Source organism: Ochotona curzoniae, unplaced genomic scaffold, assembly GCF_017591425.1.
Source record: "Ochotona curzoniae isolate NIBS_2020 unplaced genomic scaffold, NIBS_Ocur_1.0 patch437, whole genome shotgun sequence".
NCBI lineage: Eukaryota > Metazoa > Chordata > Mammalia > Lagomorpha > Ochotonidae > Ochotona > Ochotona curzoniae.
In genome coordinates, this window is record NW_024467014.1 from 231,513 (window position 1) to 349,927 (window position 118,415).

At 56.4% G+C, this 118,415-nt stretch overlaps 4 protein-coding genes across 8 annotated transcripts; 2 read left to right on the forward strand and 2 right to left on the reverse strand.

Annotated features, from left to right (window-relative positions):
- Window positions 1-23,667: 23,667 nt before the first annotated feature.
- Window positions 23,668-32,656, reverse strand: LOC121168003 (malate dehydrogenase, mitochondrial). Of its 2 annotated transcripts, XM_040997758.1 has the most exons (9): window positions 32,495-32,653; window positions 29,141-29,309; window positions 28,223-28,306; window positions 27,761-27,870; window positions 25,847-25,972; window positions 25,548-25,625; window positions 24,821-24,920; window positions 24,442-24,593; window positions 23,668-23,961 (listed from the first exon to the last, which is right to left on the reverse strand). In XM_040997758.1, the coding sequence occupies exons 1-9, from the start codon at window positions 32,558-32,560 to the stop codon at window positions 23,830-23,832; spliced, it is 1,017 nt and encodes a 338-aa protein (XP_040853692.1). In that variant the 5' UTR covers window positions 32,561-32,653; the 3' UTR covers window positions 23,668-23,829. The 2 variants fall into 2 exon arrangements, with proteins under 2 accessions (XP_040853692.1, XP_040853693.1); XM_040997759.1 differs by lacking the exon at window positions 25,847-25,972 and having other exon boundaries at window positions 32,495-32,656.
- Window positions 32,657-32,755: 99 nt separating this feature from the next.
- LOC121167988 (serine/threonine/tyrosine-interacting-like protein 1) lies at window positions 32,756-60,805 on the forward strand. Its single transcript, XM_040997728.1, has 9 exons — window positions 32,756-32,909; window positions 39,258-39,515; window positions 41,573-41,634; window positions 44,610-44,787; window positions 48,359-48,504; window positions 52,081-52,226; window positions 53,298-53,395; window positions 54,422-54,534; window positions 60,511-60,805. Exons 2-9 carry the CDS (start codon window positions 39,413-39,415, stop codon window positions 60,640-60,642), a joined length of 978 nt encoding a protein of 325 aa, XP_040853662.1. The 5' UTR covers window positions 32,756-32,909; window positions 39,258-39,412; the 3' UTR covers window positions 60,643-60,805.
- An 851-nt stretch (window positions 60,806-61,656) lies between these two features.
- LOC121167980 (ion channel TACAN) lies at window positions 61,657-65,536 on the forward strand. Its single transcript, XM_040997713.1, has 12 exons — window positions 61,657-61,808; window positions 62,907-63,025; window positions 63,136-63,252; window positions 64,011-64,070; window positions 64,187-64,282; window positions 64,366-64,455; window positions 64,539-64,604; window positions 64,699-64,760; window positions 64,851-64,943; window positions 65,024-65,088; window positions 65,179-65,247; window positions 65,328-65,536. Exons 1-12 carry the CDS (start codon window positions 61,728-61,730, stop codon window positions 65,439-65,441), a joined length of 1,032 nt encoding a protein of 343 aa, XP_040853647.1. The 5' UTR covers window positions 61,657-61,727; the 3' UTR covers window positions 65,442-65,536.
- Window positions 65,537-65,545: 9 nt separating this feature from the next.
- On the reverse strand, window positions 65,546-100,275 carry LOC121167979 (NADPH--cytochrome P450 reductase). 4 transcript variants are annotated; one of them, XM_040997711.1, is made up of 17 exons: window positions 100,224-100,275; window positions 77,504-77,689; window positions 73,063-73,068; window positions 70,847-70,895; window positions 69,652-69,780; window positions 69,407-69,556; window positions 69,118-69,242; window positions 68,778-68,867; window positions 68,545-68,643; window positions 67,829-67,945; window positions 67,627-67,745; window positions 67,031-67,212; window positions 66,799-66,948; window positions 66,434-66,704; window positions 66,209-66,354; window positions 66,041-66,126; window positions 65,546-65,953 (listed from the first exon to the last, which is right to left on the reverse strand). In XM_040997711.1, exons 2-17 carry the CDS (start codon window positions 77,674-77,676, stop codon window positions 65,809-65,811), a joined length of 2,037 nt encoding a protein of 678 aa, XP_040853645.1. In that variant the 5' UTR covers window positions 77,677-77,689; window positions 100,224-100,275; the 3' UTR covers window positions 65,546-65,808. The 4 variants fall into 4 exon arrangements, with proteins under 4 accessions (XP_040853645.1, XP_040853644.1, XP_040853643.1 ...); XM_040997710.1 differs by lacking the exon at window positions 100,224-100,275 and having other exon boundaries at window positions 77,504-77,864; XM_040997709.1 differs by lacking the exons at window positions 73,063-73,068; window positions 100,224-100,275 and having other exon boundaries at window positions 77,498-77,864.
- Window positions 100,276-118,415: the final 18,140 nt, after the last annotated feature.

Here is a 118,415-nt window from a genome sequence, read left to right on the forward strand (position 1 = left end):
GGGCTGCAACGGACTCTAGAATGCAAATCTGATCATGTTATCACAGCTTAATATTTTGCATATTTTATCAGCCCTAAACTGCTTCTCTCTCTCTCTCCTGGACGTATGCACTCCGGCTCAGCAGTTGTTATGATGTGACCTACTTACAGCTGTAAGGTGTCTCTCCCCTCTGAGGTCTGCTAGGCCCTTGGGAACATGGGAAGTTTCTTCTCACTTCTCCCCCTGGTCCCTGTTAAACATTTTTCTTTTTTTCTTTTTTAATGCAGTTGGGAAGACATGAAGCACCTGCCCAGGTGTGAAAGGTCCGTGCTGACCGCTGGGAGGTGTGTGTGTGGGTCCCTGGGCACCAGTCCTGCCTTGGGTACCACTTGCTTAGCGTGATGTTCCACAGCCCAGAGGGGGGACAGCTCCTCTGTGACTCCTCTGTCCAGCGCCAACACACACACAACTCTGAGAGCCACAGCTTCGCAGGGTCCTTGACAAATGGTTCCCAATTAATGTCAATTAATCGGATTCACCTCAATAGTTAATTAAGCAGTTAATGAAGAACATCATTGACGGTAACCCAGCTCTCTTGGACTGTGGGTGAGGAGCAGATGTGACAGGGTATGGTGTATGCTGGGGGGAGGCTCCTGGTTCTAGGAAGGGGTGAATCTCCTGCGAGCAGCTCTAGGTCTCCATCCTGCTCACCCTTGAGCCCTAGAATCTCCATCAGGATGTCTGATTCCTCCACTCCAGCTCCCAGCCCTGACTGGAGCCCTGGGTGGTGGGGAGTAGCCCAGGCTTGGCATGGTAGAGGAGGGGAGAGACCTGACATGAAGCACCCCCTCAGCTGTCACAGTCATGGGCACCCCTGGGAGAGACCTGTCACCCTTTAATCCACCCTACACGTGGGAGAACCAGCACCCTTTCCACACCAGGGACTCACAGCCATGACCACACAGGGTCCCTGCCTGCCACAAGCAGCCAGTCTGGGGGTATCACAGAGCAGGGCGGTCTTCCCACATGGCTCTATCCCTTCTGAGCTGGGTGACAGGTGTGCCAGGGTTGGCCTCCCTATGCAGCTGGCATGCCCGGCCCATGGAAATGCCAAGTGAGTTGGCAGGTAAGCAACTAGGTGGGGTGCAGTATAGGTAGGGCCAAGGGAAAAGTGGCTCCAGGTATCTGGGGAGAAGGCAGAAGGAGAGACATGGCTGGGAGGACAGTGTCCAAGAAGAGCCCCGTGGAGTTGAAGGAGCCTAAAGCAGAGGGAGCAAGTGCATTCCAGGCAAGGGACACCTCAGGGCCAAAGGACTGCCAGGGTGTGGGGGGGGGGAAGGGGAGCAAGGGAGGCCAGCACCCCCTGAGGACTCCCCACCAATCCCCTCTCCCAGCTCCTGGCAATCTGCTTATCACAGACTGTTCTAGAACTGTGGAGGCAGGCTTTCTCTGCCCCTGGGGTTCTGGGTTGTCCCGGGTTGGACCAAATTAAGCTGCAGGTGGGCAGGCTCAGGCCATGTGACCATGGTGAGTCCCCCTGTCCTCTCCCATCTGTCCACACCCGCCCTTGGATGTGACCTTGCTAAGCCAGCACTGGTCTTCATGGGAGAAAGGTCAGATTGCCTCATCTAGACTCACCAAGACTGGGGCACCCCTTCTCCCCCAACTGACACCATGAGGCAACCCTGTCCAGACAAGCCCTCCAACGCTCCCATCCAGCCCCTACCCTCCAGCCACATCCTTCCTCAAAGTCTGCCCTCTTTCCTGCTCCATCTCATCTCTGCTGCCCTCCCAGCGTGTCCAGCAGGCCAGCAGCCCTGCCCTCTTCCCCAGGGTCCCGCAGCTCTTGGCTTCTCCCATTTCATCCATCAACTATCTAGAAACATGCCCCTGCCCCCATCTTGTTCCTCTCCTTTCTCCAGTGCCCTTTCTCCGGGGGCTTTCGGACTGACCCTGAACACGGATGGTACTGAGCAAATGTTGGGGAGAGCGGTGAATGAATGAGTGAGTGAATGAATGAAGGACCACCTCCTTTTCTGACGTAAAAGGAGCCGGGGACTGAGAAAGAATTTTAGAGGCAAAAAAAAGAGAGAAATGTTTCAGGGAAGATAAAAGCCTGGGTCACAGGACTAAGTAACACAGGGCATCCAGCAGCACAGGGGACAAGGCGCAGGCCCTGCTAGGTGTGCCAGCTCCAAAGGTCCCCTGAGTGGCTCAGCTGCTCTGCCAATTTGAACGAAGCCTACTCCTCCAAACTGGCAGCTTGCTCTCTGCCTAGTTGTAAGGGCTGTGCTGCCTGTGGGGCAAGGGTATGAAGGGGAAGGCTGCCCACCTCTCATTCTGCCCACAGGCTTGCTCCCTGAAGCCCGCACACTCTCCCAGACCCCATTGGCTAGAGCCGCTCCCCACCCCCGTCACTCTGCAACTTGCAGTGGGCACGGGTTTCCCCTGTGGGCACACCTGGCCGTTTCATGACACCCATCCTGGGACACCCATCACTTCCCAAAGAAACTCCTGGCTCTTCATGATGCTTGGCAAGTTTCTTCCATGGCCCAGCCCAGCTTACCACAGCCCCTAAGGAATCCACACAGGACACCCCACCCCCTTCTTGTCCCTGCCCACTCCGCTCTCAGGCATCTCTCTGAAGCCGCCTCTGGCAGTCCCCATCACTGATGCCAGGCCTCAGGGTCACTGCCATCAGTCCCCCATGGCTTGCCTTCCACGCAAAGTCAGGGTCAGTATCAGATTCACCCCCTGTGGTGTCCAGGGCTCAGCCTGTATCCAGAAGGTCAAAGGCTTTCGCAAATTATGATGGCAAGAGTGTCGCCTCCTCACACAGGGACTGCTGTCTCTCGGGAGCGCAGGACTGGACTTTATCCTCCGAGGTTCGTTTCTTTCTCTTTCTTTCTTTCTTTCTCTTTCTTTCTTCCTTCCTTCCTTCCTTTTTTTTTTTTTAAAGATTTATTTTATTTTTATTGGAAAGGCAGATATACAGAGAGAAGAGACAGAGAGGAAGATCTTCCGTCCAATGATTCACTCCCCAAGCGGCCGCAACAGCTGGAGCTGAGCCAATCCGAAGCCAGGAGCCTCCTCCGGGTCTCCCACACCGGTGCAGGGTCCCAAAGCTTTGGGCCACAGGCAGGGAGCTGGAAGGGAAGCGGGGCTGCCGGGATTAGAACCGGCGCCCATATGGGATCCCGGGCGTGCAAGGCGAGGACCTTAACCACTACGCCATCACGCCGGGCTCTCTTCCTTTCTTTCTTTCAAAAAAATATTTATTTGGGTCCAGCACAATAGCGTAGCGGTTGAAGTCCTCGCCTTCAATGTGAGGGATCCCATATGGGCGCCGGTTCTAATCCTGGCAGCTCCACTTCCCATCCAGCTCCCTGCTTGTGGCCTGGGAAAGCAGTCCAGGATGGCCCAAAGCCTTGGGACCCTGCACCCACGTGGGAGACCTGGAGGAGGTTCCTGGCTCCTGGCTTCGGATCAGCACAGCACCAGCCGTTGCGCTCACTTGGGGAGTGAATCATCAGACGGAAGATCTTCCTCTCTGTATATCTTCATTTCCAATAAAAATAAATAATTCTTTAAAAGATTTATTTATTTGAAAGGCAGAGCAACAGAGGCAGAAGGGAGAGAGAGGTCTTCCATCTGCTGATTCACCCCCCAGACACACACACCAATGTCTACAATAGCCAAGTCTGGGCCAGACCAAAGCCAGGAGCCAGGAGCTCCATCCTGGTCTCCCACATGGGAAGCAGGGGCCCAAGGCTTTGGGCCATCTTCTGCTGTTTTCCCAGGCATATTACTAGGAAGCTGGATTGAAAATGGATCAGCTGGGACTTGAACCAGCACTTTGATATGGGATGTTGGTGTTGCAAGTGGCAGCTTAACTTAGTGTGCCATGGCATTGGCCCTCCTGAGTGCTTTTAAAACTCAAGTCATGACTGGTGCAGTGGCTCAACTGGCTAATTCTCCATCTTGCAGCCCCTGTATCCCATATGGGCACACTGGGTTGTATCTAGGCTGTTCCATGTCTGATTCAGCTCCGTGCTAATGTGCTTAGGAAAGCTTAAGGATGGCCCAAAGCCTTGGGACCCTGCACCCACGTGGGAGACCCAGAAGAAACTCCTGGCTCCTGGCTTCGGATCAGCTCAGCTCTGGCTGTTGTGGCCACTTAAGGGAGTGAACCAATGGATGGAAGATCTTTCTCTCTCCCTCTCTCTCAAAACCTGCCTTTCCAAAATAAATAAATGAATCTTAAACAACACCTGAAATCTGGCTTCTCACTTTCCAGAAAGGTAAGACCCTCTGCCCCTCCTCTCCCTGCTCACTGTCGTCCCTAGCAAAGGTTACACTGGGCAAGACAGCCATGTGCCCCAGGGGAAGCCCATAGCCAGCAGCACTCAATGAGACATCCAGAAGAGGGGTTCCAGGGCAGGTGCCTGCTGCAGCTCTTGCCATTTCCCTGCGAGGCATGTCCCACCATACCCAACCTTTCCGTGCTCATCAAAAAAACATGCTGCCTGGGGCTGGCACTGTGCCACAGTGGGTTGTGCCACTTGGCACTCTCTTATTCTCCCAAGTAATTGCCTTTTTTAAGTGTATTTTTTTTCCAGGGCTGATATTGTGGTAGAGTAGGTGAAGTCACCATTTACAAAGCTACCATCCTATACGGGAATGCCAGTGGGAGCCCTGGCTGCTCCACTTCCCCATCCAGCTCCCTGCTAATGCACCTGAGAAAGTAGCAGGTAATGACCCATCCATGTGGGAGACCCAGACGGAGTCCCTGTTTCCTGGTTTCAGCCTGGCGCAGTCCTGACTGTGTGACCCTGTGGGTCAGGTGGACTGGGGTGTGTGAAAGGGAGAGTGAATTCTCAGAAGATCCCTCTTGGACTTTTGACCTTTCAAATCAATCACTCTTTCTAAACAAAGTTTATTTTGGTGCAAGAAAATTTTGGAGTCTAGGTACATTTTTCCCCCCTTAATACATACTTTCCTGGAACTTTCTGAAGACTTTGCTCCCACAGTGAATCTCTAAAAATGTCCCCAAACGCACTTCATTTTACTCCTATTTTGCATGAACTTTCAGAAGCACCCCTCCCAACCCCACCCTATTCTGCCTAAACTGCCACCCAGCCTTTCTCTTTGCCCCTGGGCGTCTGCATGTCTTAAGGAAGACAGCTGTTCTTCAAAATCAAAGGAATTCATTGTCAGACTTGGCTTTTACCCGTCAGCACCCTGGGGGAGTTTAGGGGAGTGGAGGTGGAAGAGATGGAGGGGGCCCCAAGACCACAGCCCTCCACCTGAGGAAGCTGCCTTGCTCCCAACCCAACCCTGCTGCTGAGTCTGGGGAACTGGGCCTGCCCCCCCCGCCCCGATTCCACCCGCCCTGGAGCCCCAAGAGGCCCTGGCAGGATGCTGAGGGAACTGTCTGGCAGCTTCAGCTGGCACAGCAGCCCTCTGCAGTAGGCAGGAGGCCAGGGCGGGGGCGGCAGGAGGTTGAGGCCAGGCTGGCCGCCCAGGGAAGCAGCCCCGCAGCAGACAGGGCGGCTGCTGGCTAAAAGGGGGCTGCCTCTTGGGAGCAGATGAGGGTGGGGGTTGCTCTGGGGGTCACGGCACACGTGGCCAGGGAGGCGTCTTTCCTATCTCCAGAAGTCAGTCTGTGCAGCTCACAGCAGGGGGTGGGATGGGGAGCAGGCAAGAACCACTTCCTGGATGCTATGGGAGCAATGGGGCTAGAGTCTCAGCAAGTGCACAGTCCCATGGGGTCTGAGGCTGGGTGCACAGGCCCCTGTCTGTTCTCCCCTCTCTGAACTCACTTCACTTGCCAATCCCCCCCCAACCTCCTCCAACTCCTCCCTCCATGGGGCCCCCTGTCCCCCAGACTACCCCTGAGCTCTTATGGTCCTCAGCCCTTCCCTCCCATTGAGCTAAGATGTTGGGATGGAGATTTCCCTTCTCCGTTTCTCTCTGCACCCACCCCTGCCTGGACCGCTGGCCACTTTGCTCCAAGCCTCCAGGGACCTGGCCTTCTCTCCTCATAGCACAGCCACATCATACCTTCCCCTCTCCCACCCAGACTCCCAGATATAGAGCTGTCCATCCACACCCCTGCAGCTCCCCTGTGTCTGTGCAGGGGTGGGATGTCCTGGTGGCCTCCTGGACCCCGATATCTCTCTAGTCACAGGGAGTTTGAGGCCTCTTCAGTCAGGTGGTGAACGACTGGGCTTTTAGAAGCCTGTAGATAGGCTCTTGAGTCTGGAGAGGGAGGGACAGGTGGACTTGGCTCTAATCAATAAATCAAACCCAGAGATACAGGAGGCAACTGGGGTGACACCCTGTGTTGATCTGTAGAGCAGACAGGTCTGAACACTGCCAGGGAACTCAAGGTCACCTAATGAAGCCTGAGACCCAGACCCAGACAGAGGCAGGGACATGTTCAAGGTCACCTAAGAGGAGATAAGAGCAAAGCTGGGGCCAGAAGGAAGGGTGCTGGACTATTGTCCTAGAGGCCCCACCACCCAGCTGCCTAGACCCTTCTGCTCCTCTCCTGGCTTGGGAGAGCTGCAGAACTGGGGACAAAACTGGGGAGCCCCGCAGAGCCCCAAGACCAGGGGCTTGGGCTGCTCTGTGAACTGAACTTTGGTGGCACTTTGGTGGGAGGGAGACAGCGGCAACCTTCAGCTCCAGACTGAAGTTGGAGTGAGGTTACTTATGGGAAGAGGGCAGGCCTGTGTGCAGGGATGCTGAGGGTGTGGCTGGGAATTGGGGAGATAGCCAGTGGCGATGTGGGGGACTTTTCCAACTTCCTTTCCAGTGTTCCGTGCTGGCTGTAGAGTGAGACAAACTGTGACCACATCCCCAGGGTGGTGCAGGAGCAGAGTCAGCAGAGGTGGCTGACCCTGGTTGTGCTAGCAGCTGCCAGTGACCACTGGGCACCTCAGCAAGTGAGGGCCTCTGCACATGGAAGGAGACAGGCAGGCCCAGCTGGTAGTTAGCAGGGGGTGCGGCGGCCAGCAGATGGGCCTGCCAGACCCAGGCTCTAACCTCCCCCGCTGTTCCAGGCCTTTGGCAGTCAGGACATTGATGGCGGGGAATGGGGGTAGGAATGATGGTGGTGAGGGTGCCCGGCTGGCTAGGTTAAAGCACATTCCATTCTCATATCTGCCAATGACCTCACCTGGACAGCCCGGGGTGCTCCCACCTGTGAAGCTGGCATCATGGAATCAAGACACGGGTGCCTCACCGCACCCTGCCAGGAGAAGGTGAGCCAAGTGACTTCATGACCTTGGCAAAGTCACTTAAGCCTCGTCTCCCAGCTGGGAAATGGGGACAGAGATGGCCTTGCCAGGGTAGCTACTGAGGGAGACACTATAGCAAATCAGACAGGAGCCCTGGGCCCAGCATGGAAGCCTGGCGCACACTGTTCTCACACCAGCAACTCTCTCTTCTCTGCAGAGAGAAGCAAGCTTCCAACCCTACTCGCTGGTTCTGCCTGAAGCCACTCTCACAAATCCCTATTTACTAACACTCAACCAGCGTCTTACCGCTCACACGTAGGTGCCCATTCGCTAATTACCCGGATGGCTTCTTGCAACAGCGTGGTGCTTGTGGCTAGCTGTGTTACCGGCTGGAGGGTACAGCACTCTAAGAGGTTGAGCAGCTCCCCAAAATACCGGTCAACCTGTATTTGACCCCACTTCTCTCTGACGCCCAACCCACCCACCTCCACTTCTCTCCCAGTCGCTGCTTGAGTCATCCCTCCAGGATTCCCCCTCCTCCAGCCTGCACCAAGAGAGTGGGATGGGGCATCAAGTCAAGCAAGAGAAAGCTGCTGCCATGTGGGAACCATGGGCTCCATCCTATTCCTGGCTGAGGCTGTGACCTTAATATGCCCCCACCCCATGAGACCTGGACGCTGTCCAGCTGCTGTATGCTCCCATCAGGGCACCCACCTTTCTCCTTGATGTAGGACAAAAGGCCAGCCCAGGCCCCCCTCATTCCAGCAATGGGCCAGTGAACGAGCCAGCAGGGACATCTCTGGGGAGCGGGAAGTTACAGCTGGATTGGATGGGGGTGAGGGCTTTTCCTGTCTACCCCCCTCCCATCCATCCTCACTGTGGATCTGCTGCCAACTGAAGGGATTGCAGGAGGCACTGCACAGTCCAGGCAGAGCCCTGGCAGGGAGGGGGAGGACCATGCCAGCTGCAGGCTGTTTCTGTCCTCACCTTTTCTCTTTGCCCAGAATTTGCCCACCCCCCATCTCTGGGGATGGAGGGCCCGCAGGCCTGCTCTGAGGTCTAGAAACTCCAGGGGGTCCAGAGAGCCCCTCCCTCAAACTACGGATGGCGCTCTACCCATCTGTGGCCCTCATCCTCTGCCATCCTGTGTGAGACCCAGTTTTCCTTGTCAGCTCCTGCCTCCTCATCCTCCTCCCACCCCCAGCCAGGGGGCATCAGGGCATCCAAGAAAGGGGTTAGACTATGTCCTCTAGGCAGACACCCCCTGCTGGACACAGGCTCAGCGCCGAGAGACCAGCATTTCCACAGGGGTCCGTGGTCCCTGCACGCTCTCTCTTCTCCCTGGGGAGTGGGTCCTTCCTTCTCATTAGCCAGGAGGACACCTGGCCTGGGCCTGGGAGGTCTCCCAGCTCCCCTTCTGGAGCAGGCCGTGGTCGCTTTATGCCCAGGGGATTCCTGCCTATGATCTCGCATGAATCTCACTATATCCCATCCCTCCCCATGAAACCAACAACGACCCTTTATCCCTATTTCCCAGCGTTTACCGCACCGGGGACAGACAATCCAAGCAGCCCCCCACCCCACTGCACCCAGCACCCAGTCTCTGCTCCAGGGTCTGCAGGGCCCCCGGGCAGCCCAGCCCCAGCCCTTCAAGGGTTCTCACCTCCTCGCCGATCGCCGCGCTCTGCCGACCGCTGGAGCCGGGTCCTCCGGCCCCTGTCTGGTTCCTCAGCTCGGCTCGGCTGGGCTCGGTGGGACAGCTCGGGGGGGCCCGGTGGCCCGCGCCCTCCGTCTCCCCGCAGGTGCCGCCGCCGCCTGCTGAAATGCTGGACAGCGCACCACCATGGAGGAGGCCGCCCGCCGGCCAGAGCGGCTCGAGGTTCGGCCTGTGCACGCAGCGCCCTCTGCAGGCGTGGAGGGCCGCCCGCCCCGAAGGCCAAGGACGCAGCTGTACCGGGAAAGGACTCTGTCCACGTCCTTGTGGGCGGGGCCAGGCCAATTCTGGGAGGCGCCTGGGGGCAGGGCAGGGGGTCATTGATTTGGCTTTAGGAGCGGCCCTCGGTATGCAGAGTCCTCGCCAGGACACTATCCGCGCAAGCAGGTGCCGAAGGGGGCGCTGGGGCCCACATAGGGGAAGTTCCTAGGATGCCCTTGTCATCATAGGCCAGGCCGAGGGGGGCAGGAGGCTGACTCCCATTGGGGAGTGAGTCAGGCGGCAGGATTTGGACCTTCCCTGTTTGCTGGGTTAGGAATCCGAGGTCTAGAATTCCCATCTCCTCCCCGGGTTTATTCTCTTCCTGAACTTGACAGCTGGTCTCACTTTAGTGAGCAAGCCAAGTGAGTGGGGGAATAGGGGACCTGGAGGCCTTTCTCTAGCGGATGTTAAGGAGGAGTAGGGAGGGGGCCTTGCTTCAAACCCACTAGCAGTGTCCCTGTAGTGGCCTCCATAGAGAGGGGTCAGGGCACTGTTAGAAAATGTCCAAGCAGGGCCTGGCATGGTGGCCTAGCGGCTTCATCTGAAAGGTGAATACACACACACACACACATACACACACACAATCTTCTACCCACCAGTTCCTGTAACAGCCAGGATTGGGCCAGCAGTTGAGGACAGCTGAGGCTGAAGCCAGGAGCCAGGGGAGCTTCTTCCAGGGTCCCCCCACATGGGTACTGGGGCCCAAGCACTTAGGCCATCCTCCGCTGCTTTCTCAGGCACATTAGCAGGGAGCTGGATCAGAAGTGAAGCAGCCAGGACTCCAACTGGTGCCCATAGGAGATGGGTAGATACTCCTAGAAGTAGGGATGCGGGGCAGCTCCTTTCAGGCCTTTGTGTTGAATGACAGGGGCTCAAGCACTTGGACCACTTTCTGATGTTCTTCCCAGGTCAGCAGCAGGAAGTTGAATGGGAAGTGGGGCAGCCAGGATATGAACCAGCAGCCACATGAGATGCCAGCTCCACAGGGTAGAGGATTAGCTTGCTGTGCCACTGCAGTGGTCCCATCCTTTAATTAAAAAAAAAAAAAAAAAGGTTATTAATTTGAAAGGCAGAGACAGGAGACAGGCAGAGAGATCTTCCTTCTGGTGGTTCACTTTCTCCACTAAGAGCTGGGGCTGGGCAATGCCAAAGTCAGGAACCTAGAACTCCATGCATAGGGTGACTGAGAGATGGCCCCTTGAGCCATCACCTGCTGCCTCCTAGGCTGTGCCAGAAGCAGAGGGTCCCAAATGGGGTCCTCACTGCTGAGCCAAGCACCTGCTCTGCTCTTATCACTGGATGCAGCAGTGGCTGAGTTCACTGTATTTACAACAGAGTTTCCCCACGCCTCGTCAAAGGTACCAAGCTATACCCTACCTCTTGAGGGGAGCTGATCAAGCAATTGGTGGCTGCTGTGGCTTGAGCGTGTTTCCCCTCCGCCAGTGGCACACCCACACTGCCCTCTGCCCTGCGTGCCTCCTGGTCCTGTCACCTTGGGCTCACCTGCCACCTGCCAGCCCACCCCTGCCTTCTGCTGCCTCCTCACAGCTGCACACTATGCCTTGGGTGGAGACACATGGGCATGTCATGGGAGGCTGCCTCAGCAGAAGGCATCGCGGTGAGACAGGAGGGAGGTGGGTCAAGGTGTCTAAAGTGTCCTCTGGAGCATTCTGGGAGGGAGGTTCTCCTGGTAGGGCGTGTCTCGATGTGGCCCCAAAGAGTGGGAAAGAGGAGTGGGATAGGGAGCTGAGATCTGCTGCTTGCCAGGAGCACGGGCTAATGCGTCCCTGGGCTTCAGTTTTCTTGGCTATAAAATGGGACTAATGATACCTGCCTCTTTGGTGCCATTATAAAAAAAGAAGGAAAAAAAAAAGATAGCCAGAGGGAGAGAGCAAGGAGACCCCAACAACCAGAACTCCCACCTAATGGTTCACCCCCCAGATGTAGGAAGCTGGAGTCCAGGACTGAACCCAAATTCTCCGTTGCTGGACGCTGGTGTGCAGGCCACCCCTCCGACGCCATTAACCTAATGAAAGAACCAGCTCCGCCCCCAGGTCCCGCCCCTTAACTCTGGGCCCCACCCACACCCACCAGGGCTTTGTCTACCACCTGCCTCCTTCCGCCCTCCTCTCTGTCTCCCAAGTTCCCCATCAGAGACCAGTCTCCTGCTGGGTACAGAGCACTAGAGGTGGTGAGGGCAATGGGAACCAGCTGCTCCTCTCTCTCTCTCTCTGTCTTTTCTGCACCTCTTCCCCTAGCCTTTGCCTGGGCGTCTTCTCCCTTGCTGGTACCCAGTTCTCTCTCTGCCTGCAGAGCCTGGGAAATTGAGGAGTCCCTTGTGGCAGACAAGCAGGGCTGACCTTGAAGCAGATCATTAATAAAAAATGAGCAGAAGTGACAGCCTCCCCGCCCCCTGCTCCCCTCCCCTGTCCTACCCAACCTCTCTCTTTCTCTCTTCCCCCCTCCTTCCCTTGGAAGCTGAGCTGGAAGAAGCCAGGGCTTTGAGACAGGCCAGCCCTCTGCCCTCCACCCTCTGCCCTCCTCTGGGGTCTTCTGAAGTGTACAGGGCAAGGGTTTGGAAGATGCAGAAATTACGACTGTATCAGGTGCTGGAGGCTGTGAATGGAACGACTCCCCCTCTCTGATCTTCCACTATCCTAGGGGCTCAGCCCCCCTCCCCCCCCGACTCAAGGACTCAAACCCACCACAGCCCCAGGTCCATTTTCAGTGTTGGCCCTGGAGTGACAGTGGCAGGCATCTTTGAGAACGGTCGTGTCCCATCCTACAGACAAGAACACTGAGGGAGTGTGTTGAGGCGTAGCAGCAGGCAGTCACCGCCTCCAATCCCGACATTCCGTAATACAGCGCTGATTGGAGTCCCGATTGCTCTGCTTCTCATCTAGCTCCTTGCCAACACACCCAGGAAGGCAGCAGAAGATGGCCCCGAGTACTTAGGGTCCTGACACAGGGGAGACCCAGATGGAGCTGGGTTCCTGGCTGTTGCAGCCCTTGGCCAGTGAACCAGGAAATGATATGGGTCACTGTCTCTCTGTTGTTCTGCCTTTCAAATGAATCAGTCTTAAACAAGCACTGAGGACTGGAATAGCTCAGGACTTGCACACAGTTATCTGGGCAATGACTTGAGCCAGGATCTATAGGATCAAAAGCCAGCTTGTCCCCGAGCCGCAGGCTTCAGTTTTGTGTGCCATCTTCCCTCCCTCTCTTCCCTGGAGTGGGCGACCCGGGCCCCTCCCTTCACCTCACTAAGCTGGGAGCCCCCTGGCCCAGCAGCAGGACACGTATAGACATAGAACCATACGGTGCATTCTCATCAATGCAAGGCAAAGATCACCAGGGGACTACATCTCCCAGCATCCCCTGTACACACAGAGCTGAAGCACGTGACCCCTTCTCACCAATGCCTTGTGAACAGAGGCACCCGCCTCCCGGAAATGGTGTCCACGTCCCCATCCCCGCAGTGTTTTCCCCAAGGATTCTGAAGATTTCAGGGCCCGAGATGGAAGGCGGCCAAGTCCTTGAAGTACATGTGGAGGGAGCTGCGCGCCGTCAGGAGCTTAAGGCTGTGGTAAATAGTGCGGAGCGAGGAGCCCCCGCGGCGTGGCGGGTTATGGCGGCTGGTGGCTCGCACAGTCCCCACGTACACGCTCACCCAGACTTATTGTTGGACCGGAGACACGTCCAGGCCGACGTCCTCTCCCGGCTCGGGGCTGCAGCTGGGGAACACAGGCCGGAGGACAGGTGGCCCCCCGTCCCAGCTTCCTTCCCAACCCCCCGTGGCTCAGGCGGGTGTCCTGGGAGAGGGGTGACCGCGCGGCAGGGGCACTTGACCAAGCAGTTATGACACCCCCACTTCCCGCGTCGAGGGATCCTTGGGTTCCAACTCCCTGTTATCATGAGTCCATGGAGACCACAGGTGATGGTGCCCAGCGCGTGGGGCCTTGTCACCCATGTGGGAGGCCCGAGCTACAAGCCTGGCCCAGCCCTGGCTGTTGTGGCCATTTGGGGAGTGAATCAGCAGAGGGAAGATCTTCAAATAAAGAATTCAGTAAATAAAGAGGAAGAGCAGAGAAAGGCACATGAGCTAACAGGGGAGATGTGAGGGAGTGGACAGCCCCGCTCCCTGGTCCCGTAGCTGTGGTCTGGGATGTACCTGCTAACTTTCCTGGGCAGCTCCGACCCACCCACGTTCCCTGTGCCACCCACCATGGGCCCTGACTGTGTGCAGGGTCCCTGAGCAGGTGCAGAGGGACAGGGGACCCTCTTCCCCTTGAGGTCTGGAACCCGCACAGGAGTCCGTGTCCCTGCCGGGGGCAGGGCAGGCAGGGGTGGCTGTAAAGGATGTGACCCGGTCAGTGTCCTCTCCAGCGTCCGGCATGCAGCAGGACAGAGGCAGTGTGTGTCCACACAGGACACTCATACCGTCTGAGGTGTGTTGTACCTGCATGCCTACCCACAGTCACACGTGTGCCCCTTTCCGCACCCTCCACACCCCTTGAAGTGCTGTGTCCACACACCTCAGCATTTGTACACAAACACACACACATATATATCTCCCCTGTATCGGCACACCCTTTGACCTCTGGAGACCCCATTCACTGTAGCCACACTGTTCTACAAAACGCACATTCACACTTCTGCACAAACATGAGCGTCCACATGTCCCCATGTATACCGTCACCCTTGAGGAGTTGGGTTGGGGGGGGGGTGTCCTGCCAGGATTCCATGCTGGATCCAGAGCTGCGGTAGCCCAAGTTGGGAGTGGGTCACTGGAGGGTCGCTTATTCCACCTCCTCCAAGAGGACTTCCCTGGTTGTCCAGAGGTTTTAAGAAGCTCTCCTCCCTCTACTGTAGCATCCCCTGCCCTCTGCCTTAAACCAAGGAGGAACTTGTCCCTGTGGGGCCCTGGCTAGAAAAGCCTTGAGCCCTGATGGCAGGCAGTGCAGTGAGCTGGGGCAGCAGGACCAGCTGCAGAAGGGAGCCCCAGGGCCCAGGACAGCTTCCTGCCCACTCAGGCTGCCCCATGCTGGGGAGAGCGTGGACAGCTCAGGACTGGCCAGTGGAGGGCTGGGGCACCCACATCAGGCCCGAGTGTGTATGTGAAAGTGCTGTAGATTCAGCGCACTGACAAGCCTCCTGGCTGCTTGTGCTGTCTGAGTTAGAGGCCGGTGGAGACGAGGCCCCTGCCTGCCCAGGCCCACAGGGGGGTAACGTGGCATGGTCCTGATAGATTTGCCAACCACCCATGAAATGATAATATCAGCCAGTTGTAACAAAGATGTGCAGAGACTTTTTAAAAAATTTTATGGGAAAGGCAAATTTTTTTAAAGATTTATTTTTATTGGAAAGTAAGATATACAGAGAAGAGGAGAGACAGAGAGGAAGATCTTCCGTCCGATGATTCACTCCCCAAGTGAGCGCAACGGCTGGTGCTGCACCGATCTGAAGCCAGGAGCCAGGAGCTTCCTCCAGGTCTCCCACATGGGTGCAGAGTCCCAAAGCTTTGAGCCGTCCTTGACTGCTTTCCCAGGCCACAAGCAGGGAGCTGAATGGGAAGCAGGGCTGCCAGGATTAGAACCAGCGCCCGTATGGGATCCTGGTACATTCAAGGTCAGGACTTTAGCCACTAGGCTACCATACCGGGCCCCAAAGAGGTACAGAGACTTTAATGAGATTCGCTCTCGGGGGCCCCCTCTCTGCACCCAAGGAAGGAGAGCGAGGTGTGCAGAGAAGGCAGGCAGAATGGTGTGGTGAGGGTTTTATATCTCTTTTGATGTGGGTGCTGTCACAGACTTTGCATGAACCCTAATAAGGTAAATGTTGGCTTAGGCTCATCATTGGCTGACTGGAACCCTGGTAGTCCAATGACGATGACGTATCTGGCTCCCGTGGCCTTTTCCGGTTCCGGGCTGAGGCTGGAGGGACGTGTTGGGTCTGAAATAAGCCCTGACCCTCTGCTGCACCTGCGGCAGCCATCCGGTCCCTGCTGGCCTCGCCCGCTCTGCTCCCTGGAGCCCCAGTGTGTGTTTGTCTCCAACAAGGGACCACATGAGGACAGTCACCACTTACTGAGCACTGGCCATGTGCCATGTGCTTTTTGCGAGGCTGATGACTGGCGCCAGGGCTCCAAGAGAGAGTAGGGGATCGATGGACCCCACAGAAGGAGAGGAATGAGGCGACCTCATGTTCCAGGGCCATTTCCTTCTGGCAGGTTCTGCTGCACTGGTGTGTGAGTGGGGGATGGTTTATAGTTACATGCACAGTGTAGCCAAGGGTCCTTCATAATGGAACTTGGGGAATTCTCCTTCTCGCTGCACGATACCACTCCATGAGTGCCCCCTGTGTGCTGACTTAACTAGAACTCTCTTTGAATCTGCTCCCCTTTGGGGGGGGCACCTGTTAAGGGTGAAGAAGCCATTTGGGACATCCCGGATCATGGGACCTGGATTAGTGTCCTAGCTGTGCATCCCCGAGAGGCAGCAGGTGACAGCTGCGGTCCTTGGGTCCCTAAGTGCCCCGCCCCTCTATGGGAGACCTGGGTGGAGGTCCTGACTCGGGGCATTTGGAGAGTGAACCAGATGTGGCAGGCCTCTGGATCTCGATTTTCCAAATACCATGAAAGTAAATTACAAATAAATCTATTCTGTCTATGGCCATACCACCCTGAACGTGCCTGATCTTGTCTGATCTTGGAAGCTAAGCAGGGTGGGCCTGGTTAGTATATGGATGGGAGACAGATAAATCTGTTCTGATCAGGACTGAGCCCGACTCTGAACAGAGCTGCCTAGAGCGTGGAAGGCAGAGAGAGAGAGAGGAGACAGAGACAGACATTGCACCTGCTGTTTCGCTTCCCAGAGGGCTGCAGCAGACAGGCTGGAACCCCATCCGCATCTCATCTCCTGTGTGGGTGGCGAGGACCCAAACACTTGGGCTGTCTACTGCTGCTTTGCCAGGTGCAGTAGCAGGGAGCTGAGACAGCAATGGCGTAGGGAATGCCAGCATCTTGGGTGACAGCTTAACTTGCTGTCGCACAATGGTGGCCCCAGATGCTGGTCTGTCAAGGGATGTGCCCTTGTGGAGGCTTGCACCAGACCTGGCCTCTGCCTCCTGGCTAAGACTCTCCAGCCCCATGGACAAGTGTCCCCTCTCCCAGCCTCACCTCCTTGCCCCGCAGGGTAGCCCATTTCACCAGGAGCTGCTATGGCTGCCCTGGCCTGGCTCTGAGACCCAGGGCTGGCAGCAGCAGCCCTGCCACTTTCCCACCTGAATGCCCCTCCTGGGAGGCCTCCTGTGAGATGCAGGATGGAAGGTTCTGGAAAAGGACTGGTGCTAGGATTTCTTCCAAATGGAAAGCAATAGATGCTTGGAAGGTCAACTCTGTCCCCCTTCCCCCCCACCCCCACCCCATGCCGTGGTATCTATCCCGAGTTAGAGCCTTTTCCCAGCCCAGCCCAGTCCAGCTCAGCCTGGACATGGATTACAGCCACCAAAGCTTACAGGATCTGCCCCTCTCCCCATGCATAACCCACACTGCATCCACGCGTACAACATACGCAAACACATCTCTCTCTCTCTCTCTCTCTCTCTCTCTCTCTCTCTCTCTCGCGCCCGCGCTCTCTCACACACACACACACACACATAGAGTCGCCACCCTGCCCCTGAAAGGGAGCTCTTCAAAGCCCCCTGCCTGCCTCCACCCGACCCCAGCGGCCTGGGCTCCTGGCCAGCAGAGTTAAAGTGATTACTGGCCTGGATCCACAGGCAGCAGCCACCTCACCCACCAGGAGTTGCTGGGAGGGACTAGGGCACAGGAGTTATTTTTAGAAGTGAGGTAGAACGGGAGGCTCTGGGAGGAGGGGCTTCACAAACTGGGCAGGGGACTCAGGTGGTGGGGTGGTCAACTAGGACTGCCTGGGGCGGGAATGTCTCCTGTGAGGGCCTGGGGACATCCTGGGGCTCCCAGGAGGGAAGGAGGGAGCTGAACTCCCTCCATCATGACCATCCCTGCTGGGCCTGAGGCCGGCAGGCCACACACCCCAAGCCTGGTCCCTGAGCAGCTGCAGGGGAGAACAGGAAATGGCTCTAACAGGGGCAGAAGGCTTGGTTCTCGCTGATAGCCCTCCCCCACACACATACAGATACACACACGTAAACTATACCTACAGGCACACACACACACACATCCAGGGTGGTTCTGTGGTCAGCCCCTGAGGACCACCAGGCAGAGACACCAGCCAGACTCACCAGCTGCCCCTGGCCCGGGGTCAGCTCCTCCCCCCCCCCCACTTTCTTTTAGCGTGGGATCAGAAAAATCCGAGGATTCTGTTTGCTGGAGACAGAAGCCAGGGGTGGTTGGAGGCAGGGCGTCTCAGAGGGTCTGTCCAGTGGTGGCTGCCCAAGAGCAGCCCTGAGCCCCCTGGGCTGCCAACCATATGGCACCTTGTTGAAAGTGGAAATGACTTTCCTGGCAAACTGCCCCTTGTTCAAATCCGAGCCCCACCCCCACTGTGTGGCCTCTGACTGACAGGTCCCTTACTCTGGGCAGCAGCTACCTGGATGGGAGAGTGGGGGTGCTCCTTGGATTTCCCCTCCCCGCCCCCGTGGGTGTGGGTTGTGATGTGGATGAGGGGGTCACCTGCTGGGCTGTTGTGGTTCCCTGTGGCTGCTGTCCAAGCCAGTAACCTTGAGCTTAGTAGCTCCTGCCACCGTGAGGTGACAGTGTGGGCCGCCTGGGGGCCCCTGGGCGCGTTCAGAAGCCGGAGTGTCGCAGCGCTGGCCGCTCACGAGGGCTGTCCCGGAGCATTCTCAAGGGTGCTTCAGAAAGCTGGTGGAAACATGGCGTGAAAAGGCAACGTTCCTTTCTATTGAAAAAATAAAGATTCGTGATCCACCTTTTTTTTTTTTGTAACACAGATTTTCCATGAACTTTCTGAAGACCCCTCCTATACATGGATTTTAATTGTTTTGTGCCAAAATAAATTTGTTCCTTTTTTTTTTTTTAAAAAAAGATACTTGAAGTGCAAAGCATCAGAGAGAGAGAGAAGAGTGTGGGGAGAGAAAGAACAAACTTCTATCTGCTGGTTTTCCCCCCAAATGGCTGCAACAGCCAGGGTTGGGCCAAGCTGAAGCCAGGAGCCAGAAACTCCATCAGGATCTCCCACATGGGTGCAGGTGCCCAAGTACCTGGGTCACCATCCAGTGTCTTCCCAGGCACATTAATAGGGAGGGGGATCAGCAGTGGAGCAGCCAGGGCTAGAACTGGTGTCCCTATGGAATGCCAGCATTGCAGGCAGTGGTTTTCCCTGCTGTGTCACAGCACCAGCCTCTCTGTGAACATTCTGCTGTCCTCTTGTCTCCTTCCTTGTGTGTTCAGCTTCTAGAAACTGCCTGTTCTACTCCCCCCCCCACCCTCTCAGCTCTGACACCACCCTCTGTCTTTGGTCTGTTTCACTTTTCATCTGAATATCTCGCCCCCGGCCCCCACCCAGCCCGCCCTAGTGATGACATTGGGCCCACTTGTGTAATCTAGGATAATCTCCCCATCTTGAGATCTCTAACCAAGTCTCTGTCATAAAATCCCGGTGACCAGAGAACATCACGCATCCCCTGGCTCCAGGGATTAGCCTGTGGACATTGTGTGGGTGTGTGTGTGTGTGTGTGTGTGTGTGTGTGTGTGTGTGTCCCAGCCATCACTCCATTCCACCTCCTGCAAGAGGGTCCAGGGAGGTCACAAGTAGTCAGTGAACGTGAGAGGATAGAAAGCACCCAGTACCTGGTCCCAGAGGGGAGACACAGCTCCCACATGGACAGGGGCCCTGGCGGCTGTTGGGGAAGTTGACCCTCTGCTCAGCGTAAAGCATCGCCAGCAAGAAGAGGGTCTTGAGCTGTGACAGCTGCTCTCTGGGGCACAGCCCTGGACAGCTTGCGAAAGGCTGGCCGTGGGCTTGGAGTAGGAGCAGAGACAGGCTCGTAAGTGGGGAGGGCTGGTCTCAGCTCTTACAGGTGCATCTAAGTGCATTCAGGCCCCGGGGGGGGGGTCTTCCCATCACACCCATCCCAACTGACCAGTACATGACAGGTTGAAGCTGGGAATCCCCCTGTACCCCCAAGAAGAGTGAGGAACCCCCCCATTGGACAGCCAGGGCCCTAGTCCTGTGCTGTTCCTGTGAGCTAACCCCCTCTTCCTCCCACTGTTATAAATATCTGCCACATATGTGATTCAGCCTAAGCCCAAACATGGAGTGTATGCTGAACTGCAAGGCAAGCTTTTACAGGTACACATTGAACTTGAAAAAACTGCTTTATTTTTATTCCCTTGAGAAGCAAAGCAACAGAGAGCTTCCATCCACTGGTTCTCTGCCCAGGTGCCTAGTAGTGGCGAGGGTCCAAGAGTTGGGGTCTGGTCTCTCATGTGGGGGACAGAGACCCATCCTGGTACTTGGGACTGTCACCTGTGGCTTCCCAGGTATCGGCAGGCAGTTGGTGGGACTGGGATGGGACATGTGCATCTCACGTGGTGCCTTCACTGATGGAACGGATGCCTGCCCCTACAACGTTCGCTTCACAAGCAGTGCTCATTCTGACCCCTGTGTCAGGAAGGATCGATTGTAGAATATCTAATCACACAATGTGCATTGCTCCTCGGGGTGGTTGTGGCAGAGAACCGTGCACGGAGGGCCTTGAAAAGCAGAAAGGTGTGTCCTGCAAGTGTGAAGCCACCATCCTAGCATGGCTGGTCCCTCCCGCATCCCCTACTGGGGAGCCTGCCCTGTGTCACTCTCTCTGGCTTCTGCGGGTCTACAGCCATCTTGGCCATTGCTAGGCTGGTGCAGCCAGTACCCCACCTATGCCTCATCCTGCTGCACACACCCAATTTTTTTAAAAAATTATTTTTATCAGAAAGTCAGATTTACAGAGAGGAGGAGAGACAAAGAGGAAGATCTGTCTGTTGATTCTATCCACTTGTTCATTCCCCAGGTAGCCACTGCTGCCAGAGCCGAACTGATCCAAAGCCTGGAGCCAGGAGTTTCCTCTGGGTCTCCTGTCGGGGGTGCAGGGGCTCAAGGCTTTAGGCTATCCTCTACTGCTTTCTCAGGCCACAAGCAGGGAGCTGGATGGAAAGTGGAGCAGCTGGGATATTAACTGTGTCTGTGTGGGATCTTGGAACCTGCAAGGCAAGGGCTTTAGCCACGGGGCTACTGCGTTTGACCTGCACCCTGTTTCTTTTTTTACGATACTGTCACTGTGTTAAGGCCTTCCCCACTCCAGTCTTTTCTAATTGGGGAGGCAGATAGAGAACAGTCATAGTGCCACCTGCTGGCTCACTCCCCACACACCCATAACAGCCGTGGACCAGGTTCAAGCTGGGGACCAGGACTGCTTGGGCCAGCCCTGGCTTCGGCGGAAGTTAGCAAGAAGCTGGTGTCAGGAGCTCTTCTGTAGAAGGGGTACTGGCCCATTGGGGGGCATTAGTGAACCCCAGACATGCTTGGGCATTGGCCACCTGGTTGGGAAACCCCAAGCTGCCAGGGATTACTCCTTTGGCATGGGCAGTAGTGGGTGGTGTACTTGGGGTCCATAGAGAGGGGCCAGAAACTGGGATCCAGCAGCTGTTGAATTTTTGGTTCTCCCTCACCAGATCAGCGTCCTAGTGATGTGGTTAGCCAGCCAAGCACCAACCTGCTTCAGGTTGCGCCTGCACAGGGTGACCTTAGGCCTTGTGAGGAACTCCTGCAACCCGGAGAGGAGGAGGATGGCTGTTTGGCCTTGGTGGCTCTGGCTGCTGTCGGGTGCACCCCAAGCAGCGAGCCCAGGAGCAGGCAAATGTGAGGGTGTGGGTTGGGCAGTAGGGGTCCCAGGTCCCCTGGCTGGAGGGAGCTGTCATTCTGCTGTCTTCCCCATCCTGGGGTCACCCCCTTCTTGAGACCACCTTGGCTAGCAATGACCCATCTTTGCTGTACTTCAGAGAGCCCCAGAGCCAGGAGCACCCCATGGTTCACGGTTACCCCACCTCTTGGGCACTGCCAGTAGGGGGTTTTCCTAGACCTATTCCCTCAAGCCCACCCTAGCCCCGTACACCAAGGCAAATCTGGCAGCCAGTTTTTACAGCCCTCCCTGGATTCACACCCACCCTTGTTTTCCCCCTTCTACGGGGGTAGCTGTCGCCTGCCCCGCCTGGCATGAGCAGAACAGGCGGAGTGGGAGCCGGATTTGGCTCTGGAAAGCTAATCCGCACTGCATGCCCTTGAACTAGCCAGGGCTGGGAGCCAACCATGTTGCTGCAGCCTCTAGCTCCCCCTCCAGGCCACATAGGGAACTGAAGTGTGAACCGCAGTGGCCAAGTCCCTCCTATTGGAGGTCAGTCATTCTAGCTTAAGCTGGTTCACTTCATCTGCCCTGGCAGAGGATCCCCATGAGCAGGCAGCACGGCTTACACGCGGAATGGCTCCTTTGACCTCAACTGTGTCCCCATGGACACCCCTGCCTCCACTCCAGCTGCCTCTTCTGCTCTCAGGAACAAAGGGCTCAGGGGCCTTGTGTAGGTCACTGACATCACCTGGGCAGGCTAGGGTGTATTAGCTCACGTGGAGGGGATGGGAGCCATGCCAGAAGCCTGCAGGCAGGACCACAGTCCATTGTGTGGCCTGGCAAGGTAGACGACGGGCGCTTGGAAGCCAGACCCCGATGAGCTCCACTGTAGTGGCAACTGGCCATGTAGCTTCTGGGCAAAGGCCCTGGGCCCTTTCCCTCCTGCTCACTGCCACCCATCAGCCTCTCTGCCCTTGCTGCCTGCCACGGGCTCCTCTGCCTGCCCCAGGCTGTAAGGTTTACCTGGCCAGCTGTAATAGCTTCTCCTCTTCCCCCTCCCCCAGTAAGCCACAAATCCATCTTCTCTGTACACCCTGTGAGGGAAGCTCTGGTGGCTCTCAAATAGCTGGGTCCCTGAAAAGTATTTTTGAAATAATACTAACAAAAAAATGGGTGGGCCTGGCATGGTAGCCTATTAGCTAAAGTCCTCGCCTTGCATGCGCTGGGATCCTATATGGGCACTGGTTTGTATCCCAGCTGCTCCACTTTCCATGCAGCTCCCTGCTTGTGACCTGGGAAAAAAGAGGACAACCCAAAGCCATGGACCCTGCACCCATGTGGGAAGTCAGCTCAGCTCTGGCTGTTGCAGCCACTTGGGAAGTGAACCAATGGGTGGAAAGTCTGTCTTTCCTTCTCTGCAAATCTTGACTTTCAAAGCTCTCCTGGTCAGCCACTGCTGACAGTACTCCCCACTTTCCCACTTGACTTGCTTCCAGGCCATTTTCTTCTCCGGGTTTGTGCAGACAGCCAGGGCTGGGCTGGGCAAGTCCCTCTGGCCGCCCTAGCTCAGCTGGAAAACCTGGGCCTCACTGTGTGGGCTGTACAGAAAGGGGGACAGATTCCGTGATGGTTTAGCCTTAAACTGGCACAGTATCCCCTGGGCCCTCGTTGTGTGAGCTAAAGTGAGTCATGAGGTAAAGTTCAGGTACATTGCGAGAAGGGACACAGTGGCTGTAGACCCTAAGCAGCCTTGTACATTTCCATCTTCAGAAGGCCGTGACAGGTGAGGCTGAGCTAGGAGTTGGGGGAGCACTCAGCATGGATCTCCCATGGGGGTGGCAGGCGCACCATCACCTGCACCCTCACCCTTACCAAGGCCTCTCCGGGGAAGCTGGAGCTGGACTTACACCTCCAGATACTGAGCTGCTAAGTGCAAGGCCTGCTCCTCCATGTCACTTTACTAGTGAGTGAGACAGAGGGAGACGCTGGGACCCAACTACTTGAGCTGAGCCATCACTGCCCTCCCCTGGAGTGGGCAGCCAGGAGCTGGACTCAGAAATGGGGTCATGTGACCTGGGGCCATGTGACCGGGGTGTGGCCATCCTCAATGGCCTCCCAGGCATCATGCTCAACACTCCACCCCAACCCGCTCCCATGGCCTCAGTGTCAGCTCCGTGTGTTTCCACTGGCACAGACTTTGGGGGTGCAGTAAGAAGAGGGGGCATAGGGCAGCGTGGGGGAGGGACGAAGCAGCTCAGAGTCCAAGTCGGTGATGTTTGCTGAGCCAGAAAATATGACCCAACTGGAGCCAGGAAATGGCTTAACTCCTGATTGATCGACCGGGGCAAGAGGACATTCTTAAGGGGACATGGTCCTGCCAGTCCCACAGCCGTGTGACACAGGGTGCAAAGAGCAGGGTGGGGAGGAGCAGGTGTTGATAAACTTCACCTGTTGACCCCATTGCAGGAACAAACTCTCAAGAGCCCAGGCTAGCCCCCTGCTTCTATCTAACCATGAAGGCGAGCTTAAAGCCCCTCGCTCCGTCTAGGATGGCACCTGGCCACAAAGGTGAGCTATGGGGAGAGGCAGTTGAGCGTCTGGGGAACAAAGGAAAGAAAGTAGGCTGCCTGAGGGGGTCCTGGAAAAGATGATCAGATTGCGTTTATTGATGCACCAGGAATCAGCCCACCACCCGGAAGGGGCGGCCCGGGCACGCCACGACCATCATTGAAGCAGGCGATGTGGGGGTGGGGGACATGATGCTATCATAAGTTAGGAGACGCAGAGGCAGCGGCGGTGCCCTGCTCACTTCATGTTCTTCACGAAGTCCTCGCCCTTCTTGATGGAGGCCTTCAGCTCGGGGATGGCCTCGGCGATCATCTTCTCCTCGAAGGCAGACACCTTGCCGATGCCCAGGTTTTTCTCCAGGCCCTTTTTCTGCAGGATAGGGCAGGGGGAAGAGGCAAGAAGTTAGGACGGGCGAGGCGTTCCCGAGCCCTTAGCCGAGGTGAGGATCCCGGCCTTGGTGCTCCCTATGCATGTGCCCTCGACCGTCACGTCACGTCACGTCACGTCACGTCACGTCACGTCACGTCACGCTCCGTCCTTCCTGCCCGCCCGCCCATGGAGCTGGGCCAGTACCCAGGGAGGGTGACCAGGCTTGGGAAGCCTGCTCAGTCGGTCAGCCATGGGCATCACTCGACCTGACAGCACACACCTCAGGGTTCTAGTCTGTTCCCCAAGGTGCTAAAGCACCAAAGAGGCACTTTAAAAAAATTGTACCCGAATCCAGTGCAATTCAGTGAGTCGCTGTATGAAGCCAGAAACAAACAGCAGGTATCTGGGGGTCCCATTCTCACCTCCCTAAACTGGACCCTCTTGGGGCTGTGTGGTACCTCCCTGCCCCAGCACACTTACCCCCAGCAGGAGCGGCGTGGAGAAGTAGGAGCAGTCGGCTTCCTGTGACTGCACGAAGGAGCACTCCACAACGCCCTCCTTGCCATTCATGGCATCCACCAAGGAGAAGACGAAGCGGGCGCCAGCGTAGGCCATGGACAGGGTGGCAGAGCCTAGGGGTGGCCTGGGGGTGTTAGCTGGGCAGCTCAGTGCCAGGGGAGTCCAGTCTGCCCGCCAAGAATCCAGGGTGGGGTGCTCCTTAAGTCTGTTCACTCATGAATGGCATGCAGTTGCCAACCTCAAAAATCACCCCACCCCAGGAGGCATGCTTTTCACCAGGCAAATGCGCGTGCAGCCCTGGCCTGGCCCAGGGCCCTGCACACAGATGCTCCGACGTTACCTGCTCCGGCTTTGGCCTTGACCACCTCCGTGCCGGCCTCCTGGATCCGCCCCGTGAGCGCCGCCAGCTGGTCCTGGGGGAAGTCCACCTTGGGCGTGCACTGTGAGCCAAGGTTAAGGGCGTGTGAGGAGCTGGTGCCCCCGGGCAGTGTGCACAGCCCCCAGACCTGCCCCGACACTCCTTCATCAGCACCCCCCTCTGCCGTGTAAAGGGAGGTTTACACTGTGGACTCCCTTCAGTGGCATCCAAAGGAGGGAACAGTCCGCTGGCCCTGACCATGACCTTCACATTCCCCATGACCACCGAAAAGGCAATGAAGAGATGGGTCCTGGTGTGCCAGGAGCCCAACCGCGGATCCCGCTGCGGTTTCCCCCGCAGTGTCTGCACAGCACAGTTAGCCCACGCTCGGGGGGAGGGGAGAGTTCCCCAGCCCTCCCTGTGGGGAACGCCCACCCCATGTTCTGGCCAGAATGCACACCCAGAGTGTTCCTGTGGCTCAGGGACAGGACTCTCCTGCTGCCGGCCCTGTCGCCCTTCATTTTTACACTAAGCTCTACGTTCCTCAGGCTGCCCTGTGTGTCGCCCCATGCCCCCTCTGAGCCCTTTCCCCTTTTAGAATACAGCAGACAGCACCGGCACCAGCCTTTGCCACCTGTCGGGGGGCTCTAGGAAGGTACCTACTGGGTGCACCTGACCTTGGTGCTTCTCACACCGTTTCCTGACACACCTGTGAGATCAGGGGGATGATGGTCTTCCCAGCATGGCCACCGATGACAGGAACGTTGACTCGAGCCGGATCCAAGCCCTGGTCATCAGAGGAAGGCCTGATTAGCTCTCAGCAGGTCGGGGCCACCCACAGCATGTGGGGCCACACCCACACGATGCAGGGACTCTGAGGAGAAGGCCAGACACGCCAGCCTTCACGGCGCACATGGGCCCTTTTTTCCTGCCTGTAACTGGCAAGGGCTGGGAAGGGGTCAGGGGGCTTGGCTGGGTGCTCTGGGCAATGCCTGCTGCAGCCCTTACCTTCAGTTCTGCCACAAAAGTATTCGCTCTGACGATGTCCAGGGTGGTCACGCCAAAGATCTTGTTGGGGTTGTAGACTCCGTGTTTCTTGAAGACCTCCGCCGTGATGGGGATGGTGGAGTTAACCTGGGAAGGCCAGATGGGCGTGAGTGGGGTGCACAGCCCTGCAGGACACTGCGCTGTCAAGGACCAAGAGGACAGCATAGGAAGATACCTTGCCTCAGCTGCCCATTCATTCCAGGTAAACCTGGCACCTCCTTTCCTGCAGGGGGCGCTCACCCACTCCTTGGGCTGGTGCTGGGGCAGAGCAAGGAAGAGCCGAGACCTTGACCGTGGCCAGGTCACCTGCATTCCCTAAGACTTGGTTTCTTTATCTCTGCTGCCTTGTGAAATGGTTGTGATAATTAAAAAATGGTTTAGTATTGGGTAAGTGCTTAACGAGGTACTCGGTACATGGGAAAGGCATTTCATGAAAACAGCCACGGGTTTTAAAGTGTTTTGGCATCAGAACAGTTAAACTTTTCTTTTTCTTTTCTTTTTTTTTTTTTAAGATTTACTTATTTTTATTGGAAAGGCAGATATACAGAGAGGAGGAGAGACAGAGAGGAAGATCTTTTGTCCGATGATTCACTCCCCAGGCGGCCGCAACGGCCAGAGTTGAACCAGTCTGAAGCCAGGAGCTTTTTCCAGGTCTCCCACGTGGGTGCAGGATCCCAAAGCTTTGGACCGTCCTCGACTGCTTTCCCGGGCCACAGGCAGGGAGCTGGCTGAGAAGTGGATTAGAACCAGTGCCCATATGGGATCCTGGCACGTTCAAGGCGAGGACTCTAACCACTACGTTATCGTGCCAAGCCCAAACTTTTCATTCTATTTTCTCCTGAACTTCTTTTGAGATAGAAGCCGTTCATTTGATCATTCACTGTATGCCCTCATTAGTGGGAGCTGGGCCAGATCTGAAGAGTCAGAAGGCAGGAACTCAATCCAGGTCTCCGACATGGGTAGCAGGCACCAAGAACTTGAGCTGCTGCCTGCCGCCCCCACGAGACTAGTCAGTGAGAAGCTAATACCAGGAGGGGGAGCTGGGGAGTGAATCCAGGCACTCGGATCCTAGACACAGGCACCTTAACAGGTGTCTCATGCCACCCTCTGGGAACCTTCCAGCAAAAACAAAACTGTTAGGTGTACACTAAGCACTAGTTCTCTAGCAAAAGAAACAGCTCCTGACTGAGTGCCATCCCTGCTCAGGGTGGGCAGGTAGGGAAAGGCAGGTGCCCGGAGCAGCCACGACCCGCCACCTCCCAGACACCAGGACGTGGGTTCAGCTTGTTGTTGGGGGTCTGCTGCTGAGCCCTGGGGACCACAGCCGTCCCCAGGATGGGTCAGTTCCTGGAGGGTCGGAGTAGAATGAGCCTCCTGCACGTAGCAGCCCAGCAGGGCTGGGGGTGCTGAGATGAGCAGATGGGGTGGTGAGGGGTAGGAAGTGCCGACCCAAGCTGAATGCAAGGGAGAAGGCAGCCCCGCTGCCTCTAGATGGGCTTATTCGCTGGGCCGGTACAGGGCTGGGGAAGAGACATGGCTTGCTCACAGGCACCTAGCTAGCTGTGGGAAGAACTTCCTGAGGGGCAGGTGCCTGGGACAGTGGTCCAGGTGCTCTGTGTCACCCATACAGGATGTGTGGATGGAGTCTCACCCTTTGGCCTGGCCCAGCCCCAGCTGTCGCAGGCATTTGAGGAGCAACCCACTGGGTGAAAGACCTATGTTTCCGTGTCTGTCATCTTTCACACGGAATGAGGGAGATAAGACGCTAACATAATTGACCCCTCTGCTCCGGAAGGAATGTTCAGGGAGGAGGCATGGCACACACCAGCACACTGAGCTGTGGGCTCTCCTATCTGTAAGCACACCGTCACTCACCGGGTTGGCGATGATGCAGATCATGGCTTCCGGGCAGTGCTGGGCACAGGCGGCAGCCAGGGTGGCCACAATCGTGGCGTTGGTGTTGAACAGGTCATCTCGTGTCATGCCTGCAATGATCCAAGGCAGATGTTCACTGGAATGCCAGGCACTCCCGGCTAGGCTGTCAAGTGCCACGTGTTAGGCTGTGGCCAGATATCCGGCCTTGGGGCCTCACAGCTCCTGCTTTGGGTCCATCTACGTGGTGGGGAGAACAGTCCACAGTGACACAGGGGTGCTGCAAGAGTCTATGGGAGTGGAGCTGGGTCAGGGGAGGGACAGGGCTTTGCCATGTGGCTGAAAAAGGCAGGGGACCCCATGTCTCCTAGGCAATGGGAACCTCTGGGATTGGTCTGTCGTAGAGAGATGGTGGGACCCACCTTTGACAGACAGCCACCTTTCCAGCTGCCCCCACCCCCATACCTGGTTTCCTGGGGACCCCAGCAGGAATAACCACCACATCACAGCCCTTCAGGCAGTCGGGCAGCTGCTCGGGTCCGAGGTAGCCTGGAAAACACGGTTAAGAATCATCATCTTGCTCGTCCTAACCTTGAGGGTTGACACTTGTTGGGGACACAGCCTGGGGATTCCTGGGGCCAGCCAGAGGGCCCACTTGTGATGGGGTCTCCTCCCAATCGCTCCAGCCCCAGCCCGGGTCTGAGCAGTCAGCTCCGAGTGGGCCCAAAGGCTGCAGGGGAAAAGGCTGGACCCAGATGGCAGCACCCACATCCCCTCCTTGGCTTTCCAAGACCTCAGGAAACTGGCTTTGATCTTGAACAGCTCATGAGGGGGAGGCAGCTTGAGGGCTCAGAGCAACTAGGAGGGCACCACACATGTGCTCTGCCAGCCAACCTCCCGGATGGGTTTAACATCAAGTGTGTGCTCTCTCCCATGGTCGGTGGGGCAAGGCAGGGCCCAACATCTGGGCAGCAACTTGGTGCTGCACAGTGCAGGCGCTGAAGCAGGCCTGGCTCTTCATTTTGCTTTAGGAGACTGAGAAAGATGACGTATGGACAGTTACTTATCACAACCCGGTTTGTTTTTATGGAGAGCAAAGTTAAATGGGTAGCAGCCCAATAATGAACAGTGTGGGTGTAAACAATAATTGATAAAACTACAGGACAGTTCCTAAAATAGGTTCACTGGGAACCAGGAGATGTAGTGCGACGGCCAAATTAGCAGGATGGGCAATTACCAAGAGCTTCTCGGAGACAGCGCCCCCTGCTGCCTGTGACTCCCCGTAAGAGGCTCCCCCTTCGCTGCCTCCACCACCTTTTCAAATTGGGAAATGCCGCGGACTTTGGGAAAGCCAAACTGCCTTGTTCCATCGCCTCCCAGTACCTTTCACAGTCGCTCTGGTCTCGATGTGGCTCAGGTCAGCGGCCACGCCGGGGGTGTGTGCGATGTCGTAGAGGGTCAGGCGGCTGACAAGGGGGCTGTTCTTCAGGAGAAGCGAGAGGGGCTGGCCGATTCCCCCGGATGCCCCGAGCACGGCTACTTTAGCATTGTTCTGAGACAAAGCACAACATGGAAAGGACTCTTGGGGTGGAGTTGGTGTCAAATGCATGTACCCGGCACCTGCTGGACACTGTGCTGGACCTCTGACCTGCGTGGGACCAAGGTCAGATGCCCAGGTCTCTGCTACAGCCCGGGGCAGGACGAGGATCTGCTCGACTTGAGAGCTGCCGCCAAGAGGTAGTGGCAGCTGGTCTGGGGTGTTACGGCTTCCGGTAGTTTAAAGACACATACAGGCTTAGAGAAGTCCCTCGATGCTGAGGATAGACTGGCCTGCCTCACATGTAAAAGGCCGGGGCCGGGATGAGTCAGCTTCTCCTTATGAGTTTATTAGCATATGAGGTTGGGCCTGACTGTGCCTGGCTGTCCCGGAGCTCCACATATCTAACGGTCGTCACCACCTGGCCCTATCACACCTGTCCTGTTCCCGAGTGGGTCTAGGCATCGAAGAGATCACACGGGTCACCCACCACTCACGGAGGGACCCCTGGGTAGTTTCCACTGTTTGGCTGAAACACATAATACTGCTATGACGGTTATTTACATATAAACTGATACAGGGACGTGACTTTAGTTCTCCTGGACCTGCACCCAGCAGTGGAACTGACAAGTCACTACTCCCAAGTTCAAGCAAATACCAGACTGCTCCCCAAATTGGCTGTCTGCTCACTGGCCAGCCTGGTTGGCCAGTCCCAAGCAGTCCCCCGGCAGATGCGGAGACCTAAAGCACCGAGTAGCCTGGATCCCACGATGAGTCAGGTCAGCCAGCACCAAACCCAGACAAAGTGCCTGCAACATTTCTGCTTAGGAAATGGCTCTTTAAAGGGACCCGCTGCAGCCAGGCCTTGAACTCCCAACAGGCTGGGCTAGGCAGGAGCGAGACACCAGGAACCCCAGCACTGGCCGCCTAGCAGGAACCTAGATGGGACGGCCAGGGGGCGGAGGCTGGGGCGTGGGAAGTGGGCTTTGCCAGCAGCACCTTAGGGGTCCACAGCCAGCGGGGCTGCAAGAGGAGGTGATAGAAGTTTGCATTAGAAAAATTTTTAGGGCCTGGCGTGATAGCGTAGTGATGAACGTCTTTGCCTTGCACACACCAGGATCCCATATAAGCACCGGTTCTAATCCCGGCGCCCCTGCTTCCCATCCAGCTCCCTGGATGCTTGTGGCCTGGGAAAGCAGTCAAGGACAGCCCAAAGCTTTGGGACCCTGCACCCACATTTGGAGACCCAGAAGAATTTCCTGGCTCCTGGCTTCAGATTGGCTTAACTCCAGCTGTTGCGGCTGCTTGGGGGAGTGAACCATTGGACAGAAGATCTTCCTCTCTATCTGCCTTTCCAATAAAAATAAATCTTAAAATAATTTTTTTTTTAGCTAGCAAAACAAAAATTATATTTGACCAGGAAGTGGATGCCTCCAGCGGTGCCCTCACTGGGGTCCCAACGTGGATCAGCTCGCAGGCCACGTGGGGAGTGTCACATGGAGTCGGGGTCAGCCTCCATCCCTCCCCACTGGGGCAGGCTGTCCTGTACACACTGCAAAATGCTGTCACTTCCCTAGTATTTTCAAAATGAGAAGCAGTTACTACCAACAGGGTCTAACAGAGCCTGGATACACAGTAATTTTTCCTGCTTTAGCAGACATTGCAGACTCCATAAATCTAAAACCAGGGCCCTGATAACTTCTCCCCTACCCACGCCTCCTCCTCCTCCTCTAGTCTCTTGCAACATTTCTTGCCCCTAACCTCAGGATCACCCACAATCCTCTCCCCTTCTCATCCAACCCTGCTCCTGGGCAAATCCTGCCGCCTCTGCAGCAGTCACCTGACACAAGGGGGACCATTCTGTGAGTTCAGACCAAGGCCTTGCTGTGGCCCACAGGATCGCACAAATCCTACTGTTAACCCCCCACTGCCCCTGCTCTCCTAGCACCCACTCAAGGCACAGCCCCAACTCTTCGGAAGACACCCTTTTTGTATGGGAAGGCTAGTTGCGGAACTTAACCCAATACCACCTTTTGGGGGGGGGGGCGTCCTATGGAGAGGTGCCCTACCCCGACAGAATCTAAGATGGAAACTACTTTCCCTGCCAATCCTTACTGCTTTCTTCCTCTGTGCTTGTCCCCCAAGATCTACTTCACTGTAGGAGGCAAGATGGAAAGTTCCAGAAGAGCTGGGAGCTTTGTTAGGGTTCTGGTCACTGCACAGGCACCACCCAGGTTGCACCAGGCCCTCACCCCTTAACACCTCCCCTGGGACTGACTTCCACTCCTGGGCCCCTCAGCATCGCTCATCGCCTGCACCTGTCTAGGCCTTGCTGGCTGGTGTCAGGTGCCACTGCTCCCCCTGGTATCTCTCCTACTCAGTGCAGCTGCCGACGAGCAGATATTTGGCGTATCTGTATATTATTATTATTATTTTTTTTAATTTACTTTCAAATGAAGTGAGCACACGGGGTGTGGAAGGTCTCAAAGCTCCATGACCAGCAACTGAAGTCCCTTTAAGGAGAATCACTTCTTCCACACCACAGCTGTGATACTGAAAGGCAATGCCTCAAACTGCCATGCAATTTGACTCACTGGGGCAGAAAGCGTAGCACCTGTTCAAAACAGGGCCAACAGGGCCTGTTCTTCCTCCCTTAAATACTCTTCAGGTGATTCCCTGTTAGACATGGTTATAAATAGCGTGGCCTTCAGTGGTCCCGGGTTGGGCCAAGTCAGCACACCTGGGCGCTGGCCCAGGCTTCCCCCGTGGCAGGAAGGCGGCCTCTGGCCAGGTTCCTTAAAAAGGGGCCATCAGCAGGCCACTGGCCCGATGACCCTGCAACCTCGGGACCGGCTCTCTCTACCCTCGTGGGGAGTGAAGCTCCCCACCACGCATCCACGCACATCTCTCAAGGACGCTGCCAGAATCAAAGGAAAGTTGCACACAAAAAGAGTAAGTTCCAGAGTCGCAGTTTCTTAAGCCTCGGGAGAGCGTGGGGGTACTGGGGTTGTGTATCCATCCTTGGCTCTCTCCCACGCCTTCTCCCTTCGGCCCTCCCGGCCCAGCGCGCTGCAGCCTCCAGCCAGGCTGGCCCAGGGCGGTGTGGCGGCGGCCAGACCTGCCGGGGTGGGTGGTGGTTTGGGGGATTGCACGTGGGGCCAGCTCGTGGGGTCACGCAAGCCAGCGCGCGCAGGGCCTACCTGGGCCGAGGTACTGAAGCTGCGGCGGAGAGCGGTGCCGACGGGCCGGGCGAGCGCGGAGAGCATGGCTGCGGGCACGGGCAGGGGCCGCGGGGCCGACGGGCGCAGGAGCTGGCGGGCTGCAGCAAGTGACTCCAACGACCTCCACACGGCGGAGCAGCTCCCGGCGCCGCGGCCCTGGCCTCGCGAGACCGGACCCGCTTCCGTCCCTACCCACCCGCAACCGCCCTAGATCTCGCGATACCACGGCCACATCCGGGGGCAGAGTGGCGGTGGAGCCGTGAGAAAGAGGAGGAGGAGAAGGACAGGGAGAGGCGTTCTCCCGCGATCGCTTGGAGAGGAGCCATATTTCCAAGTGGGGCTCCACACGGAGACCCTGCTGTGGCTGGTGCGCCCCGCCGAGGTCGCGCCGCAGGTCAGGAGAAGTGAATTCTCCCCAAAACCTCGGCCCCGCCCCGCCCCTTGTGTCCCTGCAAATGGGGGAGTCGTAGGGTCTCTGCAAAGAGGAGTGAGATGGTGGTCCAGGCCCCGGGCCGGCTGGGAGGAACGTTCCCGAAGCCAAGGCTGCCGCCTCGGGTCGCACAGATCCGGCTAGGGGACCCCGTTGTCCCTAGCAGAGAGCCCTCGCTCCAGCTTGTTCTGGATTCAGGGGCCCGTGAGGCAGGGGGGAGGGGGGGAAGCATCCACACAGAACATACGTGTGGGCACTACCTCCTCCTTGCCTCTGTCCCTTTTCGTTCGTGCTAGCCCCCTGGGGTGTGACCAGCAGCCCCTTGGGGAGTTTGAGAGGTTAGTGGGAGGGAGAGGAGGGCACAACCCCGGGAACCTGTCGGCTTAGCAGGTGCTGTGGGAGTAAGGTGTCTAATAGCTTATTGGAAGATCTTTCTCTGTGCATCTTTGTACCCACTGGTTTACTCCCCCGGTGGCTGCAACGGCTGCAGCTGAGCCAATCCAGAGTCAGGAGCTTCTCCTGGGTCTCCCATGTGGGTGTAGTTTCCCAAGGGCTTGAGCCATCCGCCGCTGCTTTCCCAGGCTATAAGCAGGGTCTGGCACCCATACGGGATGCCATTGCCACAAGGTGGAGGATTACCTGCTGTACCATCACACTGGCCGTAATGAGAAGCATTTTTAGAGACTTTAGAGCAAAATTTTTAAGATTTATTTTTAGTGGAAAGTTGGATTTACAGAGTGAAAAAGAGACCAAGATCTTCTGTCTGATGGTTCACTTCCCAAGTAGCTACAATGGCTGGAGCTGAGCCTATCCGGAGCCAGGAGTTTCTTCCAGGTCTCCCACACGTGTGCAGGGTCCCAAGGCCTTGGGCCGTCTTCGACTGCTTTCTTAGGCCACAGGCAGGGAGCTGGAAAGGAAGGGAAGCGGCTGGGATATGAATCGGCACCCATATGGGATTCCAGGCATGTAAGCTGAGGACTAGAGCCACTAGGCTACTGTACCAGGCTCTAGAGAAAAACTTGAAGAGCACTTTGGGGGGCCAGCAGCATGGTTTAGTTGGCTCACCTGTAGACCTTGGTGTCTGATATGGGTGTCGGTTATAGTCCCCTCTACCCTGCACCTGTGTGGCTGATCAGTGGGAGCTCCTGGCTCTTGGCTTCCAATCAGCTAAGCTCGTGCTGTTACGGCTACTTGGAGTAAACCAGCAGGTGAAAGATCTTTGTCCTTCTCTGTAAATCTGCCTATCAAAATCTGTAAGAAACAGACCAGCTGCTACACCTTCCATCCGTGTTGTCCCGCTCACGGCTGGTCGGTGCCTCTGGGGAAAGAGGTGAATGCTTTGGAATAGGTTGGAAAGGGCTGGAGTGATGGTTGAACAGGTTAATCCTCCACATGCAGGCAATGACATGACGTGGGCATCAGTTCTAGTCCTGGTTGCTCCAGTTCCCATCCAGCTCCCTGCTTGTAGCCTGGAAAAGTGGCAGAGGATGGCCCAAGTCCTTGGACGGACCCCTGCACCCACATGGGAGACCTGGAAAAGGCTCCTGATTCCTGGCTTTGGATCAGCTCAGCTCTACCCATTGTGGCTTTTGGGGAGTGAATCAGCGGATAGAAAATGCTCCTGTCAGTCCTATCTGTAAATCCACCTTTCCAGTAAAAATAAATCGTTCAGAAATAGTTGGGGAAAAATACAAGCAAAACAGATCTTTGCATATGAGTATTGGCTGCAAAACACTTCTGATTTGGGGCAGCTGGTGTTTACCCTAAGTTTCCACGGCACTTGCTGGCCATGTGTTTGAGGGGTACACGAACCCTATGCGCGAAGGATTGAGGGGGAACACCTGGGAGGGATGAGGGAGGTAGGCCGGGAGGCCAAGGAATGGGGGGAATGAGATCTGGGATGTGATGGTGGGCGTGGGAGTGGAAAGGGTAAGACCAGTGCCTGTGGGTGGGGAGAGCTGGAGCCCTTCGGGGATGGAGGGATGAATGAAAGGGGTACAGAAAACACGGAGAGAGCGAGCTCACCAGGGGAGAAAGTGGTGTGGGAGTGATGGTGTGAATGGTGAGTGGGCAGGAGGGACGTGACTCCAAGAGGAAAGGGGTGCCAGAGCTGAAGTCATCCCTACAGAGGGACTAGAATGTAGAGCCCCATGCCCCCCTCACATCTAGGGCTCAGTTCTTTTGGTGTGTCGGCCTCTCAGAGGTACCATAGGTTTGGCACAATGGCTCAGCTGGCTAATACACCACCATCAAGGCTGTGATCCCATAAGGGAGCTGGTTTGTGTCCCAGCTACCCATCCAGCTCCCTGCTTATGGCCTGGGAAGTCGGCAGAGGATGGCCCAAAGCCTTGGGTCCCTGCATCCACATGGGAGGAGGGTCCTGGCTTCAGATTGGCTCAGCTCTGGCCATTTCAGCCGCTTGAGGAGTGAAGCAGCGGATGGAAGATCTGTCTCTGTGGATCTACCTTTCCAGTGAAAATAAAAAAAAAAAAAAAAGACTACCCCTCTAGTCCTCTCTGGGGACCATTCAAACAATCTGAGCAAATCCTCAGATTCAGGAGAGAGGAAGATCTTGCATCTGATTCACACCCCAAGCGGCCACAATGGCTGGAGCTGAGCTGATCCAAAGCCAGGAGCTTCTTCCAGGTCTCCCACACGGGTGCAGGGTCCCAAAGCTTTGGGCCATCCTCTACTGCTTTTCCAGGCTACAAGCAGGGAGCTGGATGGGAAGTAGAGTTGTTGGGATTAGAATCGGTGCCCATATGGGATCTTGGCACGTGCAAGGTGAGGTCTTTAGCCACTAGACTACTGTGCCAGACCCTACATTATTTTTTAAAAAGATTTGATAGGCAGTTTTTTTTGTGAAATACTTAATTTTACTGGAAAGGCAGATTCATAGAGAAGGGGAGACAGATCTTCCATCTGCGGATTTATTCCCCAAATGGCTACAATGGCCAGAGTTGAGCTGACACAAAGCCAGAAGCTTGTTTTAGGTGTAGGATCTCAAGGGCTTAAGCCATTCTGACGCGTTCTCAAGCCACAAGCAGAGAGCTGGAATGGAAGTGGAGCAGCTGAGATGTGAACCGGTGCCCATACGGGATGCTGGTGCTTGGAGGTGGAGGATTATCCTGTTAATGCAGCAGCCCCCCTAAGTCTTTTTAAGAATCTTTTGGGGGCCCGGCGCGGTGGCGCAAGTGGTTAAAGGTCCTCGCTTTGCACGCCTGGGATCCCATATGGGCGCCGGTTCTAATCCCGGCAGCCCCGCTTCCCTTCCAGCTCCCTGCCTGTGGCCTGGGAAAGCAGTCGAGGACGGCCCAAAGCTTTGGGAACCTGCACCCGCGTGGGAGACCCGGAAGAGGCTCCTGGCTTCGGATCGGCATAGTATCGGCCCGTTGCGCTCACTTGGGGAGTGAATCATCGGACGGAAGATCTTCCTCTCTGTCTCTCCTCTCTGTATATCCGCCTTTCCAATGAAAAAATAATAAAAAATCTTTAAAAAAAAAAAGAATCTTTTGGAACCACTTAATTTTACTAAGATTCACTTATTCTTTTAATTGGAAAGTTGGACTTACAGAGAGGAGAGACAAAGATCTTCCATTAGCTGGTTCACTCTACAAGTGACTGCAACAGCTGGAGCTGAGCTGAACAGAAGCCAGAAGCCAGGAGCCTGGAGCTTCTCCCGGGTCTCCCACACTGGTGCAGGGTCCCAAGGCTTTGGTCCATTCCTCTGCTGCTTTCCCAGGCCACAAGCAGGGAGCTGGATGGGAAGTGGGTAGCCAGGATATGAACCAGTGCCCATATGGGATCTTGGTGTGTGCAAGGCAAAGACTTTAGCCACTAGTCTACCATATCGGGCCCTCTAATAACAAGTCTTAACAGCTGCTGCTGTTGTGCACTGACCTGGTGGCAGCCACTATGCCAATCTAGTGGTGACATTGAACGAGCAGGGATACCCACAAGCAGCAGATGTGGTTACGAAGCAGACATCACAATTGCTTAAACATCCTCCTGTTAAAGTTGAGTTTGATTCAGGGGCCCATGTTGTGGCACAGTAGTTGAAATTCTTCCAACTCCAGCATCCCGTATTGGAGTCCCAGTTCAAGTCCCCACTGCTCTGCTTCCAACTCAGCTCCCTGATACAGGATCTTGTTACCCGTGGGAGAGGCCAGGGTGGAGTTCTGCTCTTGGCCCTGGGCTAACCCAGACCTGGCTATTGCAGCCATTTAAAGATTGAACCACTGGGTGGAAGGTCTTTTTCTCCCACTCTCGTCCATTGCTCTGCCTTCCAAATTTTGTGTATATGATCTGAGTTTGTTCAGAGGGGTTGCTACTGACTTCCCAAATTCACTCAAGAAAACCAAGGCCTGCGTCGATGTTGGAAATCCTAGAGAAAGATGCTGGCAGGGAGAAGCTTCGATGTGCTAGGCAAGGGGTAAGAACAGGATGAGGTCTGGGAGGAGACCTGGGAGGGCAGTTACCGCCCTGTGACCCCTGGGAGAAGTGCAGTGCACCTCCAGTGGGCAGCTGTTGGGTGGGTGGTCCACACCCAGAGGTTTCACTGGAAAGTGGGGGAGGGCCGAACAGGTCTGGGAAGAGCCGAGATGAGAAGAGGGTTGCCTGGCTCAAGGTCAGGGCCCACGGGAAGTCCTGCTATGGGGCAGAACATGGCACATTCATGTGGCTTCCTGTGGGCCAGGCCCTGTGCCGAGGTCATAGACAGACAGACAGACACACACACACACACCCTTTGGATTTACATCCTGAAGCAACATGGGTATATGTGGATTTGTGGAAGGGATTAATTTTTTAACCATTTATTTGAAAGGCAGAACTACAAAGAAGAGAAAGCTTCCATCTGCTGGTACACTCTCCAGATGGCCACCATGGCTGAGGTTGGGTCAGGTGGAAGCCAGGAGCTTTTTTCAGGTTCCCCATGCATGGGTGGCAGAGGCCCAAGGAGTTAGCCCATCCTCTGCTGCTTTTCCCAGGCTCGTTAGCAGGGAGCTGGGTTGGAAGTGAAGTACTCAAGACTCAAACCAGCACCCATATGGGATGCTGGTGCTGCAGGCCACAGCTTAACACCAGCCCTGTATTTGCTAATTTTTTTTTTTTCAGATATTTAGTTTACATGCAGTCAAGTGTAGAGGTCTTAACGGTTCTAATCGGTTTGGGCACTGTGTGTCCTTGGTACCACCACCTGAACGGTGAAATGTTATCTTCCTTCCCAAAGATTGCAGTATGTTGTCTTCACTGTCTCTTGGACTTCACATTTGTGCTGTCCAGCCTTCCTCATGTACAACCACGTGAGTCCAGCAAGCCTGCTCACACTAGCTCCACATGCTGATGTGTGCCAGTCACTTTGACACTCACACATCGTGGGCTCCCAAAATCGTCAGTGTAATGTTCAGATACTGTATGCCAACCCGCACTCAACCCTGAAACCATGCCTTAGGTGGGGACTCCTTAGCCGAAAGTGCTGGTTGCTCCATCTGACATGCAACTCCGTCTTTTGATGTGTAATTCCATTTTTTTTAAAAGGTTAGTCTATTTGAAAGCTGAGTTATTTATCCACTGGTTCACTCCCCAAGTGGCCACAATGGCCAGAGCTGAGCTGATCTGAAACCAGGAGCTAGGAGCATCTTCCAAGTCTCCCAGACAGATGCAGGGTCCCAAGACTTTGGGTCGTCCTCTATTGCTTTGCCAGACTCCTTAGCAGAGAGCTGGATTAGAAGTGGAGCATACAGGACTCAAGTGCCCTACGTGGGATGCCAGTACCACAGATGGCAGCTTTACCTACCACGCCAAGGCACCAGCCCCAGGAAGGCAAATTTTTTAAAGATTTATTTTTATTGCAAAGTCATATGTAGAGACAGAGAGGAAGATCTTTTGTCTTTGATTAACTCCCCAACTGACCACAATGCACCAATCCAAAGCCAGAAGCTCGGAGGCTCTTGCAGAGACTGACACAGATGCAGGGTCCCGAGGCTTTGGGCCATCCTCCAACTATTCTAGGCCACAGCAGGGAGCTGGATGGGAAGTGGAGCTGCTGGGATTAGAACCAGTTCTTTTTTTCTTCCCTGACATAGATTCCTTGATAGACTATAACCTCCCTGAGGGCAGGTCTTATTTCCAGTTACTTCAAACGTGTATAGATGTTCCAACATCTAGTACATGTTCATCATCCGCTAAATGTGCGAACAAATCGGACTCTTGTATACGCTACCTCTAAGCACAGTATCCACTGGCTCAGCATCTTGCGTCATTCTTTTCAACTCTAAATTTCACCACCTGTGTTTTTATCGTTATTTTTAGAGATTTAGTTTGCCTGGAAAGGCAGAGTTAGAAGAGGTGGAGAGAGCTTCTACCGCTGCTTCACTCCCCAGATGCGTGTGTGGGCTATTTAGGAAGAGTTGATTGAATTCAGCACAGGCAGGCTCGGCCTGTCCGGCGTGGATCCTCCATGCAGGATGGCTGATCTGGTTTTGTGTGAACCGACGGAGCTTTACAACATCTTGAATCAGGTCACGCAGTTCTCCAGGCTAACGGAGCCCAACTATCTCTGTCTGTTGGGTAAGTACTGCAAAACGCGGCTGTGCTGAGGGACAGCGCCCTGCAGCCGGGGTTAACACTGCATGGGAGGTGCAAGATACCATGAGGAGACTGGTAGGCTCCTCAGCATGAAGGGCCGCTGTAAAATGATGTAGGAATCGGGCCCAGCAGCTAAAGTCCTCGCCTTGAATACACCGGGATACCATATGGGCGTTGGTTCTAATCCTGGCAGCTCCGCTTCCCATCCAGCTCCCTGCCTGTAGTCTGAGAAGGCAGGGAGGATGGCAGTTGAGGATGGCCCAAAGCCTTGGGACCCTGCACTCACGTTGGAGACCTGGAAGAGGCTCCTGACAGATTGGCTCAGCTGTGGACATTGTGGCCATCAGTTTTTTTTTTAAAGATTTTTATTGGAAATCAGAAGAGACAGAGAGGAAGATCTTCCGTCTGATTCACTCCTCAAGTGGCTGCAACGGCTGGTGCTATGCCGATCCGAAGCCAGGAGCCAGGAACTTCTTCCAGGTGTTCAACTAGGGTGCAGGGTCACAAGGCTTTGGGCCATCCTCGACTGCTTTCCCACGCCACAGGCAGGGAGCTGGATGGGAAGTGGAGCTGCCGGGATTAGAACTGGCACCCATATGGGATCTCAGTGCGTTCAAGGCGAGGACTTTAACAGCTACGCTATTGCGCCAGGCCCTAAAAAAATCGGTTTAACACAAAATTTAAACTTGGGTCATGGCTTTTAGCTGGCCCAAGCCCCAGCTATGGAGAGCATGAGGGAAGTGAGTCAGCATGCTCTCTTAAATAAGAAAAAAAACCAACATGTTTTATTCATTTGAAAGATAGTGACAAAGACCTTCCATCTACTGGTTCACTCCCTAAATGGTTGCAACAGCCAGGTGTACGCAAGGCAAAAACCAGTAGTCAAGAGCTTCCTCAGGTCTCCCACGTGGGTATGGGGGCCCAAGCACTTGCTTCGGAAAGCAGCAGAGGGTGGTCCAACTGCATGGACCCCAGCTCCCACATGGGAGACCCAAAAGAAGCTCTTGGCTTCAGACCGGCCCAGCTGGGCAATGAACCAGGCAATGGAAGATTCTCTCTCTACAGCCCTTACAAATAAGTAAAGTCTTGAAAAATAAAAAGCAAGGGAGAGAACAAGCTGTTTGCAGGTAACAAAAACCAAGGGAGTTGATGAGGTATGTAGGAAGTGCCAGAGGGAGCCGTGGATGGGGTCTAAGGGGCCTCTCCCATTAGGGGCATCTCCGGGAAGTCCTCAAGATCGCAGTGAAGATGAGCACGAAGGCCCTTTACAAGCCAGTGTTTGGTTTTCTCCCTAAGGGATTAATGCATGTAACATTAAATAAAGAGGTCCTTTGTCCATTTGCTCCTCAAATGGCTGCAGTGGCCAGCGCGGGGCCAGGCAGCTGCCAGGAGTACAGGCATCTTGCAGGCCTCCCACGCAGGTACAGGGATCCAAGCACTTGCGCCCTCCTCTACTGCTTGTCTAGCCACATTAAATAAAGAGCTGGTTCACAAATGGAGCAACTTGAACTTGAACCAGCATCCATTATGGGGTGCTGGTACTGCAGGAAGTAGCATAACCTGCTTTGTCACAGCACTGGCCCCCTAAACTTACCATCCCATCTTTTTTTTTTTTTGATTTTTATTTTTATTGGAAAGTCAGATATACAGAAAGGAGAGACAGATCTTCCGTCCGATGACTCACTCTCCAAGTGAGCACAATGGCTAGTGCTATGCCAATCCGAAGCCAGGAGCCAGGAACTTCCTCCAGGTCTCCCACGGGGATGCAGGATCCAAAGCATTGGGCTGTCCTTGACTGCTTTCCCAGGCCACAAGCAGGGAGCTGGATGGGAAGTGGAGCTGCCGGGATTAGAACCGGCGCCCATATGGGATCCTGGCGCGTTCAAGGCGAGGACTTTAGCTGCTAGGCCACGCCGCCGGGCTCTTGTCATCCCATCTTCCACAGACTCTTGACACGCCCTTGGTGAGAGTGGGTGGGATTTAGGCTACCAGTTCCTCTGCAAGGCTGATTCTCGGTGAAACCACGTCTCCCTCCACAGATGTCCGCTCCAAACGGGAGTACGACGAGAGCCACGTGATCACAGCCGTCCGTGTGAAGAAGGTAGGTGGGGAGCAGGGGTAGCTGTGGCCCTCCATCCCAGGGGTCCCATGGGATTGCCTCTCCTGTCGAGTCCTCCAGCCTTCTTTCCTATAAGGGGCTGGACATCCCAGCCCCCCTCCTGCCACAAGGCCCATCTCCCCCGACCTCCACAGTGTCGGCTCTCTAGAACCATCGCCAGGCCTGGCCCACCTCCTTCCTGACCTCTGCAGTCACCACCTTGACTTTAAGGTGCTGCCTTAGCCCCCACCCCCGTCCCTGGTTCTTCTCTCTCCAGTCCCGCTTCACTGTCTCCTGTCAGCTGCAGGTGACCGCGGCGCTGCCCTCGTCTCCCCCACACCTGTTCCCATTACTGCTCCCTAGACTTCATCCAGGCTCACAGCTTGGTCCGTCCACAGGTGAGCCAGCAGTCCCGCCAAGCTCACCTCTGAGATTTTGCCTTGGCAAATCTTCCCAGCCCGGGCCCATCCCCCTCGGCCACTGGGCTGCCTGTCCTGCTTGTCCTCCCTGCCTTCCTCCCTTCCCTGTCCTTCCTGCTTCTCTTCCCCGTCCTCCCTATCTGCCTCTCTCTCTCCCCTCCCTCCTCCCTGCCTCTCCCACCTTCCCCGTCCTCCCTCCTCCCTGCCTCTCTCCCACCTTCCCCGTCCTCCCTCTGTGCCCTTTACCTGACTTAGGTCCTTGAGGGCAGCTCCCTGACTACATGTGTTTCCAGCGTAACTTGTTCCCTTCCATTCCCTGGGTTTTCAGTTCCCTAGCTGTGTCCTCTGGCTCCAAATCCTGGTTTTTGTACCCCACTGCAAGTCCCCCATCTCAGGCCTCGGCGCCCGCTGGACTCTGGCTCAGGTGTGATCTGTCCTCAGCACCTCCAGCCTCATGTTCAGGTCTCGGGGCTCTTGCTTCCCCTCCCTGTACCCGAGATAACAGGTGGAGGCCTTCAGGGACACCCCAGCTCAGAAGCATAGGAAATCTCCCAGCTTGGCCCACCCTGTCTTCCTGGATGTGGGCAACCCCCTGCCACCTCTCACCTGCATACTGTCACCTGCCATGCCAGTAACCTTGCTCCATCAGGTTCACTTGGGTTCCAAGACACAAACTTACCTCTCAAAACTGTAGGTCTGTTTCTCCCCCAGAAAACAGAAGTGGGAGACAATGGGTGTCACTCTTTCTCCACCATTTTAGGGGGGCTTCTCCTCTTCCCACTGCACCTGCTGGTACTGCCTAAGGAAGCATCCAGAGCGCGGGCCCCCAGGGAGAGGCAGGGAAGGAGGACAGCCGGGCTGGGGATGGGCCCTGGGGTGCTGGTTCGGGTTTTGCTGGAGGCCAGCTGCTGCCTTGCCCTGCCTGGGGTATTTGGGCCACAGGCCCTATGACTCCCTCCCTCCCTCCCTGTTGCTGCCTGCAAATGTGGGGCCCTCACAAGCCTGTGTGCTGAGAGCCAGGAGGCAGCCATGTCGCGGATGCTGTCACATCTGACATCACATGGGTGCTCGGTGACATGTTGACTCAAATTAGTGGCGAAAGCTGCTCCTTGGGGGCCTGGCGTGCTCCCCACTAACTTGCTTTGTGGTTCTCACAATCCCAGATGGGCCTTTGTGCATCTTCTAGACCAAGTTGAATGTCTTTCTCACTCTCTCGCTCACTCTAAATTTTGAGTTGTTGGGGGGGGTGGGCAGAGATCTTTGATCCACTGGTTCATTCTGCAGGTGGCCATGGCAGCCAGGCCTAAGCCAGGAGCTTCTTTGTCTGCCACAAGACTGACAGGGACTCCAGCACTGCTATCCCAGGCACGTTAACCAAAAGCTGGGTCAGAAACAGAGCGACTGGGACATGAGCAGGTTCCCAATTAGGGGATGCTTGCGTTCCAAGCAGCGGCTTCACCCACTGTGCCACCATGCTGCCTGCCTTAATCCTGCTCTGCCTCCAGGCTTTGTCTCACCAGGCATCTTGCTGCCTGCTTGCCTAGTTCCTTTTGGCAGATAGGATCTCTCCCCTGGGTCTGACCTCTGTCAAATCCTGCTGGTACAGGGACCAGCCAGAGCTGTGGTGTAGTGGTGTAGTGGGGAAAACCACTGCCTACCATCCATGTGGGTGCCAGTTCGAGTCCCGGATGCTCTACTTTCCATCCAGCTCCCTGCTAATGTGCCTGGAGAAGCAGCAGGGGATGGACCAAGTATTTGGTCCCTGCACGCACGTAGAAGACCTTGGTGAAGCACCTGGCTTTGGTCTGCCCCACCCCCAGCTGTTGTGGGCCATCCAGGGAGTTAAACCAGCAGATGGAAGGTCAGTCTGCCTGTCACTGACTTTCAAAATAATCGTTTAAAGCCCTTGTTAGGGCTCTCTCATCCATGAGGTGATGCAGCAGGAACATTGTGAGCAAGTGGAGCTGTGGTCGCAAGTTCTCCCCAAGCTCTGGCCACCCCTTTGGGTCCTGTGTGCTCTGCCCCTGGTACCACAGGCATCCTTCCTTGCCTGTTCCCACCCTGAGATCCACTTTGACGATGACTCGGCCCCTCCCCACCACTCAGTCATTCCCTCTCTACCCCACAGTGGCTGCTGCTTTGTCCATTTCATTCACTTAACCTGCCATATGGTGGATGCTATTCACATCTGTTTGTGGCTTCTGTTGACGCAAACCACCTGCTCACTGTCCCTTTCCAGGGAGTACAGGGGATCCTAGGGCCCTGCCCCTGTGCCAGCCTCTTTTCCCCAAAGGATTGTCGCTGCCAGAGCTGGCTATGGATACCCTAATGCCAGGACAGGTGGCTGGAGGCCAATTGGCTAGACCCGTGCCCTCATCCCTGGCCCAGTGGGCTGTGGTCCACTTTTCCTGGGAAGGGACGTGGGTATGGAAAATCCTTGGCATTTACCATACCTGCTGGCCCCTCTCCGGTGTGCCTGTGGTCAGAGGGCTTCAGGCTGTTCCCTGGAGGACGTGGGGCCCTCCTGCCCACCCACAGGCCTTTCTGTGCTTTCCACAGAAGGATGGCAAGTTTCTGGCACCGGAGTCGGTGGAGCTGGAGTGCGTGAGGTACTGCGTGGTGTATGACAGTAACACCAGCTCCCTGGAGAGTCCCTTAAAAGACGGTGACAACGAAGATGAAGATGAAGATGACGGGGAAGAAGATGCTGTCTCTGAGGATTTACTCCTAAAGCAGAGTAAGAGTCCTTCCATCCTTCAATGGCCACAGGGGCTGGGGCTGGGCCAGGCTGAAGCCAAGAGCCGGGAACTCCACCTGGGTCTCCCACCTGGGTGGCAGGGGCTCCAAGCACTTGAGCCATCCTAGGCTGCTTTCCCTGGGTACATTAACAAGGAGCTGCATCGGAAGTGGAGCAGCTAGGACTTGAACTGGTGCTCATGGGGGCTGCCAGATGGCAGGCAGTGGCTTAATCTGCTAAACTACCAGGTGGGTTTTGACCCAAGCTGCACCAAGAGAAATGGCTTCACAAGTTACTGCCTACTTCTACCTCAGTCTGGGGTGCCATGTGCCAGGGGCTCCCCCTATTTTGGCATGAGCAATCTGCAGGGCCGCCCTGGAGAGCTCTTGGGTCTGAGGCGTCACCCTCCTTACAAGGTGACAGCTTAGCCCTGCAATGGAGACTGACTTTCCAGTAAAAACTAATTTTTTAATTGGAAAGTCAGATATACACAGAGGAGGAGAGACAAAGATCTTCCATCTGTGGTTCACTCCCCAAGCGGCTACAATGGCCAGAGCTGAGCCGATTAGGAGCCAGGAGCTTCTTCTGGGTCTCTTACTCGGGTGCAGGGTCCCAAAGCCTTGGGCCATCCTCGACTGCTTTCTCAGGCCACAAGCAGGGAGCTGGATGGGAAATGCGGCTGCCAGGTTTAGAACCTGCACCCATATGCGATCCTGGGACGTGCAAGGCAAGGACGCTGGCCACTAGGCTATCACGTTGGGGCCACAATTTTTTTTATTGAACAGGCAGTTTTCCAGAGAGGAGAAACAGATCTTTCATTCACTGATTCACTTCCCAAGTGGCTGCAACAGCCAGAGCTGAGCCAATCTGATCCAGGAGCTTGGAGCTTCTTCTGGGTCTCCCCTGTGGTTGCAGGGTCCCAAGACTTTAGGCCATCCTCTACAGCTTTCCCAGGCCACAAGCAGCGAGCTGGAAGGGGAGTAAAGTAGTCAGGGTATGAACTGGTACCCATATGGTATCCTGGCAGATGCAAGGAGAGGATTTAGCCACTGAGCCATCATTCCTGGCTCAAGTCCGAGGCTCACACTGTGGAGACGGCCTGGATGGAAGATGGCCTGTGCCTTTGTCATGGGACACAGAAACGGGACGGACAGATGTTGAAGGATTGGCTCCCTAACATGTAACTACCCCACATTCCCTGCCTGGTGTTGCCCAAGCCCAGGAAAGTGACATAACTTACCCATAGTTCCACACCTAGCAACCTGGTACTGGTCTACCCCAAAACGCAACAAGTTAAGCTTCCCGTGGGCCAGGAAGTCAGGAGTTACTTGGCTAGGAGTTTTTGGTCCTCAGAATGTCAACTGGGGCCAGAACTGTCTGCAGAACTGGGCCGGGATGCCTGGCATCCAAGGTGGTTTAGCCAGGGGCCTTGGCTCCCTGCCACGGGCACCTCTCCCTGGGACAATGCAAATGGCCTCCCAGTGGACCAGCTGGCTTCCCCTAGAGCAAGGGATCTGGAAGGGAGAATATGGGCCTTGTCACTGGCCTTGTCCCTTCTGCCACCTCCTCACCAGGGCCAGCCCCCATGCCCCTTTGGTGGAACCCCTGCCTGACCTTCCAGCCAACTGGCTGTTGGGTTCTGCTCCAAGACAGGTAAGCTTGGGATTGCTAAACTCTAGAAATATGTGTGGGCTTGAGCTTAAAAGGCAGCATTTGTAAGGGGCGTTTTTAAACCGCCTCGCCCAGTGAGCAGGAATCAAGCAGAGGATGTTGGAGTCCATCCTGAGTCCCCAAGAGTTGAGTGATGCTCTAGGTCCGAGTAGTCGCCCCATCACCACAGCGCATGTTGGGCCCCTGTAAGGCGGAGGCTCCTCCGCCTGCTGTCCACATAGGTCCTAGCTTTGGGTGACTGCCGGTGACCACAAACAAATGTGACCATTTAGGGAGTGATCCAATGGATGGAAAATCTTTCCTTCTCTCCATTAATCTGATTTGCTGTAGCTGTGGAGTGTGGGTGCAATTCCAGAGGTCAGGCGCTCTCACTGCCTGCCACTGGGTGGCGCTAAGCCCCCGCCTGTGAATTGACCATTCTTGGCAAAACCAGTCCACTGGGCGCTTATGTAGGATTTCGGTCTGTATTCTGAAAACCTAGGCCACTAGTTAGCTGACTGACCTCCAGGTTACTGCGGGGCTCTCGGCTTCGCTTGGGAATTCACACTCACACGTGTGAGGGTCTTGCAGAAGAGTAGTGGGGAATGGAGTAGAAAGTGAAGTTTGTCTTGTATCAAAAAATTATTCCTGCATGTGGTAGCTTTTTAAAAAAATTACAAGTATGAGGTTTTACTTTTATTTTTAAGGATTTTTTTAAAGAATTATTTTTATTGCAAAATCAGATATACAGAGAGGAGGAGATATAGAGAAAGATCTTCCATTAATGATTCACTCCCCAAGTGAGCGCAATGGCCGATGCTATGCCAATCCGAAGCTAGGAACCTCCTCCAGGTCTTGCACACGGGTGCAGGGTCCCAAGGCTTTGGGCCGTCCTCCACTGCTTTCCCAGGCCACAAGCAGGGAGCTGGATGGGAAGTGGAGCTGCCGGGATTAGAACCAGAATCCATATGGGATCCCAGCACATTCAAGGTGAGGACTTCAGCTGCTAGGCCATGCCGCCAGGCCCTATTTTTAAAGATTTATTTTGATTGGGACTGCAAATCAGATTAATGGAGAGGAGAAAAAGCTCTTCGATCCATTGGATCACTCCCTAAATGGCCACAAAGGCTGGAACTGAGCTGATGCAAAGTCAGGAGCTTCTTCTGGGTCTCCCACGTGGGTGCAGGCTCCCAAGGCTTTGGGCCGTCCTCCACTGCCGCCTTAGGCCACAAGCAGGGAGCTGGATGGGAAGTGGGGCAGCCAGGGCGTGAACCAGTGCCTGTATGGGTACATGCAGGGTGAGGAATTTAGCCACGAGGATGCTGCAGCAGGCCCTTGGTGCGAAAAATTTAGTTTTGTTTTTTCCTCTATATTACATGGAAAATATGTACTCTGAAAAAAATCTGTGCATGGATTTCAACATGTTTTGGCACCCAAATTAGCTCACACTTTTAAGTGTTTGAGAGGCAGAGTTACAAAGATAAAGATCTGTTCACTCGGTAAGTGGCTAGAACAGCCATGTCTGAGCTAAGCTGAAGCCAGGAGTTTTATCCAGGTCTCCCACATGGAGGACCGGGCCCAAGCACTTGTGCTATCTTCGACTGCTTTCCCAGGCACATTAGCAGGAAACCAGATTACAAAGGGAATAGCTGGGACTCAAACCTGTGCCCATATGTGGGATGCTGTACCCTCCCATCCCTGACAGCAGCATAACCCACTCCGCTGTGTCACCAGCCCCCAACACGCAATTCAAGGCCCATTTTCCACCAGCCGCTGGACCCAGGATCCTCGGCCTGGTCTCAGCTCCTTAAGTTGTGGCTTTTTGGAAGGGAGTGACCACTCTCGAAGCACGGTGGGCTCACAGTAGGGCTGTTCACCCCACCCCTTTCCCCCCCCCCCGCCCCATGGTCTCTGTTCTCAGGGCTGTCAACAGGAGCTGCTGTGCTCTATGCCCAGACCCTGGCGCATCTCGCCCGCCACCCCATCCTCGTCCTGAACGGCGGGTACGAGCGCTTCTCCGCCTACTACCACTTCTTCCGGACACAAAAGATCATCTGGATGCCTCAGGTGACGTGGACGAGCTGGGGCGGGGACACTGGGCTGGGGAAACACAGTGGGGACAGCCAAGAAGCCCAGCGCTCTGTGCTGGATGCCTCACTGTCAGGTATGGCGAAGGGCAGACCCGTGGCCAGGGCAGGGGCAGGGCATAGGAAGTTCAAAGTCAGATGGGTGAGGGGCGACTCCAGGATGGAGCCCAGCAGGAGAGGTGGGGTGCACAGCTTGCTGGAGCCCAGGCTCAGGGCCAGGGGTTTGCAAGGAAGAAGCACGGCGAAGTGCATGGCAGCCGTGGGCCAGGGCTAGCCCCTGGAGGGTGACGCGGTGACGAACTTGCTTTATGATGATCCTGCACCCGAGGCGATGGGAGCGTGAAGGGCCAGTTTTCCTCCTGCAGCGGTGGCCTTGGCCGCCTCCCGAGGCCTGTTCTCATCCACGTTGGCAGTGGATCCCATCCTTTCTGAAGAATGTTCATGTTCTCGTGGAGGTGGTAACGGGGTGCCGGGGGCGTGAGGACTGGGTGGAGCTGTGCTTCTGTGGCGGTGTTAGGGTGTGACAACGGTTACTGTGTAAGACCCCGTGCCCCTGCTGGGCAGAAGCACTGAATCCAGTCCCCTGGGGGAAAAGGCACGACTTGAGCAAGCCCCTTCCCTGCAGCCGGGGCTGGGTCGAGGAGTCCGGTGGAGGTGAGGCTGTGAGTTGCTGATGGGACAAGCTGAGTGCTGGATGGAGAGTCTGTACCACAAGGCTTATGATCATTACGTATTTAGAAATAATTGTAAAGGGAAGAAAACAGTGGTACAAGCCAGGGCAGTTTACATTCTGAGCTCAAGCTGGAATTGGATTTGGTCTGTCTCAGTGCTGTCTCCTCCCCTGGGCCTCGTCCCTCTGCCTGGGCGGGCGTGGGCATGTGGGGGGCCTCCGCCTTGTATGCCTGTGGCTTGTGCGTGGAGGGGACGTGTCGTTCTCCCTGGGGCCCTGGTGACTTCTGGTGTAGCCGTAGGGTTCACTGCAGATTTCACCTAAGACTGCTGTGACTCCCCCCGCTGCTCCACTTCACCCCTTCCCCGGATAGCCCGGTACTCCCCCACACCCAGCCTGCCACGCTGCACCTCACCCATGGGATCAGGCAGGGTCATAGCCATCTCCCAAGCCAGGCCATGCTTTGTGGGGCTCTCTTGCCCTTGTCCCTGTTGATTCACGTCTCTGGAACTTGCTCTACCGATGACAACGATGCCAACGAGGGGATGAGTGACAGGCAAGGAGACCGTAGCAGTTGATTGAGTGAGGTGAGGAGACGGAATCCTAGCCCCCGACGGAGCAGGTGGGCGTCTCCGGAAGGTGCCGAGTGCAGTCTGCATCCAGAAGGGGTTTTAATGAACATAACTGTGGGTCTCCCCCCTTTTCCTTCCACACTCAGACTTTCCCAGAAGAGGGGAGTTTTGGATATAAAATTCCCCTCAATAAATCCCTCTGGACAATACTGGCCATCCAGGTTCTTTTTTTGTTGTTTTTATAAGATTTACTTATTTTTATTGGCAAGGCAGATATGCAGAGAGGAGGAGAGACAGAGAGGAAGATCTTTTGTCCGATGATTCACTCCCCAAGTGAGTGCAACGGCTTGAATGGAGGCAATCCGAAACCAGGAGCCTCTTCCGGGTCTCCCACGCGGGTGCAGGGTCCCAAGGCTTTGGGCTGTCCTCAACTGCTTCCCAGGCCACAGGCAAGGAGCTGGATGGGAAGCAGGGTTGCTAGGATTAGAACTGTTGCCTGTATGGGATCCTGGTGCGTTCAAAGCGAGGACTTTAACCACTACGCTATCGCACCAGGCCCCTATCCAGCTTCTTATCTGTGGGAGCAGCAAGTGGCTCCTTCAGCTCGGTGACCCTGGCCATGTGGGACCAGCTGGGTGGCTGTCAGTTCAGTGAATTCCTGGTGACGAGGGACGGACGCCAGGCTGGGAGCTGCCTCAGAATGGGTTTCCTTGCTCCATGACACAGACCCTTTAACACTTCTCGGTTTCTTTGGCCCCTCTTGCACATGTAGGTTAGTTGGCTGCCCGGCTACACTCTCCACAGGAACGTGGCCCAGCTCTGAGTCGGCCCGGCCCACCCTGGCTGTCTAGCATGTGGGCCACTCCTCTCCGATCTGCAAACATTTCCCTGCTGTTGATTACTGCCTGCCCTCTCACGTTTTAAAAATCACCTGAATGAAGGAGAGAAACCTCTCACGTATTGGCTTTCTGTCGCAAGTGCCCATAGTACCCAGGGCCTGGTCAGGCTGAACGCAGGAGCCAAGAACTCTGGGGGGTCTCCCCTGAGGGTGGCAGGGACCCAAGTACTTGGGTGGGCCATTAGCTGCCACCTCCCACGTAGGCTGTGGGTCACTCCCGGGGCGGGACCTGCCGTGAGCCTGGGTTCCCTCCCCGGAGTCGCCCGTCATTCATGACATTCACGTGCACTTGGTCCTTGAAGTCCCAGGCTTCCGTCTGTGTCACTCCCCCACCCCTTTCCCGGGCAGACCCACTCAAGCACAGACAGAACAGGAAGCGGGTTGGAAAGCAGCAGGAAGAGTTGTTTGATGAGTTGTGGTTTTTCAGAGGTTTGATACCTTTTTGAGCCGAGTCATGGGACGCTGACCCATCTTGGACAGGCTCTTCCTGCTCTGGGTTTGTGGGGAGTTGACCATGGGGGAGGGGAGATTAGGATTGAGTCCAGCCAGGGGGTCCAACGTGGACATGGGGAGCTGGAGGCTTGTGAAGACGCTCTTTCAGACCTGGCTCCGAGGGCCTTGGAACTGCTTTAGATGTCTCTGAGTTTTCCATTGGTTCCTCAGAAAGGCACAGATGCAGAGCTGTCTGTTGGCTCACCTGCCCACCACAGCTGGGGCTGGGAGCAGAACCAGGCACTCCACTACAGGCTGGGCCAGCGCATACTTTAAATGCTGGGTGGAATATCCATGCCTGATCTGGATGCGTTGGGGGGAGGGGGGGACACTGGGGGCACTGGCAGAAGGCAGGCTCATGGGTGTAGCATCAGGCTGGGCAGTGGAGTGCCCGTCTTTGTGGCCCAGCTTCCCAGAGCCTGTGGTCGTTCCAACTTTTCCCAGGGAGCACCGAGATGATGCAGTGCCAATGCCTGCTGTCCGGATGGCCTTGGTTCTGTGGGCCCTGCATCCACAGTGCGTGGCAGGGAGAGCAGTATTTCTTAGAGGCCACTTTGGGAAATGCAAACCCAACACAAACCCACCCCTCCTAACTGGACACAGTTCTGGTCCCCAGATCCAGGACTCCAACATCCATGCACATGTTTGGGGGCCAGCAGGTGCTGTGGAGGGATGATGCTGTTGTCACGGGCTCAACAGCGGCCTGGTACTTTGTGCCTTGATGCTGCCAGCCCAGAGCCCCTGGTCTGCACCTGGCTCCCTGCAAGTCTCATGGGGAGCCCGGACTACAATCTTGTGCCCTGACCTGGTAGGGGCCGTGTTAACACGGGGGGGTTTGCTGAGCCACGTTACCAGGGGCGGAGAAGCGCTGTTGCCTGGGCTGCGTGCTCACAGCAGCTTTCTCCCCTCCACCCCGACCCTCAGGAGCTGGCCGCCTTCCAGCCGTACCCCATTGAAATCCTGCCAGGTAGGATCTTCCTGGGCAGTTTCTCACAGGCCTGTGACCCCAAGATTCAGAAGGATCTGAAAATCAAGGCACACGTCAACGTCTGCATGGAGACGGGGCCCTTGTGAGTGGAGGAAGGGCCGCCGGGCTGGGTGGGCGGCACTAGCTGCTGCGGGCTCCCTGGGGGCCGCGGTCACCGGGGTGAGAGGGCATACCTGAGGCCGGCTGGCTCAGCGCTGGCTGCACTTGGCATCCTGTGGGTGTGGCTGGGAATCTCATGTTTCATGCCTGATACAGATCACCCAGCTTCCACGGCGTAGGTCAGTGCCAGATGCTTTCTTGCTTCTTGCAAAAGATTACTTGTTGGGGCCAGTGCCATGATGTAGCAGGCTAATCCTCTGCCTGCCAACGCCAGCCTCCCACGTGGGTGCTGACTGCTCCACTTGCAATCCAGCTCCCTGCTTATGGCCTGAGAAAGCAGTGGAGAATTGCCCGAGTCCTTGGGACCCTGCACCCACGGGTGTGGGAGACCTGGAAGCTCCTGGCTTTTGGCTTCAGATTGGCTCGGTTCTGGCTGCTGCAGCCATTTGGAAAGTGAACCAGCAGATGGAAGATCTCTCTTTCTCTCCTCCTCTGTAACTCTGCCTTTCACATAAAAATAAACTTGTCAACCTGCACCCGCGTGGGAGACCCAGAAGAGGCTCCTGGCTTTGGATCGGCATAGTATCGGCCCGTTGCGCTCACTTGGGGAGTGAATCATCGGACGGAAGATCTTTCTGTCTCTCCTCTCTGTATATCCGCCTTTCCAATGAAATAATAAAAATAAATCTTTAAAAAAAAAATAAACTTGTCTATTTGAAAGGAAGAATTAAAGGTCTTCTGCCTGCTGGTTCACCCTGAAGACAGGAGCCAGAAAGTCCATCCCACGTGGATGGCAGAAACCCAGATGACTTTCCCAGGCGTGTTAGCAGGCAACTGGATCAGAAGTGGAGCAGCTGGGACTGGAACTGCCACCCAGACGGGAAGCTGGCCTCGCAGGCGGCAGTTTTTACCCACTCCACCGCAGCGCCGGCCCACAGTGCTGGCTTTCTAAGATCCAAAGCTGGCTGATGGCACCAGCCCCTTGTGCAGGGAGGTGTCATGAGTGGGGGCCGTGACCGCGGCCCCCTGGCTACACTGTGCTTTTTCTCTTTAGTTTTAGAGATGACCCCGAGAGACTCCTGCACATCCCGATCGAGGATTCCCTGGAAGCCAAGATATTCCCCTCTTTCCGCCACCTCTGCCATTTCATCAGTAAGGGGCTCCCTTATTGGTGCCTGGTCAGGGCTGGGCAAGCCCTGGACAGTTTCGTATCGACCCTGGAGGGTGGTGGCACCATCTGCATCCAGACTCTGGCTTGACTGCTGTGTCCCTCCGGGCCCCTGGGAAGGCGTTGGCCAGCCGTGGTGCGCACATCCCTGGCACACTCAGCTCCTGGCAGGCTGCTGGGTGCTGGGAGGCAGAGCTGAGTCTTGCTGCTCCCCTGCCTTCAGCTTGGTCAGTGGGTGGGAGGGAAGGAAGAACCGCCCCTCCGCCCTCCCTGCCGTGACTGGCATGTGTTCCTCCGGCCCCCTATCTGCTGTACATGGAGGGAAGCAGCTGTGAGACAGCCTCGTGCAGGGAACTGCTGTGGCCACAGGTGTTGGAACTACTGCTGCTAGGTATACCTCACTGAGGGCCGAGTGTGTCACAGCAGCACAATGTCCCCAGAGAGCAGACAGAGCTGAGCCGGGCAGGAGGCTGGCCTGGTACCACAGGTCCAGAGCCCTGCCCAGGGGCTAGCAGGGCAGGCGTGACACCATCCTGGCAAGTGCCCCATATTCCAAGATGGCAGAGCCCTTGGATACAGAGGCCCCTCTCCAGCCCCACTTCCCTGGGTGCCCTGCGCTGTGCCTGTTGCCTTCTTCATATGATAAAATGACTGGCTCTGAGGGTCTGATCTTGCGGTTAGCGTATTCTTCCTCTGTTCTTGGGGTTCATGAGAGCAGCCCTGGAGTCCAGCGGCCAGCATGGTGTAACTTACAGCTTCCCAGGGCCATGGGGGTTGCAGTTGACACATCTGTGCCACAGGGCAAGGCAAAACCCCACGGGGCAGATGCTGGCCTGTTGCCCTGTGGTCCCCGTGTCTCAGATCCTGGTGGATAAACAGGCTGGAGTCAGGGTGTGAGCGCCCCCTGCAGACAGGACAAGAAAGCACAATTGTTTGCCCACTCCTTCATGTCTCCAGGACCAAGGACCCTGTGTAACCATCTCGCCCTCCCCTTGCCCACCCTTTTGCAGCCGTTCACCTCCAGATGGGTTCTGTCATTCTGGTCTTTTCCACCCAAGGGATCAGTCGCAGCTGCGCAGCCGTCATAGCCTTCCTCATGCACGAGAACCAGGAAACCTTGAAGGTACACCACGCGGTCCTGAGCCTGGCCACCCACAGGAGGCCTGGGGAGTGGGCAGGGTGGAGCTGGACCAGTGTTCCAGCATTGTCCTGGGGCCCTGACAAGGGGTTGGGGAAGGAGAAGAGGAAGAATTGGGGAGGTGAACATGTTGGCATGGCCGGTAGGTGGGACCTGAGGATGAGGTCCTGGGCTGTGTGACCTCACAGGCCCGAGGCTGGGCACACAGGGCCAGCATAGGGACTCAGCCGGGCAGCACCTGCTGGCAGTCTGTCGCCAGCACGCAGCTGGGGTCACCCTGCCAGTCCGCTGGACTCCCTGCACCAGCTCCTTCCCCACCGGCCCTCACCTGCTTGGAGAGGCAAGAGAAGCAAATGTCAGAACTGGGCGGGGTGGGGGACGGGAATGCTGATGCCCAGGCGGTTCCTGCTTGGGGACATGGGAGAGGGGTCACCGTCTTGCCGGTCACACCCCGTTCCTGGACTCGCAGTGCTGAGGTTCGGCCCTCCAGCTTCCCCCAGCGGTGTTTGTCGGGCCAGGGTTGGGCCAGTGGCCAGCTGTGGTCCTGGCTCGTGGCTCTGCACATCAGCTCAGCTCTCCCGGGGGATGAAGTCGCATGCTACACAGAGGCTGTTCGTGTTCCGGAGGCCCCACTTGTAGGTTTATGGGCTCACAGGTGTTCACACATCCAAGTTCATGGCTGCAGCATTCCCCACTGCCAGCAGGTTGGAAAGCCTAGTGGAAATCCTGCAGGTGGACATACAGATGTGATTGTGTATAATAGAATGTTTGAAAGAGGAAATATTTTTTTGAACATTTGTTTATTTGAATAGTAGAGGAGAGAGGTCTCCTATTCACTGATTCATTTTTCAAATGGCTGCAGCAGCTGGGGCTGAGCCAGGCTGAAGTCAGGGCCCCAGGGCTCCCTCATGTGAGTGGCAGGGGATCCAGCACTCGGGCTGCCACCTGCTGCCTTCCCAGGCGCATTAGTGGGGAACTGGCTCAGAAGCGGAGCAGCGGGGCCAGGGGCTTGAGTCAGCGCTCTGCTGTGGGATGCCAGGGTTTACCCACTGTGCCTCACTGGCCCTGAAGGAGGAGGTTCTGATGTTTGGGTTGAACCCTGCTGTTGCCATGTGAAGGCAACGAAGCCAGTCACATGCAGGACACCCTGTGGACCAGGGAGCCAGGCGGAGTGAAACGGCAGCCACAAAAAGTGAGCCGCAAATGGATCCTCGGTATGGGAAGATGAGAACGTTCTAGAAGTGGCGTCTGATGAATGTATGTGTTCATTTAGACGTGGTTACATTGGTAAACTTGGTGTAACCAGAGTTTTTAAAAATCAATTTAAAGAACAAAAAATCTGGACAGAGTCCCAGGTCCTGGGGCCAGGGCATGTGGGGGCCAAACTCCCTCCCCGTCTCCATGTCCAGCTGAGATTTCCGGGGGATCACTACCAGCTCGACGCCTTTGTTGTGGAGGGGAGTGGTGACATCATTGTGGCTGCTGAGGGTGGGGGAGCCTCTCGCCCCTCCCCAGGAATCTGTCCTGGACAGGGGTGTCCTCTGGCTGCCTCTGGTGCTGGGTGCTTCCCCAGCTGGTCGGAAGGCTCACCCACCCCCTGCCCACAGGGTCCTTGGAGCGTGCCCTGGAGCTGGCCAGGGGACATGACTGGATGACCTTCCCTCAGCCTCTGCCCTGCTGGGTCTCCATCTGCCTGTCAGCCCGCCCTCCAGCCCGTCCTCCAGCCCCTGGCAGGTCATGGTCACCTCCCTAGCCGTTCCCAAAGCCAGGGGTCACAGGGCAGGGAGCAAGAACAAAGTGAGGCTCCTTGCCATCCAGCTGCCCTGTGACCTCTGGCAGCCAGGCTTCCACTGTCCTCCGCAGGGTCCATCCTGTCGGCTTGGCGGCCCTGGCCAGTGGTCAGCGAGTGGACAGCCACCGGGGGGGTGCTAGGCCCCCTGAGATCCAGGTCCTGCTGCTCCCTGGAGGAACCCTGGCACTCCGTGCCTGCTGCCCAGAGAAGGGGGTGGGTGACCTTGGCCAGGGCAGCATGCAGGCTGCCTGTGGTCAGGGAGGGCTGCCCACTGCCCCTGCTCCCTGTGAGGTGGCTAGCTTTTCCTGCTGCCAGGTACCACCCTGGGCTCCACACTAGTGGGTACAGGAGTGAGTGATGGCAGTTCTGACCTAGGCTTTTTAAGTGTCCAGGCGAGGTCGCGTGGGAACCCAGAGCCACGAGCCCTTAAGAACCTGAGTCCCAGGGCTCTAAACCGCCTGGAGTAGCATGGTCCGTTCCAGGGATTGAGACGAACAAAACCTGGAACTCCTCTCACACTCAGAGCTGACGTTGGCCAGCGCGGCCACTGTGCCAGGTTGCTTTAGTGTGTTCTGTGTGGGAGGAACTTGCATGGTGACCCCACAGCAGCGGGACTGTCCTTGTGCTGGAGCCTAGTGGCCTGGCTGGGGGAGTCTGGGCTCTGGCCCTGTAGGCTGAGCTGGGCACTGCCCCTCACCCTGTGTGGCCTGGGCACCTCCCTTCTCTGCAGGAAGGACACTGGGGCCAACAGCTCCGTCCACCCTGCCTGCCTGCCGCCCCTGCTGTGTGACCTAGAAGGGGTGGCTGTCGGGGACATGATTTATAGTTCTTCCTCAGGGAGCCCAGTGGGTCTGCCCGGACTTGGCTAACCTTCCAGCAGCACAGCTCTGCCACAGCATTACTTTTTAACTGGAAAATGCTGACATGTTAAATGTATCATCTCCACATTTTTAGTGTATAGTTCAGTGGTATAAAGTGTATCCATGTGGTTGTGCAACCAGTCTCATCTTGCAAAACTAAAACTCTGCAGCAGTGCCACAAACCCCCACTCCTCCCCGAAGCCCGGGCCCTGACAGCCGGCCGCCTTCTGTCCTGAACGTGACCGCTCTAGGTACTGCCTATAATCTCTTGGCTGCTGCTTCCTCTTCCTCCTTCCCCTCCTCCTCCTCCACTTATTTTTATTGGAAAGGTAGATGTGCAGAGAGGAGGAGAGACAAAGATCTTCCATCCTCTGGTTCACTCCTCAAGTGTCCGCAATAGCTGGAGCTGAGCCGACCTAAAGCCGAAGCCAAGGAGCTTCCTCCTGACTTCCTATGAGTGCAGGGTCCCAAGGCTTTGGGCCGTCCCCCACTGCTTTCCCAGGCCACAAGCAGGGAGCTGGATGGGAAGTAGAACAGCTCAGGAAATGAACCAGTGCCCATGTGGAATCCTAGCATGTGCAAGGCAAGGATTATAGTCACTGAGCCATTGTGCCTGGGCCCTTCTCCCGGCTTCTTAAAGAATTTATTTGAAAGGCACAGTTAGAAGGAAAGACGGATCTTCCATCCACTAGTTCATTCCCCAAAAAGCCATAGCTGGGCTGAGCCTAAGCTAGGAGCCAGGAGCTTCTCCCACATGGGTACAGGGACCTAAACACTTGGGCCAGCCTCTGCTGCTTTTCCAGGTGTGTTAACAGGAAGCTGGATTGAAGTGGAGCAGCCAGGATTCAAACTGTCCACCCATACGGGATGCCAGTGCCACAGGTGAAAGCTTGGCCTGCTCCCTACTCCAGTCCATCCCGTCTCATGACGGCAAGCTGAACAGGATTCCATTGTGTGTAGGTTTTGCCCTTGAGACCATCCAGGCCAGAGGCTTTGTTTTGGAGGATTGTTAATTATAATTATACATTTGATTTCTCTAATAGATACAGGCTTATTCACATCGCCTGCTACTTATATTGTTTTTTTCTTCTGTTTCCTTTCAAGAAATTGGGCAGATCTCTGGGTGCAGAGTAGTTTGTGCTGTTTTCACGTCCATGGAGTCGATAGTGATGTTCTTCCTGTCTGATAGTAACTGTCTTTCCCCCACCTCCTTAGCCTGGCTGAAGGCATGCTGCTTTTATTGGTCTTTTCAAAGAAATTGCTTTTGGCACTATGGTTTTTTCCATCAATTTCCCAATTTTGTTTCACACTTGTGCACACGGACATCTAGTTTTTCTTCACCATCCTCTATTGAAAAGACGTTTTTCCTCCCAAAGGGGCTTGTCATCCTATGGAAAAGCATGGAGAATTTATCTGTGAGCTCTCTGTTCTCCTTGGTTTCATCTTTCTGCCAGTACCGTGGTTTTTGACTACTATAGCTTGGTTGTAAAGTTCAGAATTGGGAAATGCAAGGCCTTCAACTTGGCTTTTCTTACAAAAATCATTTTGGCTATTTGGAATCCTATAGATTTCACATGGATTTTTTTTTTGCTTTTTCTAGTTTTGTGAAAATGGCAGCGGGATTTCATTCAGATCACCTAGTGTTAAGTCTTCCAATCCATGATCCAACCCATGAATATGGGATATCTTTGTGTCTAGTGGTCTTTCATTTCTCGCAGCAATGTTGTCATTTTCCACATACAAATCTTTTTGCCTTCTTGGTTAAGTGTCATTAGTTTAATATTACAAATGGAATTGTTTTATTTTGGGTCATTCACTGAATACATAAAAGTGCAATTCTGTTTGTCTGAAAGGCAGAGAGGTAGGTCTCTCATCCCTGGTTCACTCCCACATGGCCACATGCCAGACTGGACTAGACTGGCACCAAGAGCCCACAGCTCCCACAGGCGTGGGGGAACCCCAGCACTTGGGCCATCCCCTGCTGCTTTCCCTGGGGGCACGTGAGCAGGAAGCTGGAATGGAGGGCCTAGGCACTCTGACCAGGGATGTGGGCCGTCCACGAGGCAGCTTAGCCAGTGTGCTGAACGCCTGTGTCTGCAGCGGGAAGTCTGGGACTCTGTTGACCTCGTTTGTGACCTTTAACAGGTGTGTGTGTGTACATGTGTGTACATGCAAGTGTGTGACTGTTACAAGGGTATATGTGGGACTGACAGCGTGTGTGTGTGTGAGCAAGTGTGCATGAAAGCAAATGCGGTGTGAGTGTGACGGAGTGACAGCATGCGTGCGAGACTGAGCATGTATGTCAGTGTATGAGGGAGCAGGTGTGTATCAGTGTGACAGCCTGTGTGAGTGAATGGAACAGTATCGGTGTGTGCCGGCGTCTGAGAGCATGCATGTGAGCGTGTCAGTGTGTAATAGTCACACAGCAAGCATGACAGCGTTTCTATAGGAGGCCTTGTGTTGGAGAGAATTTTCCTTTTCCCTTTGTGACTGGGATCATTAACTTATTCTCGCCTGCTTGTCCTGCCTGGGCCTCCCAGGATCCTGCTGAACTTCAGTGGCAGGAGGTCGGGGAGTCCCTTGCCTGGCTCTTGGCCTCAGGGGAGAACTCGCAGCCCCTCCCTGTGGAATGGGGGGCCTTGACTTAGGCTGAGGCAGCCTCCTCCTGTACCGGGCCAGGCTCGGTAAGGCACCCCTGTGGCATTTGTCCTTGTCTTCAACCCAGGAGACCATCCGCTGTCCACCCTAGGTAATGCCCGGGAGGGCAAATGCCTGCCCGCCCCCCCAGGCATTGTTTCCTGCTCGGGGAAGTCGCCCACGGCTCTGTTTCCTGTTCCATGAATTTGCCAGTTACAGTGGAGACCTTTGTGGAGGTTGTCCCCCCTGCTCCACCCCCCCATGCCAGGCTTGGGCCCAGGGTCAACTAGGAATTCTTCCTGTCCCTGAAGACAGAGGGCCAGCCCCAAGGACTCCTTCAGCCCCAGGCTTTAGGCCATATTACGGACCCCAAGTTCCTTCTGTCTGAAAATCAGAATCAGGCCCTGAGAGCCATCTTCTATCTTCTACCTGCTGGTCCCAGTCGAGCCTGGGCTAGTCTGAAGCAGGGGAGAGGGAGGAACCCAGCTCCCTTAGCTGCCCCCTGCTTGTCCCACAGCACACCCTGGCAGGAGGCTGAGCCAGGATGTGGCATGCAGGTGTCCCAGTGTGCCAAGCTGCTACCCTCTCCTGTCCCTTCGGAGCTGGCTTCGCTCTAGGGGGTACAGGACCCGGGGCCCAACCTTGAGGCCTGCTTTCTCCTTGTACCCACAGAGGTCCTGGGACCACGTGCGGAAGTGTCAGAACAACATGCACCCCAACCGGGCCATGGTGGCTCAGCTGCTGGACTGGGAGAGGATTGTCTTGGGCGACAGCGTCACGGACACCTCGGACCCGCTCTTCTGACGGGCGCCCAGGGACTGCTTGTGGGTGGCAAGCTGGAGTGTGTACCCGATAGGTCTGGAAGAAGGCCTTTGCCACCAGAATCCCCCAAATTAGACTCCTGCTCTGGTTCTTCGGGGCCCCTTGTTGACACCACAAAGCAGGTACATTCTGCTCGGGCTCCCCGTGATGAGACCCCGGTTACCCCCACTGCACCTCAAGGCTCCCCACCCCCCAGCCGCACACCAGCCGGGCACTCTTGGGTGCACTGTCTAGAGAGGAATGTCACAGTGCCCACCCGTGGGTGTGGAGGCGCGCTGACCCCAGCGTTCCTGGTTGCTCCCCCAGCCCATCTCCTGATTATGTGGGGCAATTTTCCTTCCCTTCTTCCAGCCTGTGTTCACCCCACCCCTCCCTACCCCACCCCACCCCATCCCAAATACCCAGGGTTCTAGAAAACTCCTGCCTCAGAGGGCAGTGGTCCCCAAAGGCATGCATGTTCCTGGGAAGGATTCGGGTAGGAGACTGGTGGGGAAGTTAGGTTGCTCACCAGATGTGGGACAGACACTTTCCCGCGGGTAGCGGAGGGAAGGAGGGTCCCCAGAATCCCCCAAGCCCCCCAGAGGACAGCAAGCCTCAAGGGGAGTGGGTTGTGCCCTAAAGGGCCGTGCTAACCGGGTCTGGCTGGGCCCCGCCCAGGTGGCTGCAGTGCAGGGCTCCGGGCCAGCGAGGGCCCTCCCGCCACGCTGGGCAGCTCCCCTGGAAAGGCCCGGGACCTTGTGTTCTAGGAAGGGCGGAGGAGGTGAGCCCGGAGGCCGCTGGCTGCCAGCCGGACCACAGCCGGGGACCCGCTTGCCCCGAGGAGGTGCGGCCGGGGTGGCCCGGGTCGGGGGCTGCAGGGACCCCGGGGTGAAGCCGGGGGTCCGCCCCGCCCCGGGCTCCCATTGGCCGCGCCGGGGGGCGGGGCCAGCGCGCGGCCTGCGCCGGGCCTGTTCCAGTTGGCGGCGGAGGCGCGGGCCCGGAAGCGGGCGGCGGAGGCGCCTCGGGCCGGCCGGGCTAGCGGCGTCCTCCGTCCTCGCTCGGGCCCCAGGGCAGGTGCTGCGGCAGCCATGCACCCGCCGCCCCCGGGCCCGCTGGGCGACTGCCTGCGGGACTGGGAGGAGCTGCAGCAGGACTTCCAGGGCATCCAGGTGAGCGCGGCCGCAGATGCCCCCTGGCCCCGAGCCCCGGCGCTCTCGTCCGGCTCGGGGTCAAGGGTCAGGGGGCGCGACCCTGTGGGCCGGGGCGGTGAGGCCCCCTGGTCCCAGCGTCCCTGGACGGACTCCTCTCCGGGTCCAGTGGCCGCTGCCGCCTCAGCAGCACTCCACCGCGCCGGGCGACCCTGGCCTCCCGCGAGGGTCTGATGCCGCGACCTTGGGGTACCCCCGCCATCTCCGCCCTCCCGCACCCCCAGTCCGAAAGTCACCGGACCGGAAGGCGGCGGCCCCGCTAGGATGTGAGATGCTGGGGAGACCTACGCCCCAGGCTCGGAGGAAGGTCCTCAAGTGGGCAGAGGGGGCAGCACCGCCTCCACCGCGGCGAGGGAATGGGAGGTTCAGCAGCCCAGGTTGTCCCTGGGAGGAGAAAAAGCTGAGAAGAGGGCGGGATGGGACCCAGCAGGGACTTGCTGGGGTTGTGGTATCCCGGGTCCTGCGGGAAGCCAGCAGGCGGCTGGCTGGCTGGCGTGGGCTTCCCTGCAGAGCCCCAGAGGTGGTGGCTGGCTAGCCCCTCCTGGGTGGGAGAAGCAGCTAGGGAGAGAACGCCCAGCACTTTTCTGGAAACCTGGCCCTGGGCCCGGCTTCGTGCATCACTGGGGAATCCTGACCCAGGCTCTTGGCCCGGCTGCCCGTGACAACCCTGCCTAGGCCCTGGGCTGCGCCGTCTACACTCACCCACCTGGGCAAAGTGCTGCGGAAGTCGCGGGTCAAAGGTGCCCAGACGTGGGGGTGTCCTAAGAAACTGATGACCTTTAACCTGGGAAGAAGGCGTCGGGCTTGGCTCCCTCCTCTCCCCATTTTTGCAGGCTAAAGGGGTGAGGGTTGTCAAGGGCGTCCAGAAGGTGGCCCCCGAGGGGTCTGATGGGGGTGGCTGGACAAAATAACATGCCAGGGAACTGGTGCCAGTAACTGTGCGGGGTCACCTGGGAGCCTGACCCCTGAGGGACAGCCCTGAGTAGCTCTCTGAGCGCTACCTACGGAGCCTGGGCCAGCTCACGCCCTGCACCAGCCTGATTGCGGCCCGGCCCCCAGGAGACGCACCGGCTGTACCGCCTGAAGCTGGAGGAGCTCAGCAAGCTACAGGCTACCTGCGCCAGCTCCATCTCCCGGCAGAAGAAGCGGCTGCAGGAGCTGGGCCTCGTCCTGAAGAAGTAAGGGCTCCCGCTGGCTGCAGGCTGGGCTAGGCTAGGGGGAGTGTGTGACCCTGGGCAGGGTGTTGGGGGGCACTGGGAACCCTGCTCTGACTCTGGCCCCCCTGCAGATGCAAAGCCTCCCTCCCATCAGAGGCCGCACAGGCCGCGCATGAGCTCGAGAGCCAGCTGAAAGAGCGCCAGGGCCTCTTCTTTGACATGGAGGCCTACCTGCCCAAGAAGAACGGGTGAGGCTCCCATCCCCACCCAGAGCCCCCACCTCGGCCCACCCAGGGTGCAGAGTGAGCCTTGCAGGATGGGGGGGCAGGAGTAGGTGCCCTCGGAGGTGGGAGGCGGCACCAGGCTGCCCTCAGAGCCCAGCTGCTGGCACCACATGCGACCCCTGGCTGGGAGACATGTGGGGGGCCCATGGCACACACGGTAGTGTGAGAGCGAGCCCTCACGTGAGCGGCCACTGCTGGACCAAATGACTCTTTGCAGTGAGTCCTTGGGTAGGTTAGGGTAACCGAGTGGGCAGTGGTGATGGTGACCTGTCCATGAGAACGTGGCTGTGGGAGACACGGTGCAGGCCTGGGGCGGGGGTTGCTCTATGATGGAAGAGCCTCAAGGTGCCGTCCAGGGCTGGGGCTGCAGTCCCACTGCCCAGGTCTCCGGGCTGGGAGGTCGAGAGGGTGGCTGAGGGTGTGCAGGCTGCAGTGATGGAAGCCTGGGGTTCTTGGAGTTGGGGCACAGGGCCATTAATCTCCCTGGGGGGCAGGGGCAGCGAGGCCCTGAGGTGGTCGCAGGAGGAGAAAAGTGGAAGGTGCCACCCGGTTCCTGGTCAGCATCCCAGAACAGGCAGGGGAGAAAGGCTGCAACAGCCACCAAAGCTATGGGCGTGTGGCCAGCAGGTGGAGGGGCAGAGATGGGAGCCCAGCACACTGGGGAGTGGGGGCTGTGCCGCTTGGCCTGCGCGTGACTCCTCTCCACCTGCCCTGTCCCCCAGGTTGTATCTGAGCCTGGTCCTGGGCAACGTGAACGTGACCCTCCTGAGCAAGCAGGCTAAGTAACTCGCTGCCCGGGCCGGGCTCCTGCCCCCTCAGTGTCAGGGGAGAGGGCATGGTGCGGTGGGTCCTCCCAGCCCCTCCCAGCAGCACTTGCCACCCCCCCCCCCCCCCCCAGATTTGCCTACAAAGATGAGTATGAGAAGTTCAAACTCTACCTCACCATCATCCTCATCCTCATCTCCTTCACCTGCCGTTTCCTGTTCAACTCCAGGTGGGTGGGTGTCTGGCTGCGGTGGCCTGGTGGCGGGTCCTGCCCCTGCTCCGGGCGCCCACCCCGTCCTCCCGCCCACCCAGGGTGACCGACGCGGCCTTCAACTTCCTGCTGGTCTGGTACTACTGCACGCTCACCATCCGCGAGAACATCCTCATCAGCAACGGCTCGCGGTGCGCAGGGCGGGAGCCCCCCCTCCCCGGGCCGCCTGCTGAGGGCGCGACCGCCTGACCCTGACCGTGGCTCCCTGCTGCAGGATCAAGGGCTGGTGGGTCTTCCATCACTATGTGTCCACCTTCCTGTCGGGAGTCATGCTCACGTGGTGAGTGCTGGGGTCCTCTGTGGGAGGTAGGTGGTAGCGGTGTGTGGGGGGGGAGGGCAGCACCCCCAAACCCTCCCTCCTGCTTTCTCCTCAGGCCTGACGGCCTCATGTACCAGAAGTTTAGGAATCAATTTCTGTCCTTCTCTATGTACCAGAGTGAGTGTCTTGGAGGTCCCCTGGCGGGGGTGTGTGTGTGTGTGTGGGGGGGTGATGCCTGGTGCTGCAGCTCACCAGCGTCCCCTGCAGGTTTCGTGCAGTTCCTGCAGTACTACTACCAAAGCGGCTGCCTGTACCGCCTGCGGGCGCTGGGCGAGAGGCACACGATGGACCTGACCGTGGGTGAGCGAGCCAGCGAACACGGTTGCTCCCTTGCCCACTGCTGTGGCTGGCTGGCGGTCACTGTGCCCTTGTCCCCACAGAGGGCTTCCAGTCCTGGATGTGGCGTGGCCTCACCTTCCTGCTGCCTTTCCTTTTCTTCGGACACGTGAGTCCTGCCCATCTGTGCCCTCCCGCCCTCCTTCCTCTGCCCCGGCACTGGGCCCTGTTCCCTGAGCGCAGCCTCTGTTCCCCACAGTTCTGGCAGCTCTTCAACGCGCTGACCTTGTTCCAGCTGGCCCAGGACCCTCAGTGCAAGGAGTGGCAGGTGAGCCTGGCCCTGGGGTGGGGGGCACAGCTGGCAGGCCCTGCTCTTGCCCCAACCCCCTAACCCCCCTCCTCCCCCAGGTGCTCATGTGTGGCTTCCCCTTCCTCCTCCTCTTCCTCGGCAACTTCTTCACCACCCTGCGGGTTGTACACCAGAAGTTCCACAGCCAGCGTCGGGGAAGCAAGCGGGACTGACGCGGGGTCTGCCCTGGGCTATGTCCCAATAAAGGCAGCGAGAGAGCTCCTTGTGTTCCCCGGGCCGCCCAGGAAATGAACAGGACTTAAGCCAAGAGCACAGGTTATTTAAAATTATTTACATTCATTGAAAATCATCGGAGAGGCTGGTGGGCCCTAGCCCAGCCGAGAGGGGCCCCTCTGTGGGCCTCATGGAGCCTGCAGCCTGGCTCCCCTTTCCTGCGCCCCTGGTCTGCTACAGCCAGCCCTGGCCCTGGGCTGTCCAGGAGGGGCCTGGCCATGGCCTGCGTCCCGGGGCCGTATGGCAGCCCCTGGCCTGGGGTCCTGGCAGGAGGGAGTGAGGAAGGTTACGGGGCACGGATGGCTCCTAGCTCCACACGTCCTGTGAGTAGCGGCCCTTGGTCATGAGCTTCTTGACGTAGTCCACAGCCTGTGCGTGCTCCATGGCCCCCAGCTCAGCCACAATCTCGTAGAAGGTGTTCTGCACGTCCTTGGCCATGTTCCGGGCATCCCTGCGGTGGGAGGAAGGGGGCCAGGGCGGTTGGGCAGAGCCAGCTCCTGTATCCCCCCTCTCCCCGTTGCAGGCTGCACCCTCTCACCCGCACACGTAGATGTGGGCACCGCCCTCGTGGATGAGCTTCCATAGGTGTTCCTTGTCTTTGCGCAGCAGGTGCTGCACATAGACCTGCGGGTGGGACGGGGCAACAGGGTGTGAGGGCCAGGCCCGTCCGATCCCTGCCTGCCTGCTCCCCCACAAGCCGGCTCACCTTGTGGGCCTGCTCCCTGGAGAAAGCCACGCTGAGCTGCGTGAGGGCGCCGTCCTTGTGGAACTGGGCCAGCTCCTCGCGGTACAGGTAGTCTTCCTCCGAGCGGCGGCAGCCATAATACAGCAGCGTCTCCCCGACCTCCTTGCCTGGGGGGGCGGGCGGCTGGGCTGAGCATGGGCCCCAGCCCCACCCTTGCCCATCCACCAGCCCCAGCCCTGCGCTCACCCTGCTGCTGTAGCCAGGCCCGCTCCTGAATGAAGCCGATGAAGGGCGCAATGCCGGTGCCAGGACCCACCATGATGACAGGCGTGGTGGCCTTGAAGGGCAGGCGGAACTGGGACTTGCGCACAAACATGGGCACCAGGGCCCGGCCACCGTTCTCCCCTGCGGGCTCCTTGGCCCGCAGCCAGCTGGTAGCCACGCCCTTATTGACTCGGCCGGTCTTGGTCTCGTACTCTACGGCCACGGCACAGATGTGCACAGAGTTGGGGTGCACCTGGGGTGAGGATGGGGGTGCAGTGAGGATGGCCGTTGTGCTGAGGCCCCAGCCCCTCCCGGGCCCCACAGCTCTGCCCCGGGCCCGCCTGCACCTTGGAGGAGGAGGCGATGGAGTAGTAGCGGGCCTGCAGCCGGGGCAGCAGCTCGCAGAGGTGGTCGATGGGGGGCCGCAGTGACGGGTAGTCCTGCAGGATGGCCAGGATGTGTCTCCGGGCCTCCACCACCCAGCTCAGGTACAGCTCCTATGGGGGGGTGGGCACATACATGAGACTCGGTGGAGGACCAGGGGGCTGGGGCCTGGGGTGGGGTGTGGTTGAGGCGCACCTTGCCCTCGCCTGAGGAGGAAGCCATCTTGCGCAGCTGCTCCTGCTCTGCGGGCTCCGAGGCATACTGTGCCAGCTCGTAGAGCACATTGGTGCGTGGCGGGTTGGTGATGTCCAGGTAGTAGGTGAGAGCCGTGCGGTAGGTGGTGGGGCACGGGAACGGGTGCTTCTTGTTGGATTCCTCTGTGGGGACAAGCTGGTGGGTGGGCACGCCTGGCCGGGAGCACTGCCCTGTATGGCGTGGGGAGGCCTGGGGCCTGCCCAATGCAAAGTAGGTGCCCAGTGGCACTGGCTGTGAGGCCTGCCCTCAGGTGTCTCCTTGGCCACCAGACGAGGCCTCGGGCTTTGGGCTGGGCCCAGGCAGGAAGTGCTACCCAGTAACGACTGGGCTGCCCCTGGGGACTGACGGTATCTATGGCCTCTTGTAGGGATGGCTTGGAGCAACTCAGGTGTGAGCTGGGCACTCTGTGGGCACCAGGCCCAAGGCACCCCACCTTCCTCCAGGGACCAGGACAGAGGTGAGGGAGGCCCCGCGGAAGGGGAGCTGCTTCAGCCACTCTGCTCCCGAGTGCGCACGGCCAGGGCAGCAATGCTCACCATCAAGGTTGTTGAGGGACATGACGACGTCCAGGTCGGCTCCCAGGAGAGCTCCGATCTGGTTGACGAGGGCAGAATCGTTGGCTGGGTAAACAGCCACATGGTCCCCAGACTCGTACCTGCGGGGGGCCGGGAAGAGGGCAGTGGCTCAGTGCTGGCGGGTGGGGGTGGGAGGTAGGATGGCGGCGGCGGCAGCGCCTACCTGATCTTGGAATCCGAGATGTCCAACTCCAGGTGCATGAGGTGCCGCTCAGTGCCCTGGTTCAGCTTCCGGTTGGTGGTGACGGTAGCCAGGAACGGGTTCTTGGCATCAAAAGGACTAGGAGGTGGGGGAGATGAGAGAAGCCCTGTGACTGGGGGGGTTCCATCTTTATCTGGGTCAGGGGTTGGTGGGTGTGGGACAGGGTAGTTCTGTGGAGTCCAGGGGTGGGGTGGGGCTGCCAGTGCTTACTCGGAGGTGTGGAAGCTGAGACCCCACCCCAATCTTAGGTCTGGCACATGCTGCACCCCGTGGTGGGCTGGGCCATGCCGAGGACACTGAGCCACAGCAGGTAGGGCTAGGACCTGGGCTGCTGGGGGGTCCTGGAGGACCAGCACCTGTCTAGGTTAGGGGCCCACAAGAGGTGTGTGTCTCCGGACATGAACACATACTGAGGCCAGCTGGTAGGAAATGGGCATTCTGACCAAGTTCACCCACCAAGCTACCCTTGTGGAAATTGTGCCCTAGGGCACCTCTGCAGCAAATTGTTGGAGTGCAGCAGCCAGGATGTGGCCTGGGCCAGGTGGGGGCGGTGCCCGTCCTGTGCCCTGGCTAAGGAAGACCGGGACCTCCATGGTCCCAGCTTGAGGATGAGGCCCCAGGGTAGATGGGGATGGAGCCGCTGGCCGCCCACCCTCAGTCCCGCTTCCTGCACTCACGGTTTCTGGTTCTCGTAGCTCTTCAGCCGTCCCATCTCACCCTGGTACACCTTGGCCGGGTCCATGTCTGTGTGCACCACGAGCTCGTACTGCCGGATGCTGGCAGGGCACATGGAGTGTGAGGCCAGGGACGTGGAGGTTAATCCCAAGAAGGGGGACAGTCAGAAGTGAGGGGGCACAGAATGAATGATCCACAGCAGGGCATCTGTCCAGATGGTGGTTCTCACGCTTACCTGGACTCCTCTCCTGTGGCCTCCACGCCGAAGTGTTCGCACACGGCCGGCCAGAACTGTTCCCGCCACGTGATGAAGTCCTCCTCCAGGCTGGGGAGAAGTGCTCATGAGCCGCCCTGAGGCCCCGGCCCGCGTGTTGTCCCATGGTCACCCCTGGAGCTCCAGCACTCCTGTCCCCATAGGTGCCCAGAGCTGCGAAGGCAGTGTCGGGAAGGAGCCCAGGGAAGGGCAGGTCCTGTCCCAGTGGACGCCATGGGTCCCTGAGGCCAGCTGATAGTGTTACGCTGCCCAGCACCATAGGGGCAGGGAGTGGCTGAGCCCGGGCTGGGGTGGCACTTACTTGCCATCGTCATCACCCATGCCCAGTTCAAAGATGCGCTGGGCGCCGAGCTGCTCCAGCCGTTGGTCCACGTACTTGCCCATGGCGTTGAAGTGCTCATAGGTCTTGTTGCCAAGGCCAAATACCTGTGTGGGCAGGGGCGGCTCAGAGTCCTACCCAGTGGGACCCGACGTAGGGGTGTTTCTGTAGAGCTGGCCCAGGCCCTGGGCAGCCCCTGCACCAGCCATGCACCCCAGGCCACCTCTGGCTTCAGGGCCTAGCAGCCCCCCAGGTCTCTCAAGTGACTCACCGCATACTTGACGCCCGACAGGTCCACATCTGCCTCCTGCAGCCAGTCATAGAAGTCCTGTGCATTGTCGGTGGGGTCCCCCTCACCGTAGGTGGCCATGCAGAAGACCACCAGGGCGTTGTCTATCTCAGACAGGCTGCTCAGGTCGGCCTGCAGGGATGGAGGCAGCCCCCAGGTGAGCTGTTTCCCGTAGCTCCCCTAGCCCTTCCTGCCAACCTCCCTGGCCCTGCATGGTGGGCACTCACCAGGTCGTACTCCTCCGGGTCAGCAGCCATGCCCCGCATCCCATAGCGGTGTGCATCCTTGGATAGGCGGTTGGCAAACTCCTCTGCGGTGCCCGTCTGGGAGCCGTAGAAGACAATGATGTTCCTACCCTGCAGGAGGCCAGACACGGGGTCAGGGGTGCCCACGCGGTGCTGCCCCAGGTGTCCCGTGTAACCCTCACGATAAAAGACTCAGCCAGGTCAGACACGAGTCCAGCTCAGAGCATGCAGCACACAGAAGAAAACCTGCTGGGAGCCACGCGAGGTACTCGAGTGGGAGATGAGGAGCTGGGACATGGGGCAGGCGCTCCCCCAGCAGGCTGGTCCCAGAATCAGTGGGGGAAATGAGCCTGCCTCGGGCGGGTAACTGGCAGGCAGGAGCCTGGTGCCCGGGGAGGTGGCCAGGCCCAGAGGCCGCACGCCATGTGCTTCGGTTGGTGTGACATTCCTAGAACTGCAAATCTACCTGGGCAGGGTGAGTGGTCACGTGGGGCTGGGAGGGGACAATGTCGTCTTAGAGGATTTCTTTTTCCAAGATAAACCCCAGGCCTTGGGGCCCCTGCACTCATGGGGGAGACCCAGAAGCAGCTCCTGTCATTTGGGAAGTGAACCAGTGGGTGACGCTTCTAATTTGACCTTTTTAAGATTTATTTTCACTGGAAAGTTGGGAAGATCTGCTGTCCACTGATTGCACTCCCAAGGGTGCTACAGTGACTGGAACTGTGCTGATCGGCAGCCAGAATCCCGGAGCCTCTTCTGGGTCTCCCATGCAGGTGCAGGGTCCCAAGGCCTTGGGGAAGTCATTGAATGCTTTCCCAGGCCTCAAGCAGGGAGCCAGATGGGAAGTGGGACTGCTGGGATTAGAACCGGTATCTAGAATCCCGGCATGTTCAAGGTGAGGACTTTAGCTGTTGGGCTACTGGGCCAGGCCCTTAATTTAGCCTTTCAAATCTGAAAAACTGGTTGTACTATTGCAACAACTGAGAATACTAAATCGGTATGTTTATTTTAAAATGGGCAAATTGCACAGTAAGTGATCTCAATAAAGCTGTTACTTGCAAAAGACAGAAGTGCAAGAAGCCAGGAACTGCAGCACGGCACGATGGCTGGGCCCTGCATGCCACTAAGCACTGGCTTTCTCCCTCTCTGGCTGGACAGAGGCCCGGGGCTAACTCACCGTTTTCTTCATCTTCTCCACGAAGCTGCTTTCCTTCACAGAGGCCGTCCTGGAAAATGAGGCCCATGAGCCCGGGTTCGGGTGGCGTTCACAACTGAGGCCTTGGCTGTGCCCAGTGACTGCACCAGCCACAGGACTTGGGTCCAGGGTGCCCAGTACCTCCCCAGTGATGCTGAAGACCTGTGAACCCCGCACTCTGCCGTGCTCATGCCCGTCAGGGCCCCTCCTCCTCTAGTCTCATGCCATCATGTTGTGGACACCTCCGGCCCTGCCCCCATCAGGCCCCTGCCCAATCCTTGCTGCTGCTCCTCGGCTGGAAGGGAACGGGACCACCCCAAACCGAACTGGGGCCTGGTGATAGTGGCCCTGGTGCACAGGAGGGGCTCACAGGGGCTCCCACGTGGAGGGTTCAGGGGCGGGCCCTCCTGAGCCACCCTCCCAGGAAAGTAGCTCTGGAGGGGCACTTACGGGCACAGTCCCCGCCCCCGCTGACAGGCAGCCAACTCCAGGATGTCACTGCCTCCCCGCAAGCACGTGCTTACTCCCACACACCTGCCACCTGCGAGGGCCCGGCCCAAGGCGGGCTCTGGCTGATTCCAGGAAAGGGCATGAGCTGACGCAGCAGCTCCACGTGCCAGGCTATAGCCACAACGTGAGTCTAAGGGTTCCTGGGTGGCCGTGGGCAGATGCTGAGTGTTCCCCAAGCCCCTGGCATTCCAGAGGGGCCGGGATGACCCCACACAGCGAAGTTTCAGGCCCTTCCCTGACACCCACCTTGCTCTGGACGTCTCTGCCCAGGAGTTTCACCGCGCCACTGCCTGTGCTCACCATGAACCGGAACATGCCCCAGGTGGTACCAACACACCAAACTACTGGGTGCCCCCGGGGACAAGGCCCACCCTGGGCCAGCACAAAGCTGGGCTTCCTGCGCTCCGTGTGAGTAGCAAACACATCTTCCCTCATACTCAAAGCTTGTGAGGCCTTTGGGTGCCACGGGCAGGATGAGCCAAGGATCCCTGAAAATCCCTGCCCACTCCGGGTGACCCCAGTCGAGCTGGAGCAGCAGGCACCCACAGAGGACACCAAGACACTGGCGCTGACTTCAGCTCCCTTTGCTGTCGGATGGACTGCTTCTACGTTATGTTCCTATTTCTCAGTATTAAGGTGGGGGGAGGCCAGGCAGGTGCACCGGCCCCCGGGGAGGTGAGCCCCCTGCCCACTATATGAACAAAGCAGTGGGCGGCAGCAGCCGCTCTGTAAGTCCTGAGAGTCCCTGAGGGATAGACAAGCATGCACACGTCTCCCATGCACTGGTTTGCTCCCCAAATGCCGACCACAGCCAGGGCCATGCTGGGAGCCAGGGGCTCCATCCAGGTCCCCCAGGTGGGCAGTAGGAGCCATGTTGCTGCCTCCAGGGGGTGCGTCAGCATGAAGCTGCAGCTAGGACCTGACTGCTGGCAGCCCAAGCCCTGTCCCTGGCGGTCTTCTCTGGGTTGGAGGCGCGGGAAGCTAACTTGTGTTTCCAGTCGCTCGGTGCTTTTTCTCTAAGAGGAGCATGTGGTGGTTTTGTGGTAAGAAGGGATGAGTTTTGGGCCGTGGGGGTGTGGTGGGTGGAAGGGACTGGCTCCACAGGCTGTGGAAGTCTTGGGTCAGTGACCACAGGCCAGGCTGGGCTGGGCCAAAGCCATGCCACACCTGCCCTGGCCTCCCCGGCTCCCGCCTCTGCACCTGACACACTTATCCACACCTGCCCCTCCTCTCTGCCCACTCACCGCACCCTGGTTCCTTCCCACGGACCCCGGGCTCCACAGGAAGCAGTCGTGAGCCATGCCCGCAGCCCCAGGCTGGCACGGACAGCTGAGATGGGACTGGGGCCTAGCTCCCTGCCTGCGCTCATCCCAAGCACCTGATGTCCCCACCTCCTCTCGGGGGAAGACAGGTGCCCTGGGTCTTACCAGGGGCTCGCTGGCAGCAGGGACAACGAGTAGCCCCAAGCAGTGTGGGATAGCCTGGCCGCGTGGCTGGTGCCGTGGCCATGAGGCTGGCAGAGGTGGCTCTGTTCACACAGGGCAGAACCCGGCTCCCAGGGGCACCTCAGTGCTGGGGAGGAGACCCAGCGCAGGGACTGGCGTGGCTGCAATGGTGGATCCTGAGCCTGACAGGCCCCACCCTGCAGGTGGGGCTGCATGGGGCAAAGTAGCTGCTAGGTTGGTCACAGTGTCCTGGCAGGGGCACACGCCAGGACCCTGGGCACAACACACACCGTGGATGCCAATAGGAGCAGGTACGTGGGCTCCTGGATCCTTGGGCAGCACTGCGAGGGTCTGAGGGGCCCAGGCAGGTGAGAGGCCCTGCCCCACCTGGCCTAGAGTCAGGCTCCCTTCACCCTTCAGCTCCTGGAAAATAGGAGGAGCCGACCCTGACGTGCTGAGGTCGGCAGGGGCTGTGGTCCCTGTGCCTCTAGCCTCCCTGGATCCACCATGTCCCGGTTGTCTCAGCTATCCTGCCTAGGGGATCTGTTAGGACGTTCTCCTGAATCCCACATCCCAACCAGGGACTCTGGGCTGTGGGGACCACTCCTCTGGCTGCTCTGAGCTGGCACTCTCTCCCACCCAGGTCGGCCCTGGAACCTGGCCCTTCCTAGAGTCCCAAACCCATTCCTTGGGAAAGGAGGGGTTTGCAAATCCAGACCACGGGGATACAGCCCCCAGCCGCATCTTCCAGCCCCAGGGTGGCGGTCCTCCTCAGGAATCTGTTCCCGTAGGCCACCGTGGGCACCCGGCCCCTGACCTGCCACCCAACATTGCCAAGGGTGTCAGCAGTCCCCTGCCTCCTGGAGAGCCGCTCTGGACTGACCTCCGGGCCGGCTCGTCCTGCGGAGATGTGTACGCGCACCCCATGGCTTCTCGCTCCCAACTCAGGGCTTAAAGAAGCAGGCGGGTCACCCAGGTGGGCAGTTCGGTGCTGTCCATGCTGGCGTGGCGGGGCAGGCTGCCAGGCCCCACAGACACCCTCTTGGGCTCTTCCCGTGCCTGAGAGCCTGGGAACTCGGCAACATCTGGCAGTTGCAGCGGGCAGCAACCGAGAAGAGGGACTGAGCCTCCCATGAGCCCCTGCGGCCAGACACACTCCTCCTCCCCCTCTTAGTGTGGAACTGGGGAAGAAGAAAACCTCGCCCACCCCACTTGGTCTCCTTGGTAACTGTTTGTATGGGAGCCCTCCTCCCCAGCCCCTCCCCTTCTGCCACTGGGGGAAAAAAAAGGAAGGAAGGAAGGAAGTGGTGCAGGCTGAGCCCAGCTGTGCCAGACGGCTTCTCCAGGGGGTCAGGGCTCAGATTCAATTAGATCCGTTCCCCTGGGGCCTCAGACACTGCTGGGCCCAAACACAGCCTCAAGCCCCCTGCTCCACAGTGAAGAGGCTGCCCCTTCCCATGGCGGCTGGGGCACCGCCAGCTGGGAGCCTGCAGCCCGCGGCATTCCAATCAGGCCTCCCGGCCTTGCACTGAGATGGGATCGGGCTCCAGGGGCCAAGGGCAGTCCACAGAACAGGACCGCAACCCGCCACGGCTCCCTTAGGGCTCCCCTGCCCCATGTGGCTCATCCACCCAGCTTCTGATGCCTAAGTTTCGGGGGTCTGTGTTCAGATCTCCTGGTACCAGACCCTCTCCCGTCCCAAGGCAGAACCTGCTTAGATCCTCTATTGGCTGCTGCTGAGTGGGGAGCGCAGCTGGCAGGTGCTCAGCCCCTGTGCCTGTTCCCCCACTCCCACCCCCGTTGTCTGCAACGGAACACTCCCTAATACTTCTGCTTCTTGTTCAAGTGTCCTCTGACGTCAGGAGGGAAGCAGGGACAGCGGGCACCCTGTGGAGCTGGGGGGGTGGGTGTTGGTGGTGGCTAGGGCGACGGGCGCAGTAGCCTGAGCCCACACAGGCAGAGGGGAGGGCTGCCTGCTGCTCAGCTCCCTCAGGCAGTGGGCCAGGTATGGCCAGATCCCACAGCGGTTTTTACGGTTAATTGCCTGACTTTCTAATCTTCTAATTAAAGTTTCTTTGAAAACAATATTAGGAACCAGCAAGATGAGGCTAAATTCTCATCTTGCACATATGGATCCCATATGGGCACTGGTTCATGTCCTGGCTGCTTCACTTCCCACCCAGCTCCCTGCTTGTGGCCAAAGCAGTAGAGGATGGCCCAAAGTCTTGGGACCCTGCACCTGTGCGGGAGTCCTGGAAGAGGCTCCTGGCTTTGGATTGGCTCAGTTCTGGCTGTTGTGACTACCTGGGGAGTAAACCAGTAGATTGAAAAAGATCGTTCTGTCTCTCGTCTGTGTAAATCTGTCTTTCCAATAAAAATAAACAAACCTTTTAAAACAAAAACAAAGCAACAACAACAACAAAACAATACTAAAGAAGGCTCCCTCCCCTAATGCTGTGGCACAGTAGGCTAATCCTTCACCTGTGATGCCAGCATCCCATACGAGTACCAGCTCATGTCCTGATTGCTCCATTTCCTAACCAGCTCCCTGCTTGTGGCCTGAGAAGGCAGTGGAAGATGGCCTAAAGCCTTGGGACCCTGCACCCATGTGGGAGACCTGGAAAAAGCTCCTGGCTCCCCGATGGGCTCAGCTCTGGCCATTGTGGCCATTTGGGGAGGGAGCCACAGGCACACATGGACCCATCTCCTGACAGCGCAGGGACCCAGAGGAGACATGGTGACCCATACAGGATTCCTCTGTGAGAGGGCAGCAGTGGCCAGTGGGTGGGGAGAGTGAGGGGGGACAGCAGGGGCTCGGAGGTGTGAGGAAGAGCCAGGTCCAGGCCTGGGTGTTGGTCCCTCTGAGTCCTGCACACACTGCTGAGCCCCTGGTCCCCCCTTTCTTGGGGTGACTCTGAGGACCAGAGCCAGGCCCTCCCTCTTCGAGCTACAGCAAGCAGTGTTTGTCTTGGAACCCCTCAAACAGTCCCCCCCTTATTCAGGGGGCTCCCACTCCCCATTCAATCCACCTGAGTCAAAATCACTCAGCTCCCTTGCCCCGTCTGCCTTCTCTCTCCTGGCCATCTCAGGAGAATCTTCCAGCTCCAGCTCAGGGAACCCCCACTCCCAGCTCAGCTGTGTCTATTGCCTACACGTAGCCAGGCCCGGCCACCACTGCACCCCCACGAATCCCCACTGCCTCCTCCCATCCCCAGGCACCCACCCAACCAGAGCCCCCATGAGACTGCAAAGAGGGGGTCTGTTCTGTGAGCTGGTCTGTGGCACAGGAGCCATACAAGCATCTGACCTGACAGGCCCCTGGGACTTTCAAGCTCAGTCTTGCCAACCCCACCTCCACCCACGTACTCCTGTGGGGCCTGGGAGGAATCTGCTGGGGAGGGGAGAGTTGTAGGGCAAAGTCTCCCATGCCCTCGGGGCAGCCACGGTCCCAAGCAGCAGCGCCCCCCCCACCTCCACAAGGCTCACAGGTGCCAATTTCAAACAGACAAAGTCAAAGGCAGCAGAGGGCCCGTCTAAAAGGGAAATTTAGAGAGCAGGTGCAGGCGGCGGGGGCTGGTGCTCCAAGGTGGACTCCTAAGTGCCCCAAGAGGCCTGAGTCCCGCAGTGTGCTTGGGGTCCTGGGATGGAGGCAGAAGCCAAGTATCCAAACCCAGAGCAAAGGTCACGTACACGGCCTGGGGAGTGCACTGCTTCAGCAGGTTTGGGGGAGAAGAAGGCCGCCACCCCAGCTTCCACTGGGACTTCACCTGCCTGGCCCTAGGCTCTCGCCTGAGGACTCTGCCCCCCCCCACTGACCTGATGCTGACCCTGGGGGCACGTGCTCAGCACAGCCCAGCACAGCCTGGCAGAGCCCGCTCCCCCCTGGGGTCTGCGCCTGGGCCAACATACAGCCTATGGCACAAGCAGGCTCCTCCACCCAAACCTGGTGCACGGTTCTCACACAGGACTTGTTGGGGACCTGTCTGGGGAGGCAGGTGCAGTCACGTGTCCAAGTTGTCACTTTCATTTTGTCAGATGCCTAAGTCACCTGTACTGTCATTTTCTGGTCATTTTCCTTTAGGTTAATTCACCTTTTTACTTATTCCTAAGAGGAGGCATAAAACCAATGAAACAGAGGCCAGCATTTGGCGCAGTGGTCAAGCCGTGGCATGAGATACCCGCATCCCCTAACAGATGCTGCTTCAAGTCCACAGCCCAACCTAAGCCAGCATGCTGCTAATGCCATGCAGGCTGCAAGGCAGTGGGGGATGGTTCCGGTGCTTGGGCCCTGGCCACCCACCGGGGAGACCTGGATGGAGACTCCTGCCACGCACCCTTGGCCACACACAGAGCCCCTCAGCCACACACCTTTGGCTGTGCATAGAATCTCTCGGTCATGCATGAAGCCTTCAGCCACACATAGAGCCCCTGGGTCACGCACCCTCAACTGTGCATGGAAACCCTTCAGCTACGCACGGAGCCCTGGGTCACTCACTCTCAGCTTCACACGGAACCCTGGGCCACCCAAGGGACTGAAGGGAAACTGACCCGGTGTGGCTGTGCCTCCTAGAAGGAGCATCTGGAGGCTCCCACCCCCACAGGAGACCCAGGCCTCAGGTGACTTGTGGTGGGGGAAGCTGGGGTTGTCAGACCCCAAACGCACCCAAGCGCTACTTACGTCGACTGGATCTTGGTGAACTCGGGGACCTCCTCCTTTTTCTTACGGAAGAGGAACCAGTAGGTGAGCAGCCCCACGATGAGGGAGAACAGGACGGCGTCCGTCATGCTGAAGGCCGCTGCTTCCTCGGCCGCCGCCTCGGGCATGGTGGCACTGGTGTCCCCGTGGGAGTCCCCCATGTTGATCAGGAAGCTGTCAAGAGAGGCAGAAGAGGGGGGACAGGCATCAGTGGGGAGCACAGGGGGCACCCAAAGCACCGACCAGTGGCCAGCAGGTGCTTGCTTGCGGCCCATGCCCCCACCCCCTGGATCCAACGGCAGCCCAGGGAATACAGTGGGCGACACAGTGCAGAAACCACGGCCTAAGGGACTGAGCACCTCTGAGCCGTCCCCCGAGCGCCCCGCACAGTAAGGATGCCCCTGTGCCAGAGGTCCAGGGTTGACCAATCAGGTTGTTTTGTGTGATGTCACCGGCACAGGAGACCCAGGGTATGAGCTCAGGGGCAAGGGGGTGACCAAGCTGGGTAACTGACTCTCAACATGCTGGATGCTAGGGCCCAGGAGGCTTCCCTGCTTGGCAATACTGCTCTGCTCCTAGAAGCCCAGTGTTTTAGCTCACACTCTTGGTGGCACAGCCGGTAAAGCTACAGCCTGTGGTGCTGGTATCCCGTACGGGCACAGGTTCGTGTCCCAGCTGCTCTATTTCCCATCCAGCTCGCAGCTAATGCACCTGGGAAAGCAGCGGAAGATGGCTCAAGTGCTTTGACGACTGCACCTATGTGAGATAGCCGGAAGCTTTTGGCTCCTGGCTCCTGGCTCCACACCAGTCCAGCTCTAGCCACTGTGGCTGATGGAAGATCTCTGTTCCTTTCTCTCTCACGCTCTGTATTTCCAAATACACAAATAAATCATTAGAAAAAGAAAAAATGACCTGACGTTATGCTCACTGCCTAAATCCTTGCCTTGTATGCACCGGGATCCCATATGGGAGTCGGCTCGTATCTTGGCTGTACCACTTCCCATCCAGCTCCCTACTGGGAGTGGAGAATGGCCCAAAGCCTTGGGACCTGGCTCCTGGCTTCAGAATAGCTCAGCTGCAGTTGTTGTAGCCATCTGGGGGGAGTAAAATAGCGAATGGAAGAGCTTTCTGTCTCTCCTGTCCATAAAATTTGATTTGTCTTTCCAATAAATTAAAAAAAAAAAAAAAGAAAATCTAACTCAAACCTCCCTGATGGAAAGCCACAATGGCTTCAAGGCACACTTGATGCAAACTCCGAAGCCCTTCCTCCGATTACCAGGTCCACCCTGAGCGGGCCTTGCCCCCCTCTCCCGCCCCTTAGCACTCTCCCCATCTCACGGGCTGCCTGTCTCTGCCCTGTTTGCTCCTGCTGTTGAGCCACCTCACCAGGACTCTCCCCTGCTGCCTGCAGGGCCTGCTTCCCTGCCCTCAGGCCTCTGCTGGGACATGGCCAGCTCAGTGACACTACCTGACCCAACGGCTGTGAACTGGCCGACTGTGAACTTGCACACAAGCAAGCGGCAGGCAGCCCTCTGTGCTGCAGGGGGTTAGCACAGGGCAAGGAGGTCCTGGAGCTTCTTCTGATCATCCTGAAGGCACAGTCCATCCCTCCCGGGCACACTGCAGCCTGGCAGGCTGACCACGGCCACCTTCTGCTTGTCTGTTCCGTCTCTAGCACCTGCCCTCACCTGTCCTTTCCATCTCATACAGCACCCCGAGTGCGGGGTCAGGGTCACAAACTCTTGCACTGTCAGGGAAACTCGGAGGATGTTGACAGGCCCCGCCCACTGTGAGCGCGCTAGCCCCACCCACTGTGACGGTATCCCTTGCACCCTGAGGTCCCCAAGGAGCACCCATGTGGTCTCAACACAGCATACAACATTCCAACAGCTCCGCTCCGACCCTGAGCATCCAGTAAAGTCACCAAAAGCTGGAGAATGGCAGGGAGGAACTGGGGATCATCTCCCTCTCTGCAGGAGGGACACGGGCAGGAAACCCACCTGGGAAGCTTTGTGGGATCTGCATCCGCCTCCTCTGAGGACCCACGATCACTTCCCAGGAGCCACACGACACCTTGGCCTGACCCCCTCTGCCGCCCCTCACTTGCCTCTCCTCCTGCAGACCCCAGCTCAGCAGGGCCATGAGCCACTGCTCAGTAACTCCCCAAGGAATGAACAAATACCCTAGAAGCATGGAACATAAGTGGGCAAGCATCACTAACTCACAGCATGACACTTCAAAAGAGACACACCACCCCTCAAACCCCACACCTCTGCCTGTGGTGTTGACATCCCATATGGGTGCCTGGTTCAAGCTCCAGCTGCTCCGCTTCCCTTCCATTTCCCTGCTTGGGGAAAGCAATGGAGAATTGCCCAAATCCTTGGGACCCCGCAGCCACATGATCTCCACATGAGAGTCCCTGGCTCCAGGCTTCAGACTGGCCCAGCTCTGGCCATTGCGGCCACTTGGGGAGTGAACAAGCAGATGGAAGATCTCGCTCTCTGTAACCCTGTCTTCCAAATAAAATAAATAAATCTCTTGGGGGGAAAAAAAGGATGGTCTGTGAGCGTCTGCCTGGCCATCCTCTAGGATGGGGGTCCCCAAGCTCTCTCTGTTCTCCCCAGGCCGACAGGAGCGCCTGGTGGTCTGACCCAGGAGGCCAACAGAAGGAATGCAGCCACTATACGTTTTTTTCTAATAAAATACCACAGATTTAAAAAAAAAAAGGGGGGGGGCGATCACAAAGCCCACCCCTCAGGGTTCCAGACAGTGTTTGCTTAGAGGGAGTATTTGGAGAGGACGTGAAAAACACGCATTATGAAAAGAAAACTGTATGGACTTCAACATTATTTTGTAGCAAACTCTTTATCTGTCGACATGTGTCCAAGCATCCTCTTCTGGTGCAGCGCCTCCACGGACCAGGTGCTGTGGGCACAGCTGCTACCCTGAAGTCCTTGTGCATTACTAGTGCTGCATTGTTGCTCTTTTAAATAGTAGTAACACAACAGCCAAGGCTTGGACCAGGCAGAAACCAGGAGCCAGGAACTCCATCTGGGTCTGCTCCTGCATGGGAGCCATCCTCCACTACCTCTCCCGGCACCTTAGTAGGGAGCTGGGTCGGAAGTGCAGCAGCCGGGACTTGACACAGCACCCCGATATGGGATGCTGGAGTGACCACTGCACTCCCTTCTTTTTGATCTCCAGCTGACTGCATCCACGGCCACAGAACCCATGTTAACGCAGGACGGGTGGTACACATGTATTCTGACTGCTGTTTTTCCTCAGTTCCGGCAGCTGGCCACAGCTCCAGCCCAGCACACAGCAGAAAAATACAGGCTCACCCGAGGGTCTTTTCAATGCTTGTGGTAGATGGAATTGAAATATAAAACTTCTTTTGGTGCTCTTCTCCCCCAAAAAACTCCCTGCAATCCATGCATGAATTCTCCACAGTGTGCATTTACCAGGAACGCTTTCCAAGTTCCCTCGTTCATAGCTCAGGGTTCAGGGTATATATATGTGTGTGTGTGTGTGTGTGCGCGCGCGCGCGTGTGCAGGCCAAGCCTCAGGGTACAGGTGTGTGTGGCTGTGTGTGTGACACTGGTGACAGCAAGGGAAGGCTCGTTCCCCATCCAGCTGCTGACCCCAGTGGAGGTCACAGGGCTGTGACTGTGTTCACTGTGGGCAGTGTATGGGCACTGCCCATGCCTGGGTGTCAGGAGGCAGGAGGCACCTGGCAGGAAGTGGCAAGGAGGGCAGGGAGCAAGAAGGAAGCCCTGTGCTCCCAGGAAGCTGCTGCAGACCAGCGACTGCCGGGCCAGCTCCAGTGGGTGGCCCGGAGGCAGAGGGGAAGCTGACAGCTACCGTGGGCACACACCTGTTGTGGGTTTATCTGCAGCTAGTGCAGCTGCCTGTCAACTGGCATCTCTGGTCAAACTTGGCAACTGCTCAGGGAGTAAACAATCAACCTAGCAGATGAGACGGCTGCAGCAGAGGGCCGGCCTGGTTCCCAGCTGCGGCTCCTGACTCCCACCGCTTCCTGCCAGTGCAGACCCTGGCGGACAGTGGCAACAGCTCAGGCGCCCGGGTGCCCGCCGCCCACATGGGAGACCTGGAGCGTGTTCCCAGCTCTCGGCTCCGGCTCGGGCCTAGTCCTACCATCGTGGGTATATGGGGAATGGACCAGTGAGAGGGAACTCTATTGTCAAATAAATGATAAAAAAAAAAATCTTAAGGAAGAGTCAAGAGATTCTTGAATAGCCCCCGCCCCGCCCGAGGATCCGCTCCTCACAGATTTTGGGGAATCCAGCAAGATGCTCTGCTGTAGCCTCCTGATGTTCTGCCTACTGCTGCATCACATGAGACCAGAGCTGGGAGGAAGAAGAGGGCACACGGGGCCCCCAGGGGCGGGCTCGGGGGACTGAGAGAGGGTCCTGCTGGCAGCAGCAGTAACAAGCAGGATCTGCAGGCTCTCGGGTGCCTCAGTGGGAAGAGCGGGGATGTGTTTGGAGATGCGGGAGTGTGCGCAGGTGGCAAGTGAGAGATGAACTTCGCAGGGGGTGCGAGGCCATGTGCCAGAGGGCGCGGGTGTCAGACTGGGCTATCTTGGGCAAAGAGTGGCACGATGGGCAGCTGCACACTGTTGGGTAGCACCTGCACCTATAGCCCCATGCAGTCCCGGCCAGGGCGTCTGGGAGAACACTGAGCACGGCAGGCAGCCACCCAGCACCCTCAGCAGACGCCCTTTCCCCCACATACCAGGGCTTTGTCCCAGGACTCCCCGTGACTGCCATGTGTCTGACGCAATTTCCCGAAAGGGGAAGGCAGCTATGGGGTGAAACCCACGGCAGCATGACGTGGCAGGCAGCAGGGAGCTCAGCCTTGCTCTGCTGACTGTGCCCCGGGGATGCTGACACTGCCAGTAGGGCTACCCATGCCTGAGTGTCAAACGCCAACAGGATACAACCAGACAAGGTCTCCAGGAAGTGGGGTGGGACGTGAGAGCAGAAATGGAAGGAATCTCAGGGTGGCTCCCGGAAGCCAGGGATGCCTTCTCTGGGCAGAACCCGGACCCTGGAGGACAGTTTTACTGCACGAGCTGCCTGCCATGGGTGTCTGGAATTAGAACCTGCTGGGGGAAGGTATGGTTCCTGTGGGAGAGGTGTGGCCACAAAGGTTGGGTAACTGGATCCTAATGACAAGACAAGTCCCACCCCCTCCCCGGCACCTCCCCAAGCACTTGGACACACACAGGCCAAAGTCATGAGCAAGCCAGGGCACTGGCTGAGAGCCAGGATGCTCTCTGCCCTGGGCTAATGTTCAACGACAGATTCCTGGTTCTTCTCCCACGAACTGTGGACACGCCTACACGCGTGCACACACGCACGGTGGAAAAGACACGGCAGAGGACGGACGTGGTGACCACCCCAGGGCAGACCCCTGGGACAGGCTCTCTGACAAGGCTGCCTGGCTGCTTCCAATCATACAACTGTGTTTCACCAAGATGTTTCAGGGTTGAATAAACATGTCCTGGCTCCTGGCTCCCAGTGCCCATGAAGGTGCTAAGTTTCCTCAAAACCATCTGAGTCCATGCAGGCCAGAACAACTATCCCGATGAAGCTCAGCTCGCCGCTCCTCAGGCTGGGAGGGAAAGCTAGGTCCAGGATCCAAAACCATGGGGGGTGGGGAGGCAGAGCCACAGGCCCTGGGGTGCCCCATTCCAAGTTCCTCAGCAACCACTCCTGACTTCCACTTAGGATGGAAATCTGATCCGGGAATCTGACCCCTTGTCTATCTACTCTCTAGAATTTTCCTTCACTTTTTCTCATACATACACCTAAGTTTACATGTAAACAAACTACACAACCAGAGGGAAGGTGGGCCAGCTAAGGCACATCTTCAAGTTGCTAAATGATCCTTTAGAATAATATTTGCTTGGACACAGTCTACTGTGCAGTGTTAGATACTTCCTTATATTCTTGGCTTACCACCACAGTTTTTCTTCATCTAAATACAGGTTGAGCATTGATTTGGACACAAGAAAGATGAGAGGAAAAAAAGGTCCTGGGCCTGGTGTGATGGCCTAGCAGCTAAAATCCTCACCTTGAACATGCCAGAATGCCATATGAGCGCTGGTTCTAATTCCGGCGGCCCCACTTCCCATCCAGCTCCCTGCTTGTGGCCTGGGAAAGCAGTGGAGGACAGTCCAAAGCCTTGGGACTCTGCACCTGCATAGGAGACCCAGATGCAGCTCCGGGCTCCTAGCTTCAGACTGGCTGTTGCAGTCCCTTGGGATGTCAATCAGCGGACAGAAGATCTTCCTGTCTTTCTTCCTCTCTGTATGTCTGACTTTGCAATAAAAACAAGTAAATCTTGGGGGGGAAAAAAAAGGCTCTGTGGCTGGCAGCTGCCATTTGTGACATCAATATACCCCATCAGAGAACTAGTTCCAGTTCCGGCTGCTCCACTTCCGATCCAGCTCCTTGCTGATGTTCCCGGGGAGGTGGCAGAGGATAGCCCAAGTGCTGGGGCCCTGCCACGCCAAGTGGAGGAGCTGGGATGGAGTTCCAGGCTGCTGGTCTCTGTCTGGCCCAGCCATGACCGCCAGGCCATCTGGACAGTGACCCAGGGGAGAAAAGACTTCTCTTTTTCTCAGTGCTTGCCTTGGAGCAAGGCTCCTGCTGGGAGGCTCCAGGGAAACTTCTGGCAGGGCCCACACTCAGGATAAGGACCTGAGCTGCCTGTGGTCTGGGAACTTGTGCGCAAGGCCACCAGGCCCCGGCCACCGGCCATACTGTTTCCAGTGTGGCAGCGTAGTGCTGTGCCTCAGCATATATACGCGACAAAGGGTACGCACAGGACAACATTCAAGGGGCCAGATTCAAGCTTTCCTCACACGTCTGCCTCTCATCTGCTAACTGCCTTTCTGTTGTTAACAATAAACATATGTGGGCCCGGCGCGGTGGCGCAAGTGGTTAAAAGTCCTTGCCTTGCACGCCCGGGATCCCATATGGGCGCCGGTTCTAATCCCGGCAGCCCCGCTTCCCTTCCAGCTCCCTGCCTGTGGCCTGGGAGAGCAGTTGAGGACGGCCCAAAGCTTTGGGAACCTGCACCCGCGTGGGAGACCCGGAGGAGGCTCCTGGCTTCGGATCGGCATAGTATCGGCCCGTTGCGCTCACTTGGGGAGTGAATCATCGGACGGAAGATCTTCCTCTCTGTCTCTTCTCTCTCTGTATATCCGCCTTTCCAATGAAAAAATAATAAAAATAAATCTTTTAAAAAAAAAACAATAAACATATGTTATCTAACTAGAAAAATACTTCTAAAGTTTTAAAAAAATCATTTGTTTTACAGGTAGAGTTAAGAGAGGTGTGAGGGAAAATATTTTCCATCTATTGGTTGGCTCCCCAAAGGGCCACAATGATCAGGGCTGGCCCATACCCAAAGCCAAAGGCCTGGAACTCCTATCCCATGTGGGCAGCAGGGACCGGGGCACTCGGGCCTTCCTCCACTGCCTTCCCAGGATCTGGAACGGGGAAGCGAAACAGCCAGGACTCGAACCAGTGACCACTTGGGATGCTGTTGTCGGGGGTACTGACTAAACCCACTGTACTACAATGCCAGCTCCTAAAGCTCTCTTCTTCAAGGGAAACAAAATGCTCAGGCCCTCGGAGCCAGTGGTTCTTCCCTTGGACTGGGCCTCTCCCTTGGTGCCGTGGCATCTATGTTGCAATCCTGTTTGTGACAGCCCAAACAGAGGCTTACGCTTCCAAACAAGAGGACACCAAGCAGCGGACTTGCCATTCCGCGGGAACCGGGCCTCTGGCCTATGGTTAGGACGCCAAGTCCATGGACGGGATGCCTGGTCTGCCCGCTGATGCAGACCCTGGGAGGCGACAGCGCTGGCTCAAAGCAGCCACGTTCCTGCCACCCCCAGAGACCGGCACTGCCATCCTGGCTCGTGGTTCCACCCTTGGCCAGCGCCAGCCCCACCTGCTGCAGGTATTCAGGGAGTTAACCAGAGGATGGGTGCTCTGTGTTTCTCCCTTATCAAATAAAAATAATTACATAAGACCATAGTACTCTTACGGGAGGACTGCCAAAACAAATTATATATAAACGCACACGCGCGCACACACACACACACACACACATAAAGGAAGCTGTACTTTCATTAATAGAAGAAAAACTAGGTAGTTCTCAGGAAAAAAAAAAAATAACCCAGAGGGATACGGGCAATAAAACAGAACTTTCCTCTAGAATGTTGTTTGTTGGCAGGTGGCAGCAGGCACAGCCTCTGTCTGTCCTTGTGTAAGCAGATGCCTGGTAAACCTAAAACACACATGGAGGTGGCTGGAAGGGGAAGCTGCACACACGGACACAGACAGGACGGCAAGAGTCCAGGGGCGGCCACTCGTGTACATAAGGACGCGCAGGTGCAAAAGTGTGCACGTGACTTGCCAGCTTTTCTCTACTACGAAGGCTGAGAGGCAATGACACCTCTGGGGCAGCTGAGCCACGCCTGGAGCCCTGCCTCTCAGCTTCCAAGCGCTGTTCCCTGGGTTCTCCTGCAGAGGAGTCCACAGCTGGGGTGGGGAAAGGGGTGCATGGCCCCAGGGCACCTGCTGTGCTGGGGAACCTGCAGGGCTGTGGGGGAAGGGATATGGGTGTTTGCTGGTGGGGGTCATGCTGGAACATCCACCTGAGCTTCAGAACAAGCCCCACTGGCTGTGGAGGAGAGCCCACAGGACCTGAGAGAAATCTGAGGATCCACATGGACAGAAGTAAGCAGGCACAAGGTGGAAGTGGGGGGCAGAACACCCACGGCCCCATGGCAGGAATAAAGGCTTCAGGGAGTTGAAGGCCTTGGCTGCCGCTGCCTCCTTAGGGAGTGGGCCTCTCCGGACCCACACAGGGTCACATGAGAAACTAACTGGCTGCAGAGAGAAAGAGCGAGCGAGCGAGAACGCCCAACAGCTCCAACATGAGAAGGAAGCGAGAAGCGACGTCACCACCCTCCAGACACAGCGCACCTCACGCACGGCACCATTTCTGTGACATTCCACCAAAAACCACATAAAGTGAACCTGACGATAAGGAAACATTAGACAGATCCAAAACCAATTGACAGTCTCCAAACAAAAGGCCTGACTTTCTGGAAAATGTCAGGGTTACACCAGACAAAGCGAGTGAGGACTGCTCCCAATCAAAGGGAAACAAGAATGCTACCAGCCGGTGACCCTGGACTGCAAAGAGACTATGCCGCTGCTATGCAACCCCTCATGGGGAAAAGCGCAGGTCCCAGACTGGAGAGTACAGCAGCCCGTTTACGTAACTAACTTCTGGAAGATACAGACAGATGCACTCAGCAGCAAGTAACACTGTTTCGCAGCTCACCAGCCACCTGCCATCCTGCAGTGGGGAGGGTTCAAATCCCAGCTGAAGCCCAGCTGCTCCACTTGGAATCCAACTCCAGGCTACTGTGCTTGGGAAGGCGGCAGCTGCCAGCACAGGTACTTGGGGACTTGCCACCCCCAGGGGGGGACCCAGACGGAGCTCCGGGCTTCTGCCTTCAACCTGGCTCAGTCCTCGGTGTTCTGGTTATTGGGTCCGCCCCTTAGTATTTTCTTTACAAAGTTTACATGTAGGAATCGGGTGCAAAAGGAGCTGACTTTTGGATATAATGCAAGGAAGGCGGCAGCGGCATCTAGCCGACCCCACCTGCGGCTATTAGCTGAGGAAGAGAACCCAGAGGATCTGAGGAAAACCCTCGGCTCAGCACTGACACAAACAAGCAAGCACGCGGGGAGGAGCACTTCCAGGGGACAGCAGGACGCCAACAGCCCCTGAGGCAGGAATGAAGGCCTCCGGAAGATCAAGGCCTTGGCAATCACTGCTTCCACCAAGGCGGGGAGAGCAGCCAACAGCTCCAGCACAAGAAGGAAGTGATGTTACACGCCCCCAGACACAAGGCACCTTACGCACAGCACCATTCCTGTTGCCCTTCTACCACACAAAGGGAAGCTTACGACAAAGAAACATCAGACAGATCCCAAACTGACGGACAGTCTACAAACCAAAGGCCTGGCTTTCTGGAAAATGTCAGGGTCACACACAAGACTACCCCTTCCCCAAGCCAAGGACGTGTGACTTTATTTCTGGACTCTCTCTAGTTCCCGGCTCCACGCCTGCCTGGGTGAGTGGTCCCACACTGGCTCGCTCATCCTAGCTTCAGGACAAGTTCACAGATGAGGAAGTGACTCGGTCCCGGGGGAGGACTCTGGCTGCTGGGAGTCCTTTGCTGGCCAGGAACCAGGAAGAGAAAGAAGACACCAATGGGAGAAGGGGACCAAGTCTACCCGGGTTTGAGGCCGACCTTGGAGCATAGCAACATCCATCCACGCCTCCAACCACATGTGCAGAACTGCTGATTATTTATTTATTTATGAGAAAGTTAGATTTACAGAGAGAAGATACAGAGAGAAAGATCTTCCGTCTGCTGGTTCACCCCCAAGTGCCTGCTATGGGCCGGAGCTGAGCTGATCCAAAGCCAGGAGCCTCTTCCAGGTCTCTCATGCAGGCGGCAAGGTCCCAAAAGGCTTTGAGCTGTTCTTGACTGCTTTCCCAGGCCACAAGCAGGGAGCTGGATGGGAAGTGGAGCACCTGGGATACAAGCCAGTGCCCAAATGGGATCCCAGCATAAGCAGAGCAAGGACTTTAGCCACTAAGCTACCATGCAGGGCCCCAGGTGCATTTGCTTAAAAAAAAAAAAACAAAAACCAAAAAGCAACTGCCGACACCTGATGTGGCTAGGGATGTTGTGTTGGGCTACACTCGTGTTCTGGATTGTTCCATTTTGATTGCAGAAGGTGATAACATGAGGGAAGTGGGGGGCAGGGTATGGCAAGACGCCTCCTTGTGCCAGGTATTCAATGCTCCTGGGGTACAAAACAAAACACGAGGCTTCTGAACAGCTCTGGCATTCCGACCTGGGTCTGCCTCATGGTTCCAGGTACACATTTTATTCAAATAAGTGCTGAATAAACTGGCAATCTGCCTCGCAGTCTCCAAGAAACAAGGTCCTCAAACAAAACAAAGCAAGGCGCCCAGCACGGCAGACGCCTGGCTCACGGCGCCGCCTCACCGAGCAGGAGCTGTGGGAAGCAATGCTGGGGCTCCTGGGCCAGGGCTGCGCTGGGCACCGGGGCCGCTCTGGGCACCCGCACCAGTCCTCTCTCCTGGTCCGCAGCACACGCTGTGCTTAAACCAATATTCCACTCGTTCTAGAGACCAACATCTCAGTGGTGACCAACTTACAGAGGGAGAGTTCCTTTAGACGTTTTTCGTTTGAAAGGCTGGCTGACCAGTACGTGTGCACGTGCACACACTCCCACATCTGCTGGCACAATGCCCAAACACCTGCAACAGCTGGAGCCAGGAGACAGGACCTCCATCTGGGAATCCCACCCCACCTGGGTGACAGGAAACCAAGGACTTCGGCCATCATAGCTGCCCCCCACACTCTGGGGTACAAAGTGGTAGCAGGAAAGCAGGAATGGGACACACTGGGGACTCAGATTCTGACAGGGCACCTTAACTGCTATGCCAGATGCCCACCCACAGAGAGAGATTTAAGGACCCTGGGCGGATGGGCCCGGTGCAGTAGCCTACTGGCTAAAGCCCTCGCCTTGCACGTGCCAGGATTCCATGTTCTAATCCAGGCGGTCTCACTTTCCATCCAGCTCCCTGCTTGTGGTCTGGGAAAGCAGTCGAGGATGGCCCAAAGCCTTGGGAGCCTCATGTGGGAGACCCAGAGGAAGCTTCTAGGTTCAGATCAGTTCAGCTCCAGCCGTAGCGGCTACTTGGGGAGTGAATCAATGGACCCAAGATCTTTCTCTGTCTCTCCTTCTGTCCGTATATCTGACTTTCCAGTAAAAATCATTTTTTTTAAAAGGACCCTGACATGTCGTACTTAATGAAAAAGGCGGGGCAGTAGACACAGGCCCTGTTGTAAAAGGAGAATATGGCAGCACATTTGGTGCTGCAGCAGAACAGAACTAACTGGACAACTACCCCAAACCAACAATGACAGCAAAAAACCTCAGTGAGTAGAGCCAATGGACATTGGGTGGGTGACATCATCCTCGGATTGGTAAGATTGGCAGCACTTCAGAACTATCCAAACCACCTGGACAGAACCCTCGGAATACACGCACACCGAGACCCTGGCTTGGTATGAGGAGGCGGTTTCTCATCCCTGGGAACTGGGACGTGTGGAAAGTCCTGAGTGGTTTCCCCCTTTGTCTCTCCCCTCCCCCCAGAAACAACAAGAAATAGCAAATTTGGAAGCAATCCAGTTTTCCCTAAACCTTGATCCTTCCCACCCTGATCAACCATGTAATCATTATAACCTTTTCTTAAAAAAAAAAAAAAAAGGACCCTTGGCAGGGGTGGGTGGGGGTCTGTGTCACCTTCTTGTGGCAGTCCTAGCTCTCACTTGCGGGTTGCAGACCAGAACAGCCTCAACCTCCAGCTCACCGTGGTGCCAGTGGTCCTCCTACTGGTCAAGTTACCCAGGTTCAGCCAGCAATGCCCACTCAGCAAAGCTGGATTTCTGCTGGGACAGTGTGTGATGGCTGTTGGGCACACAGGATAGGTGTTAAGCCGTGCCTTCCTTGTTCGTGGCTGTCAGTAGCTCTTTGGCAAGCTGCCAGGTGCCACAGCACCAATGCACAGCAACCTGGAGTCCAGGTGAGCTCACGGGTCCAGCTGGGGCCTCAGAGGGCGGTGCTGTGGCCACCCCTCCCAGCTCTGCTTGTATCTCACCATGACCTCAGACTGGCATGAGGGCACCGGGCACCAACTCCAGGTTGCTCTGTGACTGCGCCCGGAGGGCCACACCTCGTGCATCACCTCTGGGACTTAAACAGCCCAGCACGAACACGTCAGTAATGATTAGATCCCAACACAAGGGCCTTAGGGGACGGGCAAGCAGCTTCTATAAAAGCAGCTGCACAATTACCACCCACCCCACTGATGAGACTGCCTGTCAGCACCCACCACTGCTCGGAGTGACCCTGACAGGGCAGTAGCTTGGGACAGGTGCACAGGGTCACCCCAAGGATACGGTGGAGAGCCAGTGCCCGGTGCAGCAAGCTGTGGGGATGTACTGGGCACTCCAGTGGCTTCCAGTTAGAAAGCCACACACACCCCCAGCCAGAGGAGGGACTAAGTCACCTCCACACTGCTGTAGTGGGAACCCGGGTTCTCCTGAGTGCATGCGCAGAGCACCAGGGTTTCTGCTAGATCTGTGCAGGCAGAGCCCCACCAGGTAGGCAGAGTGCCCACCAGGCCCCCATCAGGTGACCCCACCAGAGCCGCAAGTGGGTGTTCACTGCTCCACCCTCAGGGTGCGGCTGCTGCAATGGGGTGGGGGGATGTCCCAGGGGCCCACTCTTATCCATAAAAGATGTTTGTCATGCCCTCTCATAGCCCACGTCCACTTCTGGAGGGGGCGCAGGGGGTGAGCGGCTGTGATCCAGATGCCACAGCTCCCACCAGGGTGTGTGGGTTCAAGTCCCAGCTAAGCTCCCTGCTAAGAAGGTGGCAGTGCATGACAGCCCGAGTGCCTGTGTCCCGGCCACTCCTGGCTGGAGTCCCAGGCTCCTGGTTTTGACCTCACACACTGCTGGCCACTGTGAACAGGGGGGTATAGACCAGCAAGTGGATGATCTTGGTCTGTGTCTATTTCTTCTCTCTGTTCACCAAATATAACAATCAATGGAAATTTTTCCTTAAAAAGAGGAATGTGGAGGGCACAGAAGCGCTTCTGCATGCACATGTCCACTGCAGGCATCTGGGACTTGTTCAAGGTTATCTGGGAGTTGGGGACACAGTGGATTGAGAACTTGGGACGGTACTGTGGCATAGCACGCTACACCAGCACCTGATGTAGCCATCACACAGCAGGAGATGGCCCCAGTGCTCAGGTTCTTGCACCCACAGGGCAGACCCAGCTGGGGCTCCAGACTCCTGGCTTTGACCTACACAAGCTCTGGTTGTTGCAGCCATGTGAGGAATTAGCTGGTAGATGAAAGATCTCTCTGTAACTCTCGTCCCTCAACTAAAAAACTCTTTAAACACAGATGCAAGGGCCCGGCGCAGTGGCACAGTGGTTAAGGTCCTCGCCTTGCACGCCCGGGATCCCATATGGGCGCCGGTTCTAATCCCGGCAGCCCCGCTTCCCTTCCAGCTCCCTGCCTGTGGCCCGGGAAAGCAGTCGAGGACGGCCCAAAGCTTTGGGACCCTGCACCCATGTGGGAGACCCGGAAGAGTCTCCTGGCTTCGGATTGGCATAGCATCGGCCGTTGCGGTCACTTGTGAATCATCGGATGGAAGATCTTCCTCTCTGTCTTTCCTCTCTGTACATCCGCCTTTCCAATAAAAAAAATAAATCTTTAAAAAAAACCCACAGATGCAAAACTTGTGATCTATGAACCTTGCTTCAAGACTGAGCCGGCATGCACACCCCATGTAACACACCACTTTGAAGGGCCTGACTCAGTGGTTTTCATCCACTGTGCAGCCATGGCCACTAACTGCAAACACCCCAGAAAGAACTCAGATGCCTTTGGAGTAAGGGGTGTGGGGTGCTGCCCAGCTGGAGCTGAGCAACTCTGAGCAAGCCTGCAGAGCCTGGAGTAGCTGTACTGTAACCACAGACCTCCACCCGCCCGACTACGCACTCGGTCACCAGTGTCCTGATTCAACACTAACTGGGTCTGTGACACACGTTTTGCACTCAGTGTGGCACTCCATGAGCTCACAGTGTGTGTCTTCATGCTGACACTCTGCTGTGCAGCAACTGCAAACTCCGACACGGGCTCAAGGCCCCTCCAAGGCCAGGGAACTGCCAAGCAGCAGGGACAAGACTCGAAGCCAGGGCTGCTCCACTGGCCAGCTGTGCGCCCTTCAAGACTTACTGAGAACAAGGCCAAAGCAAAGATAGGCGGCTGGCCGGCATGACCCAAGCGACGGCCTGCTCGCCCCATCAGCTGATGGCATCACTCTCCATTGCACAAGCCCCCATATCTCTGCCCACCCTCCTTGTACTCACCAGGCTTGGCCCAGCAGGAGGGTTCTGTGCGTATCACACACTTAGGACCTCACTCAGCGCAGCCTCACACCTGCCCCAGCAGGAGGGCAGCCTGGACTCCACTCTCACGCAGGACAGTACTCACGGTGGAGTTACTCAGTAGCCTCCCACTCTGGCCCACCCTCTCTCCTGGGGCCTCGAGCTTCACCTCCACCTGCCATGGTACACCAGTGCGCCTGGCTGACTCGGCCTGCCCCAGCAGTGTTACTATGTCAGAGCCTGCAGCTCTGGGGCCACAGAGCACGCTTCTGTCCTGTCTGCCTGGATGCACGCCATCAGCCCCTCACACTCACTGCGGGTCTTGTCTGTACTTGGGGGGCCTGGTCCACGTGAGCTGAGGACAGAGGCTGCTGCATTTGGCTTGACAAGGGAGCTGGGGGTGCGGGGAGTGCTTCTTGCGATTATCGCTGTGTCCTCCCTTCTGGGACGGCTGTTGAGCCACTTCACCAGTCAGGGGCATGCTGGGACCAGAACCTGGGTACTCTAAAGTGGTATGTGGCATCTTCACCGCCATGGCCAAATGTCTGCTCCTAGACAGAAAACTGTGCCTAGAAAACTGCTCTGTGCCTAGACAGAAACTAAAACTCATCCCCGAAGTTTATCTTGTACCTTCAAATCACTTTCTAAGCTACGGAGAAGGCCATGGGCATTTAGCCCAGTGGCCAGAATACCTAGGGTCTGAGCTCAGTGCTCAGCTCTGATGCTCAGTTTCCTGCTCACACACATCCTGGGAGCAGCAGCAGGTGCCCGAGGAGTTGTGGCTCCCGGTGCCTGTGTGGAGAGCCTGTAGTCCCAGCTCCAGCCACTACCGCTGTGACCATCTAGGGGCTGGTCGGCAGCTGGGAGCACCCTGTCTCAAAGATAAATCACCTCTCGTGGACCAGATCCAATCCTGACATCTCAGTTCTACCAACACGCATGATCAATTACTCTGGGCAATAACCATGAGACGGATGTCAGATTCACTTGCTCATCCGGTTAGTATTTTTAAAAAAATGGTTTACTAATTTTTACTTATTTAAGAGGCAGAGAGACAGGGCCAGAGGTCTGCCATTCACTAATCACTTTCCAAATGCCTGCGACAGCCAGGACTGGACCAGCGCAAAGATAGGAGCTGGGGACTCAGGGGGAGGGGCCTGGGAGCCAAGGACTTGAGCTGCCACCTGTTGTCTCCCAGGGTGTGCATGTGTGGGGAGCCGGAATCAGAAACAAGAGCTGAGACACGGACTCACACTCCTGAGCAGTGCAGGTACCCCCAGTAGCACATTAACTGGCACCCCGAACCCTGCCCTATGGTGCAGTCGCTGGAGGCCATGCCGTGCCCTGGCTCCCGCTGGCAGAAAGCACGGGTAGCCTTGCTGCGCTAACTGAACCCAGTCTATTCCAACCACAGGGACGCTGGAGAGGGGCAGGCAGTGTCCTCCCACTCTTAGCTCTACGGAAGCAGCAGCAGAAAAAGATCCTATACTGTAAAACGGCAAGAGTGACTACAAGTTCTTGAGCAAAGCATATGGACAACAACAAAAAAAAACGGGGTCTGAACCCCAACCCTGTACTGGTACCATGGACAGATCACAAGAGGGGCTGGGCAAGCCAGGACTATGGACCACCCAGCACAGCAGGGCTACCCTAAGATCACAAGCAGCAGAAAGACTCCAAGGCCAAAACTCACCTGAGCTGGTGGTGGTAGAGGGTGCAGGATGAGACAAGAAAGTGAAAGAAAAGGTGTGTCCGTTAGAGCCTCAGGACCAGGAAGGCAGTGAGGTCACAACTGGGGACAGAGACCTTGTAGCATTTGCAGATCAGTTACATAAGGGACTGTGGCTGATGTGGCCATGTCACACCGTGTGATTTCGTAAGACATCACAGAGGTTCTGAAACCCTTAACCAAAACCAACAAACAGCCTAGTCCCGGGCAGACCATGCCCCCTGATGCCTGGCCCCACCCCTGCACAGGCCCCGGCGCCATTGGCTTACTGGCAGTCCTGCGGGTGTCTCTGTTGCAGTCTGTTTGCTGTGCAGAATGCTCACCTCTAGTGACACACACAGGCAGTGCGTCTGAGTTCAGGGGTCACTGGGAGTTCATGTGTTCCTATCCAGCCCTGGCAACCTTTGTCCAGGCCCAGCCACCCCAGACAGGCGATGAGGACCAGGATGCCGGGGCGGGGCGGAGGGGGCGGGAGAGGAAACTGGGATCCGAGTGTTCCCATGTCACGCACACAAGCAGCAAGCGGAGGGGGGGGGGGTGAGAGACCTGTGGAGGTTGAATTGTGTGTGCCGGGTGGGCTGGGGGGCCCACGGGGAAAAGTCAAAGACCACACAGGGGCTCGGTGGGAGGAGATCAGAGGGAAAGCCTGAAGGCCAGCTGCCCGCTCATGGAAGGATGTTATGTAATGCCCAAGCAGAGGACATGTGAGCCCAGCGCTTCCCATCCTGCTTCCCAGCCCCGGGCGTGCCCTCTGAAGATCTCAGCTCCCCAAGATTAGCCAACCACCACCAGCACCAGTGGCCCAGTATTAGACTGTGGGTTAGCCTGGAAACCTTGCCTTCCTACAACGCTGAAACAAAAGCTGTGGTCCCTGAAGAGGCCATACACAGGCGTGTACACACACACAGAGATGCGCACACACTTGGGTGCACACACCGTGCTAAGCCCAACAGGTACACAGTCCTCGGCCGAGGGCTGGGAGGACAGATGCCTGCAGGATGCTGTGTGAGCCCAGATGTGCACTGACTATAAAGACCCCAGGGTGTGTGAGCTCACTCGGAGGGCGTTGAGAAAGCCTGTACCCTCAACATCAGAAGACCTGCCCATAGCAGGGTCTCCCCACCACTCCTGACACTGGCTCATCATGCCCCTTCAGATGGACCCCTCTGAGTAACTTTGGCCTTGTGGGTTCAGAGCGATCCTAACCAACTCTTGACCCAACTCAATGTCACCTTGGGGATGGCAAAGCAGAGGGAGCGGGGGTGTCAGCATCCCATATGGCTGCTCTGCTTCTGATTCAGCTCTCTGTTAATGCAGCTGGGAAAGCAGAAGACAATGGTCCAAGTCCTTGGGCCCCTGCCACCCACGTGGGAGACCCGGATGGAGTGCAGGGCTCCTGGTTTTAACCCAGCTCAGCCCTGGCGGTTGCTACTGTTTGGGGAGTGAATCAGAAATAGCAGAGTTCTCTCTGTCATGCTGTCTTTTAAATAAATTTTGGAACAAATAAACAGTACCTTTCCCATGGGATATTACACACACACATCCTGTCTACTGCCCAAGGCAGCTCTGGTTACCCGAGCCCTCACACCTGTCACCTCCAGGACAAGCTGGGCATACCTGTTTGTTGGTCTGCTGCCTGCCCTCCCTACTGGCACTCTCCAGTGCCTGCACCAGGCCCTCCCCATGAAGGTTCACACCCTGAGGGGACCACTCGGCACCTGCCAAGAACCAGCGGCATCAGCCGGCTACTGAAAAGGCCACCCCTTGCGAGCTACTCCAGGAGGCGGGCAGGCAGGTGCAGCAAGGGAGCCTGCCCTGACTTTCCTGATGAACACATGAAGTCCCAGGCCTGTACAGGCAGGCAAGCCACCACCTCTGGCCAAATCCCTCTCCCCACCTGCCAGGGGCCTTGAGCTTTAGTAGAACACCAGGGAAGGCAACCACACAGCAAACTCAGTCTGCTTCTGCAGCCCTGGTGACAGCTGCTAACAGCTGGTGTTGCCTGTCTCTCGGGGCCGGCCACCACTGCCTTTACCATGTCTCATGCTACTAGATAACAGACACAGAAGATGACACGTGTTCAACTCATGTTCTGTGGGACTATGAGGGAGGAGGAATCGCCTTATGAAGTAATCATATTAACCATGAGCTTTCCCCTTCACCAAAGGGGGGGAAGAATCCTCTACAGTTAGAGAACACACACAGTGCTGGAGGGACAGGGGCTCAGGACCCTTGTGAACTTGACCCGCACAGGTTGTAAGAGCCGGTGTCCACATCCTAACCACCCACCACCCCAGGGAAGTCACCAGAAGAATTCTGACATTGTGTGCACGTGCAGCATGCAAAATACAAACTTAGCACAGAGCTGGCGTACCACTGCCAGGGGTCTTCAAAGTGCACTGGAGGGGCGGCCGGGACACAGTGGCGAAGACACGGTTTGTGACACTTGCATCCCATCGGGGATCATGGGTTTTGTATCCTCGCTGCTCACTTCTGATCCAGCTCCCTGCTCACGTGACTGGAAAGCAGTGGCAGTTGGTCCAAGTGTCTGGCCCCCTGTACCGGTGTGGGAGACCTAGATGAAGGCCCTGGCTTCAGAGGGGCCCAGGTACAGCCCCTGCAGCCATTTGTACCCATGTGGGAAACTTGTAATTCTGCCTTTCAAATTAATAAATAACTGGTTTTTTATTTTTCAAAAAGGGGGGCCCAATAAATCTTTTTTATGAAAGCATAAAGAGAGCCTGGAGCATTGGCCCAGTGACTCAATCGTTGCCTTCCATGCACCAGGATCCTATATGGGCGCCAGTCCAAGTCCTGGCTGCTGCCCTTCCAGCTCCCTGCTTGTGGTCTGGGAAAGCAGCAGAGGATGGCCTAAAGCCTTGGGACCCTGCATCTGCGTGGGAGACTTGAACGAAGCTCGGGGCTCCAGATTGGCTCAGCTCCAGCTAGTGCAGACACTTGAGGAGTGACCCAGTGGACAGAGGTTGTATCTTGCTATCTCTCCTTCTCTCTGTAAATATGTCTTTCCAATAAATCTTTAAAAGGAAACAAAAAAGTTCATGAGTATTATTTAAAAAAAAAAAAAAACCTTCCCATGGATTTCTAAATCAGCTGCTGCACTGAACTTTGAATCCCACTGTCCAGCAACTTTGTGAGGTGCCCTGGTACAAACATAGCCCCCCCACGTGGGCACTCATCAGAAGCGTTCTTGAGGTTCCTGACCGCAGCACTGCAAATCAGTGCCTCACTGCAGGGGGACTAAGACCTGCTGATGTTTAAATCCATAAACTGTCCCCCTCCCCCCCCACACACACCCACACGCGACAGGATTTCCCTGGCAGCTGTCACCTTACGACACAGGTGGTGTTTGCCTGCCCCAGTTCAAGGTCAGATCCAGAAGGGGTCTGTCTTCTCTGCCTGTTCACCTCTAGTTCCCTCACAACTCCAATGATGTTTGGGACACTGCAGGTCATTGACATCTACTAAGCAAACGAATACACAGTGTTTCAGAAAGTTCACAGAAAATGGAGTTGAACTCATTGTTACTGAGACTCTTAGAGCCAGGCCCGGGGTTTTCACAGCAGGTACTTTGTCTGAAGGCCTCCTGCTCCCCAATGCATGGATTTCAACATGTGTCACCTTATCTCTCACCCCCCCAGTTTTGAAGTGCCCGCATACAAGTCACAGGCCACATATGTTGCTCTGGCTACTTGCCTTCTCAGAATCCAGGATGCAAAAATATTTGCCCAGGCACACCAAGCTAGAGTGAGTTCATGATAGGACAAAGCTGCACACAACACCACCGGCCTTTGGCGGCACCCGCTGCCCTGTGACACCCCAGGATCGATGGATCGTGTCTCAGACAAGGAAACGGGAGACCCTGCCTGGCAGCCAAGGACGCCAAGGTCGCCCTCGGACCTTAAATGGCAGGCTCAGCACCATGAATCGGCTTCATGCTACAAAATTCAGCAGGACCGAATCTGTTGCTTTCAGTACAAGACAGAGTCTAAGAAAAACGATGTTGTATCTGAAGAAAAACATCTAGAGCTTAGATTGGACACTGCTAAACACACATCTCAGGGAACAACTCTGAGACAGTATCTTCATCGCCTATTTCTGCAAACTTTTTTTTAAATTACTTTGTAATTAACATTTCTGGGGGCCAACATGGACGCACAGCCGGTTCAGCTGCTGCTCATTCTTTATCAGGACAGCAGTTTGAGTCCTGGCTGCTTCGCTTCCAATCCAGTTCCCTGCTAAGGCACCTGGGAAAGTAGCAGCAGGTGACCCAAGGGGACCCCCGCCACCCATGCGGGGGACAAGCTGGCTAGGAGGTCCTTTTGAGCCCGTCCTTGGGTTGTCAGTGAAACGTTCTAGCCTGGCCAAGCAGGCTTCCATTAACTCACCTTGGACTCAGAGAACCTGACTTCCAAGTGATTAGGGGAGGCCCAACCTTGAGTTGATGGCAGATCCTAAAACTTCAGGTTTGTCAGGCGAGGCACTTCCCCACCCCCTTGGCTGTTTATAACCTGTACCAGCCAGGAGTGGGAGTGTCCCCTGCCCTGCCCAGGAAAGGGGGATGATGGTCACCCACGGTGTGACGCTACACACCCCAGGGGCTTTTTGGGGTTCAAACGCACGCAGCCAGATGTGGGGAATGCTGGAGAGGTAAGCTCCTGCACCACCACGACCACCACCACTACCACAACCACACACAGCTGGAGACAATAACAGTCCCCACTCCCAAATGCACACCTGTTTTCCAAACATTTCGGACAACGGTTCAGCTGGCACCCTCCCTGGAAACAGGTTCCTAAGCCGGATGGTAGGAACCACATCAGACACTCTCAATAGGAAAAGAGCTCCTTCCAGGGACACAGACTGACCTGTTCCCCACACACACTGGTTTATCAACCTGGCCTTCTACCCCGTTATCCTAATCCAGCCACCCCCCCAGGGATGTCACCAGCACACACAAGGCCTGAGGATAATGGATGGCTGCAGGGGTGTGTCCCAGGACCCCCCTCCCCTCAAAGTAGTGAGGGGCCTACACATGCACTCAGGGTTCTCAGTTTTATTCCCCAAGGTTCTTTCCTACCCCCACCTCTGTCCTCCATTCCAGACTTCATTCTCCCCGGAGTAAGTGACGGCCCCCAACCACCCCAAACGTCAGTGGAGGAACAGCCAAAGTCGAGGTCAAGTTCCCCGGAGGGTGCCCCTCCCCCCTCTGAGGCCCAAGAAACCTCGACCTCTTACCCCATTGCTCCCTGAGTGAAGCTAAGGGAAATCTCGACTGCCCAGCCAGGAGCCTGAGTGACCACCTCGACCCGGGTCGGGGAGGAGAACGGGGAGTGAGGCCGGACACCTGCTCCAGGATGCCCCTCAGCCCTGCAGTGGGCACTCTTGAGGTTTGCAGGCCAGATTCTGGTCCCCTTCGCGCCCGGGGAGCATGAATCATTTTACGTAATTCGTTGCCGCCCGAGACCCCAAGGAACAAATGGGGAAACTGAGGCCGAGAGGAGCAGCCGAGGGGTAGCGACGCGCAAAACTCGGAGCCCCAGCCCCTCGGTCACCGTGAAGCCCCTCGGCGGAAGGACTTGAAGTGGGGGGTGTTGGGCGCGTTGGTCCCAGGCTGGGGACAGGTGGACGCCGAGTAAATCAGCTAGAAGGAAGGACCACCGGGGCAGCGCCAGGGGCGAGAGCAAACGTGAGGAGCTTCGGTTCTGAGGGCCCGCCACAGCGCCCAGCGCCCAGAGCGTCCGGACCGGGAACGCACTGCCCGCACTCCGGCGAGCACCCCGGGACCCGGCGCTCCCCACACCCCGCGACCCCAGGTCGCACTCACTCACCGCGGGCGGCCGGCAGCTCTCTGGGGGCACCTGGGCAAGTACGCAGGCCCGCACCACTGAGGCGCTACCAACGGCCGCGCGGCCGCGGGGGTGGAGGCGTGGCGCTCGGGGCGGCCGCTCCGCCCATCTGGGCCCCTCGCGCTCCCGAGGCGGGCCTCGCAGACGCTCTTCCCCCCCCTACGCATTCGAAGCTTGGTACGGCCAGCCTGGCCACGCCCCTCGGCTCCCGGGTGGGCGTGCCCACCTCGGTGCCGGCTCCCGGTTCCGGGCTCCGGGGCAGGCGGTCCGGGCCATGGGGTGGGCGGCGAGGCCTGCACGTTCGAGGCTGCGGGTTCCTCTGCACGGTGATGAGAAAAGCCAGTCACCGGAACCACACTGCCTTTGTTACCTTTTGTTAGGGTGGGTGAATGACCCACTTCTCCCCAGAGCTCTGGGACCCTCTTGAAAAAAAAAAAACAAAACTGGTTACCCGTCTTCCCCTAATAATCAAATCCCGTAAAAAATGGCAAAATAGGCCATGAAGAGGGCACTGATGTCGCCCGGGGCACCTGACCCCTTATGGGTGACGACCCCCTGTTCCCACCCCATATGTCCCACCAGTCGCTAAGACCTGCCCCTCCCACCATCCTCGCCCTACTTTAGGCCCACCTGCGATCACCTTTCCCCGGGATGACCTCAGCTGTGTCTGCCACCTCCCGTGTCTTTCCCACACTCGCTGCCCCGCCTTCCCAGCCTTCCCAGCCATTACCATCCCCCAAAGATGTCACGCGTTCCGGGTATAAATTCTGAATCACTGCAGATATTATAAGTTATTAAAAAAAAAAAATAAGAGTGAACAACATCACAAGTTTATGGAAGGATCTGCGGGAACACATCTTCAAAAGGCCTTTTGTGGTTGTGACATCAACCCCAGAAGGCATCAATTAGGCGATTGAGAAATCTGTATGCTTGCAAGACAGAGCCTCACCAGCAAAGTCAGAAGATCTACCATTACGCGGTAGCGTAATGGTTAAGGTCCTTGCCTTGAACGCCCAGGGATCCCATATGGGAGCCGGTTCTAATCCCAGCAGCTCCATTTCCCATCCAGCAGTCGAGGACAGCCCAAAAACCTTGGGACCCTGCACCCGAGTGGGTAGACCTGGAGGAAGTTCCTGGCTCCTGGCTTCGGATCGGTGCAGCCACTTGGGAGTGAATCATCCAACAGAAGATCTTTCTCTCCTCTGTACATTAGCTTTTCCAATAAAATAAATTTAAAAATAAAAATCTTTCAAAAAAAAAAAAAGGTAAAACGACAAACTCAGAATTGCTCCTCCGAATTAGCAAGCAAGAGACCAATCTGTTTAATGGACAAAAGGCAGCAACTGTGATAAAAAGCCCAAAATTTGGGTTTTTTTTCTGCACCCGTGTGGGAGACCTGGAAGACGCTCCTGGCTTCAGATCGGCATAGCATTGGCCGTTGCGCTCACTTGGGGAGTGAATCATCGGACGGAAGATCTTTCTGTATATCCGCCTTTCTATAAAAATAAAATAAATCTTTAAAAAAAAAAAAGAGATAGAGAGAAAGATCTTCCATCCACTGGTTCACTCCTCAAGTGGTTGTAATGACCAGAGCTGAACTGTTCAAAATCTAGGAGTCAGAAGATTCTTCCAGGTCTCCCAAGCGGGCGCAGGGTCCCAAGGCTTTAGGGCCATCCTCAGCTGCTCTCCCAGTTCACAAACAGGGAGATGGAAGGGAAGTGGAGCATCTGAGACATGAACCAGCGCCCATATGGGATCCTAGTGCATGCAAGATGAGGACTTTTAGCCACTAGGCTCCTGAGCTGGGGCCCAATAAGTCTTTTCTTAACAAGTCACTACAAAAGTCCTTTTTCTGAACTCAAAAGTGCAGCTGCTGTAAGGTTACGGGTCACTTCCCTGCCACTGACCCGTTTCTGCTTGTTGCCACTTCCTTCATTTCCGGATGATCCACCTGTGTGTGGGGTTGGCTGTGAGCAGTGTTGAACGTTTCAGATGCTCTCTAGTGAGTCTGGCTAATGATGACCACGACCGAGGTCACTCCAGCGTGGCTCACCTGCTGGCTGTCGCTGCGTGCACACCCAGTGGAGCTCCTGTTGTTAGTCATCGCTGTTGTGGAAGGGGCAGCCTTGGGCCTTTCTGTTCTGACCCCTGCATGGCTCCCAGTATCTTTCTCCACGTGGCACAAGGAGGCTGATATCACCCCGCCTTACCCTACCCTTGGCTCCCCCTCCCAGCTTCCGCGGCTTGAACCTCCGTGGTGTTGCTCATCATCACTGAGCTTGATAACACTGAGTGGGGAAGGAGTTTCCTTGCTTTATCTGTAGGTTGCGTTTCAAAGTCAATGAGCCTTGTTGCTATGGTGCCTCAGGCTGTGCCTGGGATGGATCCAGGGCAAGAGCCAACCATCCTTGAGATGATAGGGACACCTTGGGTCAGCTCCCTTCCTTGAGTTCAAAGGAATGGCTTGTGTAATGGCACTGCAAGGCTAATCCTCTGAGGTGCCAGCATCCTACATGGGCACCAGTTTATGTCCCAGCTGCTCCACTTCCCCTCCAGCTCCCTGCTAATGGCCTGGGAAAGCAGCAGAAGATGGCCCTAATCTTGGGTCCCTGTACTTACATGGGAGACCCAGAATTAGTTCCTGGCTTTGCATCGGCTCAGCGTTAGCCACTGCAGCTATATGAGGAGTGAACCCGCAGGTGGAAGATCTCTCCCCCTCTCTCATTCTCTATGACTGTGTTTCCAATAAAATAAATAAATAAATAAATAAATAAATACATCCTTGAAAAAGAGCAAAAGGATCTTCTATTCCTCCTCGGCTTTGGTGCTGCCCAGCTTTCCCCAGAGGTTTCCTCCCCACCCCATCCCACCCCTGCTACAGGCTCAACTCTTAGCTCAGAACAACAGGAGAGATGGTGTTGGCAGAACTTGGCCTAGAATGCGAGAGTGTTGTTCTGAGCCTTGTGCCCACCCCTCTTCCTGGCTTGAACATCATCCGTTCCCTCCACAAACTTGACTCACCCTGGATACAACCCTTTAATGGGCAGGGGGTGTAAGGGATGCTGTTCTTGCTCATCTTTTATGTCCTCAATTCACCAGGCTTCCTGTCCCTGCAAAGTTCCTCTGCCCTTCCTCTACAAGAGTGATGCTCCGGGGTACTGCTGGCCAGCATGTTTCCTACTTAATGTTTATTTGATTTTTTAAAAAGATTTATTTATCGGGCCCGGCGCGGTGGCGCAAGTGGTTAAGGTCCTCGCCTTGCACGCCCAGGATCCCATATGGGCGCCGGTTCTATCCTGGCAGCCCCGCTTCCCTTCCAGCTCCCTGCCTGTGGCCCGGGAAAGCAGTCGAGGACGGCCCAAAGCTTTGGGACCCTGCACCCGCGTGGGAGACCCGGAAGAGGCTCCTGGCTTCGGATGGGCACAGCATCGGCCGTTGCGCTCACTTGGGGAGTGAATCATCGGACGGAAGATCTTCCTCTCTGTCTCTCCTCTCTATATATCCGCCTTTCCAATAAAAAAATAATAATAAAAATAAATCTTTAAAAAAAGATTTATTTATTTTTATTGGAAAGGCAGATCAGATTTATGGAGAAAAGGAGAGACACAGAGAAAGATATTCCACATATCAGTTCACTCCCCATGTGGCCACCATGGCAAGAGCCTAGCCAATCCAAAGCCAGGAGCCAGAAGCCTCTTCTGGGTCTCCCATGCAGGTGCAGGTCGCAAGGCTTTGAGCTGTCCTCTACTGCTTTCCCAGCCAACAGGCAGAGGGCTGGATGCGAAGTGGAGCAGCTGGGACACTAACCAGTGTCCATATGGGATCTAGGTGCTTGCCCTACTTTTTGTTTGTTTGTGTGTTTTATCAATTTATTGGAAGGGCAGGGAGAACAGCAGAAACACCTCCCATCTACCAGTTCCTTTGTCCAAATGCCTACAACAGCCAGCACTGGGCTAGGCCAAAACCAGGAGACTGGAAACTCTGGCTATTCCATGTGGATAGCAGGAACCCAAGTACTGGAACTATCCCCTGCTGCCTCCCAGGGTGCCTTAACAGGAGTGTGGAGCCAGCAGCAGAGCCAGGACTTGAACCAAGGACTCCGACATGTTATGCAGTACCCTAGCCTCTGTGCCAACATCTAGCCCACATCTTGCCTGCTGTCCATCCTTTTCCAGAATATTGGCCTCCCTGTTGATCTAGAGTCAAAATGAGTGCTTCCTCCTGCTATATCCTGCCTGAGACAAGCAGCAGGTGGTATCTGCTGGGTGAAGCCACAGAGGAGTCAGGAGAGGTGGGCTGCCACTAAGAAGCTGGACTGGGTCATGCATTTATCAGGGAGGCCTTGATCTCAACCCCTGCAGGACAGTGGGTGCCCCTGAAGTAGAGGAAGAAGAGGGGGCTTGCAGGTTTCCTGTCCAGGGCTTGTGTGTGTGAGAGAAAAAGAGAGAGAGACAGAGAGAGAACCGTCTCCACAGAACAGAATGCAGAATGGAAGAAAAGGTGGGTTCCTGTGTGGGACAAGGGCTCCCGGTTTAAGGCAGCCTTGGGAAGTATGGGTGTGGCTCTCCCTGTTGCCCACAGACCCCTGGCTTGACCCTTAAATAGGAAGCACTTCACCAGGCGGGGGTCCTTTCTAGACATTGAGTTCAGGGCCTGACCCTTGGACCAAGCTACTTGTCCCAGCTGCAGCTCCTGGGCAAGTCTGCCACCAGTTCACCCTACACCAGTCCCTTCTATCAGCTGCACCCCCACAAAGGCCTTCCTCACCACACTGTGCGTCCCTTTCTGTGTGTGACAGGGAACAGGGGAAGGGGCTGACCCCAAGCACCCTGCTGCACCTGTCATCACAGCCCTTCTCTCATGTGTCTGTGCTGTGACCTCTGCGTCCAGAGGAACAAAGTGGAGACCCAGACAGATGATGAGATCCAGCTCAAGGTGCCCAGCTAGTCATTCCTTATTTTGCCTGGCTGGGTGCCCATCAACCGCAGGCTTCTCACACGTGTTCAAACACTGCCTACTTCTCTTGAGCCTCCCTCCCTGCCATGGCTGGGCCTGTTCCCCAACACCCTCCCACGCCACTGCCCTTGCCCTGGGGTGCTCATTCCAGCCCCTGGGCAGTAACTGTTCACTTTGGACCCTGCTGTTTGCTGTGGTTGCTGTAATCTCCAAAGTGGCTCTGGCCAAATGCCTTGGGCAAAGCAGGGGGCAGGGGTGCCCCCTAGTCCTCTCCCTCTTGCCAGCCCCCTTGGGTGCTGGGCTTTCTTCTTCACAGTCACACAGATGTTCTAGAGAATGACCATGGTCGCATTTGTGACCCTTCTGGCTTGAGTCTGAATACAGTCTGCAGGGAATAGCAGCAGCGGTGCACCATGTCCCTTCAGTGAAGCGCTATGGTGTGGGACAACATAGGAGGTAGGCAACCCTGGCCCTCCACTTTTCTGCACCCACAGGACTGACAGCAAGGACCCCTGAAAAACCCAGGATGAGGCAGCCACCCAGATATAGGGGCATGGCCTCTCCATACTAAGGCCAGCAGCCTTCCCCAGCCGTGGCAGAGTGGCTTTGACATTGGTTGGAAGTCTTTGTTCTGTTTTCTTAGCAGCAAAAGGAGGAAGAAATCCTGGACCTGCCCACCCTTGTCCTGGAGCCATGGACGAGCCTGGGGTGGCAGGGTGGGAGGATGTACCCACAGGGAACCTTACTGTCCAAGCCCTAATCCTGAATCCCCGGTCAAACCTCACACGTGACGTCATGTCTAACAGGGCCATGAACCTCTTGAGGCTGTTTGATGAACACTGGGTCTGGTCTCCTTTTTTTTACAGGTAAGAAAACTAAGGCAGGTGCACCCCAGTGTCTGCTGTGGAACGGTTCTCTGCCCCAACCCTCTTTTTGAGAGAAATTATTTGGAAGGCAGAATTACCAAGAGAGATCTTCCATCCACTGGTTCACTCCCCAAATGGCTGCAGTGGCCAGGGAGCTAAGCCAGGCTGAAGCCAGGAGCCTGGAGGCAGGTGGCAGGGTCCCAAGTAGTTGGGTCATTTTCTGCTGAATCGCAGAGGCACATTAGCTGGGAGCTGATTCGGAAGTGGAGCAGCCAGGACTTTGAATGCTGGTACTGCAGGTGACCGTTTTAACTTGCTAGGTCTCACCACTGTCCCCGTCCCTCCCTGCTCCTTCTGTAAAGGACCTCGGACCTCATCCTGGCACCTGTCGCGACGTCAGGGGTGGCTGGCTCAGCTCTGCTGGGCCTTTTCCTGACTGATGCTGATCTTGATGCTTTGAAGACAGAGTGGCTGGCTTACTCAGCCACAGGGTGGCCCTGTTGGCTGCGTGGTGAGCAGGCACCTGGTGACCACTGTGGATGCGTGGATGTCTGGAAACACAGCTTTAGGGACCCAAGGAAACAGCCCGCATTCTCAGGAAACAGTGAAGGGGAGGATGGAGGCAGCGCTGAGACCAGAGCCAGACATTCCTGCGGATGGGGGCGGGGGCGGCTTCAGACAGGACTATGGTAGATGAAGGGGACTTCAACAGCGGAAAAGGAAAGGAAAAGATAATGTTCACTTTGGTGAAAAAAAAAAAAAAAAAGAGGGCCCACACTGTGGCATAGTGAGTTAAACCACCTGCTACAACGTCCGCATACCATATAGGGCACTGGTTCAAGTCCTGGCTGCTCTACTTCTGATCTAGCTTCTCACTGGTAAGTCCAAGAAAGCAAAAGAACATGACCCAAGCCTGTGGGCCCCTGAACCCAGGTGAAAGACCCGGAAGCAGCTCCTCGCTTCAGCATCGCCCAGCTCCGGCTGTTACGATCATTTGAGAGGTGAAGCAGTGGATGTAAGACCTTTTCTTCCCCACCCCTCGGTAACTTCACCTTTCAAACCAAGGTTTTTTTTTTTTTTTTAATTTAACTTTTATTCAAAAGTCAGCTATACAGAGTGAGGGAAAGACAGAAAGATCTGTTGCCCACTGATTTACTCCCCAAGTGGCCGCAACGGCCGAAGCTGAGCTGGTTTGAAACCAGGATCCAGGAGCCTCTTCCAGGTCTCCCACATGAGTGCAGGGTCCCAAAGCTTGGGCTGCCCTCGATTACCTTCTCAGGCCACAAGCAGGGAGCTGGATGGAAAACGGGGCCGCCAGGATTAGAACCGGTGCCCATATGGAATCCAGTGCATGCAAGGAGGACTTTAGCTACTAGACTACTGAGCCAGGCCCAAAAGATTTATTTTTTATTAGATTTACAGAGAGAAGGAGATACAGAAAGATTTTCTATCTGCTGGTTCACTACCCAAATTACCACAAAGGCTAGAGCTGTGCTGATGCAAAGTCAGGAGCTTCTTCTGGGTCTCTCGCATGGGTGCAGGGTCCCAAGGCTTTGGGCCGTCCTCCACTGCTTTCCCAGGCCACAGGCAGGAAGCTGGATGGGAAGTGGAGCAGCTGGGACATGAACTGGCGCCCATATGAGATCCTGGTGCATGCAAGGCAAGGATTTAACCACTAGGCTACTGCAGCAAGCCCAAAGGCTGGCACTTTAAATAAGCTTCATCAAATTCTACTCACATATAAGTGCTACTGCCTGAGAGAATGGGGTGGGGGGGTCAGTGTCCTGGGTGTGGCTCAGGCCCTCCATCTTCCTTTCACCCCCTTTTTTCCCCCTCCTCCCCACCAGAGGTGGGGGGATGAGCATTTGCAGGTGTCCTAAGAACCTCCCCAGACCTTCGTCCCCTGCCTCCCTGCTGCCCCCACAGGCCTGGGTCCTCTCCATCATGTTCAAAGTTCAGTTACTTCAGAGGTAGCCCAAAAACAAACAGGGCCTTTAGCAACAGCCGACTGGGTTTTCTGAGACCCAGGCGGCAGGCAGCAAGCCCTGTATGTGACCTTGGATGGGACCCTGGGTGTGTGTATGTTGTGTGTGGGGGTGGGGGTGGTGCTGGAGTGGCATTGTTGGGAACGCAGACCCAGGTGTGGGTGAGGAGGGCACGGGGCCTGTCGGGCTGATGCACGTGCCGTTGACTCAAATGTGCTTGGGCCTTCTAACCTCTCATCCCTTTTGTTTCTGTCTCTGTTATGCAACCAGAGTTTAAACCCTTCCTGGGTTTACTCGTGGGAGCCTGGGCAAGCTTTGGAGGAAATGAGGGGGGGCGTTCTCTGGGTGAGGGGACACCCTTGAGAGACACACCCACTCTCTCACCCTCTTCCTCACATTTTCATCCACGTGCAACCCCAAGGGCTTGGACCTTCAGTCTCTCCTCTTCACTCCCTCCCCCAGCCCCCTCCAGGACTCTGTTGCTAACATCACCTGCCCAGTGCTGTAGCCTGTTGCTATGGCAACCTGCACCTGCAGTGATTAGCCTTCTGAAGAGCAGCCTTGCTGGCCACCTGCTGTGTGCCTTGGAGCAGCCAGCCATACAGTGGGAACAGGGCTGCTCACTGGACTCCAGTGCAGCGACCCCTTAAGTGTGCCAGCCCAAACCAGGAGCGTCCGCATCACGCAGGCCTGTGTTGGAAATGCCAAGTCTCAGGCCACTTCCCAAATCTGCCAATCAGAGGCCTTTAGGCTGGGCCATTTGTGTTTTTATGAGCTCCCCAAGCTCCCCGAGGGCATGGATACAGGGTGAACATAAAGAAGCTTGGGATGCCTGCATCCCATATTAGAGCCTGGGTCAAGTCCCAGCTGCTCCACTCCCAATCCACCTCCTGGGAAGTCCTTGGGCCCTGGCTGCTCACAAAGAAATCCGGAGTTCCTGGCTCTTGGCATGCCCTGTGGGAAGAGCCTAGTTCAAGTCTCAGCTCCTCCACTTTCAATCCAGCTTGGATTTGGGATTCGAATGCAAACCCACATGGGAGACCCAGTTTCCAGCCTCTTTTAAGCCTGGTCCAGCACGTGGCTGTTGCACGCATGGGGGCGGGGTGGGGGGAGTGATCCAGCAGATGGGAAATATTTTCCACTCTTCCTGTCACTCTGCCTTTCAAATAAACAGACACATCTTGAAAAGAGGAAAACAACCCAGTGAGCTTGACCTGGCCTAGAGATGGGGTCACGACGCTGAGGTAAGGCTCCCATGGGTCATCTCCAAGGTCACTTATCCCTTGTCCCCTAACCCCACGTAAGGTTGGTCTCTGTACATGCTTTACCAGTAACCCCCCCATCTTATGCAACAGCTGCCTCCACAGCCCTGTGCCTGAAATGCATCCGCGGGGGCACGCCTACCTTGTGTAACGCTGCTCCACAAACACGGCTGGATTAACACTGTTCTCCTCTCTCCTAACCCCGCCACCCACCTCTGCCAAGCAGCAAAGATAAGAGAAGCAGGTTGAACCGACCCACTCAAACCTGACCTCTAGGCCAGGCGAAGGAGTGGGGTGGTGTGTGGCGGGGGAGTAGAGAGCAGAACAGGGAGAGGCCGAGTCCTCCCCAAGAGGCCATAAGTGGCATTTTGTTGGACCTGATGCCTCCAGGGGAGGGGGCTCCCTCAAGACAATGATCTTACAGCTGAGGCATGGGTTGGTGGGCGGGTGGGGGTTGTGACTATGGGCGAAGGGGTTGGGGTTCGCTCACCCTTTTCTAGTCTGCATGAGAGTAGAACTGAGACCTTCCCCAAGGACCCCTCCTCTCCAAATCCCTTGGGGGCTCAAATCCCTTAACAGAACGGGATACAGTCCTCTTATGGACATGACTTGGCACACCAGATCCAGTGTGGACTGGACTCCTCCTCCTCTCTCCCCTCCCTCTAGAGTTGATTCAGCTCACTGGATTCCCATAAAGGTTGAGTCAGTCTCGTGACTGGGGTAGGGGAGGGGAAGATGCCGCTAGGTGTGTCCCTATGAACACAATCTCCTCTCCCCAGATGCTTTCTTAATTGCCATTGGGGGAAGCCATAGACACAGGAACTGCAGATTCAGAGGGCTGGGGTCCTGGACCAGCTGCTCCCCGACCCTCAATGGGCCTCTAATCCCTGCCTGGGAAATGAGGGGGGCAGGTGACCGCTGCTACCACTTCCCAAAGCCGAGTAGATGATTCAGTGAACCTGCCAGGCTCTCCTGACTTTCTCTGATTTCTGAAGATGGATTTTTAGAGTCTAGGTGTGAGGGAAGAAGTGGGCCGACTCGTTATCCAACTAACTGAAACAAGGGTGAGAGGGCCTCTGGAGCTAACCCGTTGGCTTATGGTTCAAGTCAGGGCTCCCTGCTTCCAGCTAAGGCACACCTTGGCAGGGAGCAGGTGACAGTTCAAGTACTTGGGTTCCTGGCACCGCCATGGGGAAACCCAATTGAGTTCCCGGCTCCCGACAGCCATGGGCTGTTGTGGGCGTGCACCAATGAATGCAGATTTCTTTCTCTCTGCCTCTCAAATAATTCTTTAAAGTAAAAAAACAAAAACAAAATCAAAAACAACAACAAAAGTTAAAGCAAAAGTCTTTGGCTCTTGGTGAATTTCTTGGGGAAAGGAGTGGGGAGCTGTGCCCACTTTTGGGCTCCGAGAGGGTCCCGTAGCCCAGGAGGAGGAGCACTTTGCTTTGCGGGGGTAGTGCAGTGGGTGGGGATCATCACCCCACAAGGAAAGAAACCCGATCGGGGCCGCTCCTCCTGGCCCCACGCGGACCCTCCCAGGATTACTGTAATCTCTCTTTTTTTTTTTTTTTTTTTTGGCAACGGGGGCTCTGCGAGTTCTGCCAAGAGGAAAAGACAAGGCTGAAATTCAGGAAGGAGCTAGCCCTGGCCTCATTCCCCAGAACGTGTTTTTCCAGCCTTGGGCTGGCGGCAGGTGCAAGCCTGCCCACGCCCTTGGATGCAAGACAGCAGCATCCCCCTTCCCAGGGGTCTTCCCTTGCCCTAGAGCCCACTCCACGGTGTGGTTGTGGGGATGTAAGGGGGCTGTCTCCAGGTCCAGGCCCACCCCACAGGAAGCCATGGAGCCAGGTCTCCCAGGCCGCCGGTGAGGCCTTTCATGTGTCTCTCCCTCCCCCTCACAGCTGCTTCCAGGTTTCCCCAGGTGGAGAGAGTGCCCTGCCCACAAGGCCAAGGGCAGAGAATCTGCACAGGCATTTTTATAATTTATAAGCCTTTTCACCCTGCAGAGGGTCCCAGGAGCACCTGCAGCTGATTGAGAAGCCCCTGGCCTGATGCCGTTGTGTAGGAAGCAGGCAGGTCCCCAGTTATGTAGCCTTCACCCTCCAGCTGACAATGTCTGTTGGGCTGCCTGTGAGCCAGAAACTGAGTGACCCTTGCCTGTGGCTGTTGAACGGTGTGTGTGTGTGTGTGTGTGTCTCTCATGGCTGAGAGTGACTGATGACTTCAGGCCAGGCAGGATCAGGAGCGCTAGTAGTGGGAGGACCAACACATGGTCCTGACTCCAGATGAGCACAGCAGCTGACAGGTCCTCCCAGCCACCTCCTCCTCCCCATGGCCACAGGTCACAGGGAAGATCAAAGGTCAGACTGCATCAGGTGCCCTTGGCTTGGCTTCCGGGTGTGAGGGCCCCCACACCTGCGGCTAGGCCAGGAGGGGAGGCTTGGCAGAGCCCTGAGGGCCAGGAGCAGCAGCATCCCAGCCCCACGCTTGCTGGGCCCTCAGTTCCAGCTCACCTGCCAGGTATGGGCCAGCCTGCACTTTGCCCTCCTTCCCTGCCGCCCATCCCCGCCTCCACCCCAGGGTTCTGCCTGTCTCCTTGCTGAGCAGGGACTCACCTGGGCAAGCCAGGGCTGTGAGGGTCCCACGCAGGGCTGACCCAGCAGGGCAAGTGTCGTGCCCAGGGCTGTCCCCACTTCCCAGGGCTTGAGGCTCTTTATGGGTGAGGGGCGTGACATGGCTGGACGGATTAAGGGTGTAGTTCACCACACCTGGGAAGTGTAAGTACCTGAGTGTGCATGTGAGGTTTTGCAGGCAGCCTCTGAGGCCAGGTCAGCTTCTAGAAGGGGCTATGCCCTGTTCTCACCAAAGCACAGAAGTTGCAGGGGTGGGGGTTCCCCAGGAAAGAGCCCCTGGAATGATTTCCCAGCTCCCTTGCAAGCCCTCCAGTGGGGACTTGGGAGCAGGGATAGGGGAGTAGGAGGAGGTCCTCTGGAGCCACCAGCAGCTACTGAGCCCCACCCGCCCCTGGACCTCAGAGAGTAACCCGGCCCTTCATCTCAAAGCAGAGACAATGGGGCTCAGGGCCTGGCATCAGGGTGCAGTGGGTGAAGCTAGGGTAGCCCATAGGAGCAGCAGTTCGAGTTCTGCCCCCGCTTCTGATCCAGCTCCCTTCTAATGTACCTGGGAAGGCAGCAGAAGACAGCCTAAGTGCTTAGGACTTCTGAACTCAGGTGAGAGACTCAGATGGAGCTCCTGACTTCAGCCTGGGCCCAGCCCTGGTTGTTGAGGGCATTTGGGGAGGAATCAACAGATGAAGAGTTCTTCCTTTCTTTCTGAGCCACTCTGCCTTTCAAATAAATAATTTTAAAAAGGATTTAACTTTTTTTTTTAAATTGGAAAGTCAGATATACAGAGAAGAGGAGAGATAGAAAGGAAGATTTTCTTTCTGCTGGTTCACTCCCCAAGTGGCCACAATGGCTGGAACTGAGCCAATTGGAAACCAGGAGCCAGGAGCCTCTTCCAGTCTCCCATGCGGGTACAAGGTCCCAAGATTTTGGGCCGTCCTCGACTGCTTTCCCAGGCCACAAGCAGGGAGCTGGATGGGAAGTGGGGCTGCCAGGATTAGAACTGGCACTCATATGGGATCCTGGCACAACTGAGGTGAGGACTTAAGCCACTAGGTTACCATGCCAGGTCCCAGATTTATTTAACTTGAAAGGTAGACTTCATAGAGAGAGGAGGAGAGGCAGAGAGAGAGAGATCTTCCATCCATTGGTTGACTTCTCAAACAGCTGTCGTGGCCAGAGCTGAGCTGATCTGAAGCCAGGAAACTCCTTGGGTTTCCCAAGTGGGTGCAGGGGCCCAAGGATTTGGCCCATTCTCTGCTGCTTCTCCAGGCCACAAACGGAACTGAATGGGGAAGTGGAGTAGCCAGGACTTGAACTGATGCACATACGGGATTCTGGCACTGTACGTGCAGGATTAGGCTGTGATGCCACTGTACAAGCCCCCAAATAAATTTTTAAAAATTGGTAAGAATATTTATCTTGCAGGATTGACATGGGACTTGACACATAGCAGGTGCTCATTACTTGAGGGGATGAATGAATGAAGGCAAAATGAACAGAAGGGTGATGGGGATGGAGGAGGCATGGGGAGTGGGTGCGAATCCCTCCCCAGACCCCTCCCCTCACTGTGGGCTGTGACCCACAGGGCCCAGATGATGAGGTCCCTGCTCCTGGATGGCAACTGGCTGCAGTGTGACCTATGGCCCCGGGGGCCAAGGAGGGAAAGGATGTCCTGCTGGGCACTGGCCAGGGAAGAACTCCTAGAAAGAAGGGTACCAGGAACGGGCCACCTCTCTGCCTCCAGGACATTGCCACATCCAGATGTGACTCCTGGAAGTTGCACAGCTGTCTGGGAGCCACATGCAGAACTGGCCAGCCTGTGGGGCTGAAGCCAATGGTGAGGACTACAGAGTGGAATGTTCTTGACTGCATTCCCGGGGGTCATGCCAGGGTGGCCAGGCCACTTGTCTCCATGGGGGAGGATGTCAGTCCTCATTCCCTGTGCCAGTTCCAGCCGGGTGGAGTCACTCACAGCCTTGGCATGTTTGGATGTCTTCTCCCAGCACCCATGCTCCACGGTAAGGGAGAGGATGGGCATTAGTGGGCTGGAGACTTAACCCATGGGGAGTAAAGAGGAGAGGTCTTTTGGGGGTGAAAAGAATGAGCTAATAACTGAATCCTGGTGGCCTAATAAACACAGAGGCCAGGGGGCCCGCATAGGAGTGTAGTACTGTAGTAGGTAAAACCACCACCTGCAGGCCTGGCGCAGTGGCCTAGCGGCTAAAGTCCTCACCTTGAACACTTGGCTCCTTACTTTGGCCTGGCCCAGCCTTGGCCATGGATGCCATTTAGAGAATGAATAAGTAGAAGGAAAACCTCTTTCTGTGTCTCTTTCTGTCTAAAATTCTGCCTTTCAACAAAATAGATAACCCCCATTTCATTTTTTTGAAAGTAGAATAGAGGGTGAAAGCCCAAAGCTTTCCAAGCTTACCTTTAGACCCACGATTCCTGTGGAAAACTGCATCCAGGGTCACCTCTAACCTGCCAAGGAGGCCAGAAAAGGACAGTCACAATGGGATCAAGCCGCTCCCATTCACTGGAGCTGGGGATATTGATTTATTTTTATTGGAAAGGCAGATTTACAGAGAGGAGAGAGAAAGATCTTCCATCTGCTGGTTCACTTCCCAAGTGGCTGCAACAGCCAGGACTGAGTTGATCCAAAGCCAAAGCCAGGAATCAGGCACTTCTGAGTCTCCCACATGGGTGCAGGGTTCCAAGGCTTTGAGTCGTCTTCTACTGCTTTCTCAGGCCACAAGCAGGGAGCTGGATGGGAAGTGGGGCAGCTGGGATACGAACCGGTGCCCATATGAGAATCCAAGGCATGTAAGGCAAGGATTTACTAGATTATCAAGAGCTGGGCCCGGGATATTGATATTTCAAAGAAAATCAGGGGGTTTTGTCTGTTTGTTTTAGCAAGACAGTCATGGGGCGGTCCATCGTGACCAGAGGTCAGGCCCAGCTGTGTCTGCCACATTCTCTGACCCAAGCGTGCAAAGTGCACTGTGAACATCCCAAGGATGTTGCCGCTCTGAGAGTTGACGGTTGGGCTGGGCATGAGAGGTGGACTCGCAGGGAGGTGGCGGCTTGTGAACTGAGGCTGAACGGTGTGATTGGGCATTTTCCAGGAAGCAAGGGGGAAAGGCAACCTCAGGCAGGAAGGCATGGAGGTACTTTGACAACCATTTGTGTGGCTGATAGATTACTGCCTCGTTCCACACCGGCCTGTAGGCTGGCTCTGGCCCTGCCCCCAACCCTTGGCCATGTCCTAGGAGAGCAGGAAGGGCACGACAGTGTGTCTGAAGGGGACTATGCCTGCCTGCCCCCTCTCTAGTCAACATGCTGGCTTGTAGTGCCAACTGGCATTCCCCAAGGAGACAGAGACAGGCTGGGGAGGCACAAGGTACAATTGTCTGGAAGGTGGTGGAAAATGGCATGGATTGCAAACAAATATATACTTTTTAAAAGATTTTTGAAATTGGAAAGTCAGATATACATAGAGGAGGAGAGACAGAGAAAGATCTATCGTCCACTGATTCACTCCCCAAGTGGCTGCAAAGGCCAGAGCTGAGCTGATCTGAAGCCAGGAGCCAGGAGCCTCTTCCAGGTCTCCCATATGGGTGCAGGGTCCCAAGGTTTTGGGCTGTCCTCGACTGCTTTCCCAGGCCACAAGCAGGGAGCTGGATGGGAAGCAGGGCTACCAGGATTAGAACCGGCGCCCATATGGGATCCTGGCATGTGCAAAGTGAGGACTTCAGCAGCTAGGCTACTGTGCCGGGCCTTTAAACAAATAATTTATCTTTTCATTCAGATGTCCTTGATTTAGGCAAGACCCTCTTATACATGTAAACACAAGCATGAGAGAAATGGAGAGTGTGTGTGTTTATTGTAGCGAATTGGCTTATGCAATCATGAGACTGGAAAATTAAAAGATTTTTAGTTTTGAGAAGAGTTCAAGTCCAAAAGCATTTGCTGGCAGGACTTCCTGTCTTCTGGGGGAACATCAGCTTTTCCGTGTGAAGGCCTTTAACAGCTGGAACATGATCTACCCACCCTATTTCATTCTAAGACCAGTGATTTAGAAGCAGACATTCGGCCCACATACCCTGTCAGTGAACCCGAGTTTGGTTCCCGGCTCTGGCTCCTGGCTCTGGTTCCTGGCTCCAGCTTCTGTCTGTGCACCTTTTGGGAGTAGCAGCTGATGGCTCAGGTCCTTGGGTACCTGCCACCCCGAGGAAGGCCTAAATGGAGTTCCTGGCTTGCAGGCTGGCTCAGCCCTGGTTGTTGCAGGCATTTGGGGGAGTGAAGTAGTGGCTGGGAGCGTTCTGTCTCTAGAATAAGGAGGGGGGGAGAATCTGTGATAAAGCAGGTGCACGAATGTAAATCTTAGAAATTTCTACAACAATATTCCATCCAGCATCTGGGTAGGAGTAGTGCATAAAATTAACTGTTATAGGCACCGACAGGAAGGACCAGGATGGGGTCTGAGGGGCACTGGGGGGAGGGAGGCCCTAGGATGCCTCCTGGGACAGCAGGGCCACACTTAGCCCATCCAGCAGGCATGAGGGTGATGACCAAGTCCAGGGCTTTGAGCTAGACAGCAGGACAGTCCCCTATCTGCTGGTTACCAATCACCATTCCCACTGGCCCTGACTCCCGCACTGAGTGTCTGTGATGAGGGGGGCAGGGAGCCTTGGCCAGCGACCCCCTGCCCTCCATCTGTCTGACAGCACTGCTGGAGAGATTGGAACACTGGCCTGGCTGGGACCATAGAGGTCCTTGAAGTCAGCTCTCTTAGGACCTCTGCTCCATTCTCCTTAGGAGAGTCCTCACCTCTGCCAGGCACCAGGGCTGGCACACCCAGCAAAGGCCTTGGACATGGGCAATGTGAGCCCAATTTCCAAACTGAGCAAACTGAGGTGGGGTGGCCCACTTGTGGACCTTGCCCAAGGTCACCCAGGAAAGCAGGGTGCCCTATTGATGCCCACGCCAGGGTCTCCACCATGGATGGCAGTGCCTGGGCCTCGTTCCTTACCCTGATCAGCCTTTCTCAGGTCTGCCTTCTCTTCTTAGCCAGAGACACATGCGTGTGTACAAATAAGCATGCATGACACACACATTCACCCACACATGTACACGTATGACACGTAGCACACTCACAGGTACACATGCCAACATGCACACACATTCACATGAGGCAGACTGGCATGCACACATCCATACAATCCAGACATGCACATTCACACACATACACATACAGATAAACAATACATACACAGATGTGAAACATATGCTTACACACACGCAGAGACACACATGCCTGCGCATGTGGGTTCACTCGTCTCCGACCCTTGCAGCGTTTGGGGCAACAGAACTCCCACAGATTCCTTGGCACCTTTCACCAAGTATACAAAAATCACAATGGAGCCAACACGCGACAGCAGGTTGTTCAATAGATGGCTGGGTTCTCATGACACACTGGAAGGCCAAGTTAGTTTACATCCTTGGGCCTCAGGGTCCTGTGCCAGAGCCTCTGGGGTGGGCCTTGGAGGCCACTCACTCTTTTTCTCTTTCCCCTGGCCTGTCTACCTTGTACCCTGGGGACCTCCTCCTGCCTGCTCAGATCAAGCAGGTGTCCCGGTCACACTCCAGGTGCTTCCTCTGTCACCAGATGCTCTGAGTCTGAGGGTGGGCACCCTGGCAAGAGGTTCTTTCTCAGAAGCACTGGGGGGGGGAGGTGGTTACTGCAGGCCCCAGTCCATGTCCAGGCTCCAAGTCAGCTCTGGGTCCTGGGGAGGGGAAGAGGTCAGGGCCAGACATTGTGGCACAATGGGTTAAGCCTTTGTTCAAGATGCTGGCTGGCATCCTGTGTCTGAGCATCAGTTTGAGTCCTGGCTGCTCTGCTTCTGACCCAGCTCCCCGTGGGTACACCTGGGAGAGCAGCAGAGGACGACCAAGTGCTCCGGCCCCTGTGCTCATGAAGGAGATCCTGGTGGAGTTCGAGGCTCCTGGTTCCTGGCTTCAGCCTGGAACTTTAAACTGACTGTTGCAGTCACTTGGAGAGTGAACCAGTGGCTTGGAAGATCTGTCTCTCTTTCCCTTTCAAATACACAAATGAAGAGTGAGAAGGGAAAGAAAAAGGAAGACAAGGGGGAGGTGGGAGGAGGGAGGAGAGACAAGAGGGAGGAGGAGGAACAAAGCAGGGGGCAGGGATTGCAAATGTGTCCCTTAGTGGGGAGAAGCACTTCCTAAGGGAGAGGGGGGTGGGAAGCACAGGTGCCTGAGAGGGAAGGGGAGGGGCTGCGGACAGGGAAGGGGCTCCTGGAGGAGAGGTGACAAGGACACAGACACAGAGGATTGAGGGTCGGGGTTTAGGAATTCCGTCCTCCAATACTGCTTCACGTATACCCATGTGAACACACTGACCAGCACACACACACACACACACACACACACACACACACACCGCATAAGGCTT

Excerpts from the sequence above, each read along its gene's own strand:
- LOC121168003 (XM_040997758.1), bottom strand. The coding sequence starts at position 32,560 with ATGCTCTCCGCGCTCGCCCGGCCCGTCGGCACCGCTCTCCGCCGCAGC. Across the intron at positions 27,871-28,222 it reads TGGGGTCCCCAGGAAACCAG|GCATGACACGAGATGACCTG; the intron begins GTATGGGGGTGG and ends GGATCATTGCAG. Across the intron at positions 25,626-25,846 it reads CTTTTGTGGCAGAACTGAAG|GGCTTGGATCCGGCTCGAGT; the intron begins GTAAGGGCTGCA and ends TCTGATGACCAG.
- LOC121167988 (XM_040997728.1), top strand. The coding sequence starts at position 39,413 with ATGGCTGATCTGGTTTTGTGTGAACCGACGGAGCTTTACAACATCTTG. Across the intron at positions 41,635-44,609 it reads CAGCCGTCCGTGTGAAGAAG|AAGGATGGCAAGTTTCTGGC; the intron begins GTAGGTGGGGAG and ends TGCTTTCCACAG. Across the intron at positions 48,505-52,080 it reads AGATCATCTGGATGCCTCAG|GAGCTGGCCGCCTTCCAGCC; the intron begins GTGACGTGGACG and ends CCCGACCCTCAG.
- LOC121167980 (XM_040997713.1), top strand. The coding sequence starts at position 61,728 with ATGCACCCGCCGCCCCCGGGCCCGCTGGGCGACTGCCTGCGGGACTGG. Across the intron at positions 63,026-63,135 it reads CTGGGCCTCGTCCTGAAGAA|ATGCAAAGCCTCCCTCCCAT; the intron begins GTAAGGGCTCCC and ends GCCCCCCTGCAG. Across the intron at positions 65,248-65,327 it reads CTCAGTGCAAGGAGTGGCAG|GTGCTCATGTGTGGCTTCCC; the intron begins GTGAGCCTGGCC and ends CTCCTCCCCCAG.
- LOC121167979 (XM_040997710.1), bottom strand. The coding sequence starts at position 77,790 with ATGGGCCGCAAGCAAGCACCTGCTGGCCACTGGTCGGTGCTTTGGGTG. Across the intron at positions 66,949-67,030 it reads CCTCCTCAGGCGAGGGCAAG|GAGCTGTACCTGAGCTGGGT; the intron begins GTGCGCCTCAAC and ends ACCCCCCCATAG. Across the intron at positions 66,705-66,798 it reads CCATCGCCTCCTCCTCCAAG|GTGCACCCCAACTCTGTGCA; the intron begins GTGCAGGCGGGC and ends TCCTCACCCCAG.